The sequence below is a fragment of the Phasianus colchicus genome, chromosome 1, assembly GCF_987193195.1.
Source record: "Phasianus colchicus chromosome 1, bPhaCol1.hap1.1, whole genome shotgun sequence".
Taxonomy (NCBI): Eukaryota; Metazoa; Chordata; class Aves; order Galliformes; family Phasianidae; genus Phasianus; species Phasianus colchicus.
The window spans coordinates 120,968,651-121,112,829 of record NC_143436.1 but is presented as its reverse complement, the minus strand read 5'-3'; the positions used below and the strand labels follow the sequence as shown (position 1 = coordinate 121,112,829).

Here is a 144,179-nt window from a genome sequence, read left to right as displayed (position 1 = left end):
TCACCTTTTTTCTCTTGGATCTAAGGGAAACTAATTGCAAGATTGACTTCCTTATAAGTCAGATGTAGCCACCTCTCCACTATCCTCAGTAGGCAGGAGCAGCTATAATTAAGACAAAAAGGCAAAACCCTGGTCCAAAAGTGGAGAAAGGGATTTTGGCAGGAGTGTGCAGTACTTCTGAAGATTGTGCTTTGTGAGATTTATTTTATGAAATGGGATTTCTCTTTTCAAATTATAAAAGCCATAACAAGTCATTAGAAGAATATAAAGCTCTGCGCAGCAGCTTCGGAGGCTAATTTATGCCTGTGTATGGGGAGAGGTAAAGTGTGTCTTGTCCTTGCTGTCATTTTTCAAATAGACAACTAATTTCTGGAGATTCTGATCCCAATTGCATCATGCTATTTAATCATCAGGAGATATACAGTGCCAAGAGCAAGTTAAAGCAAGAACATGCTGGTGCGTTTGGATCCTAGAGGTGGCATAGTGTTTAGAGAGGGATTTGCTCAGTATACATCTCTGCTTCTGGAAATGGAGACAGAAGCATGCAGCAGCATGTCACCACCTCATGGCAGAGAATTAAGCTGAGAAACCTATGCCTCAGAGAGAGGTGTTGCATCTGAATCATGCAACACAGTGTTACATGAAGATGCCAACTCACGTCCATGAGTAAAAAACATCTACTCTCCACAAGACTCATTACCTCAGGCATGGCCCCAGGCTAAGACAGCGTCAGCCAATGCTATCAGAGCTAACTTTGGTGGTTAACTTGGGATAAGTCTCTTTGCTATGCTTTATTAGAACACACAGGCATAACCACCCTTTTTTTTCTTCTGTCATTGTTCTGCTCATAAAGAAACAAAATTGCTTCTGATAGATTCTTAGTGATATCAGGCAAAGTATTTACATATAGTTCAATAGTCACATATAGAAAGAAGAACGGAACTCACCCAACTGGTAAATGGGCTGTCTAGCTATCCTTCTCAAATAGCTGCCTAAGAGTAAAAAATGCTCTCCCTTCAGTAGCTGGCCCTTAAATGTACCCAGCATGTAAACCTGTGCTCCCTGGGCCAGCCACACACCTTCCCCAGGTGCTCAATCACCAGTTTAAACTCTGATTTAATGATTCACCTAGAGGTGCCTGTGGATCTTTGATAGCATTCGGAAAGAATCCTTGTCTCTGATGGAATTTTAGCAGCTTTGTATTTTAGTGGAAAATCAGACTTCATGAAAAAAGAAAGCTACAAATAGTCAGGGTAGGTACTTTTTTGAGAAGGTAGGTATTACTCATTGCGAAGACCCCTCAGTCTTCTGCTATGGATTTTCTTTGCATTTTTCTATATGTACTGTTATGTTTTTGGTTGCTTGTTTCTCAAAATCTCTTTATCAGCCTAAGCAGTCCCTTGCTGTGTTCTAGTTTCTCAGTATGTCTCTGAGTTAACTACCTTTGTAGATAGACCAAGTGTTTGCTAAAATCTCCTCACTAATATACTGAAATTATGTGCTTCTTTCCTGGACACACAAGACCTTTAGTATCTGATCATCTGAAATATTTGCATAAAACCCCCACCTATTTTATATTTCTGCCAATTCTCTGCTTGAAGTATCTTTAGATAACTTGTTAAGCATGCCAGTTTGTGAATATGCTGGACTGACTGTCTGGCCAGTAAAGCAGTCTGATTTTTTGATTGGACAATTTGAATAAGATTGAAATATTAAAAATCTGCAGTCCAGCAAACTATTTCTCACCAAGGGCCCTCTGAAGTAATAGACTCTCTGTGTGACTCATCTTATACAGGGTAGAAGAGATTGTGCACTAGAAGCATCCAGGACTGTGCAGATTTAAACATGTGCATTTGATCAGATGAGCACCAACCTTGGCAACCATGGAGACCAAAGTTACAGAAAGATTTTGCTTGCTCCTGTTTTCACAACTGGCAAAGCTGGGGAGGAGGACTTATAGAGAGGAAGGTGTATTCTTATAAGTGGGTTAAATCTATGCTTGAAGGGTTTTAGATATTAAGTACCCACATTACTAAAGGAAATCATGAATGATGCTTGATCATCCTAGAGTCTGAATTTCAACAACAGAAAAGGGCTGGGATGAGAGCTAAAGTGCTTTCTGCTCCCTTCTGTGCAATAGTTTACCACTACAACTTAGTAATTGATAGGATTTGCAGAAGTGCACAAGAATTGGTGTGGCTGATTAGGTTTTTTTCCTCTGATTTCACCTTATAGGACTGTAACATGCCAAATACTTTTTTATCAGCTCTCTCACCCTTAGTGAATCCTGTCAAGGACTTGTTTGAGCCTGATCACTTATCACTGAGACAAGTTTGCACTTGCAGATATATGGCCAAAGGCAGGGTGCAGGGGTAGAGTGATGCATGCTGTTGTATGTATTAGCCATCCATTAACCGTGTGGAAAGACTACAGGAACTACCTTTGCTCTCAATTGCCTGCTGCCAGTTGCCTGCTGCCAGTGCAAGCCCCATCTTGCCTGAGCATTCAGTGCATGGGCTGAGATTACCATTTGAATGAGGAATTCCTTCCATTGGTTACCCAGGCCCAAAGCTCCTTATGGAGCAAGTTTGAGACCAGTTATTCTTTATTTTTCTTTTAAATAGAGCTTTTCCCGGTTTCTCAGAAAACAGGAGATGACTTCATCTTATCATAATGGCTAAATTTATTTTTAAGACGGAAGAGTATCAAAAGCTATAATCTTGTACACCCCCTTTAGTACGTAACATCCTGACTATAGTGGCCCCGAAAAATTAACAAGTATTCAAATAAGCTCTAACTGAAAAGGATGCGAGGCCACCATTATCCAGCCTGTGTGACTCATTAAAGTGAAGGGTGAAAAGCACAGCAGAATTACATTAATCACTTGGTTCTGCTACAGAAAAAAAAAAAAGATTCCTGTGATATTTTATTTGCAAAATACTCTGTGCAGAATTAGCTGATAGCTTTATAGAAACACAGGGGATGCTGTTGATGAAGTAACATCTCACTTCTAATCAATATTGGGAGATTATTCTGTTACGTTGTATTTTAGGCTTCGCATTTTTCTTGATAATATTGCACAAAAATCTGTCCCATTTCTGATATTCTGGTGAAAATTAAAAGCTTAATTTCAAGTCTAAGTCTCTGCCTAGACATTAGAATATGAGAAAAATAGATATACATTTGTAAAGATAATTTCATGAAGGGCTGTTGGAAGACCAAGAAAGAAAGAAGTAAATATCAAGAAGATGAAGATGAGAAAAGTCAGATGATATTTGCTTAGTCATCATACTACAGAATGATAGTTATCAGAAAGAGAATTAATGGGTGAAGTAAAACTCTAGTTTGACGAATTCTTAATATACTCTCTGAAGAATATACATAAAAGAAATGGAATAGTAGACCAGAGGTTTATCAGAAGATTAAAAAAAAAAAAAAAGCATTTCTGATGCTAGGTGGTTCTATTGTTTTTGGAGTTTTTACTAATTTCAGAAACAACTGATTTACAGCTGATAAGCCACTTTTGCAAGTGGGTTGTGGGCTCTAAATTATGCTCACAACAGAAGAGCTTCCTAATGGTAAATATTGTCAGGACTCAGAGCAAAACATGTGACAGAAAACTACTGATAGGCATAAATGTTACAAATTACCATTCAAAACAACACAGAATCATAGAATCTCCTGGGTTGAAAAAGACCACAATGATCATCTAGTTTTAACCCCCCTGCTATGTGCAGGGTCATCAACCAGCAGACCAGGCTGCCCAGAGCCACATCCAGCCTGGCCTTGAATGCCTCCAGGGATGGGGCATCCACAGCCTCCTTGGGCAACCTGTTCCAGTGCATCACCACCCTCTGTGTGAAAAACTTCCTCCTCATATCTAACCTAAACTTCCCCTGTCTCACTTTAAGACCATTCCCCCTTGTCCTATCACTATCCACCCTCATAAACAGTCTTTCCCCCTCCTGTTTATACACTCCTTTCAAATGGAAGACCACAATGAGGTCTCCCTGCAGTCTTCTCTTTTCCAAGCTAAACAAGCCCAATTCCCTCAACTCTTCTTCATAGCAGAGGTGTCCAGCCCTCCAATCATCTTAGTGGCCCTCCTCTGGACCCGTTCCAAGAGCTCTCTGCACCTTTCTTGAGCTGGAAGCCCACAAGAAAGGCCTGAACACAGAACTCCAGATGAGGCCTCACAAGAGCCAAGTAGAGGTGAACATACCTAGTTCAGAGCAAGGTTTACTGATGTTAATCACTGCACATTTACAAGGATCTCTGAGAAGATGGTTACACCCCTGCATTGTGTTGGACAAATGCTCATATTGCACAGAGCTGTTCAGAAATGAGGAAGTCAACAGAGGCTATCTCAGATGTCATTGATATTACAAAATCTAAAACACAGAAGAAAAGAGATTTGCTGCAGGAAGAAGCAGAGAATTCGAAGTTGATGTTACAAAACAACAACAGCACCAACAACATATGGAGCTTCATACGCTATGGCAAAAACCAAAAACTAAAACATGGGCTGGCATGTAGAGAAATTTGAATATAGTTTGATTATTGTTGTTGGTTTTGGCTGGGGAGCTGTTTGAGAACCTCTTCCGGGAGCCAGCTGGGACTGATTACTGTACAGAGTACTACGCAGTAAGTAGTGCAGAGCAGCTAAACCCAAAACACTTGTGGAGCAGACCTCTGCCAGGCTCCCTGTCTTGGGATGATTTCTGGGTTTCCTGTGGTAAAAATCACATTATTCCCAATCTGAAACTGTTGTATCTTGACTGAAGAGAGTTTGGATTTGTCCATAGCCATTATCACTTTCAATAAGCCAATTAAAGGAGACATTTTAAGATCAGATAGGAAATTCTCATCAATACAATCCAAGATTTGTGTTGTCGACAAGCTTTTCAATTAGCATCAATGGAGGCAGTGGGGCCTGTGATGTGGAAAGATAATTTTTGATTGCAATCAAGTAGAAAAATGACATTCTAGGCTCTAATGTGCTTTTATTTAAGATTAACTCTTAAACATTTCCCAGCTTGTGAAAAATGCTCTAGATTTGTATACAGCCTTCAAAATTTGTAACACTTCTCACACGCTAAGCTGTAGCTGTCCAGTGATATCAGTAGGACTATTATCAAGGTTATATATACATATATATTTATGCGAGGCAATACATACATATTATGTGTGTAGACATATACATGTATATGTATAATGTATGTGTAATACAGAGTACACATGTATTCTGTATTCTGTCAGAAACATGGGATAATGCATGACTGGGCTGTGGGACTGACTTCACTAGTGAACTGAAAAATATGTTCCTTACAAAGGTCACATTGAAAAAGTAATAAAATATTCAATTCATCATCTTTTCTGGGTCAGCATATCTTGCCTGAACTTTAACAGATTTCCAATTCCAGATTGATTATATTTTCTTCTTTCTAAGGATGTAGATTTTGGAAAAAGGCCAGTGGTTTATTTTGTAGATTAGTAACAGTCATGATGAGCTAAACCTATTTATCAGATTATGAGTGCCTCTTTTACTTTTTGACCCTAAGGAGAAAATGAACATCTCTCCCCATGCTCGTGCCCTGTCAGAGCTCCTCTGCAGCCTGAATGTTTGCTCTTGGGTCTTGCTGTTTAATAATCAAGTCTTTTTTTGTCTATTTGTGTTTAGCTTTGAAAATTTATTCTGCTACTTCAGACCTGAACAAGTGTTTTTGTGCCTGAAAGCTTGTTTGTTTTCTCAGTGATGTAAAATAGACCTCATAAAAAGAATGACTGTCTTTGCTAATTTTGCCTTTCCAGTAAGGCAGCATCTCTAGCCAATTCATCTGAACTGCTCTGATTTTTTTTTTTTTTTTAATGTATTCCAAACTAACATATTTTATGCAAAAAATTGTAGGATGACATTATAAGGACATCATCGGGTGAATTTTTCCTACCGTGCAGAATTACTGAGGCTCAGAAATATGTCTGCACAATACACATCTCATTTTAAGAGCTGCAAATTGTTTTGGTCAGTATTTCTGTATCAAGATATTAGGAGCATGTTGGGAAGAAAACTTTGTTAGCAGAACTACTGACCATCACCCAAGACACTAAATGAAGTATGGTTTGATAAAATCAAAATTCTGTTAAAATAACTCTCATTAAATTAGAGCTGTAAATACTAAAATATTCTCGTCTCAAGCAATCTGAACTGACCAATATAGAAGGCTATGAATATTTTACAAAGAAATCTAATTTTTTAAAAATCTCATTTTCCTGCACATCACCCCTGTTACTCTTAAAACTGCAGCATTGTAGCTCTTTCAAACTCTGTGAATAAATCAAAATTCAGGAAATCAAATATCTATGTATTCTCTAAATACACATTCTGGGAGCGCTCCTACTGACATCTTACATTGTCATAGGGAAGAATTTAGAACTTACCTTGTTTAGTCGAAATATGAATATATCCAGGTTAACAAACATAAATGTAGAGGGAAATATGTCAACAAGAAGTGCCTGGAAGATTTGCATCAACTATCATTTGATCATCTGTAACATGCAGATGTATCTGCAAAGTATAATAGAAATACCTGTAGCTTTAGCTATCAGCATATCTTGTCAATTTTGCCCAAATGACCTTTGGATGCTCTCTTTGCATTTCTTCTCTGACTGGACTTGCCTTACCACCTTTCACAGGCAAAGTTAATGGCTGTGATCATACCTTTCTACTCACTTCACATATTCTTTCTGACTCAACTTCTTCTCTGACTCACAATCTGTTTCTATTTCCATAATCACGAGTATGCAAAACATCTTGCCCTAATGAGAAATGGCACAGACATCAAAACGTGTTATTCATACCTATGTGAGTAATGCCCACTCATTCCTTGGTACATGTAGACTTGATAGAACCTTCATTTCCTGCCTCTTTCCATTTATTTTATTGGTGAATCTTTCTACAGTAATGTAGGTGATTCCACTTTTGTACTTATAACAGAAAGAAACCTCCTTCACACGTTTAGATTCTCTCTTCAGCTATTAAAAACAAACAAACAAACAAACAAACAAAACTCTAGTAAAATGGGGAAAAAAAAAAAAAACACCATACCAAAACTTTAGAAGTTCTGATAAACAATTAAACTTTACCAAAGGTCTAAGTAAATTACAGCACAGTCTGCTGAAATGCTCTTCAGCCTCTTTCTCTTTGTAGCCTCTCCCTGATGAGCAACAGCTCTCCACTGCAGAGATTCTCACTCTTAGTGAGTAAAAGCTCATAAAGAAATTCAGCATAATTTAGAAGTTCTTTATGTGTGCATTTTGGCTTTTACTACAAGACAATTTTTCTGTAAGTTATGTGTAGAAGATGACACAGCAAAAGATGATGTATCTGGAACTAACTTGTTTGCTTGGGCTCTAGATCTGGTGCATCATGAGAGACACATTTCAGAGATAATGTATTCTACTGTAAATTGGGGGTCAGTAGATGACTAGATGACTTGTAGTTGATGGAGCTGCCTGAAATACTGGTGGTTTTGGCTGAAAAGTTTAATGTACATGCTAAACCTGCTGGGTCTTCTTAGGTACTTGTTATATAACCCAAGTAAGATATAGAATTGCAGGGTAAAATTTGTGTAAACTTTACGAAACTCCTCATCTATCATCAAAATCCACAAAACATGCAGAATGTAGCAGAGGCAAGAATACTGTTTTCTACATCAACACCCTTAAGCAGAAGGAGCCAGGAAAGAGGGGAGGGATACAAAATAATCATGACATTACCTATTACTTTAGACATGACATTACAGTAACACTTTTATTTTTTTAATTTTTAAAAAGGAACACTATATATATTTGAAAAACTTGGAGTTTTCTTTTCATGTGAATATTCTACTAATACTTTTTTTTTTTTTACAGATAGATATTAATTGACAAATGTAAGCTATTAGATAAGTTCTAGTAAATCACAGACTTGGTGGTTATTGAGGAACTGCAAGGTAAACTTGGTTAACTTGAAATTCTGACTGGGCATACAGAAATCTGACAACAGTTCTACATCAGTTGCTTGGTGTTTAATGAAGAATATTAATAATTCTTCATTATTTTGTTGAAGAATAAATGAAGAATATTAATATTAATTGCATGTACTTTACAATGTTAATATACACAAATTTATTTCACCACATGCAGTAACACAGATGATATTCAGATGATATTGAGAATAAAGAAATATTGAAAGGAATAACAATTCTGATGTTCAACCTGTCTTGAAAATGGCACAGTCTGTTTCTTCCAGGCATCTGCTGGACAAGGACATAAATCCTGAAATGTAATTTTAAATGCTGAGTTAGTCGGAATTAGAGGAAAATCTGGATTTGGGTATCATTATGATACAGTGCAGTTATTTCAATCTAATTCCTCTCAGTTATGCTGCCAGGAAAACATACATCATATGTTCTGAAGAGGCTTCCCTCTAGTCACTATGGTATCATACTGAGCATGAACTTCAGAAGCCTGTTTCATATGAGGGTTGAGTCCATTTAAACATGTGGGAGATGAGACATCTGGTAAACGGGTGTGATGCTCTGATTTCCCATTTCCAAGTGGGTGGATCATAGGGTGTCACTCCTGGGTATAGCAGTGGACGGGATGGGAAGGAAGCCCAAAATGAACTTGATGGGGCCATTCCTTCACTGTAATGCTAACAAACTGACGTCACAAGGCAAATATTATAGCAAGACATGTCTTGGCTTTGTTACTTCCATCCTCCCTTGTTTAATTGCAAAACATTGATTTTCTGGAAAGTTGTTCTCTCTCTCTCTCTCTCTTTTTTTTTTTTTCCCAGCTACTGTTGTTGATATCAGCATTAATTACCATCCAGTGCAGTACAGTATTTTGTTTTGCTCAAAGTTATGGCTAAGCAGAAGAAAAATGAAACTTATTTCTTCTCTGGAATGTGAGAATTTTCCCACTGGTACGCCACTTCCAATTTGTCTTTTGCTGCTTTATTTTACAACAACTATACAACCTGGTCAGGCAGAATTTTTGGTTTAAGACTGCTGTTCCTGAAAATGCTCTAAATAAAAGGTATCAGTGAACATTTGTGCAAGTTTTACATATGAAATTTGTGTAATGGTTGCTCTACCACCCTTCTGAGTAACATTCTGGATTTGCTGAACAATATTATGATTAAAGTTTAAAAGATACCATTTTTATATGCAGAATATTTTCATTTTGTGGAAGAACAACTTGAGATGCTTCTTCTGGTAACTGAATATGTGCTGGACACTTGAGCATTCAAAGTTTCTTCCGACCCATTCAAGTGTGTACTTGATCTTTGCAGACCTCCTAATCCACCCAGTAAAAAGAGCAGAGGTTGCAGGTATTTGAATAATTGAACTGAACTCAAATGCTTTGTCTGCGTTCAGGAACATTTCTTGTATTTCTTACACTGGAATTTCAATTTTCTTGTGAAATCCTCTTTCTGAAGAAAAACATCATGACAACAAAAAACAACTGCAAGAGCTAGATTAAACAGATTCTCATAATTATGCTTTTTGCTACATATTAATGTTAATATTTTGGTGCAGAAGTCAAGACTTAAAGGGCTATGATCCCATTATGGCTGTTATTGTGCACATGGCCCCGAATGCCTCGCTGATGTGGTGGACAATGCTTTTCATGCCCTCGTCTGTGTATCAGAACGTCTCTCATAGCTTTCTCACATGATATCCATTTGTTTTGCCCAGGCCCCAGGCTACAGGCGCTGCTCCACCCATGACCTCGGTGACAGTGCTCCTTGGCCACCTGCCATGGCACCAGCCCATGGCCTTTTCCTCTTCTGCCCAAATCCTTGAGCTCATGCCGGTGGTCCCAAGGCAGCTGTTGGGAGTTGTCAGTGCTTGGCCAACCCTCAGGACAATTAAAGATCTGCTGTGAGGGATAAAACTTTCTACGCTGCCGGGGCTGTTTTCCTACACGTTCCTTTCAGGAGGCAGATTCAGGGGCAGACAGATTCCTGAGAGTTCTTTAATGAAAATCCATAGAATGGTCGAGGTTGGAAGGAACCCCTGGAATTAATCTGGTCCAAACTCACAGTCAAAATTAATTTGTAAAAGATTTGCATTGCTGCAGACTTCTTTTGGACTTTGGAGTGCAGCTTCACATAGGATGTGTACAAAAACTGTCCGTGCTGCATGTGGAGTTAAGTCCAACCGAAGGCAGAAGCCCCAAAGAAGACCTGGAAGTCAAAGAGCAACTGTTTTTTCCTCAGCAATGAGACTGACTTTGGGTGATGGAGGGACTGTAAACTTAAACCCTGGTGCCCTCTTATTTTATTTCTCATTTCTCTATTTGTTTTTACTTGAGGACAAACATTCATATGGAGTAGGTTACTGACAAATTCACTGCTTTGTTGGGGCAGAAATAATGTTGTTTGTTATAAATGTGTTGTTAAACTGTGACATCAGTGTTTGGGAGGATAGCTGTTATAAAAGAACCATGTAAGAAATGATCTCAGTAAGTGGATAACAGCTCAGAAAAAGACTAGAAAACTTTTGTTTTAACTTAAGACAAAGCTTAACTTAAATCCATGATTTGTAATGACATAAAAAAGTTTATCTTGACAGAAACTATACATCAAAACTGAAAAAAGTGGCTCTGCGGAAATAGCCTTGAAAATGCTTGTTGTAGTACTGAAATGCCTTAGTAAGCCGAGGATTACCAGCAAAAAATTTGTGGACGTAGCTCAGGTCTTTGCAAATAAATACTACTGGTCATTAATGAAAAACATAACTGCTATGATGGAGCACTGTGATGTTTTGACTGAAAATGGTTCAGTGTTTTCTAAGGGCATGCATTTAAATATGTATTTCTTTAGAAACTACTTACACTGCATAAGGCATCCTTCCTCCACAAACAAACAACTTGAAAAATATGCTTCAACTCTGAGGAACAGTCATCTCCTGATGTCATTGCATTCATTTATCAATAGGTTTTGAAAGATGCTTTCTGACTATCCTGTTATGTCTCTCAAGCACAGAGCATGTTTTCATGAGACATCATTGTCTCAAACGCACCGTGACTTGTTTTTTATAATTTTTTTTTTCTTTTTCTGTTCCAACAAAGACATTAATCAAGTGAAAGTAGAATTCATTATTCTAGGAATTCAGTTATGGGTCAACATTCTCTTGTAAGTTCTTCAAATGCTTGCTTGTAGACTGTCAAGATTACATACACACATTAGAAATCAGAGACAAGTCCAAGTGCATCTCTGTTTATAGTTATGATTTCCTCATTTGAAAGAACATGTAAGAGATAGATGTTTTACAGATTGTATGCTCATAAATCTGAATGGTTTTTTGGGCATCATGTGGGTGTGGATTGCTTAGTGAACACTTCCTATACTCCAGTGTAAGAGTGCAGTATTTGCATTCCAGATTCACTGCTTCTGATGCATTTTGAATTCTTCTTGTCCTGTCTCATTTCACCTCTGCACATCTCACTAAAACCAGCAGCCATTGCATCATGGATGTGTGTATTCCTCTAGCATTTCCTTTACTACATTTTGTTTTTTGTGGCAGATATTCAACCTCAGGAGACTTGCTTTCATTTGTTTCATATTTTGAACATTGTGAAAAGGAGTTGTTGATGAAAGGAGAAGGGTCAACAATCTAGATTCAGATTGATTAACAGACTGGTTGTTTGCACACTCCAGTTTCCAGACTTTCTTTGACGTGATGTACATTTTCCTTTACATTCATATTTCTCTTTTTCAGATGTAAATTTCCAAGGAGCTGTAGTATTAATGAATATTAGATCATGAATATATTTAAAAAAACAGAGTGGGACTGTACTGTATCTGTTACCAGAAGTCAAAACCAAAGTCAGAATTTTAATAAAGAGTACCTGAATATCTTTGGTTTTCTGGAAGAAAACATCTTACTTTTCAGTGCAAAGGAATCTGAATTGCTGTTACTAACTACAAAAATAAGACCATGGTTTTATCTCTCTAACAAACTTATAAGATTAATAGTAAGCAACTGTCAGCCAAAACTGAAAACTAAAATTTCCTCCTGATCTTAATGATGATGTAAGTTTAATATACTATAAGTGTAATGAAAAATCTCATACTGAAAAATATTGAAGAATTCATCAATAGGGTAATATTTGTGACCTAACACCTGGTGCCAAACACAGAAACTCTCACAGTAAACTGTGTATTTACAAGGGAGGAAGAGAAGTATTAATCAGGTGGTTATAAGAAGGAAGTCTGCTGGACTGAAAGAGAAAACAGATTGATTAGAATGGATAAGAGCAGAGTAATGTGCCTTACTCCAACTACAGTCAGCAATGTAGGTAAAAACCACACACTAACATAAGACCTACTATGTAATTAAACAAGATCACATAAAAAAAATGAAGCAGAGAACAACTACCTCCTGTGGAAACATTCTTTGTGAGCACTTATTTTCAGAGAAGAACATCACTTTACTGTCTACTTTCCATATTTGGTATTAGTGTTGTAGAACTAGAGCAGGAAATAAATTATCTGTTGTTTATTGTATTAGACTTGGTAACTCATTCAAAAGCTTTAAATAAAATTTTTCCTCTGACTAAAGAAGAAAAGATCAAAAAAAGATCAAATTGCCTGACATACAGTATTAATATTTGTAATAATCCTGTCTCAGTGTTATCCACAGAACTTTCACATGATTGAGTGTAGAATATTACATCACTCTGCTTCATTAAGAATGAAGAAAAAAGATGTATCTCCAAGAATATACTGGAATTATTTTGACTTAGTTACACCCAACAGAACAATGAATTTTGGAAGTGAGGGGAAGTATCCAGGAAAAGTGTCCTGAAACCAGAAAACAGACTCCTAAAATTCACAGTTAATGACCTGCAAATGCAACTAGAATGAATTCTGAGTTACCATGGTAATCCGATCAGTTGCCAGTAGAGAGCAGCATAAAATTAATGGGACTAATACAAGTAAAAGAAGCATTCTAAATATTCCAAATATTTTTGTTTTTCTTTAAGTCAGTATTTCTTCTATCTGAACTGAACTTTGTGAATGTCTTTGTATTTTATAATCTTAATAGTGTTTATGCCTTCCCTTGACTACTATGTTATGGTCCAGGCAAATTATCTTTTAACATTAATCAACTTACGAATCACACCAAGAATCTAGAAGAAAGCCAGATGAACCATCACTTTGCTGGGATTTGAATTTCCCTTGTGATGTGATAGTGCCTTCTCACTGACAAGCTGCTTTACCATATAGCCATAATTTGGACATATTTCTCCTAGTGCTTTGCCAAATATGAGAATGATTTAATTTCAAAGTCAAAAATGTCGGTGTGTAGAGGTTCAGATCAAAGTAATGGCAGAGCACGTGGCAATCTGAGATACTAATAATATTACCAAGAATATTTAACTCATAATTAGATAAACTGAACCTGAAGTACTTGGATGAGGAGTATAGATAAGCTCTTCATGTAGGCAGTACAATCAGCTCCCCAGCATGGACTTTTTTTTTTCCTAACCATTGCCTATTTCTCTTGGGGCTGCTAGAGGTGGAAAAACAGTAGCAATTTCTCCCAGAAGAAAATCTTTGCTGCCAGTACTGGCAACTTGATTTTCTCCAACTGCTTTGTACATGAAATGAAAAGAAGGGGTAAAAATAAAAGAGCTGCTGTATATGTTGTTGACAAGATTTCTTTAACAGTCCCAGACTGGGAGTCGTCTGGAAATATAAAATGATTGTGTCACCTATACTGGGCTTTGTTTAGGACAGAACGAAGGGGAAGCTAACAGATAAAGGAATATGTGAAGAAATTCCCTGTGCTGCTCTTATTTGAGGTGAAAGAGGGCAGAATTTATCACAACTTTCGCTACCAAATTTGAGGGCCAGAAGAAACAAGCAGAAAAAACACAGTAAACAAAAGCAGAAAATGGCTTCTCGGTCTTATCTTACTCATACTGCTATGCACATAAATACAGTCAACACTTTGCTGTGTATTCCAAATAGATCCTCAGTGCTGTAAAAGGAGACATTGGGAAAAAAAAAGCAAACAACAGACAACTCAGTCAAAAAGATCAAACTCTGTGACAGAGGCAAAATCACTCCTACAGAGTAGCTACAAAGGTGAAAGATAAAATTATAAGTATTCCATAGCTTTCTCCGAGGAAATAGAGGTGGAGCATGTGTGAAAATAATCAAAGCAGCCCATATTTCCTGGATCCAGTGCCTGAGTTCTTTATTTCATATATATCTGTACTGCAAAGCAGAGTCATCTCTGCCTTGTCTGCACAACAGGCTGCTTCCAGATGGGTGACTTGTGTAATACTATATGAGACACCAAGCTGAAGTCCCAGACTTGCAGAGGAAATACAAGAATAAACTGAAACCAAGAGAGGAGAGGAAGTGTAAGGGTAGCTGAGAACATCCGCTCTATTGCTGAGATCCTCAGCCCTTTGTTGCTTCCTGACTCTTACAGCTGACAGGGGCAGAAGACAGGGAAATGCAATGGACTCCATCAAAGTCCCACACTGCTAATTGCTTAAGCAAGTTTATTTCTCCTTGATAATAGTGTGAATCTTCTACAATATGAGGTATCCTTCTTGACACTTTTTGTATTAAACTTTTTTTTTCCTTATTTTCTTTCTTCTTACTCCTTCCCTTCTGAATCCTTCATGATTTCTTTTCTTCATTCCTCTTCACTACTTCTCCCCCTGAGACCATTGCCTCTGATGTGTGACGCTACATTCTGCACACTGCCTGCCTGCCGCTGCTTTGTTGCAAGCTCTTCAGTGTAAGAGGGAAAGGATGATGTTGTGAATGCACCCTCTTTTTCTCCACGGAGTGTGATGATGCTTTTTACTGGGAATTGTCCAACTGTGGTGATTTTGGTGCTTCCTCATTCTTTATTTATGGAAGTGGTACCTTGTGTGCAACTCAGTGACAGCACTGTGGTGGCTGACTAAAATCCTGATTAAATAATGCCTATATAGGTATAGAATTATGCAGTCTGAAGCAACTTCTGAAACATCTGATTCACTGTTTTTAAACAGGAGGCGCAGAACACAGATTATTCTGATGGAAAATCAGGGAATCCTATACATTGATGGCTTTCTTTAGTCTTCATTATCTTGCTGACACTTCTTAATTCATTCATGAGAAACTAATCTGGAGTACATATGCTGGGAGAGACAAGAAAATACATTTTCTGCATCTTGAATCTATCTGATCTGTCAATATCTTTTTGATAGGCAGATACGTGAGTTTTAAATTTCCTTGATCTTAATGAATCATTGTATTCTCTCTGACAATAATAGAAGCTCCTATTTGCAGATACGGGAAATGCATACTTAGCTGATTTTGTCAGCACTTCTATGATATTTATGAGTCCAGGCATCCCAAGATCTTGCTCTCCATCCTATGTGCATGTCTCAGATTCCATGCTCAATGTTTAAGGCTGTGCTAAAAGATATGATTGTTCAAACAAGCTTATCCTATCAGTCCATTCAAGTTTTGTAGAGAGACATTGATTTGTATAACTGCTTTGTTCCAGCATCACATACAAATATTTAAATAGGAGTATTCGTTTAGCCAACACTGATTGTATGAACTTTTCCTAGGCTGGCAATGTATTGAATAATTGCCAGCAACAGCTCCCTGAAATAATTACTTATGTAATCTGTGTGCTCTCACCCATCTAATCATCATCTTTTAATTCCCTTAACATGATGCTTTTTACTGGAATTCAAGTTAGGTGAAAAGGGGTTTATCTTCAGGTGTGAACTGCCAGAAATTTTTATTATCTATCAGTCAACATAAACAAAAGCTTTGTCTTCCAAAGCAATCAACTGTGGCACAGGGCTTTGTGCTATCATCTAGCACTGTCATAACTCAGTGAATTTGACATTAAATGTTTTTGAGTCTTTGAGTTCCAACAGACAGGAAGTGATCCCTGGCTCAAATCCTTCCACTTGTTCTGGAGAAACTTGTCAGGATGAAGACAAGTCCTGCTCCTTCTCATAAATAGTTCCTTTCAAATCAGTGTGACACACAGGAAAACAGAAGCCTTCAGCATCATGCAATAGGCTGTAGTCAGCAGTGATAGCAGCTTGCTTATTTATAGTATGTTTTCCCTAGAAGAACTCTGAACACAAACATAAAGGCAAAATTAAGAAAGAAAAAGTAAGTGCAAAGCATTGATTGTGTAGAAAAAGAGACGCCAGCCTTTACCTACTGAATGAGGAGCACCCCTAACTATAAGTGTATTTGCTTTTATTGTAATGGTTCAGAATCTTAATGGCTATCTAATGTATTTTTTATGGGATGAATATATTTTTTCACAACCTCAGGAACTGATCATGCTTTTAATTTGAGAGAGAGTTGGAAAAGCTCATTACCCACTAGATTTGCCCTTTACATGTACTTAATTAAATATGAAAACAAAATACCTGTAAGCAAAAAAGCCTGAAGTGGCTGTCACAGACCTAGCACAAAACTATCTTTCCTACTCTTTTTGTCCTCGGAGCAGTCACGAGCTGGGTCAACTATCATCTTGAATTGAACTAATCGACAGCTTCCTCACTTTAAGTGGGCTAGAAGTATGCCGGCACTTTTGTTTCTCCTGCTATGATCCTTTGCCTACACAGTGATTGAGTAGCAGCAGCACTGCCACAGCTATTTCAGCATTAGTTCTTACCAGGAAAACAGTATAACAGGGCATTCATTGCAGCTTCAAAATTCCTTTGAACCACGTTTATCCCAGCGCAAGAAAATAGCCTGAGCTTTTTTTCCAGTTCATGGATAATGTTCTAATCCATTCTGCACCTCACATTTTAATGACATTGCATAATTTTGTGGCATTAAGCCACGTAAACTCTCCTTTGAAGAAACGCTTTGCAGTATGGAAACACTGAGAAGCAGAGCTCGCAGGAATTAAAATGATCAGTACTATGGAGTGTCCTAATGTCGCCCCAACCATAAATTGTGAGATAATTATTATTTTTTTAGTGATGGAGAACACTGTAAACTTTTTGTAATGAAATGCAACACAGCATCCATGATCTAAACAACTCACTTCAACATCAGTGCCACAAAGGAGGACAGATAAAAAAACAGAACAGGGAAAGGAAATCTTAGGAGCAAGCAGACTAATTTTGACACAGTTACGTGTGTTTCAACCTGAAAAAACCATTGTTACTTACCAAAGACCTTGCATAGCAGGTAAGAGAGAAGAAAGAGATTTTTACGAAAACCATAAAAAGAAGATTTATTTCCTTGGCAACTGTCTTGATGGTGTTAAAGAAGGTGAATTGATGAGGAAGAATAAGACTTACTGTAAATGGTCTGAGCATGGGGAAGGACATGGAGAAAATGGGCTGATGGGGCGATGTATCAAATACAAATGTAGGCCTGTGATATTGCTGGTACTGTCTGGAGTGGGCATTTCACCACAGAATTATGGATCCAAGGAATATTCTGAGTTGGAAGGGACCCACAAGGATCTTTGAGACCAACCTCTGGCTCCGTATACAACTGCCCAATGTCAAACCCTATGTCTAAGAGCACTGTCCAAATGCTTCTTGAACTCTGGCAGCTTGGGGCCATGACCAGTAGCCTGGGGAACTTGTTCCAAGGTATAGCATTTTGTTTCACCTGATTTTATTAAATAAATTCTGCTTTCTGTTCACTGGGAAGTAGCTGCTGTTTAATATGTAAAAGTCAAGAGACATAAAAATAAAATAAAGCCACAAATTTGGAATGTGTTGAATAAAAATATTCATCATACTCAGAATAAATACCACTTGGCACAAAGTAATTTTAGCTGTTTTTAAACTTTGTATCAATTATGTCTCTTTGAAAGGTGTTAGTTTCTCACATTTGAGCCATTCCTATGATGCTTTGTTCTGAGTTATATTTCTACTTACTTGTTTTCCTTGGGTTTTTGGTATGAATTCATATCAAGATAGAAAGCCTCCCAATCGTTTGTAGCACGCAAAGGGGAAAATACAAAGGTTATCCTGCTGTACAGGCAAAAAAATAGTGTTTCTCTTGTTTAGTCGTAAAATGAACTGTAAGGCATATCCTTTTCAAGCTGAAAATGCCATATGAACTAGGCAGAAATAATTGCCTAAGGCTCCTGTGGTAAATAGTGGATTAGCAAGAGGCACTCAGTGTTGAACTAGTTATAACCTTTTCTTTAGGATGGCAGAATTGGCATGGTATCAAACCCATTATCTGCACTAGTAAAGCAGGGAGGGATACCAAAGCAGACAGACGCTCTCCTTAATGTCTTGTCTAAGCTATTTTATTGATCTCTGGCAAAATCCTCTCCCATCCGCTATGTCTAGTCTGCATGAGGTGAAGCTGCACTGAGCAATTCAAAGCACTCAAATTACAAGAGCTATTTTGATAAAAAAAAAGTCACTTTCAGCTTTTGTGTAGCTATTTTTATGATAAAAATTCCACATAATAGGCTCTGTAGTCCAGTAAGTAGATCATGGGCACAAAGATTGAGAAGGTTCCTGTAAATGCAGGTAGGTTTTCAAGGGAGTGGGAGTCTGACCCAAGATGCTTTTACTTCTGTTCATCTTGAGATTCCTGTGGCTAGATCTAGACTTTTTCCTTTGTGCACTTAAGGTTTCAATTGATCTCTGCCAGTTTAGAGCCTTCAGTAGTTCCCAAAATCTTGCCTGTGGTGAAATCCTGGACCTGCTATAGTTGAAGGGAACTTTGGAATTTTTCCAACATATCATCTGCTACAGATATTTCTGAGCATTCAGAAATGAAGCACTAAAAATGAGATTTCTGCACTTCCTGGTGAGCAAAATGGAGAAAATGATTAACTATATCTGTAAAATATATTATAATCAGTGAAAAGCTGCATTTGAGTGATTACAAAAGAGATTTCCCTTTCCAATATCAATGAACCCCTCAAAATTCAAAACATCATTTCATAAAACTTGTTCTATGTGCTCTTACATTCAATTATATTTCAATTATCTACATTAAAAAAAATCAAAATTAAAAACTGCATCCATCTTCCTTTTCAGTATTTACATAAATGAGAGGGTAGGATGTTAAATTAAGGGCTGAGAGTAGATCTACAAGTTCTGTGCCTGTATCCCCTGTAACTCTGCATTGGGTTGGGACATGTTCACACCAGGAAAATTTTGAACATGATTTTTGAGAAGAACTTATGTAGATTAAATCTTAAATATTTCTCTTCTATATACTGCATATAGAGAGATGATGTTTTTCAAGAGAAATGCTCAGCATTCTGGGTGAGGTGCACAAGGCAATTTCAGAAGACAGAAATCTGCCTCTCACACCAAACTGCACACCTTGTTTTGAGAATGGATCAGAGCATGCTGGGGACTCTGAAATGTATAGCAGCAGCAAAAGCAGCCCGCTCATTCTCCTTTGACTGTGGTTGCATTCTGCCCAGTTTCCTTGATTCCCATTGCCTCTTGCAATCTAGAAGGCACGTAGGGTTGTTACTGAGCTCCATGCTGACTGATAAGAGAGGACAGCAATGCTGCTACAGCGCTTTCCCTGATTCAGGGGGATGTGGTGTGGCACTGTCTGGAAGTTAGACACCACCACTAACAGTCATGCTATGCTGATGGCATGAGGGTATTTGTATTTGTATTTGTAACATACAGACTGGCCCAATGGTCTACTGAAAGGGCTGTACCTGATAATTTTGAAACTGCCACATAATGAGGAGTATTATTTATCATATGCATTAAATGCAATATATATGATATATAAAATATAAATGATGCCACGCTGCAACCTTATTAGTAGAAGTCAGTTAACTCCCTGAGATAAAAAGTAATTGTGGGAGTAGTAGAAGACTGATGAACAACACATCACACATCATAGAGGAATCGATTTCGGATAAACTTGAGAATACTCCATTAACATTTGAGTAGGTCCTAAGTAGATACACAAGGCTGCAGCTCAATTGGATTTTCTAAACAAGTAGATAAACAATAGCTCTCTTGAGATACATCATCTGTATTCAATAATAACTTGAACATTTCTTAGTAAAAATGGGCAGTAGGAATCCAAGGATGGGAGCGCACTGAGAAGATGTTGTTCGAAAGGTGTGGGTTTCCACAGCTGTCTCCTAACCCAAGGGAACAGATGAATTACACCTCAGATATATCTACTTCTTCTCTGCTGACTGTAAAGAGAACCAGAGGCAAGCGCTCTAGTGGGGACTTGGCTAAATCCTCATTATTGAGGTGGAAGGTTATACAGGATGGTTGTGTTAAATGATAGCTTAGAAAATTAGATTAATGATTGTATGTATTTCTCATTTTAGAATGTTCACAGAATATTCTCAAAAATCCCTTGAAGTCTCGTCCCTCAGTTTAAGCTTATTTGTGAAAGGAAAATTGTGCTCCTGTGACACTTCTAGGCTGGCCTTATTCACTTGGCCAAGAGTTCTAAGCCAAGCACCAGATCCAAATGGTGCTCTCCCTCTGGAGAGGACATGGGTTTTCTAGGTGAAGTTCTAGTGAAGAGGGTTAATCTGGACCCTACCAAGGTTATCTTGTTACCAATTCCCCCATACTGTGATTTCTGGTGAGATAAGCACTAGTACTCTACATACACTATACTATTTATAAACCTCGTTGCTTCCTTACCCTTATGTCAGGTAGTACATAACCCAAGCTAGGGTCAGAAGACTGCTTTGAGGGCTAATTGGAGATAGAAGAAATAATAATAAAAAAGATTTTTATAGGCTGTGTTTTCTCAATATTTCCTTGACGGAGAAGAAAGTATTTTTGTAAGCTATGTTTATAGACCAGTTCTGTTGCTTAAGGGTATCAACCAGTGCACTTTAATTTGCAGTAACATTTTGAAGCTTTAGAACAAGCTGCTCCCAGGATTTTTGTGCCCTGGTGAATATTGTATGAGGGAAATGAATTAGATTTCACATTTTTGTACGTCCTGAGTGCTGTACTTTCCCTATATATTACTGGCTGTAAAACAGATCTCAGAGGTAACTTTACTGCCAAATGTCTCAAGATTATATTAGCTACCTCAGTGGTCTGTTGTGAGAACATTGCTGTTTTAGAAATGAAGCTTTTGTCATTAACTTGTGGAGGGAATGGTCTGGAAGCTCCAAGTGAATGATCCCCTGCCAGGCATGACTCTTAATTGCTGTGAGGGGTGATTTGGAATGGAAAGGATGAGGAGTAAGACAGGAAAGAGAAGCTGAAGTACTTATATGCTTACAGGCTTGTTCTTTCTGTAGAAGAAATGATTCAACAATGCAAGGAAGTGAGAAGATAGATATTCCAATTGCAAAGATATATTTCAAAGAAAGTACAGAGCATATAAAAACGTTCTGATAGTAACTGTGGTAGCACTACGGAAATGAGGGATAGGGCAGGTGAAATACTCTGTTCTAGGAAGGCAGCATGGAGATGGGCCAGATTGTGGCTGCTGCAATGGGCTACTTGCTGTGTGGCATGCACCACAAATGCAGCTGCGTTTTGACTGGCTGGGAAGCACCAAAAGTGTTACCCTGTAGAATTTTTGATAAGCCCAGGCCTTCTCTCCTCCAGATTTGAGGTCTTGCAGTTTATGAATTTTATTTCACCAGAAAAATTGTGTGATCACTGCCCACTGAGATCTGCAGGGGAAAAAGCAGGATTCTTCTCCCTAATTTATGATTTCTCTGTCTCTGACGTAGTTAATCTGCATCTGCTCCACTCACTGTAGACTCCCTTTGAGTCAATGAGTAGGAATAACAATTTTAGGACATGAATCATCTGATGCATTGTAGACATTTATATTAGGATTGGATCATTTCCACTGTAGCATTGCCTACTTCCTCTCTACTTGATTATAGAGAGAACTTGGCTCAGAAATAGATGTCACCATCTAAAGTTAGGTGAAACTAATCCCACACAGGCAGCCTGCTGTAGAGATGCTAACTAAATGGGACATTCAGGAACATCTTTTTTCCTGTTGTTCTGAGAAGGAAATCTAGAAGGGCAGGCATGGGGGTGATGGGCATGTTCTAGAGAAATCTATGTTAGAAACAGCATAGAAGATACTTGTAAAAGAGCTTTAAAAGTGGTAAATAGTGTGGTGAGAAGATTGCATCTGATTACAAATTATTCAGAACAATCTAATTTGAAGTTGACTGCAAAAAGCTGTAGCAGAAAATCATAATAGTGAGTAACTGGGTAATAAAATGACAAATGAAAATTAATGTTCATAAGTGCAAAGTAATGCAAATTGAATAAAAATAAGTCAAACTATTCATAGATAATAACAGGCTCTAAATTAGTGATTACCATTCAGGAAATACATTTTGGAGTGACTGTAGGCAGATTTCTGGAAACTTCAGCCAAATGGATAAAAAAAAGATATTATATAAATTCAAATCTCTTTGTTTGTGTGCATTACACAGTCAGGCTAGAATGGAAATTAGGAAATAAATTTCTGTGAGCGTGGTCAAACACTGGAACAGGCTTCCTAGAGAGGTGGGTGATGCCCAGGCTGTCTGTGTTCAAGGGGCAAGTGGACAGTGCCCTCAATTACACGCTTCAACTTTTGGTTAGCAATGGAGTGGTCAGGGAGATGGATGTGATGATCTTTGAAGGTCCCTTCCAATGGAACTATTATATTCCATTCCAGTTCAGCAAAAATTCTTGAGTAATTAGTTCTTGAACAGGTAACTGCTGGAAAATAGCATTTATTTTATCTTTGCAGAGCTTGGTAAACTTCTATTTCTTACACAGGTTCCTAAAATTCTGGCTCATTATTGCTGTTGGGTCCATATGCTGGGCTAAATGGCATTTAGCCTGATGCAGTGTGACAGTTTGTGTGTCAGTAGGTGTGAAAAGAGTCTGAGAGAGAAACACTGTGGAGGAGGACTGTGCCAAGTCTAAACTGAACAGGCGACCATTGCTGACATTCTTGAGCGTAATCTTGGCATAATGGTTGGCAGAGCTCTCCTCTGATAGGTCAACAAGAAGACATAAGAATGTGAGCTTCTGACCTGGAAAAACAGCTGTAACTGGGAGAATGGGTGCAATCTATTGTTTTCTAGTTCAGTGTTATTGTGAAGTAAAAGGTCTATGGTTTGGTTGAGATATGTTCTGGGCAAAAAGGCTCTACATGTTATCAGAAGCAAGTGGGCCACAATTTGCGTTTTTGAACATCACAAGCTCTGAGCAACGAGGACTGCTGGTGGTTTAACTCAAAGCAGCTGGAAAATTGCTTCCTGAGAAGTATGAGGCCGACTTTCTTCCCTTTCCCCTCCCACCGTTACTACGTATATCTCTGGAAAGTTAAAGGCTGAAATCAATGCAACAGACTCAGACTCATTCCTTTCCTAGTGGTTTGGTCTGTCAAAAATTACTGTAAGGAACACCAGAAATCTGAGGACTGGAATGCAATTTTTTTATTTAGGATACCAAGGATATGAACTCATGGTAGATGAAAGGAAATTAAGTCATAATTATAGCTTCTTCCTAACTGTGGAAGGAGACAGTGGAAAAATAGCCTATCCAGCAGTGTCCTGAGTTGCTTATTTCACAAATGCCGTTTACTTCCTAATGGTATAATTAGGACAACTTAGGAAGATGATTAATTAAATATCTTAATTCTACCTTTGGTTGTATTTTTTTTTTTTTACACAGTGACAGAGCCATGGATTTTAGCTTGCCTTATATTAGCACGAGTTGGAATTAAGCCTTAACTTCTTACTGCACTCAGAATATCACTTTGTATTGGTAAAACAAAACAGACATACAATTTCAAATAGCTGTATTGGAATGGGAATAGTAATAGTTATGACATTATGAAGAAGCTGAGAAGTGTTCTTACTGGCTGCATTATTATGAAGGGCATAAAGTCATTCAAAAAGTGTCATACTGAGCTTATTGAATTGATGGCAGTTTTTGTTAGGGTTTGGTACTGGACCCAAGGGTTTCTTCTGCACTGAAAAATGAAGAAAAGAGTAAGAGAGAGGAAAAGCATCCTGATGCTTAATCAAAATCCATTGATCCATTCAGAATCAAATCTGCAGTCTCCAGTGATTACAGACCTTCTGCAACAACTTGCTGCCCTTCCCACTCCCCCCCCCCTCCACTGTCATTTGGCAGAGGAAGGATGGGGTCTGTCTGGGTTAACTGGCGCCTGTTGTTCTGCTCACTCAGTTCTAACTTCAGATCTTTGAAGTCTCTCTTATTGACGCAGCCAGACACCTGGACCGTTAGATTCCTGGGGAGGTTTTCAGGACTGGATGGAAACAATTTGAATTTATGATTTATTTCAAAGTAGGGCAGATTTGGCTTGCCAGTCTGTGGGATGTGATAAACAAGGAATTCCAGAAGCAGCGTCATTTCAAGAAGCATAAAAATACTGTTAAGTTACTTTTTTATTTTGCAAAATTTGTAGATTAGTAGAGTTCTGCTCAGCGTGAATGGCAGTCAAAACCATGTAGCACCATAGTTTTATCTTGTTCAGTGGTAAGTTTACACCTCTTCTTTTGTGGCGGGTGCTTATGGAGTCTTACTTCTCCCCTGCAGCCACAGCCATTGCTCACACGTGAGCAGGAGCTGAGTCCATCCACCACCTCAGCAGGACTGGTTGGGTGAAGAACATGGAATATACAAGTGACACACATCAACAGTTAAATGAAAAAAATCTTTGTGGGGATTTGCATGTTGTCAGTTCTTGCCTTCCAGTGTACCATAAGCAAATCTGTGCTTGTTATGCAACTGTTTTATCGGTATAGCGTTAGCACAGAGTACATATCAAGAAAATATTGAAAAAATATGAATTTTTCCTTGGGGATATTAGGGAACTTTGTTAGAAGCAACACACAGTTTTACTGTTTTCTTGCTGCTTTTGGCCTTGAGAAATTGCATTTCTGTTATCTCAACTGCAATCTGACTTAAGCCCAAAACTCTAGAGCAAATCCCCAAACACTGTCATGGTGTCTTCTGCTCTTCATGATTCATTGATCTTTATACATAAAATCTCCTGCTGCTTTTAGGACTGTCTCCTTGTTATGCCTGGACTAACATTTCGGTAAACTTGGAAACACTCCACTGAATTCCTTGCTGTCATTACTACGGTGCTTCATCTACTCATATTAATGCACCTAAAATCAGTTTCTGTATTTCAGCAAAGTGCTGCTGTCTCAAATAAAAACACTTAATTACAAATGTTCATAATTCAAAATTACTTTTGTCTGTATGATTTTAACAGTGCAGTTAACACAGATGCTCTCTGTTAATATCAATTCCGAAAGACTGTTTTCTACAATTTCTACTTGTAATGAAAATCTAGAGACAGCAGTTTGTGGTCCCCCCTCCTTGTTTTCCATCAGTGTTACCATTCAAAAACTAATTTTGAATTAAGCTTCTTGCATACTTAGATGTTTTTTTTATTATTTTTCTTGTATATTTTATCTCCTAGTCCATGTGGTTTACATGCTGTTCCTGTGTGATTTCAGTGGGGATAATTTTCTAGAGACACTTACTGCACTTTCTCCTACAGAACATATCCAAGGTGCTCAAGTTCACATACGTGCCATAGAGAAAGCATTACTAAATCATTTTTCTTCTTTCACATGCCTCCCAAAAGGTTGAGTATTTCATTGCACTCCATGTTTCTCTCTCCCTGAATGCCAGTCACAGAGCAAATTGTTAACACTTTTATAATACAAAAGCCAAAAGTGACTGGACTGGAAGAGATTACACACTTGGTAAATTGCTTTACCACCTGCCAGATTGAATCAATACCTTCTTTTCCTCTAATATGGCTTAAAGTAAAAAAGAAGAAAACAACCAAAGAATTCCATCCCCCTCAAACATCAACAACAAAACAAAAAAATGCCATGCACAAAACAAAAAACAATGCTCAAGGGTTTAATTCAATGAAAAACAAAGTCATTCAGGCATTTCAGACTAGTGTATAATGTTTGAATTTCTGGATAGAAATCAGTAACTTCACTTTAAGATATGTTCTATCCAATGAGACATCCTAAAAGGAAATGTGAAAAATGAAAAAAGAAAAAGATTCATCTTTTCCTTTGAGCAGAGCCTTTTATCACTGATAGCAATTCCTGTGTCTGCTTCTGCCTGAGTATCCTGCAGCTCCTAGAGAAAATCAGGAGACCTTCCCATCTGCAGTTACCCAGAAAGAATGTTTGCTCAAAATACAAAGCAGAAAAGCAGGAGTGGAACAAGAACAGTCCTCTGGGCACTTGCAGCCAAGCTACACCAAGAATGGGAGCACTGACAGTACTGCTGAACCAGAGCCAGTTCTGCAGCTACTACCTGTGTCCATCAGCTTTTCAGAAATGCCATGTGGAGTCATCTTGTTCCAGAACTCTGAATATATACAGTCTCCCAGTACTTCACTAAACTGGACATAACTGCAGGCACTCAGTCAAACCCTGTTCAACTTAAAGGTTGATCCAGCTTATAGATTGGTTCAGATGGCTCACTTTAGTTGAAGAAAAGATGAAGTAAAACTCAGCTCCTTGTTTTCAAATCTAGTCTTCTTCACACTTAGACCAGGGCCTTTCTATGAGCTGAGTATAAAAGGGCCTTCTCCTGATGCCTTTTTTTCTGGCAGTAATCATCACAGGTGCACCTAGAATACAGGATTGTTTGTTCAGTCCAGTGAGCTGCTTTACCTCCCCCTCTCCTCATTTAAATCACTGAAAAATAAATGCAGTGGCAAGTCATATGTAACAAAACTCCCTGTGTGGGCATATAAGTGTCTGCTACTGTTACCGGCTGAATTAACTGTGTACCTAGGGAAAATTGACAATCCTACAGGATGTGTGTTCTTAGCACAGAAGGACCTGGATTTGCTCTATTCAGGAAATGTAGTTATTACCCTCGGAACAGTTACACTTCAGAACAGATGTTCATATCCACGGGAGACAAGTGTCAAGGCACTTTTGTATTCCTTGTTTGAGCAAATCTATCTCTGTATTGTCCAAATATGCATTATAAAGATGCATTATAAACATGTCCTAATCAGGCTAAGCTCTTCAAGATAAAGATTTCAGGATGCTGAACACTTTCTGAGGATGGATGGACTCTACAGCTGAAATTTGATGCATATTTCAGGTATTCCTGCACGAAATAAAACAGCTTCTGTCTGCCACCCACTCACAATTCCCATGGCTGCTCTGTTGTTACCTCTTCTACGGCTCATGCAGATGAGCAGGGAACAGCATCAGGAGCCTGATGCAGCTGAAAATAGACAGTGCATTTTGCCAGGTTATTTTTCAGGCAGATCAATTGCCTGATAGAGCTCAGAGCATGAACACTTCTGGTAGCACAACAGAGATGGAGGAGAGGCAGTGAGAAAGGAGGAAGGAGTGGGATTGCTTAGATTGCTTTGAGTAACAGAGCTGGATGAGAAACCAGAGCTGGAAATGTTTCACAGTTTTTCTCTGCTTCCCAACAAATAAAAGTTCTGACTATTTCTCTGCCCCAATTTCACACGAAAGCAAAATGGCGTACAGAGGACTATAAAAAGGAAGTGATTAATCTCTGCTTTATCTGCGCTTCCTGTGAAGATCAGCAGTGTTTTTCTGGATGAATGTTTTGCTTAGCGTGAGCTTTGTGTGCTGCAGCTGCAAGACTACAGAAGAGCTGCTCCAGGAAGAGCATAGTGGTGTCAATGGTTAGCAATAGGAAAGAGTAGTTTGTGCCAGAGTCATATTCTGCTCTGTAGATTGTTCATTTTTACTATCTGGAAGCCTGCAAACATCATATGGCCATTTGCCTGTGTCAACAGTTTACGGGCTTCTTTGGCCCGGTTCTGTGGCTAGCGGGGTGGAGGGATTTTGTAAAATCCGTGCCTCTGGAAAAGGGAAACAGGGGACTCCAAAATAATTAAAAACAGAGGCAACGATCTGAGGAGAAACAAACTAATTTACTAAATATGGTATCGGAATGCAAGGTAACACACCATAATACAATATAATTAGAATTGAAGCCAATAAATCAAATATAATGAGAGAGAGTGTCCAGAAGGTAGATAGGCCTCACCATAACACTGAGGTGAGATGTGCAGTCCGGATGAGCAGCAAGAAGGAGAGCCTGATGAAGAAGGACACATCGGGTGACCTTGCCAGAGGTTATATCCCCTCTCTGACCACAAAGCCCCATGGGATATGTAGTTCTTCTCTTCCAGACAGGTACCTAGAACTTGAGCATTAACACTTTAACTCCCAGTGCACTACATGATGTTATGACGTGGAATACTGATAACCAAAAGTCATAAAACCATGACACCCTGCTAGGAAAGGAATAATACAGTTGACCACAACTGTGGAGGTGATTACAGGAAAGGGAAGGTTGCCAGCTGCAATTTTTCCAGAAATTCCCACACAAATGCTGAAGTGCAACTGTACAGAACTTTCTTACAGGGGAATAGCTTCAGCCACCTCCAGAAGCAGCAGGTTAAGTGGAGGTGTCACAAACAAGGTCACAAACAAACTTCATTTAGAGATGGGCAAGACTAGAAAATCCTGTTTGCTCTAGATGTGGTCCTTGTTCCTCACTGATTCATTTCTATAACGTGTTTTAGTCTCTGGTATTAATTGTGTGTGTGTGTAGGAGGGGAGAAGGAGTTGTTTGGTAGGGTAAGTTCCATTTAATTCCTATAAACTAAGGAAATGCTTGTTTCTGCTTTCTTATAATCCTATCACCTATAACAGATTGTATCCCATCACTGACATCTGCTCTGGGCTATAGTACCAACTTTCTTCAGCTTTGTTTTCTTAAATGTTAAGCATTCAAAATTGGGCAATATGAGCATGGTTGTAAGAAGCTCTAAAATCCAGGTTTCCTAAGGAAGATTGTTAGGTAGTAACTGGGAGTGATTTCTCTTGTCATTAAGTCTATCTCCTAACAGTGTAACTTCATTTACTGCCATTGATTTTCTCTTGATTTTGTTATATCTGATTTATATGTTTATGAAAGAGAACAAGATCAAAGCAATGATGAAATCACTTAGAGTCACTTTGTGATTTATTCTTCTCACTGTCACCAAAGTAGAACAGTTCCATAATCAGCAGAGATCTCCTTACAGGCTTTCATCCAGGAAGGCATTTAAATGCCTGTCCAAGTCTGCTCCCGTTCAAGAAAACAGGTCTTGGACTCATACATATCACTGAGTAAGTGATCTCATCCTAGATCAAAGTAATGACAGTTAGGTTCAGTTCTATATGGGTGATGCTATAGCTGATTAAGTGGTGTTAATAATAAGCCAAAGGACACATCACTGTAATTAATCTTTAAATCTACAGATTGTGGAATACTTTTTTGTGCGGATGCTTACTATGCATGTGTACCCTGCAGATAAATCTAAGAAAGAAAATGTCCTATCAAATGGATCATGTAAACATAAAAACATTCTGCTGCAATATGGCTTTTATCATCACAGATTCTTGGTGCCTCTATAGTTTATTAATTTACCCATCACATCTACATTCCTGCTGATTTAACTTCAACAAATGAATAGATTCTGGTTAGGAGAGTTTTTCTTTTCAGAAAAAAATGCAAAGTAGATTAAAAAGTAAAAATAAGATTCTCTATCAAAAAAAAATGTCATGGAATCATTTTTCATTAAACATGAAAGAAAAAAAAATGAGGAAGAATGACGTTTTTTAGGCAATCAGTATGTGGGTTACAGTTAAGAAAAAAAAACATGCATACACAAAGGAGAAAGTTTGATAGAATATTACTAAGTCAGAATGAAGTTTCAGAAAACTCAGTTAAGAATCCTCCAATTCTGCTTGAACTTTCTCACATACCTTAAACAGTTTAGTTTACAAAAGATAAAACCAAGACTGATACGCTGATTTTATTCATGTTTTCAGTACAGCACAGGTAAATCAGCCACAAGATGGCAACAGACCACGCTGTGAAAGAAAATTACTGCAGATGACTTTAACCCCTTCACACATGGCTGAAGTACATTGCTTCAAGAAAATTAATGAAGGATAGACAGGGGAGTAAATATTTTAAGAAAAGATAACTGATGATCCCATGCTATAACATGTTGTTTCTTGTTTCTACTCCCTCTTCATTTACTGCTGTTTGCATGCAGGGACCTACAGGTTTGACTGAGCGAAAGCACTAGAAGTTGCCATGCCCATGATCATCCTGCACTAAGAAAAATGGAGTACTTGTGAACATTGCAGAAACAACAATATGAGCTGCTCTTGACAGTCCAAAGGTAGAAAGAGACAGATGCACTTCTGCCCTAGAGCAATAAAAACAGAGACAGTATAATGTTATGAAAAGGGATGGAAAGAGGATAGCACAGTGTTCAAAGCTACGCTTTTAGAGACTAATAATGAAAACTTTAGTAGTAAACTAAAGACCCTGGGGGTAAGAGGTGGTGAAAAGGCACCTGAAAGTCTTGTATGAGCATTCAAAGCAATGAGTCACCATCCACGGCAGCTGCAGAAAAGAGCAACGTGATCATAGGATGTAGCAGGTGAACTGCATTTTTTAGATATTTGGAAGGACATGGTGTTGCTGTTTGTTTGCATTCCTTGTGTGCCGCAGTGATGAGGTATTATTAGGGCACTGCTAATGGGGCATGGAGGCAGCTCCTCACCTTTTACCTGGAATAGAACTCAATTTTCTGATGTGGTTACAAGGTAAGAAGTTGGGAAGTGCCTGGCATACAGCAATTACAGAATCAGGATTAAAGTATTTACTAGATCTGAGGGCAAGAGGAAGCTTCCCTTAGATCAGAAGGTCAGTGATTACTGAATGTGGTTTATTCTCTCCTGGGTGACAGAAGGTACTTAAATCCTAAGGAAACTCTTGTGACATGCTACAGCTGTTTTTTGATCTTCTGCTACTGCCTTCAGCTCATGACATACTGTGCAGAACAGGTAGATTTGTGAGCTGCCTTCAGTCAAAATGCTTATTACATCATGCACTGCAGCAAAGGACTGTGAACTAAACAGCAGTACTACTTTCTGTCATTATCCTACTTAGCAGTATTTTATTAGTCCTTGTCCCTAAATCTTTGATATAGAAATACTGAGGAAGTTACAAGTTAAATGAATCACCAATCTAGCTTTAGGTCACAAATAGGCAAGATATAGATGAGAAGTTTGATTCCTTTTCTGTCCTCCTTAGTAACTGATACCCTACCCCTTTGTCTTTGAATTGCCATGTTGCTACTATACTCTCAGACTGCCCACTGCTCATAAATATCAGAATAATAAATCTGTTAAACTGTTGACCACTTCTGACTATCCGATGAAAGGTCATGCTTCATGCTATGCTATCCTCTGCATAAAATCAGACAAAGCAAATTGAAATCCTTTCCAACTCCTGTAGACAGCTGGGCTGTACTTTGTGACTGGAGATTGAATTGCTAATACAATTTTGATTACAGTTCCTGGTCATTTTGTATAGATTTAAAATTTAACAAGGAGTTATTTGCACCAGCTACAAATTTATTATTAGATTGCTCCGTTTATTTGTTCTTATTAATTCTACTAAAGGATAGATATATGTCCTGATCAACCACCTTGATTATTTTATTGTAAATTGCATTTCAGTTATTTTCTGCTCCTCACTGATGACAGTTTCAATGAAGATAAATATGTTTTTCTTGTTGTACAAATTGCATTATTACAGCCCAAGACAGATGGAGAGATGTTTAATGAGTAGTCCAATTTTTCCCTCTAAATATTATTTATTTGGGGTACACAAGAACAAAGACTGATGGAACTGTTTTACAAGACCATTATCCATGTATGGAATAGATTAAAGTTGTAGGGTAATGCCAGGGATTCATTATTTACACGTGAAAAATAGTGAGGATAGAGATAAATGTCAGTTAAAAGGTCCCTATCTTCCAAGTCCTAGATGGCACCAGTTCATCTTATAATAAATATTACACTGGTGCCACTGACCAGAAAATAAATACATTTGGGTCAAAAGGGAAAGGAGAGAATGCTCATGGAAAAAGATAGCTCTACTGTTTCCATATAGCTCATATAATGTATTATATATATATATATGGAAGACGTTACCAAATTGCCAGAGCTGCTTCAAACATTTAAGAATCATAGAATGGCCTGGGTTGAAAAGGACCACAATGATCATCTAGTTTCAACCCCCCCTGCTATGTGCAGGGTTTCCAACCACAAGACCAGACTAGAAGAAGCCTATCTGTGGGAAAGGGTTAGTTGCATTTCATTGTGTGATTTTTGACAACTTGCAACACTCTTCTGAAAAAATGATAGTAAAAAAAATCCAGTTTTTTTTGGCCAATTACGTTGTCATTTAGAAAATTAATCTACTTTTAAAAGTATGCTGTTTCAAAATGATCGAAACAGAAAAGTAGTGGTTTGAGCTCTGTCTTATTTCTCTCTCTCTCTCTCTCTCTCTCTTTTTTTTTCTTTCTTTGCCTATACTACATTTGTGAGCACTGTTGAGATTCTGCCTATTATAACTTAGCAAAGAAAACTGAAAAATCTTATAAATTTGCATAGCAAGTGAAAACTGTTTTCCATGTGGTTTTACTTATTGTATCCATTTTCTGATCAATTTTTTTTTAGCTCCACAGTGCAAAGTATTTCATCATATTTCTCTACTCCCATGTCGTAAGTCCTACAGCTTCCTCCTTTTAGAAATGACCACAAAAGGCAGCAGTTTCCTCTGTTATTGATCTCGTGTATCATGATTTCAACTTGTTTCATGTTTGAGTAGGTCACCAGGACTTTCCATGTCTGATTTCATTCTCTAGAAAGTGATGCTTAGACACTGCTACCTGTACAAGTGGGCAGGGAGTTCTGATCTGATATTGATTCTGCACGCTTTATCTGAAGTGCAGCAAGAACTGCACAAAAAGAGGTCCTAGATCCACGTTATTGCTGGAGTACATGTAGAACTCCAAGAGCTAAAATCTGACTGCAGCTATAGCAAGTTAAAAAAACCTGAACACACCCAAAACCAAACAAAAAATAACAACAAAAAATGCTGGAACAAAGATCAAAACCACTGTCACTGAATTTATCTGGGAACCACGCACAGCTGTTTCTGTAGAAGTTACATAATAACAAGATATTTGTATTCTGCCTGTTTTGCAACAACTTTTCTTTTTCTTCTTTTTGTTGTCTATTTATTTCCAAACAAGGTAATTTATGAGAAATTTCAAGGAAAACAGAATCACTTGTCTCTGGTCAGTTAAAAATGCAGGTATAAAACTTACCGAAGCGTGTCACTCCTGAGCATTTAAATAGCTAAGTACCCATTAAAGTGACTATAAGCCAAAAGTTTCAGCCAAACTTTTTACAGCTCTTTGTTCACTCACCCTTTTCAAATACACAGATTTTTCTATGTGTTTGAATCTATCTTTTCTTTCGTTTCCTTTACTCTGACTCACTGATCACACATCACTAATGGTATTTTCTGTGCTACAGCTTCTCCATCTGTGAAATGAGGAACATCTATATTTGCTGTCGTGTCAAGGTAATAGATGTATTAGAAATACCACAGTTAGTCATTATTTTGTTCCCATTTGTAGGCAGCTCCTTAAATCAAACTGCTGAAGTACTTCTTCCTGTTGCTCTGAGGCACTGTAATTTGTTGTGTTCAAATACTGTTACTATTCTAAGCTACCTTGAAAGAAGGAAAAATATCATCCTCTCTAGCATTTAGATAGGTAAAGTTTTACTGGGGAGAAGTTGACTGACTTGTTTGTAAATGGGATAAAATGTGCAAGATTAGACTATATTGGGTATGGAAGTGACTTACATCAGTAAGAGTATATAAAATGCTATAATAATAGAATTTCATGGTTGGATTTTTTTTATTATTATTTTTTGGTATGTTTGGATGCTGTTGATGCTGCTTTCAGTTACTTATGAGAATTTTAAAGTTAATGGAGAAATAGCCCATTGGATGTTTTTTAGTGAGGTATCTTCATGTACAGAATCATACACAAGCATGGCTGAGGCTCAAAGGGATTTCTTGAGGACAACTGTTCCAACCTTCAGTTCAAGCAGGGACACCCAGAACAGGGTGCCCAGGATCACTTTCAGGCAGTTTCTAAAGATTTACAAGGAGGAGGCTCCACAGTCTCTCTGGGCAGCCTGGGCCAGTGCTTCATCACCTGTATGGTAAAGAAGTTCTTCCCAATGTATTTCAGTTTGTACCTGACACTGTCCTTCAAGCTTAATGTGTATTGGCTGTGGACATATCTCAAAAGAAAAGCTGTAGATGAATGGAATGTGTTTCTTCTGGCTGCATCAATACATAAGAAACTTAATTAATGAAAATTTAGGAAGGTTTTAGACTATGATGTCTGAAGAGAAACCTCAGGTGTAGATTTAAAAATCTCAATCTCCTTTATCCTAGTAAACAATTCAAACACACAGACTAAAAAGCATATGGTTAAAATGAAACAGGAAAAAACATCTCAAAAGCCCCTAGGATTTCTGCATACTTGCTGACAGTAATTCTAACTGTGAAGTCTAATATATCATACTTTTGTTGTTTAGAAAGAACAGTCCATGAGAAGTTTAGGAGCTTGAGGAAATGCACCTGTTCAGTAGGACAGTGTCCACTTACAATTCATATGAAGGTGGTAAGACATGGGATAGGAGATGGCACAATCATGTTGGTGGTGAATGTGTGTGTCTTTATGGGAAAGTGCATTGTAGTGTTCTACTCAAATATGCTTAGGCTGCACAGGTGACCTGCACTGAGGCTGAATAAAAACGATGGTCAGGTTTGGACACTTGGGTCCAGATGCCCAAGAAGGCTCAAATGTTACAAGTAACGTGCTGCACTCCCCTCTCTGCTGCTCTGTCCTTGCTCAGTCTCTCCTCTGTAGCACTCTTCACCTCCACATCTTATGACTGTAATATTCCCACATATTCACACACACTTTTTTCTGCTGTGCCATCTTGTCCACTCTGAAGCACTTCAGCAGCTCCATGACCAGAGGACTCTCTCTGCTCTGTGCTGGTGTGGCCTCACCTCGAGCACTGGGGACAACAATACAAGAAGAACATTTAACTATTAGAGAGCATCCAAAGGAAGGCTACAAAGATGCTGAAGAGTCTGGAGGGCAGGGTCTGAGGAGCAGCTGAGGCCCCTGTGTTTGCTCAGCTCAGAGCAGAGGAGCTGAGGGGAGGCCCGATGGCGGCTGCAGCTCCTCACAGGGAGCGGAGGGGCAGCGCTGAGCTCTGCTCTGTGTGACAGCGACAGGGCCCGAGGGAACGGCATGGAGCTGTGTCAGGGGAGGGCAGCTGGGGCTCAGGGAAAGGGGCTGCACCACAGGGCGGTGGGCATGGAACGCGATGCACAGGGCTGTGTGCACGGCCCAAGTGCTGGACTTCAAGGAGCATCTGGACAGCACTCTTAGATATTGGGTTTGGTTTTGGGTGGTGCTGTGCGGAGCCAGGGGTTGGACTCCATGATCCTTGTGGGTCCCTTCTGACTCGGGATATTTTATGAAATTAAATCTCATCTAACCTGCTTTATGCTAGCCTCTGGACTTGCTCATTTGGCCAAAGCCGTGTAGAGAAAGTCTAACAGAGAGTGTCCTTCCTCTGCTCTCTCTCTCCTGAAACATTTATTTAGTCTCTGAAGCACAGAGATTCTGTATTCATCTCATTTGTTAACTGCCTTCAAACAGCTCTTTAGACAGTTGCTTCTGAGTCTGGCCATTCATCATTAAATGAATGTTATCCAAATTTTGGTCCAAAATAGGATGAATTACAAGCATTTCAGTTTCAATTTCAGTCTCTGTTTGTTTTTCTCCAAGCTACATAATTGAGCTGCCATTTCTAAATCATTGTTCCCAGCTTCTTGTCACTTAACATCTCCAGCATTTCAAGCAGATTAATCTTGAATCCTTTATTGTGTAACTACATTTCAAATGGAAATAGCATCAGTTCTAGATGTTATGAATCTCATCTTTGTACCATATATGGCCGGTATTATTAGCACTTACAAAACCCAAGCAAGAATGTGTGCTAAATCATACAGGGTAGGTGTGGATGGGAATGGGAGGTGTCTTGTTCTGTACCATATCTGTTGATGAGTGCATGCCTACCTAGCAGAAAACTGGGTTGTGATGCCGCTAACAATCTGCTGTGTGTCAGTTACTGGATTTCCTTTGAGATGTAGGGGACTTCTGTTTGACTTCTTCCAGTTCCTCTAACCTCTTTTGTTACTCAAATGAGCTTCATTTGGATGGAGATGTTTGGAAAGTATGCATCAGGATGGAATGTATGTGCTTAGCATCCACAGGCTGCTCAGTAATTTAGGGAAGTCATAGATAAAAAACAAAAACCAAACATGGTATGTCAGTACCAAATTCTGAACTTTGATCTGTTTTGGAACTTAGGTTTCAAAAAAATTTAGGGTAGCTATTTTTCCATAGTTTCCTGTCTATTAACACAAGTATGGCTGTTGAAAACAACTCAGTGTTACCTGGACAGAGCCAGTTCTTCATGAGACAGTATATTCTTGGGAATGAAGCTGAAGTCATAAGGGACAGAGACGCAGTGACTCAGAATGATTCCTCAGGACCAGCCTATCAATCCCAAGTCCCGCCCCCAGTGCCGCGCCACGGGGCGCCGCTGTGCCTGTGGAGGGCGGCAGGGGGCGCTGCTGCGGCTCAGTCCTGTCGGCTGGGGGGCCGCCATTTCCACGGCCGCGTTGCCGCCCAGTCTGTGTTACACTTGCTGCAGAGGGACTTGCAAATGCCTTGTGTTAATGTCTTTCCCTCTTTCCTTCTTTCTCTCCTGACAATTATCTTCTACTGTTCTAGTGTTAAAAGTCTAAAATGCCAGCCAGCTAGTCACTGATTAAAAAGGGAATGACTCTTTCAGGTATGTTTTAGGATAAAGTTTATTTCAGTGCCACTGCTGGAAGTGAATTAGCAGTAAGAAATGTGTATTTCAGAGCAGCTCAAATTAATTATTAGGAAGGAGGAGAGAATTTGAGAAGTCACATTTTAATTAGCTTTAGTTTCTACAGCTTTCTCTGCTTGAAAACACTGTCTTGAAAAGTGCTGCTTTAGAATGGCTCTCGATTTTTATTTCTATGCACTCTTTGTGGACGTGAATTATAAACGTAAGAGGATGCGACAAGAAACAAAAAATCAGTGGCTGGGCTTCCCACTATGGCTACTTCAGCAAAGCAAAATGAATGCACTTCATGTAATAATCTGCATTAATTTTTGGTGTGTTAGTTTACGCTTCTCAGGACAGTCTAAATGCAACAATTAGCTGTTGTGACTATGCTATAATGTTATCAAATGATAGATTAAACATAGACTTTTGTAAGACTTTAGAACAAGCATTGTTTATTTTAAGTTACAGTACTGCCTCTGAAATAGAGAGGTTGCCCATGTTTCTTTAGGCCTAAAGGTTGCTTAAGGAAAAACACAAGAATTAAGGGTGCAATGACACTGTCAGCATTTACCTTCTCTGACAGCATGAGAAATGCTTCATTAGTGTGATAGAGATATTAGCATTAGATTTTAATAGTTGTATTCAGCTGCAAGATGCTCCTCTCATCCCTCAGGTGAACCTGCCTTACAGTGCTGTATCCTATACCTAAATCACCTAAATTCTGTTTTTTTTTTTTTTTTTTCTTTTTTTTTTGACAGCATTTCAGGATCAGCTGCTATAATAAGGGTTCTTTTCATCTAAAACGAAGCAGAGGCATATATTAATGCCAAAGTCCCTTAGTGGTAAAAGAGCATTAACAAATCAACTCAAATTGTTTTAAGACATTCTGCCACACCAATTTTAACCTCTTCTGTTGGAATATTCCCTTTCTTTCACTAGAGGGCACTATTAAACAGAGAATACTATATTTTAGTTTGTGGGTGAGAAAAGAGACATCTGTACCCAGTTCAAGAAATCGTGAAAGAAACGCAGTTTTCAGTAACTGACTTTTTCTTTTCTTTTCTTTTCTTTTCTTTTCTTTTCTTTTCTTTTCTTTTCTTTTCTTTTCTTTTCTTTTCTTTTCTTTTCTTTTCTTTTCTTTTCTTTTCTTTTCTTTTCTTTTCTTTTCTTTTCTTTTCTTTTCTTTTCTTTTCTTTTCTTTTCTTTTCTTTTCTTTTCTTTTCTTTTCTTTTCTTTTCTTTTCTTTTCTTTTCTTTTCTTTTCTTTTCTTTTCTTTTCTTTTCTTTTTTTAACCTGTACTGTCACTTTACCATCCTTATTTTTCTCCACTGGGAAAAAACACCAGAATCATGTCAGCCAAACATCAGACCTATTTCACTGCTTCATGAATTTAAACTCAGCCTCAAAAAAAAAACCCAAAACAAAACAAAAACCACCCAATAAAACAACATTGGTGTCCAAAGGCATAGAGTGGACAAAACACTGGTTAAAGGGAATTTCCTCTAGAGAAGTGGAGATGGCTTTTATTTTAATTGTGAACATAGCTAATCCTTTGCTCCTTAAAGTCTCTCTTCCAAGATTCAGAGAATGAAAATTAGCAAGAGGCTTTCATAGTTTTATCTTAAAACTCATGCCTTTTCTATGAAAAATAAAAAAATATAAAAAAACCAAGACAAACCTTTCAATCTTTTGACAAATACTAAATGCAAGAGATATCAGTCTGAACAGTTGTGAAATGAGAGCTACTGTGTGCAAGTCTCAAGAAACCTCTAAATTTGACTTATTTACAGCAGATTTCTTTATCCCACTGGTAATAGCTTGCAGTATGAAATGCCTTTATTTTAGAAACCATTTTGTGGTCTGCTGTATTTGTCTGCTTGCAGAACATGGGGGAAAATCCACATGCTACAACCCTTAGACCTCTTCTAAGAAATGTAATAATGTTTCTCGATACAGAAAAGTGAGGTGATGACCTAAGGCATGTATTATTGAAAACAAGATGTGATTTTTCCAGCACTGTCCATCTGGTGTATCTCATAACACAGTGTTAATATAACTAAATGTGTAGAAGACCAGAAACAAAAACGGCAGCTTCAGGGAATGCAATAATGAAACTGTTTCACCAGTTTTGTTCTGCTGGAGACAGTTGGATTACAATAGATGTCTGATGGCCAGGGCACAGCAGTGCCAAAGAAGAGAAATAGATAAGGAAAATACATAGACTGAGAACAATGTTTAGAAATGTTGATGCTTAGTTCAATAGATTAAAGCTGAAGAAGGAATGGAGTTAAAGGACTATGGAGAACTCCTTTAAAAATGTGTTAATTTAAAAATGTATTATCTTTGCAAGCAATTTTTGGGAGGGGCTTCTTGTGCATAAGTACTACATTTCTTGTAAAACAGTATGAGTGCCAAAGTGAGATTTGTGTTTGGACTTTTAGCAGGGGGTTGGACTGGTTTATCTCCAGTGGTCCCTCCCACCCCCTATGGTTCTGTGATTCCTACTTCAGATGCTGAACATGCTAATTGCTAATGCTCTTTCCCTTTCTTGTTCCTTATTGGAACTTGTAGAGTACCAGTCCCCAACATGTGATTTGTGAAGAATTTGTTGACTCCAAAACTTGTGAAACTGTTCAAACTCAAAGCAAACTGAAGTACTGAAACTGAGGGAGACGTGGGAGTGCTGCCGGATGTTCCCACAGTGTGTTATTGTGGTCTTCACAGCTGCCAGTGAAGAGGACTGTTGGTGCAAAAATGCTAAGCTCTCTCCTCGCACTACATTGCAAAGCAGTATGGTGAGAAACTGCTATTGGCCCCCCTCAGAGTACAACACTTTGATAGCCTACAGGCAAAGAATATATGTATTTTCTTTCTTTTCCCCTTTTAGCATAGTTATGTACTGTGCTATAAGTGAACAATGTAAACCCCCAGCTGATATTTTCTGCACCCTTTATTGAAAATGAGCATCCAGGCCCTTTGACTTCCCATCAGTTCTCAGCTGGGTGATCTGTTCTGTTTCTCTTAATGGTGTTTGTCACTCTAAGGCACAGATAAAGTAAAAAGTAACGGTACAACAGGAAAAAAATAAGGGGGAGGTGTGAATGAGACAGTTCATAGTACCCTTTTTAAGTGGGTCACCAGGTTACAGAAGAATCATAAGAACATGAGATATTACTTGAATACTTTATCACTTTACGTACAAGATTATTTAAATGATAAACTGCAGTTCTTGATTCTGTATATAAAAATCCATATAAATGCTCTTGCTTGACCTGTGCATTTCCTGTGCTCCTTGTGCTCAGTTTAGCATGTGATGTTTGGGCAGTGTCGCACTGAATAATACATGTGTTTTTTAATAGCATTCATGTGCTTTTTTTTTGTGTAGGCACTGCCAGAAGCCAGTCAGAGTTGATGCTTGGCCTTGTGACAAGGAGAAGAGACAGGTATGTGGGACTTGATTGCATGTGGAGCTTTGTTGAAATGCTACTTATGCAAAGAGCAGATGACACAGCCATCATGGGTACCATGATTAGAGAATAATGCCCTTCTGTGTCTTCTCTTAGTTAAGCAACAATTATATCTGTATATAAAAAAAAAACCTGCGGAACTAGTAACAGAAGAAGGCATTGAGGAGAACTGAGGGTAATGCGAGACCATCAGCCTGTTCTGATTTTACGTATTTTACAGGCATAGGAGCTCATTGTCATAGTTGGCACCAGTTATATGTTTTCTTTCCAGTTTCCTCACATCTTTTTTTCCCCTTTTTCTTTCTTTTGGATTATAATGTAGTCATTAGAAGAGTAATTTGGAGCTGTTTACTTATGTTTTCTTCTCTTAAATAACACTGACTTGTAATGATGTTAACTGCAGAGAAATGTTAGCCTTTGTCTAGCAGTCAAGTATTTTCAAAAGGCATACCCTCCTAAGCTCTCAAAGCAGAATCACAGAATCACCAAGGTTGGAAAAGACCTTCAAGATCATCCATCCAACAATCCACCTGTCACCAGTAGTTCTCGCTAAACCATGTCCCTCAACACAACATCCAGACGTTCCTTGAACACCTCCAGGGTCGGTGACTCCACCACCTCCCTGGGCAGCCCATTCCAGTGCCTGACCACTCTTTCAGAGAAGTAGTATTTCCTAATGTCCAGCCTAAATCTCCCCTGGTACAGCTTGAAGCAGTACCAGCTCACTTACTGTGTGGCAGCCCCCATCCCTTACCTGTACTTGATATGAGATGAGAAAGACAGGGATAACTTTCTATTACAAATCTAGCTGCAGGATGAGAAGAGAGGAGAAAAACTTAGATACCAGATATATATAATTGGATGCATGCCACTACAGCCTCTGCAGTGTAGGCCACATGCCAGGTCCCCTTCTTAGCCTGGTAAGGCAATTGATTAAATAAAGTTAACCACTCTACAATTCTAAACTTTTATTCTTGCTGGCTCCATTTTATCTAATTTCTTTCCTTCCAGAAGATGCTGCTACAGCTACTCATAGTGTTGCTGACTATGAAAGTGACAGAAATAGCTTTTTTTTTTTCTTTTTTTTTTTCTTATTTAGAGTGATGTGACAGGAAAGTGTATTTGCCTAGGACATTTTGCCCTAATAGAAATCCTATGCAGTTACAGTACATTTTACCCTCCCACTCATATTTTCTAACCACATTTAACTGGGTACCATCCTGATTTATATGGCTGGGAGAGCAGGTGATAATACCCATGTGGTTGTTCAGCCCAACAACTAGCAAGGAGCTAATATTCCCATAGTCTTCTGGTAGTTCTTGTTTGATGAAAGTGGAGAAGTTGGCCTTGAATTTTCCAGAACTTTGAGGTGGATCTGCTTAAAACTCTTTCTTTTAGTGAGTTCTCAAAGAAGACTACATTTTCTTTCTAAACTGAAGACAAGTGAGATGATCAGAATATGAATTAGAATAGTTACTTTATTGTTGTTGCTGTTCAAATAACGAAAGCTGAAGATGACTAGAGATGGAATAGAAACCAATGTACATACTTATGTTTCCTTTTGCCACTGTGTCATTGCAACTGGATTCTTATTTCCTTCTGGTTTCAGAAGCTCAGTAGCTTCCTGGGTAACAGAAAATTCTGGACAGTCTTCTCCAATCCATGGAAAGTTTATATTCTTTACTGTAGGGACTGGAGTATCAGTTACTTTCTTCTCCCAGCAGTCTCTTTGCTTGGGCTGTAGGCAACCACTTCTTTGCTAAGCCCCTTCTCTTCCTGTGGCACCTCTGGAGCTTTCTCTTTCTCACTGATAATACCACAGACAAAATAATAAGTGGAGATACACAAAATAGATTAAGTCCTGGATCAGAATTGTCTAAATTCTGCAAAAAACACCCACTCAGAAATGAATTGAGGTCATTCTTGCCTGGTGATAGCTTCCTTGGCTCCCTGCCCTGGCCACATTAAGTCTTCTGCATTCTACATAGAAACTCTTTGCATTCTTCCAGGTCTTGATACCAAAAGCTGTTGTAGATGGTTCCCTCAGACCCTCTGATGAGATATTTTTTTAGTCCTAGTCTTAGGACTGTTTTATGAGTTATTTTTTTGATTTTTCTGTTCTCATATCTTCTGCTTTTGAAACGTATCCTGAAAATTTACCTAAGCTAAAGAAATTTTTCAATCATTTTTCTATTGTCCTTTGTACATATAGTTATTCCTGCTGTGAAACTCAATACTTGCTATGAAACAGTAGCTAACAGTGGCATTTTTAGTAGTTGCACGTGGCCACCTACTGCTGTTCTGAGTCCCTAAATCTGTTGCTGAGCATGCAGAAATATTTTGATATTGGTTGCAACTATACTAAGAAAGAAATGAGTGCTGATGGGAACATTGTAGTGAGACTTTTTTTTTAATGGCTATTTCTAATAGAGAAAATGGGGGAAACAAAAATTATCTTTATAGAAACGGTGTGTATTTCAAATAAGTAATGATAAACACAATTAAATGTAATTTATTTTTTGGTCTTGGTATTCTCAGCACAAAAATCTTGCTGTGTATATGTGGGACTATGAGCTCAATTTTATGTCTAATATTTGAAGATTTTTTTAATTAACAGTTTTAAAGTTGTAGAATTTGATCTTATCACTGCTCCATAACCCACTCAATTCGTGTTTTTAATACAGATACTACTGTCAGAAATCTTGGGACTCAAATTTAGAGTCTGATCTCATCTAGAACTTATGTTTGTCTATCAAGTAATGGATTGAGCCCATCTCTCATTTGCAATGTAGGCTTTGATCAGTTCCTTTGATTCGGTCCTGGTCTACATTTGCATGTATACATACTTAAGATAAACCTGGTAATTATCCCTCTTGGCTGATTATTTTGGGGGTGATGATGTGAAAGTCATAAGCATTCATTTCTGCAGTGTTATCCCACTCCACCTCCTCACCATGTGTTGAATTGCTATGGTATTTTTATTTGTCTCTTGTCTAGTTCTCTTCAGCTTTCTCTTTTCTCACCATGGACTAAGAAGCTTGTAAGAACTGTATCTTTTTTATTTTCTCCTTTCTCTCTCTCTCTCTCTCTTTTTTTTTTTTCCCTTCTAACTGAATGTGTGTGAGTGAAATGAGAGAAGAGCACTGGGCTGCTTTCTTTGCGTTGGTGTTTACTATGAGTCATAACAACAGCTTGGTGCTCTTGAAAACTTTTCTTGTGGGAGAATCAACAGCATGGGTGCAGCTGAAGAAACAGCAGAATGTACTGTACTTGCAGTTCTCTGACTCAAAGACAAAATGGTGAATGATGGGAGTGCATTTTAATGGAGGTTTGCCCTTAACTCATGCTATGGATATATTTCTCCTAAGGAAGGAAACCTGATTGCTCAAGGTTTGCATTGAAACTGGACTTGCTGGGGGTTATTTTGGTAATAGATGACTTTTCATAGAACTGCTAAAATAGACAATGTAAGAAGTCTAGAAGGATTATTTCTACATTAGCAGTACATAAAAGCTTAAAATAAGATGATATATTCATCATGCTTCTCTCCAGTTATTCTGAAATTACCCTGATTCAGAATATTAAAGACCGATTTAATTCTTATGCTTTGTGTTTCCATGACCCCTAACTACTCACAGTTTCTTACACTTAGCTCAGAAATGAGGTCCTGCATTGATACAGAAGTGAACATTTATTAAGATCTTAAATGATTGGTCATAAACAAAAAGAAGACTATGTTGTCCTGATTTCTAGTTGAATGATCAACTCTTTAATACTCTGTCCCATTTTAAATGACTGAAACAAACTGTAAGAGACAATATTCAGCCCTACAGCTGAAAGCCCGTTTATCATGGTAATAAATGAGACTCCACATCACTTCCTTGATGCAAAGTGCTCTTGAACAATAATTTCATGACTTGTCTGTCTTCAGAAGACTTAATGGTGCTAATTATAGCTTCCAGGCTTGGCTCCAGTTCCAACACTCAGTTCGGAACACAGGGAAAGCAACAGATGCTAAGACATGATGTTGGGGTACTAGGGTGAGGTAAGCATACAGTACTGTGAATTGAGACAGGAATAATACATCCAGATAAAGTAGAAGGATATAGCCAAGTGATTCCAATTACTTATCATGACCTGCAATTTCCTATGTAAAAAACAAAAAACAAAACAAAAACTTGAAGAAAACTTGCCTACATGTAGTCAGAAAATATTGTTCTCTAGACAAATAGTTTCAGTGATCAACTTTGCTGGATGGTCAGCATTTACCAGTTCTCCACAAGCCATGCCATTTGACAGGCAGTAATTTTACAGGTGAATAACGATGCCGATTGCTAGTAAATCTCAGGTATTCTTAAATTACAAATGAGCATGCTAGATATTAAGCAAGGAGATGGGGGCTACACTTGACATAGTAAAGATTCTTTCAAATTGATGACTGTGCAACCAATCTACCTTTGTACTGAAAATATTAACTGGGAATCCTAAGGAGTTTATAGCAGTACATTGGTAGTATGTTATGAAAGTGCAAAATTCCACAATTCTCACATAGCACATGAGAAATGGCTTCCTGGCAAAGAAGAAATAGCTGTGATGCTTAGAGATGCAAAAACAAAATAACTGCAAATGGTTGCACAAAGCTGATGCTGAAAGAATGTATAAAATTAGAACTATTCTGTGTTTGTACCAGTAGAATCATTATGGGAACCTGGCATTGCCAATTTTAAGCAAGAACTTGTCTGGAGAATTGGCCTAGAATATACTGTTATTAAAATTTGTTTTCAGTAATACAGCTAACAAGAGCTAGGACTAGAAATGCTGTTGACTGAATTTCTATGGGCTGTTTATGTTTCACAGTTAGATGTCACTTTAGAAAAAAAAGAGCTGAGATAAGTATAGTATCAACTTCTGAGTCAAAAGGCAATTATACGAATGCCAGAGTCACACCTGAGTATGACTGATGTGGACTGCTTACAGCAGCCAGACAGAATCGTGGTTGCATGCAAGGTTAATGACTGCATTGAACCTGCTCTCAGATGTTTCAGTTCTGGCTAAATATTAAACAGAAGAAAACAAAAGTGAAAACATTACCTCTGTCAAAACAGTTTGACTCTTGCGTACACAATACGTCACATAGCTTCCTGACTGAGAAGAAATATTGGTTTGGGCATAAATTTTTGAGCTGTGGTGATACGCTCATTTTGTCACTGACCTCAAGCGTGACTTCAGATTTACAGGTTTGTAAGGCCAAAAGGGAACATATGCCTTGAACTCCTCTATGATCCAGGATGTAAGACTTTGCAATTCCTGAAAGAAGCCTGTGATTAAAAAAATGAAAAAGAATAGAATCATAGAATCACAAGGTTGGAAACGACCTATAAGATCATCTAGTCCAACCATCTTCACATTACCACTGCTACCACAAGCTACTAAACCATATCTCACAGCTCCTCATCCAGACGCCTCTTGAACACTGCCAGAGATGGCAACTCCACCACCTCCCTTGGCAGGCCATTCCAGTGCCTGACCACTCTCTGAGAGAAAAAGTTCTTCCTTAAGTCTAACCTAAACTTCTTCTGGTACAAAAGAAAACAAAACAAACAAACAAACAAACAAAAAACCCGCATGTCATATTCTGCAGAAAAATATCTTGTCTTGATTTACATAGAATGTATGGTTATGTGCATTTCTAGTAAGCTCTTCTAGGAAGTTATTTGCCCTTGTTGCAATAATATGCCTAGTTTCTAATCCAAATTTCTAGTTAACGTTCATTATGCTGACATTTCTATCAGAAGAGTCTTCCTGGCAGTGATGCTTCTCTGCTCTGATTGAGGGGATTAATTAAACATTCCCTTAGATAGATTAAATTGCTTAGTCATAGTTACATATTTTCTGAACTTGTATCTTGTAGTTTTTTTCTGAAGTCACTTCCAATTATTCACTTGCAATGTGGAAACCTACATTTATCATAGCATTGTACTTGGAACTTCAGTCAGTAATCTACCCCTAGCTCCTTCTAAATTTGAAATTACAGTCCTCCATTTATCATGTGCTTTGGCATATGTTCTTTTTAACTAGATTTTTATTTGTCTGTATTAAAATTGATGTTTCTTAGATGAACCTATCTCACCAAAGCCATTCAAATCAATTTGATCTGTCATCACAATTCATTTGCACGCTGTTGCCCTTTTGTCAGCTGCAAATTATGTCAGCAATAACTGCATCTTTTCTTCTGAGTTATTCATAAGGACATGGGCTTGCATGAGGACTCCTGGTCAGTTCAGAAGTAATCCATGCCAGTACTGGGAAAAAGATTCTCACAACATCATAGTGTTTTGACATTTATAATTATTGCTGAGACCTGTCCTTAAAACAGTTCACACACTGTTCAGCTCAGTTATGCATTAGCATTGTGCTGTTATTTCATCATCATGTGAAACAACTAAACATTTTATCACAATGTTTCCAAGACATTTTATTAACATGTTGAACATGTTAGAGAAATACATATTTCATACAAATTTAAGACCAGTTTTCCATAAAACATAGGCTATCATTATATTGGAGGTGTATTCCAAAACAGTCTTGTTACTGCTTTGCCTGTGATAATAATTGTCATTGAATCACCCAGATAACTGCCTTTATAATTTTTAAATTGCTAGCTCACCTCTATTTTTTTTTTTTTTCCAGACAGTGGAATCATCTCTCATAGTTAATATTTTTATTACAAATTGTATTTAGTGTGATACGTAAGGAACAATAAAAGGTGTTAATTGGCTGGACTGCTGGGCTCAAAGAGTCCTGTTCAGTGATGCAAAATCCAGCTACCAGACAGCAACTAGCAGTGTCCCTCAAGGTTCAGTTGCTGGGATCCATACTGTTGAATATCTCCATTTACAACCTAGGTGACAGGACAAAGTGCACTCAGCATTTTGTGGGCAGCACCAGTTTGAGGGAAATGGCTGATATGCTGAGGGCAGGGCTGCTATTCAGAGGGACTAGAACAGACTAGAGAAGTGGACTGATAGGAATTTTGAAGGTTAAGAAAACAGAAAACCAGTTTTTTTTTTTTTTATCTTGGAAGGAATAACACCGTGTGACAGTAAATGCTGTAGGCCAACTATGCAGGAATCAGTTCTGCAGGGAAATGTCTTATAGTCCTGTTATGCGGGAAGTTGAACATGAGACAGCAGTGTGTTCTTGCAGCAAAGAAGGGGAGTAGCAGGCTGGGTTGTATTAGTCATGGATACATTGGAGCAAATCCAGCAAAAGACCACAAAGATGATTAAGGAATTGGAGCATCTGTAATAAAAGCAGAGACTGAGAACTGGGACTGCTCAGCCTGGTGAAGAGAAGGTTCAGGGTGAACATCATCAGCATGTCTCAATATCTGATATAAGTGAAGGTGACCAGACTCTTCCCAGTAGCAGGGCAGGAGGCAATAGGCATGAACTGAAAGACATTCAGTTACATTCCAACATTAAAAAAAAAACCCAAAACTTTTATTATGAGGGTGGTAAAACATCAGCACAGGCTGCTCAGAGAGGCTATGGGGTATTAATTTTTGGAGATATTCAAAACCTGGTTGGACACAGCCCTGAGTAACCTGCTGTAATTGGTCTTGCTTTCAGTGGGGGGTTGCACTGGACAATCTACAAAGGTCCTTTCTATCCTCATCCATTCTGTGATTGAGTGAACTATGGAATCCAAAGATATGCTGTGCATTGGTTCCCTGTCCACTCATGATTTGTGCTGTTAGATAATTGTATCTGAGATGGTGCACCTGCTGTTTTTCCTCAAAGTTTTAACTGCATGTATCTAATTCCAATGAATTTAAAAATAAGTATTATTTGCTGTCTAATATCTTTTGTTACTTAGAGACAATCAGGAGATGATTGTATCAATGTAAAACCAGAAAACACCATCCTTCTTCTTCCCAAGTAGAAATAACTTATTACTGGAACTGGATACTCTGCATTTTTACAAAGACCACTCAGTTTGAGACTTAAACAAACCAATTATGTAAGTCTGTTCTTTCCCAGACATGGAGGAACAGCCCTCTGTACTGTATTTTCCTGTATGTAAAACTTGTTGCTATGCATCAACTCTGAAAGCCCAAGCAAGGTGAGAGTTCATTGGGTGTTCACACTGGTGCTCATGCTGGTAGATATTTGAGCATGAAGAAGACTGAGCAGAAAAGGTGGAAAAAGGCAGGATAAAGTGATATTGTCCTTCCAGGTGGCTGCTTCCCTAGCTGACAGTTTTTGTGTGTTTGCTAAGCATACCAAATCACTCAGATCATCAGCTGTGATTTGATAAGATTCCCGAGTCTGGTGGTCTGGAATCAATCTAATGGATTTTTGTGTTCATATGCAAAATAAAGTATAAAATAAACTCATTGCTGAGAGTTGGGACGATTACCGTAGGCTGCTAACCATATGTGAGAGCAAAGTGCGTGACTTTTATGTATTAGAATGAATCAGAGGTAGCCCACTATTTTTATTGCACTGACATTCCTATTAAATTAATTTGCAAAAGCTGAGTGTTTAGAGTGCTTTAGATGTTATTAACAATAGATCTTTTAGAATGAGGGTTGTTTCTGCTTACAGCACCTTGATTAATGTGTAGTGTGTGGTCTGTCCCTTTGGATTCTTTGTGATTTCTGCATTTGAAAGAGGCCATAAAAGAAAAAAAAGAGACAGATGCTTTTCAAGTATATTGATGTCAAATGGAGCTGAAGGCACTAAAGATGGCATGTCATTGGATGGATACCACTGGCTTTCAACATAAAAATCTAAATATAGAAAGGATTAAACAATTGCTTGTAATTTCACTAAAATAAGTGCCAAGATTCCTATAGTTTCTAATGGGGGCAGGAACTGACCTTTGCTGTCCTCATTTAAACAATACAGAAACATAATGGTAAGTAATTAAGAGATGTGGGCTTTTGTCATTTTTAATTCCATGAAATTTTGTATTATTGTTTATAGTATTTTTTTAACTCTTGAATTATGCTGTTATGTAAATCTCAGATCTCTTCGTGCAGCAAATATTGATATGAGTTTGGAGGTCAAAGTGTTGTGAAAATGTACTGGGTGTAGAAATTAATCAACGTACAAAATGTAATGGATTTGCAAGTACTAAATAAAATGAGATTTTTATTTTTCTCTTACAAAAAAAAAAAAACAAAAAAAACAACAAAAAAAACCACCTCAGTGATTTATTTTTATAAAAATAAGAAATGGCTGTTTGGCAGTCCACCCCCTCATGAATAGTAGCTTTCAAAAAGATGCTTATCAAAAATGATGTCTTAAGCACTTTTGGTATTTCCCACTGGGAAAAAGATGGAATATTTAGCTGTTGTTAAGTGATGGAGGAGTAATGAATTTAATCAAATAACAGTAACCAAAAAAACCACATAACCACAGTAGCATTAGACTACAGAACCTAAACCAGAGCTAAATGAATGTCACTCAAAAGGCAAGAGGTGAATGTGTTGCTTCGTTCTTATTTGGGGCTTGTCATCCAAAAGTGGAATTGAATTAGGGAATATAACCTCCCAGAGATTGATTAATTAATTAATTAATTAATTTTCAAATGACAGCTTGTCAGTTTGTCTGTTAGGTGAAAAAGTTTCTGCACTTGCTTAGAAAAATGGTTTTTCTGACTCATGCCTTCTACTTCTATATATCCAACCCATGTAACCATAATTTAATATTAAGTTTGTGTCTAATACTCTGTATATTTATATTGGCAAAACTACCCAGGCTCATACATTGCCTGCCTTGGCATTTGTATTCAGGTCAGTCATCAAAAAGTAGTTGGATTGAATTTAGTTCTGTTTTACTCTATGTTAGGGGAATTGGTTGGCAAGTAGGGAAGGAATTGATTTTAGTTATAAAATGGATAGAAATCAATCTGGTGTCACCATTGTTTTAAGTTGGGGAGGCACGTTGCAACAGAGACCCTGTGAAGCAGTGGACCATTGGGACATTTGTCTCACCCTTTACTGAGAAGTGTTAGTCACTTAACTGTATTTTTCACTCGATATCATATGTTCTTGCATTTAAAATGGAATAAATCTCTGCTGGCTATTCATGTTCCATCCTAATGAAAAACAGAAATAAAACGGTAGTGGGCAGAAATTTGATTCATCACACACATTTTTGTGTTTTTGGTTTGTGCCCTTACAAAGATGTAGTTGGTAATACTTCCTTCAGATAATGAGAGACAGAAACAAGGGGTATACTGGTAAAAGAAAGAAGGCCATAGCAACTTAGGAGTGGGAAGATAGGAGGCTGGGTGGTCTCTTGAGTAACCTTTATACCAATTATACATACATATCATCTGGGCTGGTAAATTTTTGGCTTTCCATGGTGTTAGTTTATGGATTTGCATGTGAAAATGCAGTAGTTTTAAACAGAACCCTGTCCTGGACTTAAAAAGGCTGGGAGATAGGAAGCACATCCAACAGGATATAGCCAGAGCCAGATCTTAAATATCCTAACTTTAACTAGTTGCTTAATTCACTAAATACAATCTATTTAGGTGTTTAATATTGATATATTTGTTTTGGATATGAATAATTTATCAGCTTCTTCCTGGGTCCTTTAGTGTCTGGCACATTCCAGTTTGGTTATTTGCTCATGTTTACTTTTGATTCTGAATTTTGCAGCTTCAGACCAGATTGGATATTGACAAAATATGTACTTGAGAAAAATCTCTCAGATTAGTGTTGCTTACATTGGGCAGCTCTAAGTCTTTTCAGGACATTTAACTTATTCACTTCTAGGCTAAGAAATAAACTGTTTTGAAAGGATACTTGTCCCGTGCAATTTTACCTATGCCTAGTGTCATGTAGAGATGAATTACATATCTGAAAGAAAAGCTGCTATATTCAAAAGAAGATGATAACAGTAAGGTTCTACTACTATGCTGTGTCTCAGGTTGTTTCCCAATAGCTAATTTAAAATAATCAGCATCAGCATCTTTTTTTTTTTTTCTTTTCTTTTCTTTCTTTTTTTTTTCTTTTTTTTTTTTTTTTGAGTACAAATTTTTATTTAGAATTGTATCTACAGGAAGCAATTAACAGAGATTGGATACACCAATCTTGCCAAGAGGAAATGTGAAACTACATTCATTGTTTGTGGAAGATGCTACTTTGGAAATCATAATTCAAGGCTGTTCCTGTTGAGGAGGAAGACTGCCTGTAATTTTGCTTGTAATGAGCCTGTAAATTTTATCCATTGATAGAAAAGTCATCTCAGTGTTAATGGCAAAAGAAAGCAGCTGGACAGCAAAAGAATGGCTGCCAAGCACACAGTAGAAGGCATTTCAAACTGAGCCACAGGAAAGAATTAAAATAACAAAAAATAAACCTAGTGTGGGAGGAAACTGTTAGACTCGCCGAGGAAGTGGTGGCTCATGTATCTGGCCAAAGAAAAGAGCCTTTTTTTCCCCAGAGCTCTGCCAGGTTAATCTGTTTCTTTGCTTGTCTATCTATACTCTTTACTGGTTACATGTGTATTTAGATGTGAATAAGTTATTTTGAGAGGTTGTGTGTGCACAAGTGTTGGTTGCCTGGGGTAGGTAAGGTGGGGGAGAGGTTGTAAGACTTGCTCATGTTTATACCCATTGGGCCTTGAGATAAACATCAAAAATAACATATAGAGAGAACGTTGCTTTTTGACTTCAGTAGTTACAGATGTATGTCTCATATCTGAGTTTAGCAGCAGTTTCTTAGGAGGGAATAATCTCTAATGCCTGGTTCAGTTGAAGGCTTGAGGAAATAGCTTTCCTGTCTTAAACTTCTCAGACGCAGGCATGGCTTAAGAAGGCGTTTTGTCACCCAAAGCACTCTGCTTTCTGATATATGTTTATCAGAGTAGCTCAGGGATCCACATATTGAATGGAGACATGTAAAAGCAAAATAACTATGCGTAGGAATCCTGTATACAAAGACTTCGATTTTTTTCAGTAGTGGGAAAAGTACTCCGATCATACCAGAGAAGAGGAGGCTTGGAGGAGACATTATTGCTCTCTACAACTGCCTGAAAGGAGGCTGTGGCAAGGTGAGGGTCAGTCTCTTCTCCCATATTAACTACTGATAGATGAGAGAGAATCTATCAAGTTGCACCAGGGGAGGGTCAGGTTGGATATTAGAAAATATTTATTCTCCAGAAGAGTGGTCAGGCACTGCAATGCGCTGCCTGGGGAGGTGGTTGAATCACCATCCCTGGAGGAGTACAAGAAAAGTTTAGGTGTGGTACTAAGTGGTTTTGTGGTGGAAGGTGGAAGGTTGGACTGGATGATCTTGGAGGTCTTTTCCAACCTTGGTGATTCTATGATTCTATTATACTGGGTCTGGGTTGAAGTATTTTCTGCCCTTTGATTAGTAACAGTGTTTGCAAACCATTGGTATGTCTCATAGCATGTGAAATTATGATGATTAGCAGCATAGTCATTATATGATCTCAATACATTCAATGCCTATTGAACTTAGTAGGAAAAAATCTTGCTTTAGTTGCAGACCAATATATTCTTAGGTTAGGTATGGCTCTAAAATATACAGTAGAATAAAAGTGTGTGACAGCCATGCTTGAAATTGTTGGAGATGAATATGTATAGTATTTCAGGTACTTACTGAGCTGTATAGTGCACTCTGAGTACAGCAGTGTGCTGTTGTAGCTGATGTACCTGATCTGATGGCAATATTACCTGAGTGTTTCATTGTATATGAAAACCTTAGTCTTCCTCAAAAGGACAAGGAGCAGAACGAAAGGAAAAAAAAACTAAGGAAAGAAAGAAATTTTGCATCAGATGAAATATGACTTCCTGTTAATTACTTAAATAGTGCTTTATTTATAATTTGTCATTTGTACCTCAAAGGGAAAATGCCATGAAAACAAGAAATTTCATTCCAGTGATAATTATTAGACCAATTAACACAAATTATTATTAGACTGAGAACAGAACTTCCAGCAGGAGCTGGAACGTGAGTTTTTGGAGAGAATAAAATAAAGAATACTAGAGTAAAAAGATACATATCTCTAGAAAGATGCACTGCCTTCTTTCAAGCCAAATAAATCAAAACAACTGTGGTCACAGAATTCTAGAAAGTGCTGCTATTGCTCTATTCTGTGCATCCTCAATAGGTGTATTTTTCTGTGTGTGGTATGGTTGGATTGAACTATAGGTCAAAATATTCCATCTGGGTGGCTTGCATTTCTGTCTAAAAATATGTGTGTCAGATCCACATAGAAATAATTTGACTTTCAGAGTCACCTAAAATTATCTTAAATGTTATGTGGACTTCAAGATGCTCCTTGCTTCTATTTCAGGCTAAGTTTTTTAGGACACCAGATACAGGAATAACTGCCCCTGCTAACAATTTTATTTTCAGATTTGTTAGTGCTAGGGTTTAGCCGTGTAAAATGATAGCTAGTTTTAATGTTAATTGGAATAATTTCTATGATGTTTTCTTTTCTTTTTTCTTCTTTGTTTTCCTGTTGTATTCTCCTGTTTGCCACCATATACTTCAGCTTTAACTGTTGTAAGATTGGAGCTATTTAACTGCAGAGTGAAAATATCTTTAGTTTCTCAAAGCAATGAACTGTTAGTGGTTTGCCACTAAATAGCAATGCTAATGGACTGTATTTTCCTTTCTCCTTATGCTTTTCATATATTCCTCAAATGTTTTTTTTTCCGTAGAAATAAATCCACTGTGAGATGTTCAGTTTCTACTTGACATAGTGTTGGTCTGTACCTCTTTACAAAGACATTGCTGAAAAGAAACTGGAAACATCCAGACAAATTCTGCCTGGATAATTCTTTAAGCAGTCTCATTGGAGAGAGTGTTTGGGGGATACAAAGATGGTGAAATTAGTGACTCCACAGCCTAGGGAAAAATAGGGACATCTGGGAGAAGGAAACCCCAGTCTAGTGAGAGCAGAGACATCCAGAGTCAGACAAAGCACCTTGTGCTATGTCATTATTTCTATAGAGATTTTGGGGTGAATGCCTTGTCTAAGCTGGAAGAGATGAGGAAGAGAAGGACTGCTGCCTGCCTTCTAGCGAGGTGATCCCCTGACAGGATATGTATGTTTCAGAGATAGTACTTGTGATTGTATGTGCGGGGGCACACACTAGCATTCCAGCAATTTAGCATGAATAACATGATAGTTAGGAGAGACTGCATAAGGAGCATCTTCTTCCATTCATCTGTTTTCTATTTGCCACACAGGTGTGTTTCTGGGCAGCATCTCTCTGGTGAAGGCCCATCCCAGCTGTTGATGCATAAAGGTATAGCATGTCTCTCACAGTAGTTTTGCTGATGCTCATTTCTCAGGCTGTGTGTGTGTTTGTGCTTTTCCAAATATCTAAAAAAAAAAAAAAAAAAAGATTTACTTAAGGTGAAAGTACTTGGTTGTTCTTTGAACTTAGATAATAGGAAAGAGATGTGGGAGTAGGAATAGATGCAAAGGAATTTAGGACTCATTCAGTGTGTCTTTGACAATTTATGGCACGTATTCTTAGCTTTATGAATTTAAACCTTGTCTCTTAATATAGCCTGTAATTATTCCTCAGGGTACTTCAATTACTGAATGCCTATTTAAAGCATCTAATTTGCTACCTTTGTCAGATTTGTTATTCAAGTTCTATCAATTTAAACAACCCATCCTTTTTCTCTTCAGCGAATATTTCCCAATAATATGATGAAATAAATCCTTTCTTTCATGCTGAAATTGATTTATTATCTGTATGTTTGTGCTTGAATAGAAAAAATATTTATCTGTACAAATTGACATTTCGTACATAAATTCAAAATTAGATGGCTAGTTCTTTTTTTTCTTTTGCTTTAAGTGACATGGCTTCTATTCTTGTTCTAGGGCTAGATAGTGTTACAGTTTAAAAGGATAATAAACTACAAATTACTGATTAGAAATGCTACACTGCATTGACAACTAATTTTCAAGACAGGTACAATTAGTAATTTGTGTACATTGAGGAGTAAGTAGCATTTTGCAGCACTCAAAGCAATGGCTGTTACGTTTCCTGTACCTAGTAAAAATACCTTACAATGAAGCTAAACTCCTTTATGGATGTGTATATTTATGTAACATACATCATATAAGTTGCATGAGCTCCTCATGCTCCTTCCCCAGAGTAAATCCTTCTCAGATCTTTCATCACTCCATGACAAAAGCAGTAAAGGTTGAAGTTGTGCAGACTGAACTGTTGGGAACTAGTAAATACAGTGAGAACCATAAAATTGTTCAGAGATGTAGGAGGAAATCCAGTCAACTTGCCCTGTGTGGTTTATTTTAGCACTTGTACCGAAGTGGCAATCCCTGTTCAAGGGGACTACTGGCTGAGACTTCTCTGTAATACTCTTTCATGTCAATTTTCTTCTGTAGTCTTCTTCTCATAAAATTAATAATGCTGTGATACCCTTTTTTGAAAAGTTTGTATTCTCCTTTGTTTTTACATCTGGTTTCCCTTTCGGAAATGGAATAGAATAAAACATTAGTGACAATGACAGTGAGAAACAGGTCTGATTTTAAAAGCATGCAAGGCTATGCTACCATGTCAGTTGCTGGTTCTGCTTTCCTTTTTATTGTTGACACGATGATATGAAACTGGTGGTGGCAGTGTTAAGCAGCACAGAAGTTGGAGTGTAAGTGCAAGATAATTTCTGTGTCCTGAGATGAACTTGGTTAGCCAAGTTGGGTAACAGGGTCTCAGCACTTTGGGATGCCAGTCTAGCAGTAGGAGCTAGTCAGAAGCAAGCATAGTTCTTGTAGAAAGCTGCAAAGTTCAGCACTGGTCTTGCAGAAGGAGGTTGAAAGAAAGTCTTTTATCTTAATGGTCAGTGAGAGTGGAGGAATGAGGATCTGGTGGGCAACAAGTTTAGAAAGTGAGATGTAGATTGGAAGAAAAGAGCTCATAAGAGGAAAGGAAAAAAAAAATCCATTATAGCTTTCACAGGAGAGCATTTAATTATCTCCAGCACAAAACAGCATTTCAGTCCTACTTATTTCCCATGCAAGAAGAAAATGAGGTAGATAAGCATCACCTGCATTGTTACTTTTGATGATAAAGATTAAGAAACTTACAGATGTTTCTAATTATCTGGAACTATATGGGGCTTAATCTAGGAACTGCAAAAGGAAAGAAAAAAAAAGACTAGATTTTTGTTGTTGTTGTTGTTCCAGAGAGCTGTCTGGACAGATACCAAACCTAAGCTGTAATCTGCAACTCAGGCTCTTGTTTGTGAAAGGTAAACTGTCCATCTATTAAGGTTTTATTTTCCACGAGAGGCAGATCAATAGCTGAATAATTGATTGGCTAACTAATTGAGAAGCTGAATTATTGAAGATTTTAATGTGAATTTCTTAACATGAGGTGGTTAGAGCCTGGGATAAGTGCCAGGAGAAGCTTAAGGTACGTGAATGGAAATAATTAGGTAGAGCTAGTCGGTACCCTTTACTGAAGATAAGATTATGCATGTCAGCTCTTGTTCTATGTATCCTCAACCTGTTATTTCTATATGTAATAACCCATTGTTGGTTTTTTTTTTTTTTTTTTTTTTTTCCCCCCTCAGGCACTGGGATCCTAGCTTTCCATATCTCAATATGTCCTGCTTCTAATACCTCTTGGCAAAAAAAAAGCTTAACTGTTAACAGAATGTTATGATGCCGTTCAAAATTGTAAAAGGTGTCAGGCTGTGATTTTGCAACAGCTTTGCTCTTTTGTGACTTGATTGAATCCAGCAGGATTGGATTTGAATCAAATTGCTCCTGTGCTGTTGGTTGGAAAAAGCTTAAGTGAAGCATTACAGTGTTTTTCCCATCCACTCTGTTTGTTATTTATGTTAAGAAATAAGTAGATTGATGTTTGATTATATTTTTAAGGTACAGCCTGCTGCTAGGGGCTGAACAAAACTTTTGGAATGGAGATGGGAGAAATTCTGTAAGTGCATTTTATGCTGTTTGAGTGATGCTTAGGTTTTTGTAACCCAAGGTCTGACCAGCATTCTCAGCTGGATATCCTAGCAAAAAGTGAAAGGGAGAGACTATAGATGAAAGCATGTGTATTCTGAGCAACCTTCATGCAAGTTTTTTAGAACTTCATCACGAACATGCATTAATGCCTGTTTTACCCACGTGAATTAGAGAGAAATTTACTGGTCTCCCTTGTATTTAGGTCAGCTCATGTTTTCCACTATAAAGGCAATTCTTTCTTTGGGAGTTCCCGAAGATGGCTGTTTATAGCAGAACTTTGATGATCAGCAGAGGGATTTTCTGTTTTAGAAGTCATTGTTTCTTGCTTCTCTCAAAAATATCTGTATCTAGTGAAAGTAATTGAATGATATGCTACAAACACAATGAAGATGATAAACCAACACACATATACAGATGCACATACAAATTAATAAAGAATATTCTTTGTAAACTTCAGCAGTAGACAGTTAGGAAATGCAATATTTACAATGTCAAACAGCACTAGGAGAGGAAAGATGTGTGAGACAGTGTTTGTTACTTGACTGTTACTTAATTCACCTTGCAAAAATAAAAACCCACAAAAAAACTAAGACTCGGCTGTGGCCTCAAAGAATAAATATGAATTCTTAAAGTAAAGGAGATACTGATATACTTCAAAAACATATCAAAACAGTGAATTTGTGAAGTAGTGCAGTTTTCTTTGTTTTGGTAAGTGATATTGGCATAGTAACATTATTTGCTGGACTAACAAGTTTGTTAATTAAAGCTTGTGTAAAGTGAATAATTTTGTAAAATCAATTTCTATATTGCACAAGTTTCCCTCTGAGAGCTTTCTAATTAGGGGATTAGAGACTAAAGAAAGAGTAATTGGGAACTGAATTGTGTTGGGAGGGGTAATAAATGTAATGGGAAGTCATAGTTTGTTTGGGAATGGTCTTAAATGGAATTTTTACTATATTAGATAAGGGATCATGAAATCCCCACTTAATATCCTATGAGGGAACCTAACACAGTGTCAAATGCATAGTAGCTTTTGACATCAAGAAGTTTCTCTGTTGACTGTATTTATAATGTGAAGCTCTTTCCTATTTGGACTGAAGATAAGTAATTCTTTCTCCTCATCAATGTCCAGAGTGCTGTTTCTTAGTGAGGGGTGAACAAATGGATAGAAAGCATTCACCTGGGTGCTATGGTGCCTCCTGATTTTTGAGTACTGTTGTATTGGTCCTGTCTGTTATCTTGTGAAACTGCAACTTTATCTAAAGAATGCAGGGCACGCTCCAAATGAAAAGTGTTCTGTAATCTCATTCTGAGAGCAGAGAGAGAAAATGACTGAAGGGAACTGATACTCAAAGGATGCTTTTAAGTTAGAACTGGAAGTTTTGTGGGGCTCTTTTTATTATTCTGTATTGATACGGTGCACTGCACAGTGAGTGATTTGATTGTAGATGCCATTGCAGTAATGGTGATGATGCTAATAATGACAGCAGAAGCCCAAGAGTGACTCTGAGTTGGAATTTCTGTTCATTTTCTGTAACTGTGTTCCTGAACAATCAACCAAATTGCTACGGAAGTAGATTTTATGAAGTCTCCAATGTATACTTTTTCCAGTTTTCTCCCTTCTAAAAAGTGTAATGAAAACTACACAAGTACTTAGCAAACAGGAATTCTTAGTTTTAGTATATATATTTGTAGAACATGTTTGACTTGTACAGTGCTACGGTTTCCCTATCTGGTTGGCAAAATTATTGTGTGACTTGCCTTCGTGGAGTTTTGGCACAGGACAGAGTAAGATAAGTGTGAAAGTTATTTCTCTAGGCTAACACGTGCTGGGGTGCCCTTACTGTATGCTAGGCATGGATTTGTGAAAAGCAAAGGTTTTAGGTTGGAAGGGACCTTAAAATTTTTCTAATTCCAACCTCCCTTCAAACTGTATAACACAGTTTGTGTTGCACTATTGTACATAAAGGTATTTTAGTGAAGAAGAATTCTAGATTGGAGCACAAATAGGTAGCGTTGTTGTAGCCAGCCTTGTTTCAGTTCAGTACTTGGGCCTGTCCTCTTCAATATCTTTATTGATGACCTGGTTGAAGGCATTGAGTGCATCCTCAGTAAGTTTGCAGATGACGCCAAGTTGGCTGGAAGTGTCGATCTGCCTGGAGGTAGTGAGGCCCTACAGAGGGATCTGGACAGGCTGGGATGAAGCCAATGGGATGAGGTTCAACAAGACCAAATGCCGGGTTCTCACTTTGGCCACAACAACCCCAGGCAATGCTACAGGCTTGGGGTAGTGTGGCTGGAAGACTGTGTAGAGGAAATGGACCTGGGGGTATTGATTGATGCTCAGCTGAACGTGAGCCAGCAGTGTGCCCAGGTGGCCAAGAAGGCCAATGGCATCCTGGCTTGCATCAGAACAGTGTTGCCAGCAGGAACAGGGAAGTGACTGTTCCCCTGCACTCAGCTCTGGTGAGGCCGCACCTCGAGTACTGCATCCAGTTTTGGGCCCCTCACTGCAAGAAAGGCAGTGAGGCCCTGAAGTGGGTTCAAAGAAGGGCAACAAAGCTGGTGAGGGGTCTGGAGCACAGGCCTTATGAGGAGCGGCTGAGGGAGCTGGGATTGTTCAGTCTGGAGAAGAGGAGGCTCAGGGGAGACCTTGTTGCTCTCTATAACTACCTGAAGGGAGGTTGTAGTGAGCTGGGGGTCGGCCTCTTCTCTCGTGTAACTGGTGACAGGACTAGAGGGAATGGCTTCAAGCTGTGCCAGGGGAGATTTAGGCTGGATGTTAGGAAATACTACTTCTCTGAAAGAGTGGCAGGCAGTGTGGAATGGGCTGCCCAGGGAGGTGGTGGAGTCTCCAACCCTGGAGGTGTTCAAGGAACACTTGTATTTTGTGGTGAGGGATATGGTTTAGTGAGAACTATTGGTGATAGGTGGATGGTTGGACTGGATGATCTTCTAGGTCTTTTCCAACCTTGGTGTTTCTGTGATTTTGTGATTCTCAGGTACAAAAATCCTGTGAAGGGTGTTAGGGGAAATCTCTCTTGTACCATTTGTGTGTATGTTATGAGTCTTTTTCTATCTTGTATTTCACTGTGAAATTCTATGATCTTAATACAGAATAGAGAATATTAATCAGCCATAATGCCTTTCATTATCGAAAGACGTTCTGCTAGTAAGCTTTGTAGTTTTGGAAAGGTTTATGTTTCATTCTGAGACTGATTTAATAGTCTCTCAAGTAGGGAGGTTATGTCACATTAAAACTACAAATTATTATATTAAGATTTATGTAGGTAGCTTTGTTCATAAATCTCAAAACCAGAAGCTTTTGGTGAAAACAGTATTATTGGGATAAAGGCTGTAACTGGTAAGGACAGAAATGTTTTCCTAGAAATGTTTTTGTTCATTTCTTTGGAATTCCAGTCATTCCTGCCCCCTTCCTCAAACAGCAGAAAAAATTAGATGCCCCAGACATCTATAAATTCTCATGCATCATAGGTTCCCTGTATTTTCCTCCTCTCTCTTGCTGTAAGCCTCAAGACACAACTGAATGTCAGGGTTTTCTTCGTTGGTAGAAGTCATTAAAGTGTATTTAATTTGCAATTTGGTAGAACAGTGTCCCTTCCACTCATCTATCCGTGGGCATCACCATGGGCATCTGAAAGTTTTTATCTGGTATTTATGAAAACAGACCAAAAAATCACTTTTGTGCATGTGTAATCTTCTAGAGAGCAAGAATGAATTCTCAGTGGCGTTCAAGGTTTTGCATTTTCTTTTCATTTCAATGCTTGTTGTTACTAGTGCATGTCAAAAACCTTCCAAATGCTGTTTGGAAACAGCTGTGATTTTGCTTTTTGGTTTACAGCCAGGGCCATTTAATGGAGGAAGGTTTCTTACATTCCACTAGTTGCTCTCTCTTGGTCCATGCTGGCTTTAAAACACTTTCCTGATGATGCCTCCATATGTGTGTGAAATGTTTTGATTTCAACAAGACCACCAAACAGTTCTGCTCAGTCCAGGCCCTAGGAAAAGGATGACTTACTATGCTGAAAAACAAATTCACAGAGATGAGAAATGTTTTTATTTTGCAAGGCAAAGCCATGTCCTCTGCCAGGAATAGTCTCAGTATTTCTGAAAAGATAAAATCTCTAATTAAGGTGAAACATAAATATATGAATGAAAAAAGTCATTGGATAAAAGAAGGATAAGAAAAAGATCTGGATCAAAACTACTTTGTTACTGCTACTTTAAATGCACTATTTCTAGAAGCCTACCAGAAGTGCAAATTAGTCTGCAAGTGCCTGTCAAAGTACAGGTCTATTTGAAATATTTAATTATCAGTATTACCAGTGTATCCAATTGACACCTAATAATTTCTAATATGTATAGGTAAATCATTTAGTTAAAGTATATTTGTCAGATTAACAATGAAAATACTTTGACATGCTGGAATGCAGATCCAGACCTGAATTACAGGATAATGTATTTGGACTGAAAACTTTCAGTATTTCTAAGTAATAAAAAAGTGATTAAAGTATGTTCCTATATTTCACAGAACAGCCATATAATGATATTTCTGTCCTGGAAAAAGGTATTACAGAACTACTGTTCTTTGAATCAGACATAAAAATCATCAGACTGTAAAAAATGATGTCACATCATAATATGTACCTGAGAGCATCTCCCATGCTGATGTAGGATTATTAAATACTTCACAGGCTTTGTAGCTTTGCTCGGTGTCTAGATATGATGTTTCCCTTATTCCCTTGTTGTTATAGAGCTTTAATCCTACAGACGTTCAGTAGGCAGAGCTGTGAGTTGAATTCCAGTATCTAAACATGCTTGTGCTATCTTTGAACACAGCAGCTCAGGTACTGGTAACTACCTACATCTTGGAATAGGATACCTGCCAGAGGGCTGCGAGGTGCTCTGTGCTGTGCCTTGTGTAGCTACAGCTATAATGCTGCTGTAGAGCTATTTGCAGAGTGAGGTCTATCTCCATCGTTTGGCTGTCATAGCAGTGGCTGCAGTCTATTCCTGTCATTTATGAACAGAAATTTTGGAATAGGTTTTTGCTAAAATAGATGGAATCATTAAGATATCCTTCCTCCATATACACCAAATACATCTCAACTGTGATGAGCTTGCTTTTTTTTTTTTTTTTTTTTTTTAAATATCGTCAGTGAAGTAGGACATAGAGCAGGACTTCTGAATCAATCCTGTGTTAGGGTACAGAGAAGGAGGAAATGAGCTTACTAAAACTCATTACATACCACTGACCAGATCTGTATTTTAATGCTCACTTATATATGCTTATTTGACAGGACATGGAATGCATCAGTTAAGTTTTTACTAGTTGTGTCGTTCCACAGCCATTGACAGGGGAGTTGCATTGTCTTTCTTGCACTGCTCTTAGGAGAAAGTCTTTCTGTTCTTTATATGCAGGAAAGCTACAGCTTTCTTCTGAAAGCTAATAGCTATATCTGGTTTTGTTCTTAGAACTTCAAGTTCCCGCAGGCTTTCCTCAGAGTCTTTTCTGTTGCTGAGTATGCTATGTGCTTCAGCCTTTAGACAGAAGTGATAGCATTTTGTGTGTTTAATATATCATATTATCAAACAGGATGATTGACTTTCAACACCATATGGTGAAATGGAGTCACCGGGTCACATGAAGGGCAAAGTAACGCTGGTGTGGTGAATATATAGGACAAGCAATAGAGTAACTCCTCCTGGCTCTATGAAACTCTATAACTCTGCTTGCCTAAAGCTTGTCTTATGTCAATTTCCTTGAAAATGTGCAGTGAATTGATGACATTGCTCAGAACGAATCAGCAGCTACAAGTTGGCTGCTCCCAGAAGAGCTTGTGCATTAGGCTTCATGCTAATGAGAGAGCTTGGCTGAAGATCCTTGGCTCCTGGTAGAGGTCTTTTCTCTGCTTTGCTCTCTACTGGGAAGAAAAAAAAGAAACAGTGTAGGAATGTAAATGTACAGGGATGCTAAAAGTAAAGTAGATAACTCATTTTTGTAGAGCTATTGTATCACCCTTAATTAGGGCAGAAGTGTCTGTTCACCTTGGTGACACTCCAGGGGTTGAAGGTGATACAGTCTTTCAGACTCTCTGTAGTTATAAATAACTTTTCTGAGATTAGGCTTTTCTGAATTTCAGATTCTCAGGTTTAGCCTGAGAATTTTTTATTTAAATAATCTTTTATTGTCAGTAAGCTTTCACGTGCTACATTTTTAAAAAAGTTGTTGAAAGACATATTTTCAAATTATTATAGAATTTGATAACCATACTAACTGAACTATCAACCCTCTGCTAAATCATGTCCCTGAGCACCACATCCAAATAGGTTTTAAACACATCCAGGGATGGTGACTCAACCACCTCCCTGGGGAGCCTATTCCAGTGCTTAACAACCCTTTCTGTAAAGAAGTTTTTCCTGATATCCAACCTAAACCTCCCCTGGCTCAACTTGAAGCCATTTCCCCTCATCCTGTCACCAGCAAGAATTATGTCTGAACAGGTCTTCTTTACAGACATCAGACTTGTATGCAATAGTAATTGTGTCATAATGCCACATAAAGTACCACTGATATATATAAACTGATATATATATACACTGATATATATAAGCATCTACTAAATTTCAAATTTTTAGTATTCTATGTGTTACCATAAATGGAATATAATTTGAGTTCATTTAAGTGGATAAAATTGACAGAATCGCAGAATGTTTTCTGTCAGAAAGTATCTCTGGAAGTCATCTGGAAGTCTTCTTATAGTGGAGAGGCAACATTAGTCTGTGTTTTTTTTTTTTTTTTTTTTAATGTGCAATTAAAAAATCTTAAGTTTGTTTTAGTTGAGAATCTGAAGAACAAAGTTGTTAAATCAGGAATTGTGAAGCAGCATGATTTAAGTTGTTAGTATTTGAAGGGCTGAGGTCTCCAACTCTTGAGGTTGTGATGTCATCAAACCTATTTGAGTGGCCATATCTATTATACAGCTGCTTAGGGCTTGAGGCATTGCTTTCAAATCATGTGTAGTGGAGGTGTTTGCAAATGTCGTGGTGGTATTCATTAGGTAGTTGACAAAACTGTGGTAATAATGTCATCGAAGGTCATAGGCCAAAATTGTAATCTGACTTTGGCAGCTTCTCTATTTAGATGCCTGCTTGAATTATGCTAGTGGGACTTTGTGAGTTATTGAGTGTTTGAGTTTATTGAATATATGTTTGGGTTATTTTTCAGAAATACTGATCACCTGTAAGTTTCTGTGGAGGCTGCAGCTCCGTAGGTGATGGGGAAACAGCATATTCTCTGAAAGGAAACCCACTGCAGAAAGAAAACTAACTGTTCTCTACCAGAAAATTGAACAGCATGCAGAAAACTCATGCAAACAAGAATTACTGCAAATACGGGGACAGATGGGCTTGGCAGCATGTCCTTAAATTGTCATCCAGAGGGAAAAAAGAAACAAACAAAAAACCTCAACAACCTTAACTTGGAGTGCGTGTGATTGGGAATGGGAGATTATTGGAGATTTCATGATAAGTTTGTTTTTAGAAAAAAGAAAACTTTAAGCTGTAATTCATTTTTTTTGCTGTTGAATTTTTCTTGAAGTTCTTGAGCTGAACATAAAGATTTCCCTATTCTTCATTCTACGTGCAGGATACATATCTCATACTTACAGTTCTCTTCATCTGAGAGTGACTAGTTGAGAAGAAATTCAATTTCAAAGAGCCATTGACCATCTCATGAATGTAAGCTTTATATCTGTCATTCAGTTACATGCCTGTGCCAGGTACCTACTTGGACAACCCAAGAGGCACTGTAGAAGATGGCATCTTTTATTCTTGCGATTACCCTTTAGCTCTTATCCCATGCATTTTGATACCATCCCCAGTCTGTGGTGAAGTACCTATAGGAATTCCTGCCAGATAGCAATATATAACAAAAGCAATATGATGTTGTGTATGTATAATATGCCATTATACAACTGTTGTACATAGTTTGTGCACTACAAAACCGATCCATTAGTGTTTATACTATAATGAAAACAATAGCAATTTTTAAACTAAAACACAATGAAAAGCAAACAAATAGAAGATGAAAATAAGTGCAACAAACCCCAAACAATAAAGAGGAAGGGCAAAAGGAATGTTCTACATTTCCAGGAATTGGGTATGGGCATGAACTGAGCTGAGGCCAGTTCCTGCTGTAGAGCCCACGTCAGTTTTGATGATAAATAATAGATGTCACTGCTCAGCAAGAACTCATTAACAGCACCTTCTTAGTGCTTGATGATGATCAAAAGCCAATTTTCTATACTGGGAAAAGATGCTGTTAAGATGGAGATGCAGATATCTTAATAAGTTAAAGTATCTGAGGGCCAAGTGCCAGAAAGGTAATTTCCTATGTATGCTCAGAGCTATTCTGTGATAGGAGGAAAAAAGAGTGAGAAGCTGCTTTGTGTGGGAGCTATCAATAGGCGCTTTTAGGAGTCGTGTTACTTCTTGATATCAGAAGCATCTGCAGAGAGGCAGGCAAATCCATAACCCATTCCTGGCTCCTTACTTTATGTGCTCATAGGAGGCAAAGATGCAGAAGACACTGCATAGCTTCCAAAGGTAGATAGGCAGTTATGCCTGCCTTACTTGGTAATAAGACCATCTGGGAATCCTGTGATGACATTGGTGGGGAAGAATGAGTTGTTAGAGGATGGGAGATATGAGGTATGGTATTTGATTTGGTGCTGTGTACAGAAAGCTCTGAGGGTTACTAGTACAGTTCAGTGCTAAGGCTTCTGACACTGCTTCATGAGTCATTTATCAGGCTCTTTCCTCAGGCTTGCACAAAGTTTTTTTCTCCTTTTTCTATTACTAAGATGGTTAAATTGAAGGCCAGAACACCTTACATACAGAGCTTTCCTGTGTGTTGGCAAAGCCATAACTAGGACTGGGAGCTGTAGGCAGGTTCCACTGTTAGAATGAACTGATTGGGTCTCTCTTGCAGCCAAGGGATTTGTGCATCACAACACAGCCTGATGGCCAAATTGCCTGCAGCATAATTCAGCATAGGCTTGTGGCTACTGTAGGTGGATCACTAACTCCTTGTTGTACAGTCAGTATCACAGCATTCCACCCCTTGATCCTCATACAGCTTGCCTTTCTCAAAGTTGTTGTAAATTGCAGATTATATTGCTAGAACAAGGATTTCTAAAATGCTCAGTACAAGGCTGTATAAGATCCAGTAGAGGAGACATGGCCTGTTCAAGATCACTCATTCTGCAAAAACAGTCTCTTCTACAAGGCTCCCAATACAGAGTATGGACTTTCAAGCAAACAGATATCTCTTCAAGACCTCTGTCCCAGGATGACATGGACTGCCCTAGGGCTCACAGATTTTCAGAAAGGTGGCCATTCTTTTCTAGAATTCTAAGTAGCTCTGAAAACAGATCTCTCATCCCTGATGAGAGCAGCACAAGGCAGCAACCTTCTGTTATTTCACCAGTTTCAGCTTCTGCAGCAGCAGCTCTTGTGTCTCCATGCTGATGGGCAGTGTGATTTCCTCTGCACCCTGTGCAGAAATACTCTGGGTATCTAGGGCTGGAAAGGTTGTTTCTGCCATCAGGAAAGGTAACAGTGGTAAAGGAAAGATTTCAGAAGAGATGTTTGAAGAAACAAAGACTTTAAAATAGGACTGGGAGAAAAAAGTGCAGCATGTGAAAAGGCCGTTGAGGCAGGAGAAAGGTGAGGTAGAAGAGTGCATAAGTCAACAAGACCTGATTGCTGGTGGGTAACAGGAAGTACAGGAGTACAGGTGTCATTGCATGTTTATACAGCAAGACAAGCAAATCAGTTTGTTTCAGAACAGAGCTCTTGGTGTTTTGAGAACTTTCTATTAAAGCATATGAGTGGCCTTACTGATAAATTAACTTGTATATCGTAGGAGGTAATTGCTCATGATACGAACATAGAATAAATCATCTGGCTTTATTTCCTCTACGTGATACCTTGTTTGCACACCAAGCTGCTCTGAAATTTGCATCAGTGTGCAAAGTGTGGGAGTGATGGCTTTCGTTTAAACAGCTCAGCACTGCCCTGCATTAAAATGCTGATGCAGCCACAGCTCGTTTTCCTCAGAAGGGACTTACAGCTGTCTTTCCGCACTGCACAGCAATTGAGAGGAGACAAAGGGTTGTAGACTTTAGTTAGAATCTGTGACAGCAGCTACACTGTACTTTTTACGTTCTTAGAAAACAGAGTGTGCAAAGTTTTTCTCATGGGACAGAGGGTATAAAGTGCCATGACCATAGGACTGATTTGCTCCATATTTTTCATCTCAAAAATCCATCTTTGACAAGTGTATGTTTTCTATAAATGTTTTTGTGTCAGAGTTTAAATGCTGTGATTTAAAGAAGCACAATTTTATTCTTCATATTCATTCTTACATATAAATTATATTTTAATAAAAATGGTCTGACTTCTATAGAAACCTTTTGTCACATAAGGCAAATCTTATGACATCTTAGATGTTTTAGTCAAGCATATATTTCATGTTAACAATATGGGATAGGGAAACAAGTGAAGCTATCTCCTTTGCAAAAATGAGAGAACACTTTTATAAGCATCTCATAGTTTTACAAAGAGGACTTCATGTCTAGTCAGATCAAAGCTTTTATTCAGAATAACTGAATAAACTTACCATAGACCTGAATTTTGAAGTAAGAAGAGTAATCATGGGTGTGATGTGCACCCTTTGACACTGTTGAGAGCAATGTGGTTTATCCTTTTTTCAAATGTTTGTTTTGTCTGTTTTGTTTGTTCTTTATAATGAAGACTTTTGTTCTAAAAAGAAATATTTTCTCCAGATGGACTTCATCCACCACAGTCCACTTCCAAAACTGCTGGCTTTGTCTATAAGTTGCAGACATACCTTTTATTGAAAACCCATAATAATTTATCTTATCTGTTTTTTTTCCCCCAAGAAAACTTCTACTATTTCTCAGAAAACAATCCCATTATTATCTAAAAGCACAATATCTCTTCAAATGTCTTAATTCTTTTTTTCATCAACAGATTGTTCTCCTGGGAAAGCTACTCGCAGAAGATAAACTGCATTGATTCAATGAAACTGTTAATGAGAGTGCAGTTTTACAGCTGGAGATCTGGAAAGTGGCAGGGTGAGGAGGAAGAGCACTGTACTTTTCCCCCAGGTTTAAGTCTGTACCTCTGATATATGACACATCAAATACCTGTTCAATAATTTTTATTCCCATATGCCTTCTTTGAGAAGCAGGGCTGATGCAAATAGTCTCTTGCTTGAACTATTACTTGCTATTGCTTACTATTAAATTTGAATAGGATGTAATATCCACGGAAGTGGAAAATGGAGAATGAGGTAGATTCTTGCTACTATGGCACTAAACAGTGCAATAGAAGATGAACTTTTGAACATTATCTCTGAAACCAGCCATGCATTTTTTTCATCTGTTTCCTGCATAATCCATGTACATTCTCTGCATGTATCCAAGATTTGCAGTTATTTGTTGACAGCCAGCTGAACATGAGCCAGCAGTGTGTCCAGGTAGCCAAGAAGGGCAATGGCATTCTGGCTTTTGTCAGAAATAGAGTTGCCTGCAGGAGCAGGGAAGTGATCATCCCTCTGTACTCAGTTCAGTATTTGAGGCTGCACCTCAAATACTTTGTTCAGTTTTGGGTGCCTCGCTGAAAGACATTGAGGCCCTGGAGTGTGTCTGGAGAAAGGTAACAAAACTGTGGGGGGGCTGGAGCACAGGTCTTATGGGGAGCGGCTGAGGGAGCTGGATTGTTCAGTCTGGAGAAGAGGAGGCTCAGAGGAGACCTTATTGCTCTCTACAAATTCCTGAAAGGAGTTTGTGGTGAGCTACTCTTCTACCAGGTACGTGGATAGGATGAGAAAAAATGGCCTGAAGTTGTGTCAGGGGAGGTTCAGGTTGGATATTAGGAAAAATTTCTTCTCCAAAAGAGTGGTGAGGCAGTGACACAAGCTGCCCAGGGAGGTAGTGGAGTCACCATCTCTGGAGGTGTTCAAGGAATGTGCACATGTGGCACTGAGGACACAGTTAGTGAATATGGTGATGGTGGGTTGACAGTTGGACTAGATGATCTAGGTTTTTTCCAACTGTAATGATTTCATGACTTATCTTAGTCTAGTGTAGTGGACTTTAAACTGTACACTTATGAATCCTTTGCTTTGAAAGGTCTTTTTGAAGAATAGAGAAACAAGAGCTACTGATAGTAAGGATAGTAGTGACTTGACCTGTCTCAAGATGGAATTCGATTAATTCACAACTGAAATGATATAGCACAGTTGTTTGTGGCAACTGGATGAAAGGGAAGTAAGAATTTCACATCAGTAAGCTCTGGCCCTTGAGAAATTTATTTGAAGTCGGTTTTAGAGAGTGGAAACTTTTAGCACAGGTTTATGTGTTGCTACCCTAGTAACACCTGTAGAAGGAAATATGTGGCAAAGATGTTAGCTGAACCAAAGCAAGATGTCTTTATAAAATGAACGTATTTTATGATACTTTTAGCTAAACTCTAAAAAAATAGAACCTTGCAAGCAGAGTTTATGTGGCAGTGATTAGAGCATCACCAAGGATGGGCTTCATAATTTTTCACCCAAAAGAAGTCCATGAATAAGATGAAGAAAATGATCGACTTAGTTCGAAACATCAACATTCATTAGTTACAAACAAGTGAAGTCTGAACTATGGGAGACTTGCTTTTCCATAGGTTTGTTTTGAACACTTATTTATTGCAGATGTTTTTGATGAGGGATATACCAGATTTCAAGATAATTGTGCTTGCCACTCTATCAAAAATGGGCTATTTTGGGGTCTCTGAAGTGGAGTTAAAGATTGATTATCAGTTTAAGAAAAATATACTCTTACCTTGTTGGGTTAGAATTTCCTGTGTACGTGCACAAGGGTTACTCATCTCTTTTTCCCAAAGGCACTGTGGCGATCAGAGCATCAGAGCACACAGGTACTGTGGGGTACCTAGGGGTACTATGGTCAGTTCAACATACCTGAAGTTAATATTTTTGGCTTTTTGATCACTCTGTACCAGCGTTATACCTTCTAATGCTCTGGGAGTGGTTGGAAGAAGTTTGCAGATTTTGTCAGAAACCCTCCTTTTGCAAAATAAGAAATAATAGTAATGATAATTATCTTGACAGTGTACTCTTTCCCCTAGATGTGCACATTGTGCACCGGATTACACAGTCCATGCATAGATTATCTTTGGGCACCTACAGTACTGCAGAGATCCTGCAGGCAGAAAATTTAAAAGCTCTAGCTTTTTGCCGTCGGTACCCCATTCACTCAGTAATGATGGAGCACAAATACGAGCAGTTTTGGGAATCTCATTTTTCCTGCTGAACTGTGGCCAGTATTTCAGTTGGAATAATTTAACTCTGGTGTCCTTTGGTTTCATACATGCTGTTGAACTGTTCTGCGTGGAGAGAATGTGACACCCAGCAAGGAAGCAGAGTCTGAGACTTTGAGAAACAGTTGCATTACTCTGTGGTAATGTAACCGGCAAGTTTATAGATGAAAAAGCCAGCCTTTTTCTTACCCTTTTGCATGCTGAGACAGTAACAGCTGCTGGCTGGAAACAGAAATTAGTGTCACATTATGCTTGTATACAAAAATAAGTGTCCCTACTAGAGAAATTTATATTTCCTGTTTTCAGTATGGGGAATATTGTAGAAACTATAACATTTTTTAAAATGGAAGAAACTTGCCTAGTACAAGACTCTGCATATAATAGTATTTCCTGTCGTTGGCATCTAATGGAGAGGTAGTGGCACAGGCTGCCCAGGGAGGTGGTGCAGTCACTGTCGCTGGAGGTCTTCAAGCACCATGTGGATGTGGCACTGGGGGACGTGGTCAGTAGGCATGGTGTGACAGGTTGGTGGTTGGACTAGGCAGCCTTAGAGATCTTTTCCAATTTAATGATTCTATGGTTGCATGATTCTAATATGTTGAGTTTGTTATATGAAACAAATTAGTGGCAACTGAAATAAGTTAATGCCAACATATAGGATCTTTGCCACAACCTGAACTCATTTACTCGAGGAGTTTTGTTGCTTTAAGTTGAGAATAGAAACCTGAGAGCTGTAGTAAAACTTTTGTAAAGGTTAGACCCTATGAATGTGTCCTGTCTTTGATTGCAATGCCATGGGATTTGTGCTGTTCAGTTTTACACTACAGCCCATAATTCTGTGGATTTTGACTGTTCTGAGCTTTAGAAATAGGCAAATGCTGAGTTTTTTAAATATTCAAAATATTAGCCTAGACTGAATTTTCAGGTAATGAATTTCCTGTTCAGACTCTAAAAAATATTTTGAAAATATATTCCATGGAGGTTTTACAATTTATTTTTTTATTTTTAGAAACTTGATGTTGGAAAGTCTGAACTGCACAGTATCAACAGGATAATTAGATTTAGAAGAGGTGTGGCAATTGTGGTAAACAGAATTTTGATTTTCTTACTGCCCATTAGGCAACAAGAAATTCTAAAGCTAAGGTTTCTCATAGAACAATACATGAAAGCAGTTGTTATGCTGTGCTTGACTGCAGGTTGTGGTTCATGCTACACTCTTGCTTACATCATTACACAAGTTGTTCACCTTTTTCAATATTCCCTCTATAATTTATCTGCTTATATAAAGAAATTTCCTCCATGCGGATATCTTTAGTAGAGGAGCCTTTAGTGTACCCAGCGAAAAGGGTAATATTTAGGAGGCCATTCTAACAACTATTTCAGGTAGCCAGTCCATTTACTGGGGCTCTGGGGAGTTTAGATGGCTGAATCTGTTGTAAGGTAAGTGGAAACATAGCAGCCACAAAGTCGAGAAGAATCAAAAACCGACAGTAGGGGGAAAAAGAAAAGAAGAAAAATTAGGGAAAAAAAAAAAAAAAAAAAAGGAGGAAAGAAAAAGAAAGAGAATATCTTGTTATAATGTCTCTCACCTTGGCTTCAGTGGTTCCAGATTCCACAAAGCCACCAGTGGATCACCAGTTCAGTCCGTCATGGAGCAGAAAACCAGTGTCCAAAGCACACTGACACTGTGCATAGGTATGCTTCACTCACTTTTTGCACAGCTGAACCACTGTACATGCAGCACAGCACAGTGGTGCAGAATCAGACCCAGCTGCTTCATGACAGAAGACCTCAACATAAAGCTGGCAGATGTGAGGAGCAGTAGGTCATATTAAGCACCATGGCAATTGGCACTGAGACAGTGTAAAACCTAGCTAGGGGTTTTAGGGACTGAAAGACTTTGTGGAGCTTTGGATAGTGCTAAAACCTGTATGGTGGCCAAATATCAATGAGATAATTGTTTAGCACATGCTTTACTTTCTCTTGCAATTCTTCTCTCTCTGTCCTAATGTGCTGTGTACTGTTGCTAGGTAAAGTGGTTGTTATGTTTCTTCCCAGTGGGGAATTGTGGAAGTGATAACTGCAGAATAGCACTGTTGGCTAATAAAACTGTAATTCTAAAATGAGCTTTGCTTTCTCCTCCTTATTACTTTTTCAGAAATTCTTCCTTTGGGAAAAAAAACCCACCAAAACTGTTGAGTCAGAAAGGCGCAGGGACTAGTGGTGCATATTTGGACACTAAATGACTCTGTTCAAGGGATATCACCTCCCAGAGAAGTCAATCCCTCCCTAATTTGTGACTTCCAGGGATAAGCTGCCTGTCCTTTTTCTTTAGCTGGAATGTGTGCAGCATTAGAGGAAAGGATCTAATGAGAACAGGTGTCACCAACAATAATCATGAAATCTTCACAAAAATAATGAAAATTATACCTTTCAGTTAAGATCAACCAAGCAGTTTTATTATTATTGTTATTGTTACTATTGTTAAATCTTCAGAAAATCTATCTCACATGAATTCATAGCCTTAAGTACTGGGAAAATCAGAAGTAAAAATTTAAATGCTTTTGTAGTTGCGTCTACAACTTTGGGATGCAACTCAGTGTCTAGATGCTATTTATTAACACTACAAATAGTGCTGAAGATTGTCTCTTGCATTTACTGTAATGAAGAATCATGATCAGGTTAATAAGAGTAAACAAAGTTGATAAGAATGAATGGATGTGACAACAAGCTGAGTGGTGTGGTCAAGATGCTGGATGAAGGGATGCCATCCTGAGAGGCCTTGATGGGCTTGAGAGTTGGGCCCATACAAACTTCATGAAGTTCAACAAGGCCAACAGCAAGGTCCTGTACCTGGGTTGGGACTAGCCCAAGCACAGATATAAGCTGGGTAGAGAATGGATTGAGAACACCACTGAGAAGAAGGACTTGGTGAATGCAAAATGTGAAGTGAATTGGCAATGTTCTCGTGCATTTTGGAAACCCAACCATGTCCTAGGCTGCATCAAAAGAAGCATGTTAAGCAAGTCAAGGGAGGTGATTTTGCCCTCTTCTCTTGTGAGGTCCCACCTGGAGTGCTGCATTCAGCTCTAGGGCTCACAGCACAAAAAGGACTTGAAGCTGTTAGAGTGGGTCCAGTGGAGGGCCAAAAGATGTTCAAAGGGCTGGAGCACTGAGGAAGCTGGAGTTGTTCAACTTGAAGAAGAGAAAGCGCTGGGAAGACCTTAAAGTGGTCTTCTGATATTTAAAGGGAGCCTACAGGAAAGGTGGGGAGAAATGAACTCAAGGAACTATGAAGCCATTTAACAATATTCTCTATGACCAACTAACATCAAGTATCTTGCAAGTACCTATTTGAGCAGCACCTGCTGCTACAAACTAGTTTGCACTGGGTCCCTCTTTTGATAAATTGTGTGCATCTTGTCATTTTGTTGTATTAAAACTTCTGTGCTGGGAGCTGACCTTATATAACTGAGGGAAAGTAAAGCAGCACTCATTTATAAATGTGGCTGAAACTCGCTGATATTTCTTTATCAAGTATAAACCTATTGCTTTTGATTGCAAAAGACTCAAGGACTTTGGAGATAGATTGAACAATGATCCTACGAGACATTGCATAGTTTGACTCCCATCCCAGGGGAATGCTGGAGGACCTAGATGGATGCCCGCTAGATAGATGTGAACCAGTAGACAAGATTGACCTGAGAAGATTGAGAGCAGGTGCTCTGTTTAGATGCATGCTAGTGCAGGAAACTATTTTAATAATTAATGATGGACATAAAGCACAATGTGGCCCTATTACAGCACAGAAAAAAAGTAATTATGCAGTCTCTGCTGCAGTGTATTGATTGACTGACTTGATGTATAGTTTAGGCTTTATTCTTTGATAAGTGTTTTATGTGGCTGTATTTAAAAATGAGGAGATATGGTTGTGCTTTTGCATGTGGAATTTACAAACTATATAGCTTTCCAAGCCCATCAAAAATCCAGTATTGCAAGAAAGAAAAAAAAGAAAGAAAAAAGCTTTAAAAGAGATGGAGAATAAAAAGGTGCAAAGGACCCATTAAACCTAAAAGTTGTAGATAGGGTGTAGGGTCATTCACACAACTCTGGCTGTGACTAATGGCACAGTATGCATACACTTGTCTTCTTACCCTTGCCCAGTTTTGTTAACTGAGAAACTTTTTTGAGTTGTGGATAAAATTTTTACTACGAATGGCCTTTTTTTTGTTTTTCCCTCTGTGTGTAATTTTCGAGCATGCTTCTCAGTATCTGTGAGTATACTTCCTTTTCTTTTTTCTTTTTTTTTTCCTTATGGGAACAGAACAGAAATTAGGTTTGGAGTTCCTGGAATGGTGTTTTCAGATCATTATCTGTATAAGTCCCATTTACTTTAATTGAGCTCCATTTAAACTTAAATATGTTCTCTTGAAAATTGTTTTCCAGGACTGTCCTCAGAGAATCTTGAAAAAGATTCTGTGCTTGAAGAAAATCAGTTCAGTGTTGCTAAAGCTCTGCCTGTGTGAAGCTAACATGAGCATCTCTACAGTCAGTAATATCCTGGTTTGCTTGTTTCAGCCTAGAATAGAATTAAAGCACAGTCTATTTCAAAGAACTAGCTAGTTTTTCTTTCTCTGTAAGCAAAGAAAGAAAAAGGTTGTTCTGCTTAGGTGCCGCTTACTCTGTGGTCTTTACAAAGTACACAGAAGTGAAGACAAACCTAGTCTGACATTAAGATAAGCAGCCCAAATACTGCCAGAATATCACTTACTGTTGGTTACAAACTCCCAGAAGGAAGCAGCTGTGAGTTAATGTTACGTTGACTTCCGTTTTATAGAGGCTGCACCTCACAGAGTTATCTGGGACGAAAATTGAGGTTGTCCCCAGGAGCTGCTGTTATGGCTGTGACAACATGAGATGACATTCATGTTTCATGTTTTGGGTTGAAATGAAGTTTCAGGCTGTAGGACCAAACCAGTCTTACTCCCTGCATGAAATCTGCAGTGCTTGTTTCTTAATCATTGGAATCACAGAATGGCTTAGGTTGGAAGGGACCTCCAAGCACACCCAGCCCGAACCCCTGTCATGGGCAGGGCTGCCCCCCACCAGCTCAGGCTGCCCAGGGCCCCATCCAACCTGGTCTTGAGCAGCTCCAGGGATGGGGCATCACAGTTTCTTTGGGCAACCTACAAATTTGTTGGGCAGCATATATTCCATCCTCATGAAATATAATCTCTTTTTCAGTACAAGAGCAAACCGTAACAGGAATATGTTGTGCCACAATAGGAAGAAAATTAAAAGAAAGGAGTTGGGTGAAAATGAGTGCACAAGTGACATCAGAGACTTTTCTGTTAAAGAGACAAGTACTGCCAAAGGATTGTGCTGGGGACCTTTTGGAATGTAGCATGGTGCTCCACTCCTTCTCACCTTTAGATTAGATTTCTTTTGCATAGAAAACTGAGTATGAGGTGGAGACTAGAACTGGGCCAGTGTGTGGTCAGCACTAGTCCCATCATGAGGTAGCCAAGTATATAGGTAACACCTAGAAGCTAGGAAGCAGATCTTTGTCTAATTATATAGACTAGGTTAGGCATAGAACAAACCTGCAGACTCCTTAGTTTTCTTTTATAATGAATGATGACACATAGATATGTCTAACAAGGTGGTCTGATTTAATCTTTGAGGTGCCTCTCTCATTGAATATAAAAGCACTCTGGGCAATTGAGTTTTCATTCAAAGACCCTGAAGGTAGTAGGATGATCTGAGGACAGAGAGTTCTTCTGTAAGGCCTTAGCAAGTGATCTGTCCTTTAAATAGTTTCAGGAGTCTGAAGACTTTAAGTGTTCCTGAAAGCCTAGATCCCAGGGCAAATTCCACTGTACATGAGAAAGAGCAATTCACTCACTAATTTTGAGAAGATGGGAAAAAAGGAGACAGATACACTGAAATTGTGCATAAATTGTATTTTCCAGAGACAAAATAAATACTATTTTAACTTGCTGGTGATTTGCTGCTATGCAATCTTTTGTGATGTAAGTTCTTAGCTGGAGGGGACAGGAAATTAATCAATCCTAGCATGTGAATGTCAGTAATTGTTTTTTCTAATATGAATTTGAAATGAAATGTACTGCAAAGAATGTTTCAGTTATGGAAAAGATCAATCCACTCCCGAGGCTCCCATTTTTGTTAATAAGTTGCTTCCTTGCAAATAGAATCTTACTGATCCTTAAAAAATCCAGGGTCTTGTGTTTTAAAAACACAAGCTGCTGCAGGCAGGGTGATTGCAGCCATTAGTTCCTCTTTATGTCAGGGGAAGATCTGGCATAAAAAACCCAGAGGATTCCTAAACTGCTTTGCCAGTGCCTTAAAAACAAAAGTCCTTATTGCATTCACAGGAGGAAAATCAATAAAGTGGGAAACTTTCCCTTCATGAATCTGTCTGATGAATCAGAAAATCTAAACAATTGTAAATGAGAAATATTGTCTAATTTTCTTATTTTTTGAAACATTTTATACATCCTGCGTTCTCGGTTCACGTTTTGTACATTCTTCTTGGTAGCCATGAAAACTGAGCTGCAATACTGTGGTATCCAAGCTGTTTATAAAATGGTTGTCTAGCCTTTCTGAAGCAGAGCCAGCCTTTTCAAACCAAACAGATGTGCTTTTACTACAAACCTTAATAATTAAATAATAATTGCATTGCCTTAAGCTTTAATAATGTTTAGAATAAAAGTGGTAAAGAAAACTCCCAACAACAGAAAATCTACTAATACAGAGAAAGTTTTTAATACTGAAGTTTCATCCAGAGCAACTTCAGTTCAATGACCTCTTGCTGAATTTAGAGAGGGATTCTGGACAGCACTGCTGAGTTTCTTGGTGGGTCTGCCTGCATGTAGAAGAACCAAAGAACTGAATTTTCTGGCCCTATGGTTCTGGAAGCAGTTTCTGTAGGAAAACTCAGGAGTTAAAGATAGCACATACATGTGGCAACTGCTCATTTACACTGTTATTACATTCTTTGTGTTTGCAGGTGTTGGTAAAACTCACTGCTAAAATGTTGTGTTTGCTGTTGAACATTGTTGGCTTTAACATTTTTTATATGTTTTCTTCCAGAACTTCAGTGAGAGACCTGGGTAATGAGCATATATCCCCATCATCAGTTCTGTGTTGCCTGATTCTTCTCCCCTGTCTTTCCCTGGCCTTCAGTACTTGCTGAAGGTAATATTTTTCCTCCTGAAATGGACTTCTAAGTGACAGAGAAGGCCAGTGAATGCTTTCACTTTAGGAAACAACAAGGAAAAACCTCAGATTTATTCCCAAGGAACTTGGGAGGGCTCACTGAGGAGAATAATGCTGCTGACAGTCCAGCTGAAACAGCTCTCTACTGATGCATGCAGCATGGGAAATAAGCAGGAGAAGGAATTGGAAAGCACAGTGCAATTAGAAAACTATGACCTAATTGTTATCATGGAAACGTGATGGGACAAATCACACAGCTGGAATACTATGACTGAAGGCTACAAGCTTATTAGAAAGGATAGACAGGGCAGGAAGAGTAGGGAAGTTGCTCTCAATGTTAAGAATTGCTGCAAGCAATCCAGGAGACTCTTGGCATCCACTGAGGATAACTTCCTGGTGCAGGTATTAGACAGAGTAACCAGAGGTGACGTGTTACTGGACCTGATGCTCACCAGCACAGAGATAAGACTGGAAGCACCCAGGGCTGTAGTGACCACACCCTGGTAGAGTTTGTGATTTTGAGGAGGATAGGCCTGGCAAAAAGCAAAGTCAGGACCCTGAACTTCAGGAGAGCAAACTTCAGGCTATTTAAGAGATTACTGGCTGAGATTCCCTGGGAAACAAAGATCCCAGGGGTTAGATCCCCCCAGAGACAAAGGAGCAGAATAGAACTGGCACCTCTTTGAGGATGCACGAGAGATCTCTGTTCATCAGTATAGGAAAACAAGTAGAGGAGACGGGAAACTGGAAGGCTGAGCAAGGATTTGCTGGTCAAACTGAAGGAAAAGAGGACAGTGTGCAAGCAGTGGAAATCGGGATGGGTAGCCTAGGAAGAATGCAGGAATGCTGTCTGGACATGCAGAGATGGGATCAGGAAAGTCAAGGTGTGAATGAAACTGAACTTGGTGAAGGATGTGGAAAATAATAAGAAGGGGTTCTACAAAGAGACACACCAAGGAGAGCGTATCCTCTCTGATAAATGAAAAGGGAGAGATGTCTACAAAAGACATGGAGAAGGCTAAGGTACTCAGTGAATTCTTTGCCTCAGCCTTCACTGGCAGCCATGCTTCTCATGTCTCTCACATCCCTGAACATCTAGATGGGGGATGTGGAGCATCCCCCCACATGTAAGAGAAGAGTAAGTCCAAGACTGCCTCATGAGACTGAATATGTCTCAGAAGTTCTATCCAACCCAAGTCATTCTATGACTCTGATTCAGTGATTTTATGATTCACTTTCTCTCCTACCTGGTTACAGTCATGACTTCCCTTTCTCTTTAACTTGGGCATCTTCTGTCTGCTGAATGTTAGTGATAGAGGTAGTTTCCTGGAGAAAGGTGTAAGAGCTGTGGAGAAGGAAAGAGGGAAGATGGCTATGGAAGTAAAAGGGGAAGCTGATGCTTTATAGTGATTCTCCACTGTGGTGGATAATCCCTCCTCCTGTGATAGAAGAACCTCTTGCCATGGCTACAGCTGCATAGTTTTGCCAAGAAATAAATGCAGCCTACAAGGTCTACAAGACAAGATCACTAACTAACAGCGTTATTGCCTAGCCTGCCATACCAAGTCACCTTATAGAAGAGAATTTTACAGATGAATTCAAATCACCGGGAATAAACTGCCTCCTGACCACGTTCTTCATCGCCAAAGGTGTATCTCCAAGGGCAGATAAGAACAAGCTTAAACATTTTCTCAGTGCTGTGATGCATGAGCTACACAGTTTAATAAGCATGAGCTGTGCTCAAGCAAATATTTAGTTGCCTGTAAAAACATGGCCTGTGAGCAGAACGAATTTCAGTTTTTCTGCTACCTTTCCATGTAGAATGATCAACATTAGTCACATTTGTTTTCCTTTTGATTTATCTCAGTGGGTGAAAAGTATAACAGTAAAAGCAACTGGAGCCCTGTTGACATGAATAATCCTTTTGGCATTAGCATCCAACCAAGTGGGAGATAAAGTTTAAATGTTTGAGAAAACATGCTTAGGGTCAAAAGATGGATATATTTATTCATTTCAATATGATATGCTGGGAGGAGCTAGAAATACTGCTTTTAATGCAATGGTTTGACCTGATCTATAAAAGAGTTCTGTTCTAACACAGGAGAAGCAGAGCATCTCTGAGCAAAGTGTAGTGTCTGGAAAGGCTGTGTTAGAACAAAATGCAACTCTGTATCATGCCATGCCATAATTAGAATCCATGCAGACCAGTGTCAAGAAAGATGGTAGCACTGCAAACTACGACTTAATTTCACTTGTGCAACCTCTTACAGCACTGTCAGACTTATTTCTAACTTGGAAGAATAGACGCACTTTAGTATGTTACACAGGAGTGTGTGCAAAGGATGCTTTGTGAATATTGCTTCCCTGTGTATCATTGTATGCCACCCCCGATATTGACTGTCTCACGCAGAGCTTCATGAGCAAGCCAAAATGCAGAAAATGTTACATTAACAATATATCTGAATTTCAGTGACATTTAACAGCTGTTGTCAGAACTGTAAGTCTCTGGTTTATATTTCTGTGTGTCTTGCCTGTGTTAGGTTTTTCTTCTTTGATTAACCACTATTTGCCAGAATTTTATAGGTGAAGCCTACTGCTTGTACTCCTTGCAGCCCTACTGGATTGTCTTGTCAGATGTAACTTCATTCCCACCATTGCCTGAGACAGTTCATCAGGTTTGGAGTGAAGCAAATCTTGAAGCTTCAAAAAATATGTCCCAGATATTAACACTGTCCTTACAGCAGGGACATAGAAACCTAATGTTGTACACAGCTATTGATAACAATTAATTAATAATTTATACCTGATAAGAAGCTGTGTTTAAAGAGTCCAGCATTGTTTTCTCCACAATTTTACCTAAATTTCTTCAAAAATGTCTGAAGAGAACAGCTCGGAAAGCAAATGGTTTCCACTCTCCAGCTCCATCAGAAGAGTGGTGGCCAGAGGGACATGGAGGTGATTGTCCCTCTCTACTCTGCTCTTGTGAGGCCCTATCTGGAGTACTGTGTCCAGGTCTGGAGCCCTCAGTACAAGAAAGAAAGAGAGCTGTTGGAGAGGGTACGGAGAAGAGCTATGAAGATGATCAGGGAACTGCAGCAGCTCTCCTACAAAGACAGGCTGAGGGAGCTGGGCTTGTTCAGTCTGGAGAAAAGAAGGCTGCAGGGTGACCTCATTGCAGCCTTTCAGTACCTAAAGGGAGCAAACAGGAGGGGAATCAACTCTTTGAAAGGGTTGATAACTGCAGGACAAGGGGAAATGGTTTTAAGTTGAGGGAGGGAAGATTTAGGTTGGATGTTAGGGGGAAGTTCTTTACAGAGAGAGTGGTGAGGTGCTGGAACAGGCTGCCCAGAGAGGTTGTGGATGCCCTGTCCCTGCAGGTGTTCAAAGCCAGATTGGATGGTCTAGTATTAAATGGGGAGGTTGGTGGCTCTGCCTGTGGCAGGGGGGTTGGAGCTTCATGATCCTTGAGGTCCCTTCCAATCCTGGCCATTCTGTGATTCTGTGAATAAGTAGGTTTCAGCAGTATACATCTGGGACATGGCTGTGCCTGACCTCTAGCTTTGAAGATGAAGAGGCTGTCTGTTTTTCTGAAATTTTTGCACCTTGTCAGTGTAACTAAACATTAACTGGAGGGCCGTGATCTCCTCCTTTCCAGAGAGAGTGCCTTAAAAAATAGAATGAAGAATACTTTTAGTTTGCTTCCTTAAGAACATATTATTAGTGTGAGTGTAGTTTTAGTGTTCCTCACACTCTAGCCACTAGCACCACCCTCCTCCTCATGCTCTGAGCTGCAGTCAGAGTCCATAGATGCATGTGCATGCAGTTGAGAAAGCCCTCAGCCAGAACAGAACTAAGAAAAGATTTAATCAGAAGCCCCATGCTCAGAATGGAAGCTGCCATCTCTGAGGAGCTGCCTGGCCCCTAACAGATTTGTGCCTCTCCTCTCACTGTCCCATGATGCAGCTGCAGCTGAGAGCTTTGTGCAGAATCCAAAGCACTGTCCTGATGAGGGTGGGCCATTAGCTTGAGCATCTTGCTCAGGGTTGCCTTGCCATTCTTCATTTCTTCCTGCACATCCTCCAGAAGAACATTTGTGGTGTCAGGATGAAGACAGGAGGGCAGGTGCTCATCCTCCCTCAGGTCATATGTTTTTGGAGCTGACAATTTACCACCCCACTCTGGACTAGTACTTCGCCACTATACCACAGATATGAACTCTCTTTTCTCACACTCTCTATCTCTCTCTTTTTTTTTTTTTTTTTTTTTTTTTTTTTTTCTGATCTAAATTGTTAACATCAAGATAGTAAGTTCAGACTGAAAGTTGTCTGTTTTTTTTCCCAGTTTAAAAAATGTTACCTTTGCTCACAAATCTTGCCTTTCCCTAAGTCACTACAGCTCTGGCTTGAGGTGCAATGGCATTATTTTCCAGGGTTTCAGCCGTGCCAGGAGGTAAAAAGTAATATAAACTCTTAATAACATCTCAGTGCTCACTCAGTAGTGGTGAGTCACTGAGGAATGCCCAGTGCAGCTCCTACAAAGAGACCAACTTATAGGGTGATGCTCTATGGGGCTGCCCAGTTGGTCCTCCCAAGCCTCCCACACTGGGTGTTACAGGCATTATTTCTTTTGGTTTACAAAAGGTACACACACTGGGGTACCAGTGGTGATCTTGCCCTGAAAAATTGTACTTTTAGAAACTATCATACTTGTCGTATCTCAGCTATCACAGAATCAAGTTGGAAAGACCACTATGATCATCTAGTCCATCAGTGCCACATCTACATTTCTTGAACGTGTGACTCCACCACCTCCCTGGTCAGCCTGTTCCAATGCCTCACCACTCTTTCTGAGGAGAAATTTTTCCTAATATCCAACCTGAATCACCCGTGGTGCAATTTGAGGCCATTCCTTCTTGTCCTATTGTGATAGCTATTGTAATGTCTGTGGAGAAAGCACTTAGAAAAGTCAATGTTTCTACAATTTAAAAAGGTTTTAATGAGGAAATGATACACTTATACATCACAGACATTCAGAACTCTTAATCAGGAGAAAATGAAACAGTCAGGTGTTGGAACACTGTAACTTTAATGTTCAGTGGCTGAAGCTAGACTGAACTGATAGTCATACAACTTCTGAAAGGGTAGACTGTTTCTCAATTAGATGGTTGTCTTTGTAAGTTCCTTTGGCATACCTGGTAACTAGCAACTGCCAGACAGATGTTAAGAGTAACTGTCCTGTTGTTTTAATATTAGAACAAATCTTCAAGCTCCCAGGAACTATGGTTACCTGAAGGAAATGGGAATGTAATGTCCTCAAAATGGTTAGCAAATAAAGTGAAAACCATTGTTTCAAATTGAATCTTTAACCTACAGTTCTATCATGGGTAGGTAGAAGAGAACATCTTTTATTCTGCCCGTGGCTATCATAAAATCAAATTATTTTTCTGTTGTCCAAGATTTATTTCAAATAAAGTAATAAAGAAAGAAATGATGGGGTTGGGGGAGAACTTGCCCATCTTTCTTTTCCAGGATCTCTGATGAATCATAGTCACACATGTCTGAGTAATCAATTTCACCAGCACATTTCCCAAATTCCCCAGCTGTAACTACGACAACGCAGTTAGAGATTGAACATGCCTTTGAAAAAGGAATGAACTTAATTCACCCAGCTCCTTTACACTGTGTTAAGAGTAATTACATGCCTTTTGATCAAGGTGGCAGTAGATAGATAACCTTCCAGCACTGCAGTGACCCCTGCAAAGTAAATGTGAGGCCTCAGGGTCAAGTCAGGACTTCTTTCTCTAGCCTATTCCACTACATCACTCTGTAACTTGGGGATAATGTAAAAAGTGATATGTTATTGTGTATAAACATATATTAATATATATAAACATGCATATGTACGTATAGATAGGTGGGCATCATGCTTATGTTTATGGACTCCATTGGTAAAGGATACCTTTATTCTGGCACTTCTTCATTTTGAAGTGCTCTGCTTTGCAAGAGTAAGAGCTTTGCTTTTCTCTTGCTTACATCAGGGCATCAGGCTGGAGCAAGTCCCTGAGAAACAGATGACATGAGAGAAAAAACTGAGAGACCAGAGACAAGAAACATCACTCCCACTGCTGGCCCCACTGTTGCTTTCTGCTGTGGCCTGGGGCATGGTCATATCTGTCTGTTTTAGTGACCCCACCTCTGAGGAGAGGGCAGTTTGGGTTGTGCCTGGTAGGGCTTGTGAAAAACAGCTCTTCTGCTTCAGCTGCTTCTAAGGGTGCTCCCATCCTGCTAGCACCAACCTGGTGTCGTCAGTTAATTTTGGGAGAGTTGTCTGGGTACAGCTGATGAATAATGTGACCTGAAAATGGGAAATAGAAAATTAGGCAGTAAAATATTCAGTTTTTAATTAGAAGAGGGGAAGAACAGCAGAACTTTGTTTGCTTCCATGCATAAATAATTCTAGAAAATGCATCTACTTTCCATTTTAGAGCCAATGCATTAAAGTGTACTACCTGCATTTATTGGTTTCTGCTGTATGCTGAAAGTTATCCATAGCTGCTGACAGTAGTTAACTGCTGTTATTCAACATCTTCTGCTAGACTGAGAATCATTCACAGGAGCCAAGATAACATGAACACTAAAAAGATCTGATCTTTTATGATTGGCATTTGTGCTCTCCTGAATTCATCATCAATCACCTAACTGTACGGCTCCAGTAAAACACTGAAGTCACATCGCATGTATCACGCAGAGAGCTGAATAAATGCCTACCAGTACTGAACTGACATTTTGCTACAGCAAGAGATGATTTTACATATCCTTCTCATTGGGTCACAAGAAATTAAAAGTTATATGATTATTAACCAATTTATTTTTTCTGCATTCCTGTTTCTCTTGAGTATAAATTTACAACTGCAACAGCTAACAACAACCTATGTTTTCTATTATAATCAACTAGCATTTTGCTGCAAGAATCCTTACAGGACTAAAGCTTATTTGTGATAGAGAAATGCTTCATAGAATGATAGAATGATAGAATCATAGAATGGTTTAGCTTGGAAGGGACCACAAGGATCATCAAGCTCCAACCCCCCACTATAACTTCCCTATATAGATTTAACTTCTTGCTTCTTCACCAAGTAACAGGTGAAAGTAAAATGTTTCTATATGTCCAGCCTTCCTTACAGTTATGCAGACCAGCTAAAATCTCTTCTAAGGTGATTTTATGTCAATCCAAAAATGTTTTTTTTACCTCCAACAATTCTTTTGGAGAACACTAAGTTCCCTCATGGAAGGCAAGATCTTATTTCACTGCAGACCATTTAAGCCAAAATGCATATCTACACATGTATTGGCATTTGAATCATTCTCTCCCTCTTTTATCTGTAACTGTGTTTTCCGAGTACACCTGAATAGGTACGAAGTGAGATCATTAACTTGGCATACTCGGGAGGACCACAGTGTGTCCACATGCCTCTCTTTCTATGCTTCTCTGTCTAAATTTTCTTTACCCAAATAGATTAGAGTAGACTGACAAGGAGCAAATTTGATCTATGGTACTGCAATCTACTACTAATTATATCAGGTAATAACTTTCATAGCATAGATAAAATTGTTTTCAGAAATGAAAAAAAGAAACTTTTTTCCACAGAGGCCAAGTTCTGTTACCTATTACTCTGACAAAAAGACATTCTGCACATTGCTTTTTCCATTCTTTTTTTTTTTTTTTTTTTTTAATAGGGGACACTCATCTGCTTTTTATGATAGAGCTTTACATACTGTATGAATTCACAAAAGCCAGGGAAAGCTACCAACTGCTTTGGATGATTTTGCATGAAGATCTGAATTTAATCCTATTCTTCCACCTTTTGTATACCTTTTCTGTAGCAGATACATGAAGGGACTTTATGATAGAGCCATTGTAACCTCCACACAGATAACAATAAAAAATAAAAAAGCAGAATAACCTACTTCAGAAGTAGAGATATATTGTTGGATACACAATACACCATTCTCATTATCACCATTATACATAAGCATGACTCACACCAATAACCCATGTGTGTTTATTTGAACTCTTTTTCCCATTTATTGTTCTCTACAGAATCAAAGGTGATGAGGTGAGAGTATGTTGACATTCTTTTATATATTGATTAAAAAGCAAAAAGTATCTGCCTTGTTTCTATGAGCAAGTAAGCATAAAATACTTGTCTGAATTTCTTACGGATTAAAGAATCTGCACTGGGTCATGAGCAGTCAGCATTTACCCAAGCCCACTGATGCATGGGCTTTTCATGAAGAAGAACTCACATTAGCTTTGTAGTAAAAGATATACACAAATCTCTGTTTGATGGAAGATTAGATACATGTTGTCAGAGGAAAGTGAACAAAAATCCGACCAAAAAATACTATATATAGACTTGGTTATACATTAGAAAGATATTCTGCTCAGTAAACCAAAATAATTTCTACTTCCATGCTCTATGATAGCTTTACTTGTTTGTCTCTCTCTTCATATTTTAACTATTCAGAAGTCCCTCAGCTAATAGCACAGTATCAGAAAGTGACTGCACTTTGTTCATCCTTTATTCACATGCATTCTGTGACATGCTGTTATTCGATTTACATACAATTGTTTTACACATCTGACTCCTTGCCATAGATTAGGAACTTTTGTACAGAACCGGGCACTTGCATCTGCATGCATCTTTTGTTAAAGGAGGTCTACTTCACTTCAGATTATAATGGAGATCGGTTTCTGGTGTAAGAGGGTCCCCCTCCCTCCCTTATTTCCTCTCGACAAGGGACCAAAGGTCAAGTCTCAGATTCCTATGTATGTACTTTCCTATGTATGTTGTACTTCCCTAGAAGTTATGTGTTATCTGCATCTGATAGGTTTGAGAGAGTTTGTTTTCTTCTTAATGCACTAGTAGCAATCTGGTTAATCTTCTAAGAAGTTGATGTGGAGAGATAAAACTTGCAAGGTGTTTTCATTCATCATTACCTCAATGACACTTCAGCTAATGAACATTATAGGGAAGTCCTGGTCTAGCAGAGACACCTCCATGCTCAACACAGTGTTCTTCAGATCACATTTCTTGGCTTTCCTCATGCACCACTGTGGGAACATAAACTTAGGTCTATATTCTCCACTACAGTAGCTGAGCACTGAAGAAGTTCATGTTAGTACATTTAATCTGCATTGCCTAAGTATTTTGTGGGATCTAGCATTTGGATTGGTCATTTACACTCAAACTTGCAAAGAAGATGGTAGAAAGAAATGTGTCAGTGAAAGATGATAATGAAATGATGTTCACAGCATTTGGAATTGCTATTGAGCAAGAATGTGTATGTGGAAACCTTAGGGCTCCAGTGAGGCATGTTAACCTGTTGTGCTGACCTATATCCTACAAATAAGCTCAAATTTAGTATTAAAGCAGACAGTTATAAAAAAATCAGTGAGTTACCAGTGAGTTAGTCATTGCTTAGTGCAGTCATCAGGCTGACATAAAAAGAATCTCTGTAAGTCCTAAAGTATGATAAAAAAAAAAAGATGGATGATTCTCTATTTAATAGAAGATAAATTGTCTTTAAATGAATATAGGTACTGATTTTCAGGCCCAGTTTAAAAATGTGTGGGATAGTGAAATCAGCTATCCCATCAAAATATTTTGCTTTAGAAATCAATTATTCTGTTCTCAAAAGCCACAGTTTGAAAGCTGTTAACATCCCATGAGACAGATAGACAGCTGTTTCATGTGGGAGAGCCTCCTTTCCTCTTTCTATCTGACCTCCCCAGCCCTGAACAGAGATGAGACCTCCATAGATATATTGAAATGAGGCAATACCTGCGTACAGGTCTTTCAGACAAGAAAGAAGGAACCATTTGGTAATTCTGCAGGACAAAGTTCAGGTTCCGCCTAGCTGTGGGTGTCTATCCTCATGATATGCTTGGGACTAGGGGGAATGGTTTTAAATGTTAGGAGAAGGGGGAGTGGTTTTAAACTAAGACGGGAGATTTAGGTTAGATATTGGGAGGAAGTTTTTCACTCAGAGAGTGGTGATCCACTTGAACATGTTGCCCAGAGAGGATGTGGATGCCCAATCCCTGGAGACATTCAAGACCAGGCTGGATGTGGCTCTGGACAGACTGGTCTGATGGTTGGTAACCCTGCACATAGCAGGGAGGTTGAAACTAGATGATCATTGTGGTCCTTGTCAACCCAGGCCATTCTATGTTTCTACGGTATACCCATGTATATGTGCACACATTTTTTTTTTCCCCAATGGTCTACAGCAGTAATATGTTGTTACATCTCTCATGAAATATAAAGATAAAATATGAAACACAAGGTGTTTGGAGAGTTTGAAATCCTAAAGCATTTTTGTTTTGTTTTGTTTTGTAGGGTCTGGGCATGGACCTCTGGTGTTGGGTCAAAAAGAACAGTGAAACTTGATGTTTCAACCTACCAAGTATCCACAAATACGGCAGAGCTGCAAATGCTGACATGAATTGCATTTATACTGCAAATCCTATTCTTAGAAAAGATCAACTGCTGCACCTTAGGACCTCTCTCTTTCTGAGATGGTTTACTGAGCTGAAAGGCAGTCCTCATATCCACTCTCTCACCTCCAGGGCTTATGGTTTGATCTTCATTCACCTGAGAGAAGCTCTGTTTCTGTGTACATCAGTTGTATACTGATCTACACCCTCAGAACATTAAATTTCCCTTCTAGTACCTTCAGGAAAACACTAAATTAAGAAGTCACCATGTAAAACCCTAGATTTATTATTCTAAATAGCAGCTATAATATGTCATCTTAATTCACAGCACTGAAAATTTGAAGTGACTGGATATCTAGAGAATTGTCATGCATCCATCTGCTTCTCAAGTCATGTTTAATACCTCAGAATAAAAACGTGTTACACTTTTTCTTTTCAAATTGAGTTGAATAATTTTGCACAACCTAACTAAATAGAAGGCCATAGGTCTATCTTGTTAGCAAATAATAGTAGAAAGTTAATGTCTAGCTTTATGGTGACATTGTATTTTATTGTGAAACTGATGTCTACTAAATTTGGGCCTCTAGCTTTGTATGAACTGGTTTTTTTTGTTGTTGTTTTTTTTTTTTTCCCCCAAAAGTCAGCTGGAAGTCATGCACTTTTTCAGCACCAGCTTTCCAAATGGCTCCCTCAATCATGTGAAGGATTCCTTCCTTATGGATGATTTTCATAGGACTTAAACTAAGAGTCTATGGTCGTTTTTATAAATCACTATGCAAGTGTCCGTAATGCAATACTTCATGAAATTCTCTGGGTGTTTTGCTCATGTAGGTTACAGTGATTTTAAATATTAGCTGATTTTGGGACTGTAGAGTCCCAAAGTAGTATAAAAGTAACTGTTGAGTCAGAGAGTATATATTAGAGAAGTGACCTGATCTTCTCAGGTCTACAGAGGATGAAGGAATAAGATACCCCTGGATGGGATGATAAGTGTGGTGTTTTTGCAGGCAAAATTGGCTGGGAAGCAGTGAGTTTGCTATATATTCATGGCTGCTTTCTCTACCATTCCTTTGTTTATATCTTGTTTGCTCTAGGCTAAATACAGCTCATAATATGAATCTTCCTTCCCTGTATCTGGGATAGCATTACAAATACACAGGTCCATCTACAGACATGCAGACAAAAAGGAGCATGTGCATTTTCATGAACAGTCTTTGTATAAATTGCTTCCTTTTCTTTTTGTTCCTGCTAACTGCCTCCAGCACTGATTAATCTGATTACTCATAGCAGCTTGATGTTACTTTTTGTGTGGCACTACTTTTTACTCATTGAGAGCAAGAATTGCCCATGTGTAATAAGATAATTCTGAATTGCAAAGCTTTGCACTTCTGAGGGTGTACTAAGCCCCTGCTTGAATTCCCAGGGCTGGCAACAGGAACTTAAAATGAAAAAGAAGTGAAAAAGACATAATTTTCATGGGACAAAAAAAATAAATCTATATTCTATTATACATAAGTTATTTTACCTAATCTTATCAACATCACAACAGAGCATCTTCCAGTGTGAATAAAATTAAAAAATCATACCTGTTACTTGTGGCTCAATTTTCCTCTCAAGGTAGACAATAAATATCAAATTTCATAGTACGTGATTCTGAGTTAATTCTCAAGGAAGATGTTTTCTTCTAATAAAATAATTCAAATCTCTACTGTATGCATTTCTTGGACTATCGAGAAATACGAACCATAGGCCAACCACAAAGGAATTGCAACATAATTAATCCTTTTTAATTATTGGTGATGAGAGTGTCACCTTCTAACATTCAAAACTTCAGTCTATTTAAAAATTTTAAACATAACTTATCTTCAGTCATCTGTATGGAAGCTTCCTAAGATGCATAGCAATTTTGAGCTGTTTTTGTCAATGTTTGCTTTTAAAAATTCAGCTAAAACTAGGTTTGTTTACTTCTGAGAATGAGATTAGGAGAAAATTGCTTTGTTGTGTCATATGTCTGTCTTTAACAGAACCAGACCAATTATCTTTGGTGTAATGTACCCCTGACCTGGGAGTCTGGGATGGGGAACAGAATAAGTCTCCCACAATTCAGGTGGAAACAGTTAGACACCTACTACTTCACCTGGACTGCTACAAGTCCATGAGGGAGGATGGGATCCTCCTGAAGGTGCTGAGGAAGCTGGCAAAGGTAATTGCTAAGCCACTTTCCACCATCTATCAGCATTCTGGTCAATCAGAGAGGTCCCAGAGGATTGGAGGCTTGCCAAGACTCCCATCTATGAGAAGGGTCATAAGGAGGATCTGGGGAACTACAGGCTGATCAGCCTGACCTCAGTGCCAGGAAAGGTTGTGGAACAGCTCATCTTGAGTAAGAACTCATGGTATGTGTAGGACAACTGGAGGATCACGCCTAGCCAGCATGGGTTCACAAAAGGCAGATTCTGCCTGGCTGACCAGACCTCCTTCTATGACTGGGTGACCTGCCTGGTGGATGAGGAAAGAGCTGTTGATGTAGTCTACCTAGACTTCAGCAAAGTCTTCAACACTGTCTTCCACTGTATTCTCTTTGAGAAGCTGGCAGCTTGTGGCTTGGACAGGTACACTTTTTGTTGGGTAAGAACTGGCTGAAGGGCTGGGCTCAGAGAGTGGTGGTGAATGGAATTAAATCCAGCTGGCAACCAGTCATGAGTGCTGTTCCTCAGGGGTAAGAATGGGGGTCTGTTCTGTTTAGTCTCTATTGATGACCTGAATGAGAGGATTGAGTGCACTCTTAGTAAGTTTGCAGATGGCACCAAGTTGGGAGGAAGTGTCCATCTACCTGAGGGTAGGAAGGCTCTTCAGAATGTTCTGGACAGGCTGGATCGCTGGGCTGAGGCCAGTGGATGAAGTTCAACAAGACTGAGTGCTAATTCCTGCACTTCAGTCACAGCAACCTCATGCAGTGCTACAGGCTTGGGGCAGAGTGGCTGGAAGATTGTGTGGAAGAAATGAACCTGGGGGTGTTAGCTGACACTTGACCAAACATGGGCCAGCAGTGTAAGCAGGTGGCCAAGAAGGCCAATTTTTAGCTTATGTAAGAATTAGGGTTGCCAGCAGAAGCAGGGAAGTGACTGTCCTGCTATATTCAGCTCTGGTGAAGCTGAATCTAAAGCGCTGTGTTCAGTTTTGGGCCCCCCTGGAGTGTGTACAGAAAAGGGCAACAAAGCTGGTGAGAGGTTCTGGAGCTTATGGAGTCTTATGGGGAGTGGTTGAGGGAACTGGAGTATTTAGTCTGGAGGAGAAGAGGCTCAGGGGAGACCTTACAGCTCTCTACAACTTCTGAAAGGAGGTTGTGTTGAGGTGGAGGTTGGCCTCTTCTCCTGCGCAACTTGTGATAGGATGAAAGGTAATGGCTATGAATTGTGCCAAGGGAGGATCAGGCTGAATATCAGGAAAAATTTCTTCTTTGATAGAGTGGTCAGGTGCTGGAATGGGCTGCCTAGGGAGGTGATGGAGTTGTTGTCCCTGGAGGTGTTCAAGAAATGTCAGATGAACTGAGGGACATGGTTTAGTGGGGAAATATCTGTGGTAGGTGGACAGTTGGACTAGAATATCTTGGAAGTGTTTTCCACCCTTGGTGATTCTACAATTCTATTAATATTCTGGTGGCCTTTCTTTTTTTTTTAACAAATACCTTACACTTTTGAGGCAGACACTCCAGACTTGGCAAGGAGTATGGATTGCAACAGCACTCTAGTTATTTTTCTAGTTGAGTTCCCGTTCTTCCTCCATCTCTCTGCATGTAGTCAGCTCAAGCTGGACCTGCTCTGTTGATTTGCTAAGAATGATTGATACCCTTTTACTATCAGATGCATTTGTCTGAATTAAATCCATTTGCTATCTAGCTTTCACATTTGCTACAACTGTGTTTAATATCACACTGCATTAGTACAGAGTCTGTTGGATCTCATTGTTTCCCCATGTGACACCTGTCTATCACCACCAGAGAAGCTTTGCACTTGCAGCTTGACAGCTGCTATAATGTACGGTTGGTTTACATTATCCCAAATGACTGCAACAGAACTTTGGAGCTGCCCAGAGCAAAGTAAAGGGTGGATAAGGACATGTAGGCAGGGTGATGTGTAGAAAGAAGTCATACACAGGTGAAGCCACACAGTCAAATGATATGTTCCTACAAAATATCTCTGAAGAATATTTCCTTAATTACAAGAACATTTTATTTTAGCAGTAGGATATATTACCACTGTATATATTTGCTGAATTTAATTCAAATACTGAAACAGCTCCTGATTTGGCAAATGCCCAAGTTTAATGGGTGATGTTTCCAATACTCATTCAGAGATTCAAGTAGTTTTAATAATATTTTGGTGATAAGGATAACTGAAAATAGATCCCTTCTCATTTTAGATTTGGCATCAAAACTAAAGAACATTTTCATATCTATATGTTAATGCCAATAAACATTTGTTTCAGCTAATACATCAAGCTGTCTCATGTTCAAAGTCTAAATGGTGTTCCCATTGTCTTTAAAAAGTTTGAAACCACAAACAAGAGCTGTAAATCCAGCTTTGATGACGCTTCCTAAAGTGAATTACATCAAGCTGTCCAGCATTTCTTTGTATAGATTTATCCATGTACTATTAAATAAGTTCTGAGTAAAAGTAAGCATGTTCTTAAAGTGTTAAAAGCTTGGCTACTTGTGTTCAAATATGTAACTGTAAAATGTAAGTGAAGAAACTAAGAAAAATAAAGGTGTTTTTTTTTTTTTTTAAATTAAGTAATATGGAGAAGGGTTACCAGTTATTTGCAAACCCGATGTTTCTCATTCAGCTTGATTTTCTGTTATAATAATGGACACTGTGCAGGAAATTACATTGAACAAAACTTGATTGTTAGACGTGAAATGTTATTTGAATGACTCTTCTTATTCATCTTCTGCATTGCACTACCTCAGTCTTTCCTTCTTCTCTGAGCAAGCTATGCATGTTTTAATGATCTTTTTTTAATGCTGTCTGTAGAGAAATATCAATTACATATCTTTTTAATACAAGGTAAATAATAACTTCTTGTTTTCAAACATAGAATTTCAAAACAAACTTGGAATTTCTTTGCTGTGAGTATCCCTCTACAACATGCAGGTGAAGTGATCTGCTCTGCTAAAATGGAGTGCTCTTACTTTCCTTATCTACCCCTGCTCTCCTCATCTGGTATTTTTGTGAATATTTCAGGCCCTGGCACTTGTGGCATCCGTGTTGACATGATTTTTTTCATTTCATTTCTAAGAAAAATGTAGTCCCTCAGATACTCTATGATTTAAACTATTAAAAGCACAAGATTTTTCAAAATTGGATTAACATCACCTAAGGGGAATGTTCAAATAGGAGACATACTGCAAAAATTGAAAAAGAAAGAAAGAAAGAAGAAGAAACAGAGAAAGTAAGCCATTGTTTGGCAAGAATCCTCAGGTAAAAAGTCTGAGATACATGACTTATTGCATGATGCATTGCATCAGAAACTCTGGATCTTGTAAGTGCTAAAAGTATGAGTAGTTTTATTCCATGCAACATGAAGAACCACTCACACTGGCAACACTGAAATTAAGGTTTCTCAGGAAAGCTAACAGAAAAAATGTGCTTCATTGGTTGTGACAAATATGATCTCGAAAGTTTCTTCATCAGGCAAAGAAGAGCTATGCTAAGGCTTTAAACTAATTGATACTGCAGCTGAGGTTATTCTTAATCAGCTATAGCATCACCTGAAAAACTGTAATGTCACTGAAAAAGTTTCTGTTGGAAACCTTCTGAGTGGAAGTGGAATTTTTATGATACTTTAAAGCCAATTAGAAAAAACAGGTTGGCAAAGGCTTGCTCTAGGGATCATATCCTCTAGAGAGCATTTGATATAAGATATGATTTAAACTTCACACTCCTGCTTTCCCCTCCTTCTGAAACACACAGCAATGTGAGTGGAGATGCAGGATAAAAAGGTTGCTATCCAACTTTTTTTCCTGCAGACCAACTTTAACTATTGCTTTGAAAAAGACTGCCGTAGTGACAGGTACAGGCAGCAAGACCCTACATGAACTGACTTGAGTATTTGTCCCGTTCTGTTTTCTAGTTCATTTGGTGCTATTAGAAGCAGCGATGGCTATGAACAGATATGGTCATCCTGCAGGAAACTTTCAGGCCTTGACTGACTCATCGCTTTGCTCAGTATAATTGCTGGTGCATAGTATGCTGAAACAACTCACCTCCAGGTGTTAACAAAACACCCCAGCAAATAAAGAAATAAACAAACAATATGACGAAACAATGTGAAACAAGAGCCCATATTCATGATACATTATTAGATGATTAAAGTAGTATTAGCAACAGTATTAGCAACCAACATAAACCATTCGGACATGATTTACTGGCTAACAGTGATGCTAGAGAAGGGAAAAGCAAACTCTCTTCAAAAACTGTTGTTTCTAGAGATCATAAATTGATCAGATTTTGCCTTCAGTAAGAAAAGAAATGAAAAAAAAAAAACCAAACTTGCTGTCAAATGCTCTACAAGCAAAGACAAAATCTTACACTCTTTTGAGCCAAAGGAGAATTTGGCAATTGTTCAAAATGCAAAATAGTGCGTTTAAATGATCACACAAAATAAAAATCCCATAGTTATCTATACAACAGGCAGTTGCTTGACAAGAAAATAGTGTACATTTAACTCAAGGCATGGTGGTTTAGCTATGTAGCCTTCATTCAGCATTTTCATCTTACTGACAATGTGGTGCCAAATGTTCATATAGCTCCATAGATTGCAGCTGATTCTAAATTACTTCAGATAAAACTCTATGTCTACTATGGCCTAAATATACAGGGCTTCTTCAGAGTAATGTGAGGCAACGTTAAAAAGGAGTCAGAAAGGCAAATCTGAATCTTTCAGCAAAGGTCAAGCTTTCTCATAGAGAAGGTAAGGAAAGGGTAATATTGCTCAGGACAGTTTGGACAAGCAGACCCATATCCTTGTGGCATGTGTTTGCTGAATGTTGTTTGAGGCTGATTTAGTGTACTCTTATTGAAATGCTTCAGAGTGTTTGCATTTCTGTGGCCTACACTATTTTAATCTATAGTAATTTCAACCATGCTCTAATCTGTCTACTTCATCACATATTTGCAAACAATCTCTACTCAAGTGGCTTTGGCTGTGGAGATGAAGTGCAGCCAGTCTTATTGATAGGCCCTTGAAATCCTCTTTATTATTAAATTCCCTTCAAACATTCCGTAGATTCACAACAGTTAATGTAACTAGTGCTATAAATCTAATTTTCTCCCATAGGAATGCAGAAATAAGAACCTTATACGAAAGACACAGGTCTTTCTGCTTCAGAGCACGTCTTTACCTTGTTTTGCCACAAAAGGCAAAATAAGGTGTGATTGGGGCATGCAGGAAGTTTAAGGTTAGGCAAAGTATGCTTTATCAGCAAGCACCAGACCTAGAGAAAAAATCAATCAAAAACCCAAGAGAAGAGCTGCTTTGGTTTTCACGAGAGTAAACAGAGCTCTAAAGCCAGCCCAAAGGGCAGTACCACATTACTCAGGCAGGCAAACTCCTCACTTGCCCCAGAAACAGAGGGCCTCTAGTCAGCCTGTGCTTTTTCTGCATTATGGGAAAGCTAGTGAGTGGGGGCAGGCAGATAAGGGGAAGAAGAGTGGGAAAAATCTGGTCACTTTATGCCCACCCAGCTCTCCTTCCAGGCATTAGGACCAGTGAGTTCATCCACACTGGTCCAAGCATTCAGCAAGACTCCCAGAATAGAATGGCCTGTTCATCATCTGTATCTGAACCTCCGGGGACCCCTCTGTGCCACCATTGATTTTTGTCCATGCTGCAGAACAACTTCAGCCTGCTCTTGCATGTCTTTCTTTGTTAGCTAAACAGTACCTGCAGAAAGGGGCTGGCATCCAGAGGAGGGACTCCAAAGATCCTCAGGATACATGTTGTGAGTCATGGCCAAGCCTGGACAAAGCCTGTGCCATTGCATTTGCATTGTTATCATTGCCTGTGCTACCTATATTCAGCCAGTGAATCTCGCTAGCATAAGCAACAGCTGTGCACAGATACCTTCCATCTTGGAAACAATCTCTGGATGTTCATGATGTGCACATCACTACAATGTCTGGGCACAAATAAATTTGTACAGAATGTGAAGAACTGCTGATGTAGGAGTGAGAAGTATTTTGATTTTTTCCTTGTTCTGTGATATATTATTATTTTAGAGGAGAACAATGTAGATAAAAGGAATTCTACTGCAGTAAACTTTCATGAAGAAAAGGAGAACATAATCATAGAATCACAGAATCATAGAATATAGAATCATAGAGTCATAGAATTGCTCAGGTTGGAAAAGACCTTAAAGATCATCGAGTCCAACCACACCCTAACCATACTACCCTAACTAACAACCCTCCGCTAAATCATGGCCCTCAGCACCACATCCAAATGGTTTTTAAACACATCCAGGGATGGTGACTCAACCACCTCCCCGAGGAGCCTATTCCAGTGCTTAACAACCCTTTCTGTAAAGAAGTGTTTCCTGATATCCAACCTAAACTTACCCTGCCACAACTTGAGGCCATTTCCCCTCATCCTGTCACCTGTCACCAGTGAGAAGAGACCAGTCCCACTCTCGCTGTAAGCACCTTTCAGATATTGGAAGAGAGCAATAAGGTCTCCCCTCAGTCTCCTTTTCCCCAAACAACCCCAGTTCCTTCAGTCACTCCTCATAAAGCATATTCTCCAAGCCCTTCACAAGCTTATTTGCCCTTCTTTGGACCTGCTCCAGCACCTCCATGTCCCTTTCGTAATGAGGTGCCCAAAACTGAACACAGTACTCGAGGTGAGGCCTCTCCAGTGCTGAGTACAGGGGCAGGATGACTTCCCTAGTCCTGCTCACCACACCATTCCTGATACAAGCCAGGATGCTGTTGGCCTTTTTGGCCACCTGGGCACACTGCTGGCTCATATTCAGCCAACTTTCCATCAGGCAACTTTCCAGCCACTTCTCCCCAAGCCCGTAGGGTTGCCTGGTGTTGTGACCAAAATGCAGGTACTAGAAGACCTTACAAAACACTGTGTGATATTCTTCTAACTTCAGATCTTTAGAATAGTAAAGGATGACTTTCTAAAAGGGATGTTTTAGCTTGGTATTGCCTGACTTAACCTTACAAAGGATTGTTAGGTTTTGTTCTACAGCTTGTGCCATTTGAGAATTCACACAGCTGAACAGCTAGATGTTATGGTCACTTACCTGAAAGTTATTAATCTACTTTCAGTGCTTCAACACAACACATAAATTGCCTGAGCTCAGGAAAATAATTGTATTATTTTGCTGGAGTTTATTGTGATAAGTTTTAAAAAGGTATAGTATAGAAAATTTTTATTCAGTTGACTGTCTTGGATAAGATAATAGTGCAATACCCATCCTTTGAATATCAGCAAAAAATTGAAATCTTGGTGATGTTTGTGACAAACTGGAGATGCTTAAAGGAGGTTTCTGAGAAGTAAGAGGAATTTGAATTAGACAAATGTAGTTGACTTACAAACAGCCATGACATGTGGCCCCATCTCTCAACCTCTTACATCCCCATGCACTTCTATGCATTTTCCAAAAAATTAGTGATTTTCAGCACTTAATTTCAAATGCATGCCAATGTGTTTTTGTCTTTAGGTTAAGTACTACTTTGTTTGCTTTGGAGCAGAGAAGACACAGGGTGTTATGTTTCTGTATATAACACCCATACAGTTTCAGATTTTGTCACAAGGTCAAACGTTTGGTAGCTGTGTTGGTTTAAACTTCTGGGAGATAAGTCTGCCTGTGTCCTTCTAGCAATTCAGTTACATCCAGAGGGGTCCCTGTTTGACGACTATCGTAATATCTCAGTGTACCTAGTTAAAAATAGAAATAACAGAAAATTTCCCATGGCTTCTCTCTCCTTTTCTGTTGCTGAGGAGAATATATGTGTTATTACGGGAAGTCGTTTTATACCCTATGTGTGTATAAGTGGGGAAGATGTCAAATGAGTGCTCTTAATATTGGCCATTTCCATAGTCAACGTTATTTTCCATGAGAATCTATAGGCTAGATGTGTATACTCAGTAAGAAACTGTAGGCTAAATCACTGCATGCCATTAACACATTTCTTACCAGCTGATTCACATTTTCCCAAAACTCTTAAGTCAGAGGAGTCAAATATCAAGAACATTACTATAAAAAATTGGTAGTTTATACAAGCCACACAGGAAACACAAAGGAAAGCCTGGAAGTCTACACACGCTTACTCTGTTCTCACTGATATCCAAAATCAAGCAACTGAAAATTTTGCTCTCTGCAGTGTACCCAAGCTCTAAGTACAACAGCACTGGAACTTAATCTGTTTATAAGATCACTTGACAGACTCCTCTCAATTTCCTGCTAAGCTAAATCTTAGAATAAGAAAGGATTTACTTCCTCTTTTCAATAAAATTCTAGCTACTCAGAGTTACATCAGGAAGTGCAGTTAAGGAAGCTGGGAGTTTATCAGAGGATTCCACATTATCTTCAGTAATGTTCTGATAGGTAAGTTCAGAACCTATACTTCCCTACTGTTTAAGCACAACTACTTTAACCAAGATAAATAACTGTTAAAATAAAATACCTTCTGTTCACTGTATTCCATATATTTGAAAACACAGACTACAGATAGTAGTCTGAATGATTTCATTCAGAATGAAAACCTCACTGCACACAAATTATAAACAAAATGTGTGTAACAGATCCTTAATTGCTTAAAATCAGTACAAGATAAAATTATGAATGTAGGTCTAAGAAAATAGACACATTAATAGTGTGTTTTATCTGAGCATCTCCTGCTTCTCAGCAGAGCTCATTAGCCTTGGTGAAGCTTGCAGTTAACGTAGTTACAGAGCTGCTGACACCGAAGCAAAATTAGAGCTGCTTTGGGTAACCCTACACCTCAAATGGTCTTTCAGTGTAGAAAGGAATGTTTTGATTCATTTTATGATAACTGCATGGCTTTTGCGTTCAAAAGATCAGATTATGTCACAATAGGAGTTCCTTTATCTGTGACTGTTATTACTGTTAATATTTCTTTTGGTCCAAAGGAAATACTAACAGCCTGAAAAAGTTTGTGTTGACCTATTACATTAAAAAACAATAAAATAGATTGAAAGTTCTGTGAAGGTAACAGAAATATTTTAAAATCAGTTTACTTTAAAGGACTCAGAGGGTTTTGGGTGAGGGCTGTCTTTGGATGCCTCATTTTCTTCTGTTTCTTATCATTTTTTATCATAAATAAAAAAAGTGGATGCATTATAATTCTTATCTAGAAGCATTTAATTCTATTTGCTGAAAACAACCAGCAGAGATGATGTAGCACAGCCCTCACTAAAAAATATAATACCTTAAGGCTCTTTTTAATTTATGCCTTTCTGAGCTGATTCCTCAGGACTTTCCTAGAAGTAATATTGTTCCAGCTGTGTCTCTTCTTCCATTACAGGACTGGTATGGAAGAGAGAAGACAGGAGCTAAATGGAGATAGCAAGTAAGGTGCAACAGATAACAACGCAAGGCAATAAAATTATTATACTCAATTTCTGTATGAGAGCTTCTTTTTCTGTAAATGATGGCATACAGATATTTTCAGATATATCCATCTTCAAAATTCTTTAGCAGTGCTCTTTTTACTCCAAACTTTAGATGAAGAATCCATAACAAAGGGAACAGTACAAAGTCTTCAAAAGGAGAGAAGTGAAATGTACACAAAGTTTAGTTCCGCAGAATTACCTTTGAATCTTCTCACTTACTGAGCTCCCTCCTGAAACTCTCAATTTCTGTAACAGCTCTTAAGAAGTAAAAAACTGCTGTCATTACCTTTTATGGCCAATAAACCAAGCACCAAAATAAGACTTCAGGGTGCTGGCTTCCTTTTAAGATACTGTTCTATGGCACAATCTTGAAAGAATGGATTGCTGTAGTTCCCCGTGTCACTTTGTCTATCTGTATTAAAGGGATAATGACTCTGACTTTGTTAGTACTAGAGTTGAGATTTACTGTTGAAAAATACTGTGTAGACTTTTTCTTTACCTGTACTTAAAAAACAATGCATGTTATTTCTACTGGTATTTTGTACATACAATCATGTGCGGTAGTCTTACTGACTGTATCGATCCAGTCCTGTTCTTTAGTTCTATTCTGTATGTGGAAACACCTGAACAACTTACGTATACTTCATATTATTGTGCTCTTTTTCATGTTTTATCTCTCCTTAGAGTACAAGCAGACGGTGAAAAGCAGTGATGAACAGACTTACAAGACTTATCATGCTACAAATCTGGGGTAAGAAAATGAGTTTGTCTGTGTAGAGACAAGAAAATGTGTAGTCTGTGTAAGATGTGTTTTAGACCTCCAAAAGAGAATTTTACCCTGAGTCAGTACTGCATTATGTAACTGTTGTGTCCCGCAATAGCTGCTCATCTTCTTTTATCAAAGTTACACAGCTGCAAACAAATCTGCATTTAGGCATAATCAAGTTTGAACTGGTCTCCTCTAGTTGCAAGAGACATATATCTGGTCATCTAACAGGGAAATTGCTGTAATTGTGATAAATTGCTCTATCATGGCTGTCTCTAGATCTGTTTATAGAATTATTTCAGGAGCCTGATTGAAACTTCAAAGCAAAACAGAAGTTTGAAATAACTCTGAGATCTCTGATTTTGCAACCACTTAACTGTGGCTTTTTATCATAAGAGAAATTCATTCTTTCCCTTGAGCAGAGTATGTTGAACTTTCCCTCCTACAGCACCTTCTTCTTTCACTTTTTCACACAGGCTAACTTTCACAGTCTGACAAAGGCAAAGCAAAGGAAAAGAATCATTCAGCAATTCAAAATCTCTAGAAGAAAGAAGCGCACTCCTCTGGCATGCTGTATGGCTGGATCTGACCCATGCTTCTTAAAACATAAGCCATCTGTTTTAGAGCCATCTGGGTTGGCTTTGACTTCTGATGGGCAGATAGCATTGTTGAAAGCAAGCATGTGTTAAAACAGGACAAAATAAATGTCGCCAGTCACTGGTGTGGAACTTCAAGCAGATAGCTTAAATGTAAGACACTGAAGGCAGCAAAGTTCCTCCTTTTTCTGGATAATGAGGGATTTATATTATTATTCAAAGATGGATCTTTTCGCAATAAACCAAACTTACTCAGAGTGTTCCTTTTAACATTTTCATGTAACAGCCAGTCATTTTTCAGCACAACAGTATTACCATCTATCTTTGATATGGCAAGAGCTGTCGAGGGAAACATACAGCAGTAGCCCTTTAATCCTTTATCATGTCACTAATAAAGAGAGAGTTTATAGTGAACTGATGTCAGCTTTTCTATAAATTGAAGATTTCTTTCCCCCTATTCATTCAGTAAAAACAGGTTTGATTTTGATCATATAGGAATGTATGCATTAGTCAATAAGGCCCAAAACAACACCCAAACCTCAAAATCTCTGAGATTTGAGATCTTCTAAATGTGAACACAGGATCTAAAGGATAGATAGAACTTCAACATAGTTTCTTCAGGTGGCCACCTTAAAGGTTACACAAGAGACCACTTGTATGTGCTTAGTCAGTAGTAAGAAGCCACTGATGTTACAGCAAAGCCAAAATTTGCTTGGGGTCATTTTGATGCACTACTGAAAAAGACCTTATACTCAATTTGCAGCAAGATGCACATAGCAAATTACACTGCGTGGACAGTACACCAAGCAAAGACAAGGAAGACTACAAAGCTCAGTGTCTATGACCCAGCACATAGCCAGCTATTCACCCCTCACATTCAGCCATTACAGGTGACTACTTGCTTGAAATAGCCAAATGGCCCATAACTAAAGACTACCTTGGAAGTCATGTACCATGAATGACAAATCTGGTGCAGAGAGAAGTTGATACTACTTTAATGTGGGAACTTTGTATAATTCAAACAGCCACTTCCATTTTATAAATTACACATTTGAAATTATAGAAACAGCTGAAAGTCAGATTTTGGATTGTAAGTAATGAATCTACTAAACTGTAATGTCCTAGTTTCGTTGTCCCAGAAATTGCTTTATCCTTACAATATGTATCATTTTTATTGACAAGTCAATATGAAATTTCTACAGATAAAGCCTGTGGGTGCACAGATATAGATGAACTGCACATAAAGCAGGGAATAGATCATGGACAAATGCTGGCAAAAGAGAAAGCAGAAAAAACGTACCCATTTTTTAATGGCCTAACATAGAAATAGGACAAGAATCCAGATATCATCCGTATAAGGTAGGAAAAAACAACTTGGAAAATAGTAACTCTGAAAATAGTGGATAATCTGCTGAATATGAACGATGAAAATGTTGTACTCGAGAAGGACGACCCAGTGAGGAAATTCTATCATCTCTAGAACTAACACTAGGATACAGTCCAGAGCAAATATCCACTTTTTGACACGGAATCAGATATGAACAATGAAAAACACTACAGTATCCGAAAACTTATCCTGTAATGAATGACCAGAAGATCTGAAGTGATTAAGTTTATAAAAAAGGCCTAAAAGCTGAGCAGCCTTTGTTACATCCTAAGGGAAAACAAGCTGATGACAGAGTAGCATCCAATCTAACAGAAGTTTGACAAGAGCTTTAGCTAGAAATTGAAACTCAAGACTTTCAAGCAAAATATGTCAGGTATGTCATTTTAACATCTTTAACTCAGGTTTGGACAGTTTTTCAAAAGGCGTGGTCTATTCTTGATCAATTTCATCTGCTGAAGTCCTATATCATTCCTGTGGGGGAAGTTTCAGCTGAACACAGTAATTGGCTGTAAATTACGTGTGGGAGATAAAGAATTAAATACCTCTATAGTGACTGAAAAAAGAATTCTTCCTGTTTTTCTACCAGAAGAGCAAAATAGCAGTGAGAAGATGGAATATAAACTGTATGCTATAGACAGGTTATCTTTCCTAACTTCATTACCAAAAGTTAGTCTAAACTGTCTGGGTCTTTGGGGTTTCATTATTGTCATTTGGATAAAAACAGAATGTTCTTCAGAAGAACATTCATCCCATCTATCTCTTTCCTTGACTTTAGAGTAAGCACAGACAGCCAGGTAACCATTTTTAAGCTGATTAATTAATAAAAAAGAGTCACACTATAAAAGCAAAGGAATGATAGATCACCTGAGAAATATAGTTATTCTGTTAAATTTAATTTTATGTTACTGTGCTGCATGAATAATTCATAAAGACCAAAAATAACTAAATAAATTAAAAATAGCTTTGGTATATTGAGCATCTTTAGAGTCACTTGCCATTTAAGTATGTCAATTTCCTTTATGTTCGTGTTATCAAATGGTGCTGAAGCAGCGTCCATAAGACTCCGATATCACTCAGAATTTCAATACAAACAATGTTTACAGATATTTTGCAATTCTGTCTAAGTTCCGACACGAAGAACATGGCAAAGTTCATTGTCATGGCAACAGCAATCTTTGCTTACATCCTGTAACTTCAACTACGATGTTGGTTTTACATTCCTTCAGCCTATGGGTCAGGATTTTGGGTAGGATAAAGCAGCAAAGCTCTGCTGAAATCAGTGCTATTTTATGTAGGATGATGAATACAAGTAAACAGCCAATAAATAGTTTCAAATGCATATTTATGTATTTCAAGTGCATGTTTGTATATAAGCATAATTTTTTAACAAAAATGCTTTTTCAAATAAAAATTCCTTGAAATATGTATGACACTGATCCAGTACAAAATGTTATCATCATTCTTACCATGTATTTTCACTTGTAATAGTGCTTATTACAATAGTGCCTAATAGTGAAGGCGAAAATCCCAAATCTGAAGGAATTCTGACACAGTTTAGAATATCATGTTGCATTTATAGGAAACAATTTAAATAGTCATGGGCCAGGAGCCAGTCCAACAGGAGTTCTTGGCTGCAAAGTGGAGGCTATTTGACTTTATAAGTTGTAATACGTGTATCATTAATAGTTCATGAACTATTTCAAGCAGTGCTATTTCAAGCAGTGCACTTCACACCACAGTTCCAGATACCTGGCACCCCACTACCATGCTATTCTTACAGAAATAGTTTTTAAATGTCTGCTTTGAATTATTTAGAATGTATTTGGTACAAGTAGATTGTGTTTGGAAACCATCCTCCTTCAGGGACAAGCACAGCTCTGTCCAGAAGCAGTCCTCAATCAGGGATAACTCAGTGGCACTGGGATGTGCACTGATATCCAGAGCTCCAGAAAGCCACTAAAACAAATGAGGATAGCTGAAACACCCCAAATCACCAGCCATTTCCATGTTCTGCAGATTTCCTTCTGTAGGAGTCATTGGAGAGCTGCATCTGGTGATTTTCCTAACCACTTGTACCAACAGAGCAGCTCACATCAGCCATAAAGTAGCAGTTGGTACTAGATCCATTCCACCATCCTTTGACAAAGTTCAGGTCTTAATCCTAGTTCCATTGCTCATTTCCATCTTTAAAATCATATTCTAGTTAAAAGAGCCTTTTCTACAAATGTAGGAGAAGCATAATTTAGGAGAGTGGAAATAATTATTTTAAGGCTGATTCACTGAGTATGCTGAACACCACCTCCAGAGGAGAGTGGTGCCTAGTGTTACCAAATGGTGATTTAATGACTCATAATCGCTGTGCATGAGATGTCACTCTTGAGGAATTAATATTAACTGGTGTAGTGGTGTCTACTCAAGATGTGGAGATGTCAGATCATTGTAATAGCCATGCATATGCCACAGCCAACACAGAATTTGAGCAATTTGTACCTGGATTGCCTGCTGTTGGTCTTGATTCATGACTTTAGAGTAAGGAAAATGATTTAAAAATCTTTTAATGCCAAATATTTTACTTTGATTAATAAAAATTTAAATCAAAATATTTGTATTCCAACTTCTGAATCCAGTTCAATTTAGCTCTTACCGATTGGTTTAGCTAACCGCCTTCCTGTAATTGTTTTCCAGTCTCTACCTACCTATAAAACACAAGCGGTATTTTGCAGCAACTGCGCCCCACAAGACCAAGAGAAAATGAAAAAGGTGCAGAGGTAACCAGAGAGGTATGTCAGATTCACAGGATTAATCATTTTATCTTTCTTAGACAGAGTATTTTGTACAATATTTAATGCTAATATAATAAGGAAATAGAAAAAATAGAAGAAAATATTGTTGTGGTTCAACCCAGCTGAAATCAGGACAATAATCAATAGAAACATTTCCACTAGGAAAAGTTGTCATTGAACTAATTTGTTTGTATTTGCTAAGTATGTCTTGTAAAGCATAAATGGTGGGTCCTTATGAGCTTTATAAAATACATTTGACTGTTCCTAATGCAGAAAAGTACTTGAAAATATAAAAACAATTGTTTTCAGTCAGATCAAAAGTCTTACTAGACCTAGTGACACCTTTCTGACAGTTGAATAACAAAGTTCCCAATAAATACATTCAGTTGAACTTAATCCTAGGTTTAAAATGAGCATATCTACACAGAGATGGGATGAACTACTGAATGAGGGCCTACATCTGAGAACATAAACATCCTGCAGAGGGATGTGGACAGTCTGGATTGCTGGGCTGAAGCCAAAGGGATGATATATAACAAGACCAAGTGCCAGGTCTTGCACTTTGGCCATAGCAACCCCAGACAACATTACAGGCTTAGGGCAGAGTGGCTGGAAGTGGCAGAGGAAATGGACCTGGGAATATTTGTTGATGCTCGGCAGATGGTTGGATTGAGGATCCTGTAGGTCTTTTCCAACCTTGGTGATTCTATGATTCTGAGTCTATCATCACACTGCCGTGCCAAAACAAAATCTTCATAAATGAATATGGAGAAGTTTCAATATTTACCTGAGTATATTTACTAACTTTAATCTAAAGTGGCAATCAATGGGCAAAGAAAACAGTCTTCATTTCTGGATAGTATAATATTGAATGTGTTAAATTACCAACTTATTCAATATTCAACATTTATTTAAAACAGACTGAATAATGAATATAGAATGCCACAAAGTGTCTGGTAAAAATATAGGAAAAATAAAATGATAGATCAGTTTTTGTTTCTAGCACAAATAAATGTTGATTCACATGTGTTCAACATAAAACTAAAGCCTTGTGATAACATCATTTTAATTAATTTTAACAATCCAAAATTGGGTTGCAAAAGCACTTGTGTGTTTAAGGAGGGTGCCATATATTGATATTTGGAGACATTTCTTCCTTCGCTTCCACTGACTGTAGAGGCAATATGGAGCAGAAACTTGTCTTTTAAGTGGAGGTTAACAGAAATGAACATTAAATCTACCTCCTCCTTCTCTCATCTGACAAATTATGTTTTCCAATGTACAAAGTACTTTTACTAATTATGGATTTTTTTTTTTAAGTTAGTGCAGATAAAGTACTTCCAAAGATTATCTGACATATGAGTTCAACTTAGAAGAGATGAAGTAGTGTTTCCTGCAGAGGAGAAAACATTTGGCCTAAACAACGTTCTGAGTAATTGAAGTTAGGGAAAAAAAAGTCACACAGATAATCCTTTCTAGTCACTGGAATTTAATGAATAAATATTATTTTACACTAAGTGGTAGATGTATTTAAATCTACTAATAGTAATTAATATGTATATTTACATAGTAAATAGTGGTGTGTTCTGACAATTCGTGTTCAGCCAACTGTGATCTAGATGGCTCTGGAAGCTCAAAAATGTAGTCATGGATCTGCTAATTTTGTCACACATTTTTTAAAGTAACATTATACATGCTCCTTCCACGTGGATAATTTTCATAAAGTAGCTTTTGCTGTCTTCTTTATCATTGTATTTATCATTTATATGATAAACATTAATGACTGTGTTATTGCCTTGTCACTGATAAAGGCAGGTGGTTGACTGCCTGAAGATGCTGGTAGTCCGAAAGGGAGCTTCATTAGCACTGTCAAGCTCTGCATTCAATAGTAAAAGTTTGAATGAAGAAGAGTGGCTAACTGGATTTCATGCTACAGTTTGGGTCACACATGAGTACATGCCACGTTTAAGTATCTAAGCAAGTAGCCCAATCTTTCAAGGTGCTGAGCTGCCTTCGTTCCTGCTGACTTTACTGATCACTGAAAAAATCATTCTAAACAGAACTAACAAGGCAGGAGAACAAAGGCACGCACTACCATGTTTAGATGGCTGGAGGAGATCAGACAGCTCGTTCCATTTCTCGTCTATTACAGCTGCTAATGAGGCCATTTTGGAGAAATGTGTGATGTGCTAATCTCTCAGCATCTAATGAACTATTTAGGATTTTGATTTTAAGAGGTTTGTAGCAAATTAGTCTAAAGCTATATTCTCAGTTGTTCAGATTAAATAAACAAATATAAAAGGCATTTAGACATGATGATGCGCAATGTCTTCATTTCAGGATATCAAATCCAGGACAAGTGTATTCTAAAAATAAAATAAAAAAAATAGGGACCTAAGCACACCATGCAGCGAGTTGAGAAAGATATCTAAAGACTAAAATCAAATGTGAATTCAGGCAAAAATCCAAACAGATGGAGTTCTGAGAAAATCTGTCCTGGTCAAGGATACATGTTTGCAGTCTTAAGATGTGATTCTGTGAGACTCAGACTCAGAGCTGAAAATAATTGTCTGAGTTGAGATCCTTATGATGTCCATTTCAGGAGACATTCAATAATGATGATATTGCCTGCTGCTAGAGGGACAAAGAGGTTCTTTTGGGGATCTAGGCAGAATGATGCCAACACTAAGCTGTAGTTAAAAATAAAGATTTAATTAAAACAAAACAAAACAAAACAATTTTATGGTCAGCATAGCATAGAATTTTAGAAACCCTCTGCAGATAGGGTTGAATCTTAAGATGTGGATTGCAGTATTACTGTAAAATCACAGTCTGTAATTGAAACATACAAAATATCATGAGTCACTCACTCTGTCCTCAGATGAAGCAGATGATAATGGGGTTTCCCTGATCACCAGGGGATCAGAGGTTTTCCTGTCTACAGCATTTGTTGTCTAAGTCCTGTTTAGAGTTTGCTGCTGCTTGACTTTACAGACAGTTCTCTGTGCACTGATGATTTCCTGCTGTGTGATGGTGTCATTACAACAACCTAGCTGGCCGAGTGCCTGAGTTCTCTGGGGCAGGTAATGGGGGAAGAAGTAGGCCTGGCACCCAGGAACCTTGATGCCACCAGGGAAGAGAGGTCTATCTGGCATTCAGGACCTTCAGGGTTGATAAGGAGGGAAAAGAGGACTGATTTCTGACCAGCTTGGACTCAAGGAATGTTTGCCCTATAAAATGGCCTTCATTATGATACCCACATTACCACGAGTCAAGGAGCACGGGATACTGATCACAGCTGGTGACTCTCTTCCTAGAGTTTAGTGACCTGCTACTTGAATCACTCACCTGATGTGTGTATGTAATGTAAGTCCAATTTGTCTTCAGTTAAAGGGGACTCAAATCCACTCCTGTAAAATAATCTAGGCAGAAGCCACCTTACAAAGCTTCTTTGAGGGTATGTATTCAAGAATGCAAGGTTCATTAAACCATGAGACTGAGAGGGATTCTGACTGACTCACTAAATTAGCATACCCTGAGCATCAGGGGCCAGAATCCTCACCACTCTCTCTCTTTTTATTCATGCTTTAATGCCAAGAGGCAGCTAAATTTTTTTTCCCTAGGACACTAGGTTTGAATTGCCTGTGCTGCTGTGATAACCTGGAATTGTTTGTGGGATCACATCACAAGTTAGGCAGCTTGCATTACTTGATTTAGGAATACTTACAGTTTGAGAGACCTGTCTGGGATTCACACATAAGTGAAGAGATGTGTTAATCTGAGACTAAAAACCCTCTGAAGTGGTTTAGCACTTTTGTTTGTGAATTTTGGTCTTGATGGAGGCGCCTAAATTTCACCCTGTTATTTTTTTTTTTTTTTTTTGCACCTCACTCTTTGCTTCCAAATAACCAGCCTGAAGTCAAGAGTACAAATGGTGTTTTTTGGGAAAGCAAAGATAAATCAAATGAAAGAAAAGAAGAACCCAATTAAGCAATACTTGGCTTGCTTTTAGTGGTTTTGCTGTAAAAACTGTTAAAAAACAATCCAACCTTCAGCACATTGAAAACATTGCTTAGTGCATCAACTCTTTCCCATAAGAATTACACCCTTAGTTTTTCACTGCAGTTCAATGCCAATCACCAACTCTTAAAAAATGTTTGTCAGTTGGAGTCTGTATCTAGGTCATTCCTCTTGGGTACAGCTCTGTATCTCATTGGATTAGAAGGGAAAACAACCTACCACTATACCAGAAAGAATTCAGTTGGCATTATTATTCTGAATATGCTGTATTCATTTCATTGTTTCCTAACTACTTAAAAAATATTCTCAGAATACAGACTTATCTGACCAACTAGCAGGTTTCACAGCTGACAACTGAATATTTACTATATGTCTTAAATGCATGATTTCCAAAAAGTAGGTTTCTCTTTAACCCTTTAGATTTATATTGTGGAAGATAAGTCTCATAGTAATAAATTGCTCTTTTTTTTTTTAATCCTGCATATACTTGTGTGTATGATCTCAAGATTTTCAAGAATTTAACTGGAAGCAGCTAAAGAGCCAAATTAGGCTGCAAAAATAATAGCAATAAACCAGATTGTGCATAGAGCTTTCCATCCATAAATCGCAAAGGCATTAAATATCATTAGAGCCATTTTGAAAGTGAAACAAAAATGAGATATGACTTTCCTAGGGCAACTAAACAAGTTATAGCATCCAGTCACTTTTGCTGACATCTTACACCATCTGTGATCTGCCTTTGCATATGAGCATGCTAAGTCTTTAAATGCTCTGTATTCTGAACCTCAACATTTAAGTTGTTCTGTGGGCACAAATATCTGGAGAGAAGTGATAGCAGCAAGAGAACTGTGTGAGCATGAGAGAAAAAGGATATGGGGAATAAACAGAGACTCTCAGTGTTTTTGCTCAGAATGGGAGATATAGCATGAGGGAGGACAGGAACAAGGAATGTAAGCATACATTTTCCAAACTGAAAAAAATTGAGTAAAGGAGAAAAACACAGAAAAAAAATATAAGAAACATGAGTTTCTTGTGGAAAAAGTAGAAAGAGAAAATGAGAAAAAGAGAAGAACAAGAAGGGGAGAAATGAAAGAACTTTCCTTGGGAGAAAAAGTAGGATCATTCTCACTGAGAAGAATCAAGCCATCCACAGGAACAATGACCAAAGGAACACAATGGAAAATCTTTAGCCAGTTGCAGTTTTAGACCATCAGCTGTGAGCCATTCATCTACAAGCTGGAAAGTCGTATTTTTTTCAACAGCATGACACCTAGAATGTTCAGCATCTCCTGGGTTCACTCACCTCTCTTCGTGTCTCTCCATCCAGCCCATGTGCTTGATGGGATTTGTCAATTGGGATCAAAGACACTCAGTCAGCCTAAATATGATTCAGCAGTTTGGAGGTGCTGGATATAGATCTCCCCACACCTGAAGTAAACAGTGAATAATTTAGAGGGAAACTTATTTTCCATCAAATATCCACACATTCTTCTGAAAAGACCAAAAACCAAGGGTCAGGCATTCTTTCAGCTGTTTAAGGCACTGGGAAAGGATGACTCAACTTGTACTTTATTTTAAATTTCTGTGACTGAGAAAGTAGGTGGTATGAGGGTAAGCAGGCACATGGTTCTAGGAGAACACCTATAAAACAGCAAAGGAATAAAAAAAATACAGAAGATAAAAATCTGTCTGAAGCAGGCAAAAGGACTCATTTCCAAGGAGTATGTTGGTGGAGGAACCTCTATCTTGGCTGACTTGTCTTTTGAGTGATGAGCAGATAGAAAAAAAAAGCTTCACTTGTGAATCATAGTCAGAGGTTGACAGGTGCTCCAAACCAAATAACAGTGCATTGTCTATGTTTCTATGAAACTCCAAAAGGACTGAATTAAAAAAAGCAAAACCTTTCCCATACTCATGTGTTCCCAATAGAAGATTAGTCCAGGCTTCTTCAGAAAATAAAGAAACCAAGCTGAGCTATAGCTGACAGCAAAACAGTATTTGGTGAGTAGAAGCACAACATCACTGCTAAATGACATTTCTCTTTGTGTGACTCTAGAGCAGCATAAAGTCACTGATAAATGTTTCCATGGTGCTTTTGTGGAATTCTTCCAGCACAAAATTCTAGGAACATACATGCTTTTCACAGAGTACAACACATGAAATACTCATTTTCTATTTACTTTTCATTTTTCATATTTTTTTTTCTTAAATAATAGGAAAAATAAATCTCAAAATCTTCTATAGCTCAAGAGTAAGATTTTTCTAAATATTCAAAAGTTAGATCATTTGGCTCACCCCCATAAGCATATGTGCACATGCTGAGGGTCTAAAATACGCGAAAGCTTCAGAGAAAACTTTATTTTACATTTAATGAGTCACTGGGAGTTTAGGAATGTAACATGAATGAATATGCTTCTGAGGCTGAGATTTCCTCAAAACACAGAATTTCATTGCTCCCACTGAAGTCAATGGGAATATTTCAAGTATAGTATGTATGGAGATGTTAGAATATTAGATTAAATTTATGTTTAATGTATCTGTCAAATACTTTCATGAAATCGTGTCAAGCACAAAAAAAAAAAAAGATAATAAAAATGCTTCTTGGAACAATCCAAAATAAAGGCCATAAATAATTCATCCTTTACATCCAACATACTATTTTTGAATATTTGGGACAGCATTTTACCATGAATAAATAGTAGAACTTGAGCTGAAGACTCTACAAGTTTAATACAAAAAAATTGAAAATAGAATTGTCCTTATTACAATTTGGGCTGTTCTTCTATTTCTAAATATTCCTATCTATGAGGAAGCTCAAAATGACAGTCTTGTCTGAATTTGGATTGTTCTGGAAGAGTGGGTGCCAGGCATACTGCTTCTTCATGGTAATCACCTTTCTTTCTGGTTGAATCAGTTCTCAATGGACAAGATAAGGAATTCGTGTTCATCTCATTAGAGACGACCACAATGCCTTTCCTAGCCACTGAGAGCATTGTTAAAGTAACTTCTGCTGCCTCATTGCCTGTCCTATTAAGTCAGCAGAATTATTAGCAAGAAGGTTTCTACTTCACTCATTTCTCACATATGTGTTGGCCTCTTGCTTCCAAAGCTGAACAAAATAATCACATGACTCTTCAGTACAAATAATGTTTATCAACGTCTTTAGTGGCAGGCAAGCTATTTTAAAACCACATGAGTATGAAGCATAAGATGTTTTTATTCTTTTCACCACATCTTCAAGTGAGGTCTGAGGTCTGACCCACACCCTGATTTATGTTAGGCTTAAAATAAAGTCTGAAATTTCCTGAAGTTGTTTGTGGCAGAGGCAGTGCCCCACTGGAAGCGTGTATTCTTAGCTCAACAGATGGATTGGTATGGAAGTGATCTGTAGTCTTATGATGTTGACTGCCAAAACTACAGATCATGAACATCTGCTATTGCCTACACTGTGAAATTCTCTATTTGAAAAAGATGATGGAGTAGGGTTTGACTGTAATTTGCCTAACTAGGAAGACATTTTTACAAGTTGGTTGATGTTCCCCAACTATTCTGACCACAATAACTATCTGCCAGGTCCCTTGGAAATGGCATACAAATCTGTTAAGAGCTGCTTACATCTTCGGTGCACCTAATCTCGGGATTCATTGCTACCTGTTATTATTTTTCAATCAGTAGTTTATTTAGCGCAGCATTTTTTCATGGAAACATTAACATTATAAATTACTCCTTTGCACATCATGGATAACTCTCCCTCTCCAATGAGCTCTTCTTTCTTCATTTTATCTCAGGATTATTTCTTCAGTTTGTTATGCTTAATACTTATTATTATCAGGCAACTGTAAAACATCCCCACAGTCCATGAAATGATTTAGGAGCCCTTAGCTGCCCACCAGATCATCTTTACATGTATTGTTCTCTTCTATCCTTTTCTTGCCATCCTTCTCACTCAGAGCTTCTGCTAATTAGAATGCAAGGTTTTAGGTGGAGAGATTGTTATTTTCTATGTCACTGCACCTCATCCAGTGCCACAAGGTCTTGAACTTCATGATACTTTGTAACACAGCAGGAATTTTGATAAGGTAAATTAGTGCTGTTGTCTCAGCATCCTTGTTTGTGATAATTTTGAAAGGAGAACAAAGATTCAAGGCCACAGCCTTAGAGATGAATAAGCCTACAAAAAATTATTTACTTTAATATAAAAAAAGTATGATAGAATTGCCCCTCTCACCCCCCTTTTTTTTAAATTGGGTATATATTTTACTTTTTAGGTATTTCCCCAGAGAACAGATTAAATGAATGTATACAGTTTGCTACTGAAGCCATTTTCTATGTACACCTTTCACTCGTCTTGAAGTTTGACTCAAAAAAACCTTCAAATTCTTCTTCAGCTGGAGTGATATTCTCAGCAGAGCATACAGGTGAATTCTATGGCTGTGTGTAAAATAACATGTTTTCTTGAATAAATGCATTAGGTGTTACCTAATTTGTAGTTGTAGAATAAAAACAATTTTGATTCAATACAACCATCTCTGGAAAAAAATCGTTTGATTCTTAGTAAAATATATATATACTAACTAGAAATTATGTAAGATATTTGTACCAGCTATCAAAGAAAGGGATTTTCAGTCACTTGTTTTTTTTTTTTTAAAAAGAATAAATAAAATATTCCAAATAACTAATAAGAATTACTTCATATTTGTGCAAGTAACTGGAAAACAATACCAAGTCAAAACATGTAGTAGAAATGGCATCTAAATTTCAAATGATACAGCAGGCTTGAATACAACAGAAGGAAGATATTCACTCATATGTGTTCCACAAAATGTGCTCTTCGGCTTGTTTAGGGGCAATACAACCAGCATCACAAAGCTCATAGCTGACAAATTAATCACTTTTTTTCTTATGAAACATTTTTCATCCAACAAAATGTAATTGTTCTACACATAATCAATTTACTTAACTCTTCATTAGTGTTGCTTGCCTGATTATAACGAAGTAAGTGACAAGGCATTGAGGAATGTGTAAGTAATAAATTAAAGATATCAATAATCTTAAATCATCTGAATGTTAATTTAAGGCATTGTTATTACTGGAATATGTAACCAATATATCCTTTTTTTTAGAAGGGAATGAATATGGCCAATGAACCAGCATTCTAATTTGATCTCTGACTCATGGATAGTATGTCATTACCTTGAATGTCTTCCTTATGTAATTTTAATAATTTTGCATATTTCAAACATATTACACTACCTATTACTACTTCCTGGGTCATACACTTTTACATTTGTCTATTTGAATGTAACAACAAATTCCCTCTATTGGAATTTTAAATGATGGGCATCAATACCCATTAAATGAGCTAAAGCAAAAATGCATCAATATTTCAATTCAACCATATATAAGTAAATCCTGTTTACAAAACTTAAAGGAAAACACGTAAGTATCTCAATTCTGTTTCTCCCACTTCCTATACATTTCCTTTTTTTGCTGAGTTGAGTGAAATTTTGGCTCTGCTCTGTTTACTAGGAATTTTTCTAATAACCTAATAGATACAAGAGAGAATATTTCCATGAATGTGGATCACATCAGAAGTGTTGTAGTCATAATCATTAATTATTATTTTACATAAAGTGTTGTGCGTTAAAAATAAATTTTCCTTTAATTTAGTCTTTTAGTGTTTTACTGATATGAGTGCCTAAATATTGTGATTTGCTGTGGTAGTACTAATAATTAATCATTAGACTTTGTATACAAAAACAGAACAAAGTCAATTTTTATGGGCAGAGAACTAAAATCAAATATAGTTTCAAGACAGAAAGCATAGATAATCAGGAAAATGGTAGCATCATGGCAGGCAGAAAGAAGACTTCACATAAGCTATCATATGAACAGGGTGGCAAGCCCTTCTTCTTAAGATGAAATCTGAGTAAAATGCAGTTATTTTAATAAAAAAAAAGATGTACTGTATCTTTTGTACAAATTCAGGAAAGTATCTGGCTTCTTCCTAGAATTCTAAAGAGCCTTCAGAAACGCTCTTAGAAGTAGAGGCTTTGCATAGTTTGTCCTGATGTGATGCTTCCCAAAGTACCTTGGTGACGGACCTGTTTTATTTCCCCCACTCTTTAAACTCTGAAGTCCCCCAAGGGAAACCATAAGGATGTTCCAGCAACAGCAATAGGAAAAACTTCAGAATTATCATGGACTTTCTCTGTTCTTTATTAGCCCTTCAACTCTACACTGGAGCATACTGCTTTTTGAACTGTGCCTACCTACTCTCAAGTTACCTAACTGAGGTTAGTAGATTGAAGTCATGCTTCCACTTTGCACTGCTGAGTAATACAGCATTACCAATAGCTTAATTAAAATAAATAAATAGGTAAATTAAAAATAATCCCCATGTAAGAGCAAAGTCTTTTCATTTATAACATGCCTCCAATGTAAGCAGGATGCAGACATCAAACATCAGCTTATTATCAGTGGACAAGATGAATTTGAGCACCATCCCCATACACACATCTGTGAATACCCTTTTACAGAACTGTAACTATGAAAATGTCAACCACAGTGGCTACTGAGCAAAGATGAGAAGAGAACCAGAAGAATAACCTTGAGACTAGAGTCAAGGACAGGATAGCTAAAGAATATTTGTACCTTAGGTACAGTGTACGACACTTGATAGATATTTAATGTGAAGGGTTATTGATGCAGAACATCACTTGTCCTCCCTGGAGTCACCTAAATACTAAGAGACTAAAAGCCTCTTGTTTCCCTCATGCAAACAAGGAATGTCTCTGTCAAGGAAACAGGCATTCGTTTTTAGCTGCAGATGAAACTTAGAGACTTTGAGGGTCAATGGGAAGCAGTTTGATACTCACTTGTTGATGTTCCTTAAAGAAATGCAGTTTATAGCATACATTTATGCTTGAGACTCTGTACAGATGTAGCATTTAACTGTTCTGACGGAAAAAAAAAAAAGAGATCCTCTACTTTTTCTTTAAGTTGGTTTAAATATATCTATAAAGTATTCAAAATCCCTTTCTGAAGCTGGAAAAAATTAATACAAGAGCATGCCTTTTATCTAATCTTTATATAATGTTTTATCTAATCTTTAATCTAATCTCACGTGAAAATTCTTCAGGACAAGAAGTAGCCTTACACCTCAGATTTGTAACAACCTCTGATTCAGAGTCTCAGCACAACTACAATGTAGATAAGAAAGAATTGCTGTTTTCTGATGCTGCACATTTCAATTCTATACTCCAACTTACAAATGCACACAAGTATGAACTCACCCTAAAAAAAATTGCTAACAAAAATATCTTCTTCTCTTCTAGCTAGATTTTCTTTCCTTGCTGCTTTCTGATTGTAGCACTTTGTCTAAAAACTTAACCTTATTCAGTACAACTGTTTTGTTTGTTATGGTTATTTTTTCATTGTTTTCTATTTCAGAATAATGATGGAAAAAAACCTCATGGCATTTGCTTTGTCTCTTAGGTTGCATAGAAACATTTGAAGATGATATTCTGGCAGTGGTGATTTTTTTCTAACATCTTGTATGCCTATGTATATATTGTCATTCTGTGTGTGATTTCTCTCAAGATAATATGAACACATAATTCTGATAGTTTTTTGGTGGGTTTGGTCGTTTCTTTTTTGCTATTTCTTAATTTATTTTGTTTTTGTTTTTGTTTTGTCTTTATTTATTTATTTATTTATTTATTTATTTATTTATTTATTTGGACTGTTTCTGCTGCAAACACAAAACCAATGAGGCTTACCAGTGTTTGTGCTGAATCTAAAATGGAATGGCTCAGAGGCCGAGACAAAACTTTATAGCTGTTCACAGAGTTTCCAAAGAAGTGCAGTGAACCTGGAGTCTTACCACTGCAAGACTGCTTGTAATATTTTCATTGGAAAATCTTTCAAACAGATCTCAAATTATATTGACATCATCACGCTTTGCAAATATTTTATCCCAACCTGTACAGGCAAAACTTTTTCAGTCAAACTGGGCCAGAAACTCCAACCAGCCCTCTTAGTCAATGGCTGTAAACCTGCAGTGCAAAGATCCTTTCGGGATTAAGGATTTTTTTTTTTTTCTGAAAGGCTAGTGTGAACTTAAAGCAAAGCAAGTTCATACTTTCAACTCAGCAACCTTGAACCTCATTTTCAGGAATTTATTATCAAGCCTGTGATTCTATGGAGAGTGTTCAAAAATTAAGGAGAATGGTGACAATATGAAACCATGAGCAGCAACTAGAGGAATAAATCCTGTAATTATAGAAGGAGACAGTTCTCTAAGAATGTACCTTAGTCACAGGTACATTTGATACTAGAAGCAATTCAATGTCTGTCGCAGATGTCTTTTATAAATTGTTTCTAAAGGAATCCACAAACCAGCAAACAATCCAGCACTGCATATGGCTGCAGTTTTGACCTCTAATCTAGTTGGGAACTGTTACAAGCACAGTCACCATGAATAATGGAGAATAAATTCAGTCTTTGGGTTCCTCAGCTGCATAGGAACAACTATGTAGCTGTACAGATATTTACTGATGTCTTCATTTCAGTTAAGAACATAAAATCTGAACTGCCACCACAGCAGGAAAACATCTGCTATTATGGTAATTCAAATAATAAATGATGATATAATTAAATCTATAATTAAATTATAGATATTAAAGATGCTATAAAATTTGCGTCTTCGAATGATGACTGCAAAATTACAGAAATACATTTTAGAATGCAAACATAAGGTGTTACAGTCCATGTCTTGGACACCTCACATTTTCATGCCTCACCATGGATTTCTCACCTCACCATGGGTTACAAAATAGCTGAGGATCTGTCTCCTTTATCCACCCTCAGAATGATATATAGTGGAGTTCTGTTTTAACTGTTTATGACAGTGATTAGGGAGGAGAAATACTGGCCTCTCAAATAGGTGGCCATCTGTTGCTGATTTCAGATGTCTCTGAAATTTAAATTTAGAGATATTTAACTACATATACTTGATCGTGACTGGGATAGGCTTACAGACCTATCATATGACAACCAGACCATCTACTACAGTAACGAGATGCAGAGTCAGTTCTGCCTCACCCCAGCATCACAGACCATTACATCACTGTGTTCATTTTGGCATCTCTCCCTGTCCTTAGAAGATTGCATGGGTTTGTATGTAGGAGAAAAGGAGAGAATGTACAGAAAACCTTGACAAATTTCCCTTCTATTTCTGGAATGCAGTACAGTGAAACTGTGATCTTCCCCATGCAGACACAGAGCTTGCTTTCTTGCCGGCAGGATGCACATGTTTCCCTTGAAACCCTGTGAAGAGCAATTGCTGAGAAAAGGCACTAAGTAATACCTATCTTGTCTTTTATTGTTATATTTATCAGAGGCATAACAGAAAATTATTTCAAAACATTAAGGGTAATGAGATGGCTTATGCAATATCAGTATGCAGGCTCCCTGTCAAAGTCTTATTCAGATGTTAGACTACCTTGACTAATCTTTCTTAATCCTATCATCACCTGCCATCTTGTCAAGATATGTCAGCCTTAAAAATGAAGAAATCTCTTAAGGAAATAATGCTTTGCAAGGAATATTGCTGAATTGGGGTTTAGTAGAAAGGTAATGACTTATCTATTGTTGAATAACCGTCTTCCACAACTTGTACTAGTTCCCAAATGCACTCTTTTTCTAAGAGCTGTTCTAAGAGAATAAAATAGGTAAATAAATAAGCAAAAAAAATCTTTCACTTGAAGTGTTTTGTCTAAACTGTGCTTTACAAGGCTGGAGAGCTAGGTGGAGAGTAACCTTTTGAAGTTCCATAAGGACAAGTGTGACGTTCTATAAATGGGGAGGAATAAGTGTAAGCATTAGTCCAAGTTAGGGTCTGATCTGCTGGAGAGGAGCTCTGCAGTGAAGGACCTGGGTGTTCTGGAGGACAATAGGGTGATCACGAGCCAGCAGTGTACCCTTATGGCCAAAAAGGCCAATTATATCCTGGAGTGTATTAAGCATAGCCAACAGGTCAAGGGAGTTGATCCTCCCCTTCTACTCTGCCCTGTTGAGGCCACATCTGGAGTGCTGTGTCCAGTTCTGGGCTCCCCAGTTCAAGAAAGAACTTACAGAGTGAGCCCAGCAGAGGGCCACAGAGATGATGAGGGGCCTGGAGCATCTCTTGTATGAGGGAAAGCTGAGAGACCTGGGGATGTTTAGCCTACACAAGAGGAGGCTGAGAGGGTTCTTATCAATGCTTATAAATATCTGCAGGGTGGGAATCAAATAGATGGGGCCAGGCTCTTTTCAACAGTTCCTAGTGACAGAATAAGGGGCAATGAGCACGAACAGGATCACAGGAAGTTGCACTTGAATGCAAGGAAAACCTGTACTGCGTGAGCAGTACAGGGCACTGGAACAGGCTGCTCAGAGAGGTTATGGAGTTTTCTTCTCTGGAGATATTAAAAACCTGCCTGAATGCATTTGGGTGTAACGTATTTTAAGGAATCTGCTTTAGCAGGTTTATGGATCTTCAGAGGTCCCTTCCAACCCCTGCATTTCCATGATTCTGTGACTTAAGGAAAACAAAATAAAACAGAAAAACAACAACAACAAAAACAGACAAGCTTACAACAACAAATATGCTGAGGTTTGGGAGCTGACTGTAAATGAAACACAAACTTGCATTTGAATGTGAACTCTCATAGTCTCATAATATATTACATAAGACAAGCTGTAGCTAAACCTACAGGATAAGGTATGGAATACGGGAATCATTGTTTATCAACAGTGCTGACTGTCTTAGTAATTACAGAATTTAAACTATAGTAGTTATGAATTATAGTGGTTCTGAAAACAGGGACAATTTCAATAACATGGCCTATTGCCATATATAAAAAGAGTAGTTCTGGAGAACTATGAGAAGATTGTATTTATTCTGCTTTGAATAGCTGTTGCTGAGGAATTACTCATTTGAAAGTAAAGTTAAATAAGCATTATATCAGAACAGATAGGGTCAAATTGTGGAACTCATCTCAGCAATTTCAGCAAGCCTTGTATCACAACCACACCAAAAAGGAAGGACTTTGCTTTTCTATAAATGGAGTTTATTTCTCAAGGTATATAAAGAACTTAAACACTTAATGTTCATTTTCCTTGAGAATCTCTAGTGTAGAGATCTACATCTCAAGTAGATATTCAGAACTATTAAGTGCCCATGCCAACAATATTTTCACCCTACTATTACCATGGAATACTGGAGCAACCAGGGTTGAAGAGAGAAGACAACTTATAACCACGTACATTCATAATCCTTTCTCTGCTTATTAAGGAACCACTCCAGTCTTTTAATCTTTTCCTTTCCACAAAAGAAAATATTATGTGATATTTGTGATATTTTTCCTTTACTAAATTATCTTTTTTTCATTATGTGTTTTATTCATTAAATGTTTAGTTACATAAGACTAAAGAGATTTTTGCCCAAGTAACCCTCTGAACCATTCTATACCTACCTAGAAAAAGGAAAACGAAAACAACTACCAACAAACTCTTTTTTTCTCCCCTTAAAGGTATGATATCATTACTTAAATTTCCTTACTGGGAAATCCTTACCAATTAAAGATCTTCATCAGTTTGAATGCTTTACTTGACTGTTTGGTAACATTCACAAAGAAAAATATCATGCCTATAATATGCCTTCATATGTATTATTTGAGTTGCTTTATGCCTGACAATTAATCATCAGCTCTAATTGTTATCAAGTGCAGTGCACTTCAGTATGCAAGACTGATGGGAGCCATGGCAGGAAATTCAATTAGATATCAGATAATTTGTTCCAAGATAATTTGCTTACTGTAACTTGCTTGGACTCCTGGGGTATTTTGCTAAAGATCTTAAATGTTACAGACTTTTCCTGCACACATCACAAATCTGATTATCTGTTTCTTTGCCCTTTGTACAGACACAACTCTTGCCACTTGCAGGCATATGAAAATCATGTCAGCCATAAGCCATCAAATTATGAGTTTGGATGGAGAAAAGAAGGTGCAGTATTTTAAAAGAATAACTACGGAGTTTCTTATCTTGTTTCTGGTAGTAACTGATTGATAATGTTAAGCCAACAATTAGATAAATCTGTTTTCTTTACAGTTCAGTGTCAGAATTACTTGGTTAAAGAATAAAGAAAAAGGTTATATAAGGCAGTAGAAGTGGCAAAGAAATAAGAATTCAGAAACACACAAGGGCCCATATGCTCCCACACGAAGCTGTCAGATGGGGTAAAACAGAATGAAAGATTTCTGTGGTAGTCCTATAGTTATTGTGTTCAGCCTAAACGTTACCAAAAGGTACCTCCCCAGTTATCCTGAGAAGGGTTAAAGTGCAGCTAAACCAAGACGGGAATAAATAATTAACAACAACAAAGCTAAACAGGTTGTAAGTTCCTGTAATTGAATTCATGAATCTGAATATTATAGAACAATGCTAGCATGAGGGCTAAAGCACCACGACCTAGGATGGCTGTTGGTACTACACCGGTTGCAAGCCTCTTGTCAGCAAGCAGTCTGGGGAGGAAATGAAAAAAACAACAAATGAGTGATGATCCCAGGAGCACTTTAGGAACAACCCTTTCTGTCTGCCCTAGTTATCATTCAGCCTGCAGCAACACATCACTAGTTGGCTAGAGAGAGCAATCTAATCATTGCACTGCAGCAAGCCGGGAAAACACCATCCTGGCTGCTGAAATAGAGGAAATGCTTCACAGACAGTGGGGAGCTGATAATTGCTGATGTCAGATATGCTCACAATAGGGAAGGATTTCATCCCCTCCACCTCACCTCCCAGCAATGGCACCCTGTACAGCAATGTGACTGTAGTCCCCAGCAGTGATCTGACACATGCAGCTTACAGCAGTGTTACAAGCCTGAGGCTTGATCCTGCAGAGCACTGGGGAGACTCTCACCCTTTGCCAGTCTCAGTGTTGCTATTCATCACTCCGCTCCCTATGGGAGATTGCTTGCAGTATTAAAGATTGTGTTGGGAAGGTGGGAAGGCTTGCCATTGTGCGAGCCCTTGTTCCGTGGCACATTTTCTAAATAATCACAGCCTGCTCTGTTTGCCTTTATTTTGGTTTTGCCTGCATTATTTTTTATGGGATATAACACATTGCATTTGTTAGATGTACCTCCAGGGCGTAATCTTTCTGAAACAGTTATACTGCTCTTTGGGAGCAGCCACCTGATACAAAGTAGCATGTTGTGTGGTGTCCATAAGTAACAACAACAACAATAATATTAACATCATTTTAGAATCATAGAATCATAGAATGATTTGGGGTGGAAGGGTCTTTTAAGATCATCTAGTTCCATCTAGCACCTCCCTCTAGACCAGGTTGCTCAAAGCCCCATCCAGCCTGGCCTTGAATGCTTCCAGGGAAGGGGCATTCACAGCCTCACTGGGCAACCTGTTCTAGTGTCTCACCATCCTCACAGTAAAGAATTTTTTTCCTAATATCTAGTATAAATTTGCCCTCTTCCAGTGTAAAGCCATTTTCCCTTATCCCGTTGCTACATGCCCTTATAAAAAGTCCCTCCCCTGCTTTCTTGTAGGCTCCTTCAGGTACTGGGAGACTGCTACAAGGCCCCCACCAGAGCCTTCTCTTCCTCAGGCTTGAAAGCCCCAACTATCTCAGCCTGTCCTCATAGTGAAGTAGTTCCAGTCCTCTGATCATCTTTGTGGCCCTTCTCTCGACCTGCTCCAACAGCTCCATGTCCTTCTTGTGTGGGGGGCCTCAGAACTGGATGCAGTACTCCAGATGGGGTCTCATGAGAGCAGAGGGGCATAATCACCTCCCTCAATCTGCTCACACTTCTCTTGATACAATCCAGGATAGGTTTGGCCAGCTGGGTTGCAAGCACACATTGCCAGCTCATGTTGAATCTTTCATCAACTGACACTCCCAAATCCTTCACCTCAGGTCTGCTCTCAAGCCTTTTTGAAGGCATTCTTAATATATAGACACGTAGCTGCTTGTAGAAATGCATATAGCATTTTTGAATCTCTGTACCTTGACAGTATATGGTCTTCTTGTGTTTGGCTAATTGCCCACAAATTTGGGTGATTATTCAACATGCCACTGAGCCATCATCTCCAAGAGGAGGTGAAAAGTAGTCCAGCACTCAACACTGCTTCCAGCCTTGGCTGTGACCCTTCATGCAAAGGCTCAAATATCAAGTAACAAACAGGATACAAAGGTGTTTTTTGTAACATTGGTATTCTTGAAAAGGAAAGGCAGAAAATGCCAGAAATGCTCAGTTATTACTGTAATCAGCTCAATCCTGATATAACTGTAAGCTGCTTCGTATTCAGACTCAAAATTCCCTCCAATTTGCATATTGTAACTACACTGAACCATTTGTGCAGGTCTAGTATCAACTACTGAGTCAGAAGATATTGCACATGACAGAATGGCAAACATCATTTTAGGTTATTGGTGTCAACTTTCAGGAAGTTCTTAGACCATACTTCCCCTTAACACTACCGTTTTTGATGTGGCTTGTGTCTATCTTAGGCTCACAGACGTATTAAATGTTTCTTGGTCCTCTAGCCAAATAAAAAATACTGAAGGGGATTCTCTGTAGGTATAACTCCGATGGAAGAGCTACCATCAGTTCTCTACAATAAATTTATTAGAATTAAGTTTTACCTTACGGAAGTAATATGCCAGTATGCCAAAAATGGTGTCATCATGAACTTTATTATGTGTGACACTGGAACTCATTTTGACACAAGGGGAGAAGTCTTCAGGGAAATGTTTCCACCTACAAATTAGAAAGGAGAGAAGTTGTATACCAAAAGGTAATTTTATTTGCTTTTATAAGTGAATTCTCAGAGGGCATAGGTTTAGGAGCGCTAGGCAATGAATTCTGTCCAAAAATTAAAAGCAGATGGTGCACAGATCAGTTTTGCTCCATGGAACATTGCTGTTTATAAATAAAAAGTTAGTTTAGTTTTTTAACTAACTTTTTTGAATTTTACATACTCTACCACATACTCTACCACAAGCTATATCTCATCATTATCCTTATCCTGTCCGAAAACTTCCTTTCTTTGATATACAGAAAGTCAAAGAAGAAAATAAGAGACCTCTGTGTGTTCATTCACAGAATGTACTGCGAGTTGTCTCTATTAAGGAGATGCTCAGAGCAAACATTTCCACAAAAAGAGAGGAGACCCTTAGAAGTATTGTTTCCTATTAAAACTCTGCCTGTCTAAGAGGACTTAAAACTTTTCCTATGTTTTGTACAGGCCCAGTTCCTCCAAGTACTCCTAGAGTCTGCAGCAAAGCATCACTCCAAACTGTGAATCCTAACTAGAAATCATAACATTGCTTGTCTTTTTTCTAGTATTCGCTTATTAGTTAAAACTGTGAATAGGATCTGTGTATCAAGTATAAGCCATAGTCAGCAATGACAGCTAAAGCAGTGATTTGTTGTATGCAAAGATGAGTACGTGAAGGACCTCCAAGCCTCTGATCCTCTTGCCTCTGCCTCCCTCCCTGAGCAGGCTCTCCAGACTGGAGTCCCTCTCCTCACTTGCCAAGAGGTTCCACAAACAGCCAGTCATCTAATTCAGAATCATAGAATCATTAAGGCTTGAAAAGGCCACTAAGATTATCTCAACCACCTGTCTACTTATCACCGATATTGTCCACTAGCTGTGACCCTCAGTGCCACATCTGGTAGCATCATGGTTCTTGAACACTTCTGGGGATGGTACCTCCACACTGGGCAGCCCATTCCAATGCCTTACTTCTCCTTTGGAGAAGGAATGTTTCCTAATATCCCACTTGAACATCCCCTGATGAAATTTGAGGCCATTCATTTTCATTCTATCTCAGTTACCTGAGAGAAGAGGCCAACACCCATCTTGCCACAGCTTCCTTTCAGGAGTTGTAGAGGGTGATAAGGTCTCCACTGAGCCTCCTCTTCTCCAAACTAAACAATCTCAGTTCTGAATCTAATCATAGTTCACATTAAAAATGTGAAGAAATACATCAATTGAGTTGTCTATCACAAATCCATATTCCACTTCAAAGGAATCCATGAAAGATAGGGAAAAAGGAAAAAAAACAAAATTAAATTTGTTTTCAGTCAGACTTTCATCATCAACTTGGAGTCCACATCTCTGCTGGAAAACAGTTGGGGGTGGTAGATCAAAAAAAAAACCAACTACTTCCCAAAGATTACCTCTGTGCTATGACAAGAACTTGTTATCTTGGCTTTTGTTTAATCCCTCATATTAGTATGCTTTATAAGATAACTTCTGTTCTTCCATGGGCAGCATTCAGGCTTGGTGTCCTTGTCTTTCCACACTCATCAGTGAGAAAAATAAGGTCTTGTATTAATGGAACCACTCAGCTTTAGCATAAATTTCAGTAATATTAGAAGTCAGCTGGACATTTCTACAAAATAGTCCCATAGCCCCATCCTATTGCTTTTTTTTTTTAGTCACAGTGCCCTCAGAGCTTCACATAAAGCATCAAACACATTAAATTATAAATTTTATTTAGAACCATAAAAATCTTACACTGGACTATTCATCACACAAAAAGATGCAATGTTTGAATTTATTTTTCTGACATTTATATGTACTATGTATCCTTTGGAAACCACAAAGCTGTCAATCAATTATCTATGGAAAAAGAGACAAAAAAAAATAGGTGCACCTGGTTTCAGACAGATCTGGTGGCTTATACAGTCATCTCCTCTCTGAGTGTGTTTAAAACCTCTTTCCTATGAGAAAACAAAAAACAAACAAACAAAAAAAAGAGATGCTTATGGTATTAAATAACATAACATGATGCAAAATTGCAATATTCTGAAGTTTTGGAAACTAATTCTTTGCCTCTGAGTACTAATGTTAAAATACTGCATTTCATGTCAAGTAGCAGTATTTCCTCTCAGATATCTGCCTTTCTAAGATCATGATGTTTAAATGATAATAATGCAGTGACTGCATCATCTTTTCAATTTTTTTATTTATTTCATTTTGCAAACTAGATATTGCAGAGGATTTCTAAGTTTTCCTGCCTCTAATAAGAGATGAGCAAAGAGTTTGTAACAAGCAACTCTTCAACACATTCCCACTTTTTCCTTTATCATAGATATATCTGTACATAAAACATGAGGTTTCTTCCTGAATGTATTTACCATTAGACAACAATTAGCCAATAAATGCCTCTATAAATTACATCTGTCTCTGTATCTCCAGGTTATCCTTTGTAAGACTGCGCTGTTCTGGTAACAAATGGGCTATCAGACAAAGTTGGGTCCACCAACAACTTGTGACATAGTGCAGCATGTGCCTTGGCAGCCTGAACCTCAGGCTACCAACCTTAGGTAGGGTACTTTCTGCTCTTGAGTAGGTCAGTGCATATCTGTTGTATCCCACTCAAATACAAAGCAAGCTGGAACAGCTTACTAAGAAGTGAGAGGATTTGGGATAGGTCTTTCCTATTTTGAGACAGCACTGCTAACATCTTTCTCAACTTCTGATCTGATCTGAAATGTGCTATCTGACCCTTACAGAAGCAGGGCCATGAAAGGAAATGCTCTGAGCAGGTAAAGAGTTAGTGTCAGACAAGAACAGGAAGCAATCTGCTGCCTGGCTGTATCCCTGTTCTCTCTGTGCTCTCTCTTCCTTCCTGGAGCACACCAGGATATTGTCTTGTATAAGTGTTGCTCCATACCCCAGCCATCCTTATACCCTTTCATAAGAATAGCATATAAAATCTATAAATCTGCCTTTTGAGTGATAGTTATAATGCTTTTTCAATTAAATTATACCTTTTTTAAAGTGAAAGCTCAGATCTCCAAAAATGTATCCAGCATGAAAATTATCTATGATTATTAACTATTCACAATGGCATAGAAGGCAAAACAGTAAACAACACTTCTTTTTCCTAATAGTTCCTAATGTTCTGTCTGATTTTTTTTTTAACAGTATTGAGCCAATGTGTTTACAGAACAGTTTCCAGTGACTCCAGGCTCTCTGTCTTACATGGTAATGTAATACTGATTTAGATCTTGTCACTGTAGGCATATAGCTAGGATAGATTTTCCTACAGGCTTTACTTTGCATTTGTAAATACTAAACACAGACTTCCTGTCATGTTGCAATCTGTATATTAAAACACATATATTAGTATACTTGTATGTATTTTATACATGCACACACATTCTTTAATAATGTAATGAATTATTATATATTAGTATATTTGTATAATTGACAGCATAGACCTCGGCACAGATGCCTCCAGACTTGCACCATTACCCTCCTTCCTTGTGAAATCTCACCATTTTCTGCTACTCTTATTTTCCATCTTTTAAACAGTCTTTGGTACACAGAAGACTTTCTCTGCTATCCTACCTCAACTTAATTTCTCCAAGGGCCTTTAGCAAAGGACTTTGACAAAAAGCTTTTTGTCAGTGTATCAATTGGATCACTTTTCTGTATATTTAATGATGAGAAAAGAACTTCAATAGACATATAAGGTTGTATCTATTAGCCTTAGGTTGGCTTCTAATAGTTCACGTTACCAAATAAATACAGAGTGTCTTGAAGTTTCTGAATTTCCCCTTAAATAATTCTTAAAACTTGTCTTTATATTTGGTATTTCACCCTCTTTAGTACCATAACTGATTTAATCAATAGGCTCCATTGCATAGCTGAAAGCTTTCAATTTTATGTTTCTGTTCTTTGAGGGCTCCCAGGTAAATAGCAACCAGTTGTGACTATTCATCTGCATTCCCTTAATCTTCACCTCCTAAATCTTATTCTTCTGACAACTTTCTTTGAGGTAGTTCTACTTTAAACACTGATCCATGTAACGCAAAGCCCTCTGATTTCAGTATCTTCTTGATAGAGACGCTCACTGAAAAGAATTGGTTTAATATTTCTGCTTTTTTGCCCTATGAGAACTGCCATTAAGCAGTGACCATCCACTGGCCTCCAACACTTTCTGGCAGGCTTCCTAATATGTTTCATAAATAAGTGTCTTTTTAATTTATATGCTTTTACAATATTGTTCTCCAAAGTCTTCTTTCCTTATTGGTCCTGTCTCATTAATTTTACATTTAACTTGTTTATGCCCTTTTTCCATTTGAATATGAAAGTACCTTTTTTCTTAATTCCCAGTAAAACCACTTACTCTAGTGTTTAAAGATTGATTTGGGATACTTTCCAACATTTTCTTTTTCAGTAGGTGAATTACATTTACTCTGAGGTACAGAATAGTATATTTACGTGATCTCCACATAAGATTTTGGCTGCTTCTTTTCATCTCTTGAAAATAGGTACTTGATTTTTAAGTAGTTCTACATTATATGGGGACAGGTCTAAATCTGAGTATATTGTGGTAATTACAGTATAGTAGCTATTTAGCAGTAACAAATTGGATTAGATTAATTCAAGTTTTACCTCTTCTGAAGTGTTCCAATAACTGCTTTAAGAAGCAATCTTTTCTAGGATCTAAAAACCCTTGCATCACATCATGACATTCACCTTTCATTTTCTGAATGTACACACAGTTCTGGCCTTTTCTGTCAGTGTGACCTCTGCAACCTCCATGAGAATGTCAGTGTCACTAAACTGGGCGTATTTGATTTGATAGATACTTTGTGTTTATTCTCAATGGATTTATTTACCTTATTTGATTCTAAGTTAGAGAAGAGCCAGGACTGAAATTTAGATCTAATTCCAAGACTGTTTTTTAGTCAATTCTGTTAATACTCATTTTTGTCCCTAATAATTTGACTTTCAACAGCAGTGCATAGATGACTAATCAGCAGCACTAATTTCACATTCAACTGAAGAGGTCCCCTGTCAGGAAGTGGGATTCAAAAGGAAGGGGAGAGCTTTACCAGTCCTGAGGTTCCTTCCCCAGAAATGGACCTAATGCTGTATATCTGAATCCTTGCAGACCAATGAATCAGGCAAGACTTTCATGATGTGATCTTCAATGATCATGCCAGTTTGGAGGTCCTAGTCCCTCAGGTTGGAATACAACAGGGTTCAAACATCTGAGGTGATGTTTTGTGATGTAAAGCTTAGTCCTTCATATATATATATATTTTTTTATATCACAGCATAGCAAGGAAGTATCCAGCATTACTTTGTGCTGACTTCATGCCTCAGCCTCTACTAGGCAGCTCCTCTGAATCAGCCACTGGGCTACTTCAAACACAAAAACCACATTCCTGACTCTTCTATCACCCTTGTGAGGATGAATGGAAGGATGGAAGGACAGAAATTTTCCTTACTTTTTCAGAAAGGAGAGGACACACAAAGCTTTTCTTCACTACATGTTGTTGTACTGCAGAATAGCACTCAGCTGAGCCAAAACCAGGCATTACCACTGGTTGCCTTTGGCAACTAAGACTTGAAAAAGGGGTAAATACATAACCTTCTCTGCTGCAATAAAACAAGCTGCAATGTTTTCTTTTCCAAGAATGGAATGTGGGAGAAACAGCCTGTCTTCTCTGTTGTATGGGGAAGGGGAGAATTACAGGAAACCATTATATATTTTGCAGGACCAACAGAGACGGCCCACAGCCACGATGTGAAATGTGAAATGATTGCTAAAGGAGTTAATAACCTGCATTAACTTGAGGCAAGATCAGCTTGCATGACCAGGTTAACTATTCATGGTAGAAGTGCTAGCACACATTAAGGTTAGGATATTTTCTTTGCAGATTATATTGTTATGAATGGAGCTAATGTATCAGAGAAGACAATCTATGGGCCATTTTCCTTTGAAACAATAAGAAACAACTTCAAAGAACAGTCATTTTATTCCAGCACCTGCATACCTATGCCATGTACTCAATGGTGTTGATTAATTAATGAAGTTCATCTGATGGTGTCTCCTTTTGAAGGACATACAATCTATATTTCAAATTACTTCTGAAAATTTAATCATCAGAAAGTAGAATTTGCTCATTAGTTAGTAATAATATATTAAGTTCCTCTGTCTGTCCCCAAATAGAATGGATAAAGACTAATTAATTAAATGCATGCCTCAGAATATGTGCAGTCCCACTGGTGCCATAAAATGTAGCAGTGGAAATCCTGGAAATGTTACATGTGCAGCAATATATGAGCAATGGATAGCCCATCACAAGCATCAATACTTTTTACAAAATGATAAATTGCTTCAAAATATACAATCAAAATACAGGTGTTCGTCATCCTAGGTCAGATAAGAAATTTCTCTGTGATGTGTTATTTGCTAGAATAACGTGGCAGTTGAGCCTTTAAAATCTTTGAAAGAGATATTTCTGCTCTCAGCCTGCAATCAATCAAGGCAGTTTTTACTGATTAATAGTAAAAGACTGTGAAAAGTACAACATTTTTTGCACTGCTCACAAACATCTGTGAAAATATCCTAACTGGGATCATCACTCTGGCTGTAGCTGTCACCATCTGCCTAGCAAATGTGCAGGGAGCTTTCTTGGGAATAGACTGTAGTAACTATCCACAAACTGCATAAAGCTTAGGAATCACCATGTCCTACAGGAGGGAGTAGAGGCACTCTTGGCACTCTTCCATTTCACTTGACTTCCTCTTTGTCCTGGAGGTGATGTCAATGTCCTCATCACTTAGTGGATAATGAGATCAAGCCTGCTCCATGCAAATGGCCAATCTGTTGAAAACAGGATGCTGCTATCCCAGTGACAAGTTCCTCAGAAGCTGCATAGCCTTTGTGAACTTGCACCTGAGAACTGCCTGTAGGGCTGTTCCATTATAAAATGCAGGAGGCTCTGCACTGCTCTGCAGAAGGGTGAAAGCTAGCTGTGATCCAATTAACCTTAATTAACTGATATTGAACACAGATGCCTTTTGTAATGATGTGTCATGTAATAAAAGATGTAATTTGCTTAATATTCTGTAACATAAATCCAGCTACTAGCATAGAACCAACATGATTTTCAACATCTATTTGGAAAGTACCTTTTGAGATACTTGAAACCAACCAAATTGAATTTGATTTTACGGCAACTCGCATTGAAAAAATTTACAGAGCACCATAATACATTCAGATCACCACAGGAAATACATCTAAATTCTAATAAGAACCAGTAGCATTTATGCAAATAGTAACAGTATATAGACCAGAAAATTAAAAGGTAATTTTCTTCCAGTGTGATTTGTCACTTGAGTGGCGCATATCTATAGAAGGTAACGAGACTACCAACACTCCACACTGTTTATTTTATTCACAGACCAATGTCATGTATGTTAATCCAAGGAGAACAGTTCTTACATTCTTCTGGTTATATTCATATCATGCCTCATTCCTCTTCAAAAACCACGGCATAATTATTTCTTCATTTGAGCTCCTTATACGTGTTCTCTCAGCCATACCTGTAATAGAGAACAGAATATCTTTCCTTCCCACCATTGCATGAGGTTTTTAATCATCACTGGTTTTCACTGTCATTTCTCTCTCCTGACCCAAAATACTCTTAATTTACATATTCAATATTACAGTCAATGATAATAAACAACAAAAGCTGACATGGATTTATTTCTGTTTCCTGTATGCTGTGTGCAAGCATCCTCTTTGCTCTCATAGCATATCCCCGTCCTGCAGGGCAATTTAACTGTGTTTCAAGGAGGCAGGCCTCTAGAAAGATTGATTTCCAAACAAAGATAGAATGTGCATCTAAAACGTAACTGCAGGAGTAGGTGGATGTCAGTCAACTCATGATATACTTCCCCATGACTCCTACACAGTCCTGTGTCTGCATTTCAAGGTCAAAGACAGCAGCATGCTGACTAATCTCCAAGAGCTCAGTAATGAGTAGTAGTCATTTCTGATTCTCCATAATCATTTTTAACAAATAGGTTTTCTACCACCCCTTGGCTCTGGAATGACAAAATAAATTTACTGAGTGCAGCAAGAATGCAATCAAGTCCAGAAACAGCCTAAACTTCACAGCTATCAAAAATCTTGAGCCACAATCATGCTCACTTCACTAACATGCTGTTTCATTAAAACTCCATTTGGAAATGCACGGTGATATTGAAACAACTATTTGATCCAGGTCTATTACCACCATTTTCCACTTTTCTATGGAAATTCATGTCTGTTGTTCTTTTATTATTATTTTTTTTATCAGTAAATATTTGGCAGTAATTTTTAATTGTGTCAAATGCATACTTACACCTAATTTTTAAGAATATTTCTAAAAAGTTTTAGAATGAAGGTGTTAATGCCCAAAATTGTGAGAGACACATCAATTTTGACTTGTAGCCTTAAGTAGTATCAGGGGTATAAAGCTTCAGTCTCAATCAATTGCCTCCAAACAACTATTTTTAAGATCCATATGCATGTTCTAATAAAATGGATTTATTTTAAATTTAGTATAGAGATCATATCTGCAGGTATTCATTAGCTCATGAAGTCTGATTCATCTCTTTGGAACTGCTACTTACTTGGTTAGTACTTACTGAACGCTGGTTTTTCTTTCCATTACCCAGGTCCCAAAAAATTATTTCTCTATTTCATGATTTTGCTGTATAAATCTCAAATGATAACTCTTGTTCACTTTCTAGTTGATTAATAGAGATGATCCTAAGAAATGTTACACATGTTCTATTAAATGTTTTGTTGTTACTTCTTTTGCTGGTTTCCTGGGTTGGAAAATCTGATATTTTAAACTGCCTTTATAACAAGACCGATGCACACATTTCTCCTCACTCCTTTCTGAACTCATCAGTGGTCAAATATAGATGTTGTCAACTCACCCTTAACAACATGCATGCAATACTTCATAAGTAAAGATTTTTCACCCACAAAACTGGGTTGCGTGAGAACAAGTTACAGTGACAAGAAGAGTTTTACAGCTGAGCTTGATCCCCGTGTAACTACAGCGCACAGCTCACTAGCTTTCCTCCACTCAGTTCTACTGTAGCCCTAAGGCTCCTGTCTACCCCTTAGAAACAGAAAGGTAAAGAGAAATTGCTTTTTAAAAAAACGAATATGCCATATTACAGAAAATTAATATTAAGAGCTTGCTTGGCTCTTACAGATGAAGAGATGTATAAAAGGATAGTCTACTATCATATATCTACAGAATCCTGTGCAAAATGATTTGCATTTAGGTTTTCCTTACACAGTTCAAGCAAAAGAAGGAACCTGATCAATTACTATATGGCTGAAGGGAATCTTATATGCTGTACAAAGAGATAGCATAGCTTTTAGTATTTCCTCATTTAATCAGATGATTTTGTGCAGCATTAGTTCAAGTTCTTCCACGAGAACTGACAGAATACAAATCACTCAGTCTCACAAAGACCGAAGCATTTTTCAACATCTTCCACATCAGTGATCACGAAGCTATTATGTTTACATATTATTGATATATTTAACTAAATGAAAGATATAGCCATAATTTAAATTGAAAAAAATGAAGTAGCAAAGAAACTTTTTATCTTATATGCAGCATGAGCCATATACTTATTGGTGCAGGTTAGCTTATTTCTTTCACAGTAACTATGCACACTTTGTGCTTATGAGGATTTTATTATACAGTTACCAAATCCTGCTTGACTGCAGAGAGGGCACAGATAATGAAGATTCTAGAAGATGCTTACATCTCAGTTTCCCACAGACAGTTGGAAGAATTGCCTCATGTATCACGGAAGCCACAGTTACATCTTCAGGTGGCAGTTGTAGAGCTTGACTGACCAAGCAGGCATAGCACCATTTCTGCTACCCTCAACATTTTGATGGGTACCTGACTTTCTAAGTCTATGGAATGCAGAAAATAGAGGCAAGCTCTTTTCTACAACTTCTTTATCAGTTCTGCCTATGTGGAGGTTTGTAGAATTTGCATTGCAATGAAAAACACAGATCCTGAAATATCATGGGGGAGAGGGCTTTCATGTTTTTTCACCTTCCTCTTTACTTCCAAGGTTAACAATCAATTAATACTTCCATTGGAACTGACAATTCATTCTTCAGCCAATACTACTTCCAAATAAAAAAAAAAACCAACAAACAAACAAACAGAAAAAAAACAGAAAAAAAAGGATTTACCTTCCTAAGGCAGCAATTTGATTTTGAAAACTATGTGAAATCAACAGAATCCATCCAATTAGTCACCTCTCTGATACCAACAAATTAACGCAACAGAACAGATGAAAGAGGAAAACCTGGTAGAGTGATACGCTTTTCCTCCCATTTTTATGCTTGCTAAAACAATTGAGGTAAAACATCTATTAATCTTTAAAAAACATTGAATTTAATTATCCTGACTAGTCTTCGCTTGTACCAAATGTTACAGATATGTTTTCCTTCATACAGTACAGACTGTTCTTCTAATTTTAAGCTTGTGTAACTAAACTCCAGTCCTATGAGAATTTCATAGGTAATTTCTGCTGTCAGTTGGCATGAAAGCAGCTTCTCTGCAATTGGCCAATCACCTTGTTCACATCAAATAAGTGTACAAAATGGAGTGGTTTGATGTTTCTCTTTTGAAGTCCACACAAGTGGACACAAGGATAAATCAGTTTGCACAGCTAAGCATAAACTGTGAATCACTAAACTTTCTGGAAGTGGAGACAGGGGCAATATGGAAGGGATGAAGATTGTCTTTGCTTTGTACTATCTTTACCCTGTGGTTCCAGGCCAAACTGGGGTTCTGAGGCTGCACTATGCAGGATACATACTTTTTTCCTAAAGAATATGAAAGTCCTTTTAATTCGTTAGTGAGATGTGGAATTCAAAATATTAATGAAGTTCTTGGTTCACTAAACTTATCTTTGATTCAGTCTGAATTACAATTATTCTATAACAACCATTTCTAGCAACAAAACAGAAACAAAATCAAATATTGTTGCTAGTTCCTTCTCCACTCTGTGAAGTGCTCACTGCCATTCACTGAAAATAAAACCCACATTGCCAAAAAAGTGTAGAATTCTTTATTCTTTATCTCCTGGACATTTACATATTTGCTAATGTTCACCCATTAGATTTTTTAACAATAAACTTTCTTGCTCACTCAGTGAAGTGATATATTTTTGTAGTATTTATATCTTCCATTTTGTATTTGTTCCTTTTTAGAGGACTCAATGGACCATCTCTTAACTGCAGCTCAAAATTTTTGATTATGGCTCATACACACTATGAGAGTAATACTAACTCTAGCTTAGCATTGGTGGATTCAGGCACACAAACATCTTGAAAAAAATACACAGTAAAGGGAGAAGATTCCCTTTCTCAAAATTGTTCTGGTAATCTGCCAAGAACTATTATAGGTGCAAATAAACCCAACAAAATAAATATGGCTATAAATGGTAGAAAAAATTAAGATTTGAACTTATTCATGCAAAGTGCATGACAGCCAAAAAGACAGGGAAAAGCACTTTCTGTATTAGAATAAAGAGGAATCAGTTTATGTATGAATGAGAAATCACTCATCACAGCTATTTGCTATCTCCAGGAGGTTACAGTAGATAATACCAAATTAAGAGAAGGACACAAAAAGCAAGAGCAGTCAAGGCAGAAACAGCATCTACACAAAAAAAATACTAAATAGAGTGGAGGTCTGCAGTGTCCAAATAGGAGAATGTTATAGAAGAAAATAAAAAATTTAAAATATAGGCACATTAAATGAATGTCCAGGGGACAGATTCAGGATAATGAGATGTAGCTCAGTTTCAGAACTCACTGTGTCTAGATATTCTGTATAAGAAGGTTTACATGAATTCAGGAAGATGTTAGACATTTTTTATAAGGAAAAAGTTCACAGAGGGATAATAGGCATGATAAAACACTGTCTCTAGAAATCACTAAATCCTGACTGCTGGAAGCTCATAAGGAATAACCAGTGGTATATGGTTTTCATTTGCTTATTCTTCTGCTGTTTGCTTTTAAAAACAAAATACTGAGCTAGATGGGCCTCTGCTCTGAATCAGTAAAGTCATTCTTGCACTTTAATGACTTAATGCACTAAACATTAAAATGAACTAAATGTTCATCCTCTTGCCTGTTGTTTTAACCTGAGATATTTTTTATTTTCTACCAATTTCATCATTGCATTAATATTATTTTCATGTTATATTTTACTGATAACAAATAAATATTCAATATCGTGTTTTGTGAAGAGGAGGACTTAGCTGCAAAATTGAATATAGATATCAACAAGCATTTAAAAATCTAAATCCACTGGTGGAACAAGTAAGATCCTGTGATTTCTAAAAATACACTTCTTTGGTGGATTAGAAACTGCAGGATTTTTCACATGTTGAGGAGACAGATTTGAGAGATGAATTAATTGGCATGTTTCGTTTGGAAACGAAAAGATGCTAAGAACCAGTCACAGCTATGATAAAGGACGCACAGACAAAAGTCAGACATGATGTACAATTGCCACAGGCATGGCAAGGATTTTGGAAGTCACAGATGGAGTTCCACATACTGACAATCCCCAAACAAAGCAGAATCTGCCTCCAAAAAGAGACATCCCACCACTTGGTCAGTGAGAGAGACCAGTCAGATACACGACGTCATCACAGAAAGGCACTGCACAACAGCAAACTAGCTGCCTAGACATGAAACCCTCAGATAACATAATCACTGTTTTTCCAACATACAAACAGTTTTAGAAACTCAGTATCCAAGCAGTAGATTACTGAAGCTGGTGTTGGAGTAAAAAATGTGATGTTCTGTAAATTTTTCACAGAGGATGCATACATTGCCTTTCTGCAAAAGATATTTGGTGATATTTTCACATACTGATTGATACTGGGAATTCTTTTAGCCAGGGAGAATGAGCCCCCTGCCTTTGAAACAGTACCGTATACACACATGAACACAGTGTACTATTAGTATAACATCTCTGACAGGTCAACACACTGTCAGGTAACTGATGAAAAGTTGGATCTCAGTCTGCGCTAATAAACAGGAAGAAAAACAATGTAAAAAAGCCCTTCCCACTCGGCACAGAGGCCTGTTAGCTTAGAAATTACAGTTCTTTTCTAGAAGTAGCAGAGGGTGGAAAGAAGGGAAAGGAGAAATATATATAATAACCAGAAGGATCTGAAATAACAGCACAGAATTAGAGAAGATTTGTAATCTAGCACTCAAGAAAGTTAGAAGAATGAAGAATAACAACAGAAATATGGAAGAATAGCATTAAAAATAGATGGCAAAGTGAGCATTGAAAATATGCAACAGAAAAGAAAGCAGATGATCCATCATTCTTTCTCAACCAAAAGAACAGCAAAAATATTTTAGTAGACATCTTGAAATATTTAGCTTCTCCTTGTTATGCCTTTTATTTATTTATTTATTTATTTATTTATTTATTTATTTATTTATTAAAATTTCACATTTATTTGAAAATATAAAACACACAGTCCTAGTTTAATTGACTACAGTAACTTTCTCACCATTAACATTTTCCACTACCAGTGTCATTCTGTTACAGGTGGCCTATTGCTAATTTCTTAGATGATAAACTTCTCCGTATCGTCAGACACAGACTGAACTACAAGAAAGAATTCATTAGGCATTAAAATGTACATTAGAAAGGCCCTGCACAGTTTTCAGCAGAAAATATGTCTCAAATGTATGAAAGACCCAGTTTATCAGAGCTACATTTTGATGTGTTTTCTGCCTCTACAGGAAATTCTATTCTATTTTGAAAATTTTACTAAGAGCCTTTTGCCAGCTGCCTACACCTCACTGAGTGTTTCCTATGAGTTGCCACAAACTAGGAAAACTTTCTTTCCTCCTGGTAAAAATGAGATTCGAGTTGGCCTCACTCCCAACTCTAGTGCAAATACTCCACAAACCATAGAATCAGAGTGTGATTAAAGTTGGAAAGATGAATGAGATCATCTTGCTCAACCATGAGCCTGTGCATGTGACTGCTCTAGACTGCTCAGTGTGACATCTACAATATTTTCTTGAAAAACTTGGAGGGATGTGACTCCACCTCCTCCCTGGGCAGCATGTTCCAATGCTTCACTATTCCTTCAGAGAATAAATTTTTCCTAATATCCAATCTGGCACAACTTGAGGCTGTCACCTCTCATTCTATAGCTCCCCCAGCTATGAGGGAGAAGAGACCAACCACCACCTCATCACAACCTTCTTTCAGGCAGCTGTAGTGAGTGATAAGGTCTCCCCTGATCCTCTCCTCTTTTCCAGACGTAACAATCCCAGTTCCCTCAGCTGCTCCTCACAATACTTGTGCTCCAGAACCTTTACCATTTCATGGCCCTTCTCTGGACATGCTCCAGGGCCTCAGTGTCTTTCTTGCAGTGAGGGGCCCAAAACAGAACACAATACTCAATGTGTGCCCTCAGCAGAGGATAGACAGATGATTGCCTCCCTGCTCCTGTTGGCTTCAATATTTCTAACACAAGTCATGATGCCATTGGCCTTCTTGGCACAATACTGGCTCCTGTTCAGCTGGCTGTCAACTAACACCCCCAGATCCTTTTTATCCATGCATCTTTTCAGCCTGTACCACTGGGTGGGGTTGCTCTAGCCAGAATGCAGGAGTTGGCACTCGGTCTTCTTAAAGCTCATATTCTCAGACTAAGCCCATCAGACTTCATCACAGCAATGCGTTTCTTATTTTTCAAATGAACAATTGGAAGCTGAAAGAGAAAGCTTACAAAGCTTTCTAGAAACTCAGCAGCATACCGTTACAGTGGTCCTGGTTTTGTTTTTAATTTATTTGAGAGCCTACAATGAACAAAAATAACGTGCTTCAAATTATCACATGAATGGAAGAAGTGCCTCCACTTACAAAAATATATAGCTATTTCAACTCTTCAAGCTTTTAAATTTGGTGTAATCAGATGCCTTTGATTTTTAAAGAAACCAACATTTCCCTCCTTTACTGAGGCCAATCATTTAAAATCAGGCCCTTGGCACAGGGCATTTTTTACAATAGGACATTATCTTAATTTATTAACTGTCTATGAAGCTGTCGAGATGGGGTTCACTTTGTCACAAATAAACTTGTTGATTTGTGAGGTATGAACAGAAGTTGGTTATGATTCAATCATGCTTCTTTTTTCTTAGGAACATTCTATGTTGCGTAAGCTGGCAGCAGGGACACAGAAAAGTGCTAGTTTAGTTTTGTCACTAAAAGAACAGTCTTTGGAAAAGGAATCACTGGTGGACAGTTGAAGTTGGGTAGGTGACTTGCATCATCAGTCTGGTCAGGGTAGAGAAAGTATTAAGGAAACTCAGTCATCAAAGGCTAACAGTGTGTTACATTTCAGTAGAATGTCAATTTGCTTTGTCTCTGCCTTGTTCAGGTGCAAATTTACTGAAGAAGCTGAAGGAGATTTATTTCTCTCCCTGTGAGCACTGTTAAGAGAACACAGTACAAGAGATACCATTGCTCACAGCCACATTCCCTCATCAGGACTGCAGGTAGGCATATCCTCTCTTGTCCCATCCACCTAACAGCTGTCATTAATACAGTTTTAATTAGTGTTATCAATTGCTGTTTAAGCCTAGGGTCCAAAGGCGATGCTTAACACAGACAAGAATGAATATTCTTACAACATATCGTAAGCAAATAGTAAGTCTGTGCTATTTTCACTACCTTAACAAATATCAGGGGGGACTGAAAGAGGCTGCTTAACATAGCAAAGGATCTATGTTCCCATTTTTTCTGCAGGAAAGAATTTGACTAGCATGCTATACAACAGGCATGAGGTATGTCATGCAAATTTATGTAGAGCCAAATTAGAAGAACAGAAACAGAATTTCTATATATATGCACACCAATTAGACCATATGATTCCATTTTCATTTCCTATTTGTTTAGCTCTCCCTTTAGTCGCCTGCTCATCATTTTGCACAAACATAGATAGGGGATCACACTTTTCCACTTGCACAAGCAAAAAAGAATTAGCTGTTTCTAAGAATCTGTCAACAACTATTCATTCAAAAAGTGTTCAGAACACTCAGATGAGGTTGCTAAGTGACAAACTATACATTCACCTATCTCCTTATTAGCAGAAGCAGAGAATTTAGCAAGCAGATTCAGTAAAGGACATTGCTGATTTAAATACTGTTTGTATAAATGTGCCAAGGCTGGAGAACTCAGGCTGTCAACTTGCTCATGCTTTCAAGAAACTTTATCCTCCTTAGCTGCAGGGAAGTACAAATGTCAATTAGATTGAAGCTCCATCACACTTCTGAGAATGTTTTTTTCATTATCCTGATTCGAAGTCTAAATATTTGGTTTTAAGTGACACTACTTGAGTGAGAAGTGTCAGTTAATAACTTCAGTTGCAAATGCTTTTCTTTTATTTTTTCTTCTTCTTCTTCTTTTTTTTTTTTTTCTGTGTCAAATGCATTATTGATGCCAATACCCTTATCATAAAAGCATGAATGAATATGAATGACTGAAAGGCTGATAATCTGCAAGAACACAGCAGTTCTGCATGTCATGGACCCATACCTAAAGCACTCAGGCCACTTCTAGGGGTCCCATGAAGAGTGTACTGCTGTACAGCAGATCTCACTGGATCAGTGTAATAATGGCTAGCCACCCTAAGGGCTGTGTGACATGTGTGCTACACATTTCATGACCTTGTGGTATCCATTCAATTTGATTTTTAATGTCCTAAAATATCTTGATAGATAGAAAACATCCACAGGTATTTTAATCTGCTTTTATGAAGTTTGTATTTAAGGCTGCAAAGTGCTACTGCAAATACACAGTCAGTCTGAGGATGGCTCACTTAATAGGTAATATAGACAGGTGAGAAAATTAGCAAAATATAATGGAACTGCATAGCAGTATAGAAATCATCCAAAACTCTCACTAGTCCAGTGCACATTGAAATCATATACTTAGCTCTTCAACATGGACGCTGCCCCCCTGAGCTGCTTTTCTTTTTCACAATAGAATGTGCACGAGGTGTTGTCTATGTTAATCTAAGTGTACTGAAATACCAAAGAAAATGATGTGCAGTACATATTGTATGCAGAAAAATGATGTACACTCACAACACTGATATTTGTTGCTGGTATGAAGAGCTTGAAAAAGAAAAACCCATTCACTGCCCAAGCCATTTTTTAGCGGGTAAGAGCCCTGCAAAGCTCATACAAATTCAAGATAATAGATAACGTGATTCTGAATGAATACAGGTCAGGTACTGTGGGTGTACCAGTCAGGAAAGGAGAAAGGGGGAGCAGCTGTTCTTTTTCCCTCTGGACCAAAGGTGTAATGGATGCCTCTACTTTTGGAAGGTATCAGCTAACTTAAGGAGTTGGTACATCAACATCAGAGTGCTCTCATGGACCCTAGGGCTACATTCAGAGACATCCTTCAAGAGTAGTTATTGGAAAATGACTCATCAGAAAGGATATAAAAAATAAAATCTAGGTATTAGTCACTCTTTTCTTCATCCTTCAAAAACATACTTTCTCACTTCACCCCCTATCTAGATGTAGGGCTTAAAATTGTGTATACCGATACTACTTCAATTGTGCTTTTGCTCCTTCCACACATTCTGTATAATTTGTTCATGAGTACTTTCCTGTATTAAATCTTTCCTGTTCTGTACCTCTTCTTATGTACTGATTTCTGTGATGGTACTGCTTCATTTCTCTTTTAATACCAAATATCTGATTGTTTGAATCTTCTAAATTTAAACTAAGTTAAATTAGCTTTCGTTTATTTTTCTTTGGTTTTGTTGTCAGAAATATCCCAGATTCCACATCTCCTAAAAGGTAATGTTATTGGTCTCAGTGCAGAGCCTGGTTGAATCAGAAAACTGAGCACAGAAAACCAAGCAAGCAATAAGTCAAAATGCTCAACCTGCAAGAAAAACAGCAGCATCAACCATTGATTTTCATGTGTCATATCTTCATGTTCACTGACATATTCTGATCAAAGGCTTACAAGTATAAACCCAGAATGACTTAACTGACTCTGGCAGAATAACTTCAAATTTACACAGCTGAAATCACTATTTAAGTCCTCACTTGGTAGAAAATAGCTCAATATATAGCTCTCCCTAAATAGAAGAAGAACTTTTGAGCACAAAACCAAAAAAGCAAACAAAAATAACCTCAGAAAGTACTACACTTGTGAACCACTATCCACCCTTCTATAGCTCTTTTTCCATAACATCGGGAATGAGTTTGTCCCTTCATGTTGGCTGTGGTAACTCATGCTATTATATTACAGAGCTACACTTCACTTCTTTTTTTGTTTTCGTTCATGCCAGCAAGAGCATGAGTAGGCGTCATATAAGATAAATCTCACTAATTTTAAAAAAGAAAATCTAGTGAACAGGAGGTGATAAATGCTGTGCTGCCTACTCAGGTTCTGTCACATAAGATGTCACTTCTTCATTTTAATTATATTTTCTGCCAACTCACAGAAGCAAACGATTTGTACTACATGTGATCCTACCTCTTTTATGGAATATTTCTGCATAGCTGATTGCAAAATGCATCTACTTGGTTCTGTCCCAAAATTTTCCCATGTTCACTTCTATGTCTGTTTCTGATATTCTATAGAAACTGTCTGTTCAGGAGACGTTAATGTATAAATAACAGCTTGCTCACTGCAAAAAAAAAAAAAAAAAAGACTCAGATTATTTGTACATAGGATTGATTTTTCAAGAATTAATGGATTACATATTGAACTTAAAAATTAATCTTCTGTTTTAGACATGGTTTTGCTAATGTATGTTAATGGCTAGCCAAATTTGTTAAAAAAGTTCTACTGGGTTAAAAAATCAAAGATAAAAAAATGCTAGAATCTAGAATGCCGTAACATCAATTCCTTGTCTGCTTGCATGGCAGACAGAGAGCCTTGTTATCCTAGAGGGTGAAGTGAAATGATATTGAGGAAACACCAGCTGTTTGATTGACTACTTACATCAACAGATGATACAGGAAGGGCTCCTTCCAACAGAGCTGGCTTGATCAATACATGCCACTGAAATAGCATGACATGTAAACAGGTCACAGAAAGAGTAATAAGATCCCCATGTTCCCCAAAATAATTTTCACTTTTCAAACGGGAATATTAAATATAACAATTGCTCAAATAAAAGAAGCCAAAGCCTGAGGAGAATAAACCAGTTTAAATATAACTGCATCCTGGAAGAGTTGTAACACATGGCTCACAACTGTATTTAGTGTTCCCGTGAGTGGTAGGTGGTAGAACAGTGGCTTTAGTCAGTTTTTTTTTTAAAGTTAGGCATCTCCTAATATAATAAGAATAATAAGAATAATTGTCAGTCTGAGAACAAGAATAGGATTTTTTAATACTTACCTCCATCAAACTGGAAGTTATAAACAGAGATGAAAGAATGAACTGTAGGGCAGAACTTATTCTACT

The 144,179-nt window shown here is 38.1% G+C and overlaps 3 long non-coding RNA genes across 4 annotated transcripts in view; 2 read left to right on the top strand and 1 right to left on the bottom strand.

The window, feature by feature from the left end:
* The window catches only part of LOC116232717 (uncharacterized), a 5,132-nt gene extending 4,139 nt beyond the window's left edge, over positions 1 to 993 (bottom strand). The window contains exon 1 of the long non-coding RNA XR_004167745.2: positions 948 to 993. This is a non-coding gene — a long non-coding RNA (uncharacterized LOC116232717). The remainder of the gene's footprint in view (positions 1 to 947) is intronic.
* A 35,646-nt stretch (positions 994 to 36,639) lies between these two features.
* LOC149919997 (uncharacterized) lies at positions 36,640 to 88,929 on the top strand. Of its 2 annotated transcripts, none has more exons than XR_016461464.1 (4): positions 36,640 to 36,905; positions 39,501 to 39,724; positions 40,315 to 40,372; positions 88,472 to 88,929. It is a non-coding gene; the product is annotated as an uncharacterized LOC149919997 (long non-coding RNA). The 2 variants fall into 2 exon arrangements; XR_016461381.1 differs by lacking the exon at positions 88,472 to 88,929 and adding an exon at positions 64,649 to 67,887.
* A 50,981-nt stretch (positions 88,930 to 139,910) lies between these two features.
* LOC116232723 (uncharacterized) lies at positions 139,911 to 140,391 on the top strand. Its single transcript, XR_004167746.2, has 3 exons — positions 139,911 to 139,996; positions 140,122 to 140,239; positions 140,322 to 140,391. It is a non-coding gene; the product is annotated as an uncharacterized LOC116232723 (long non-coding RNA).
* Positions 140,392 to 144,179: the final 3,788 nt, after the last annotated feature.